General features: G+C 36.2%; 7 protein-coding genes and 1 long non-coding RNA gene across 11 annotated transcripts; 4 read left to right on the top strand and 4 right to left on the bottom strand.

Moving 5' to 3' along the window:
- Nucleotides 1–32,773: 32,773 nt before the first annotated feature.
- Nucleotides 32,774–53,831, top strand: sycp1 (synaptonemal complex protein 1). Its single transcript, XM_073815305.1, has 36 exons — nucleotides 32,774–33,021; nucleotides 35,087–35,345; nucleotides 43,116–43,259; nucleotides 43,400–44,194; nucleotides 44,576–44,822; nucleotides 46,656–46,779; nucleotides 46,857–46,938; nucleotides 47,029–47,072; nucleotides 47,188–47,352; nucleotides 47,489–47,556; nucleotides 47,631–47,704; nucleotides 47,833–47,891; nucleotides 47,994–48,060; nucleotides 48,193–48,266; nucleotides 48,405–48,513; nucleotides 48,599–48,693; nucleotides 48,796–48,980; nucleotides 49,139–49,206; nucleotides 49,298–49,359; nucleotides 49,436–49,552; nucleotides 49,636–49,719; nucleotides 50,028–50,131; nucleotides 50,492–50,609; nucleotides 50,915–50,985; nucleotides 51,074–51,155; nucleotides 51,258–51,320; nucleotides 51,415–51,477; nucleotides 51,593–51,710; nucleotides 51,790–51,899; nucleotides 51,977–52,069; nucleotides 52,338–52,454; nucleotides 52,543–52,684; nucleotides 52,772–52,842; nucleotides 52,921–53,028; nucleotides 53,155–53,238; nucleotides 53,327–53,831. The coding sequence occupies exons 2-36, from the start codon at nucleotides 35,129–35,131 to the stop codon at nucleotides 53,465–53,467; spliced, it is 4,365 nt and encodes a 1,454-aa protein (XP_073671406.1). The 5' UTR covers nucleotides 32,774–33,021; nucleotides 35,087–35,128; the 3' UTR covers nucleotides 53,468–53,831.
- Nucleotides 53,832–53,834: 3 nt separating this feature from the next.
- On the bottom strand, nucleotides 53,835–56,048 carry LOC135770049 (uncharacterized). Of its 2 annotated transcripts, none has more exons than XM_065279677.2 (4): nucleotides 55,910–56,048; nucleotides 54,716–55,271; nucleotides 54,469–54,630; nucleotides 53,835–54,076 (listed from the first exon to the last, which is right to left on the bottom strand). In XM_065279677.2, exons 2-4 carry the CDS (start codon nucleotides 55,248–55,250, stop codon nucleotides 53,835–53,837), a joined length of 939 nt encoding a protein of 312 aa, XP_065135749.2. In that variant the 5' UTR covers nucleotides 55,251–55,271; nucleotides 55,910–56,048. The 2 variants fall into 2 exon arrangements, with proteins under 2 accessions (XP_065135749.2, XP_065135748.2); XM_065279676.2 differs by having other exon boundaries at nucleotides 54,716–55,274; nucleotides 55,910–56,035.
- A 165-nt stretch (nucleotides 56,049–56,213) lies between these two features.
- Nucleotides 56,214–77,789, bottom strand: slc5a8l (solute carrier family 5 member 8, like). Its single transcript, XM_065279673.2, has 15 exons — nucleotides 74,689–77,789; nucleotides 73,990–74,055; nucleotides 73,754–73,805; nucleotides 70,701–70,768; nucleotides 70,459–70,613; nucleotides 69,013–69,153; nucleotides 68,807–68,936; nucleotides 68,631–68,719; nucleotides 68,346–68,458; nucleotides 68,164–68,231; nucleotides 66,733–66,819; nucleotides 66,425–66,624; nucleotides 66,160–66,269; nucleotides 65,989–66,077; nucleotides 56,214–56,630 (listed from the first exon to the last, which is right to left on the bottom strand). The coding sequence occupies exons 1-15, from the start codon at nucleotides 75,040–75,042 to the stop codon at nucleotides 56,508–56,510; spliced, it is 1,845 nt and encodes a 614-aa protein (XP_065135745.2). The 5' UTR covers nucleotides 75,043–77,789; the 3' UTR covers nucleotides 56,214–56,507.
- LOC135753558 (uncharacterized) lies at nucleotides 58,692–64,880 on the top strand. Its single transcript, XR_012336994.1, has 6 exons — nucleotides 58,692–59,105; nucleotides 59,240–59,305; nucleotides 59,408–59,511; nucleotides 59,798–59,960; nucleotides 60,279–62,452; nucleotides 63,806–64,880. It is a non-coding gene; the product is annotated as an uncharacterized lncRNA (long non-coding RNA).
- Nucleotides 69,039–80,411, top strand: tshba (thyroid stimulating hormone subunit beta a). Of its 2 annotated transcripts, XM_065279679.2 has the most exons (3): nucleotides 69,039–69,172; nucleotides 78,031–78,214; nucleotides 78,802–80,411. In XM_065279679.2, exons 2-3 carry the CDS (start codon nucleotides 78,056–78,058, stop codon nucleotides 79,093–79,095), a joined length of 453 nt encoding a protein of 150 aa, XP_065135751.2. In that variant the 5' UTR covers nucleotides 69,039–69,172; nucleotides 78,031–78,055; the 3' UTR covers nucleotides 79,096–80,411. The 2 variants fall into 2 exon arrangements, with proteins under 2 accessions (XP_065135751.2, XP_073671352.1); XM_073815251.1 differs by lacking the exon at nucleotides 69,039–69,172 and having other exon boundaries at nucleotides 77,999–78,214.
- A 3,011-nt stretch (nucleotides 80,412–83,422) lies between these two features.
- Nucleotides 83,423–91,018, top strand: slc25a55a (solute carrier family 25 member 55a). 2 transcript variants are annotated; one of them, XM_065279671.2, is made up of 10 exons: nucleotides 83,423–83,568; nucleotides 84,622–84,714; nucleotides 85,360–85,485; nucleotides 85,779–85,834; nucleotides 87,674–87,764; nucleotides 87,879–87,997; nucleotides 88,225–88,414; nucleotides 88,500–88,654; nucleotides 88,743–88,818; nucleotides 90,051–91,018. In XM_065279671.2, exons 2-10 carry the CDS (start codon nucleotides 84,695–84,697, stop codon nucleotides 90,208–90,210), a joined length of 993 nt encoding a protein of 330 aa, XP_065135743.2. In that variant the 5' UTR covers nucleotides 83,423–83,568; nucleotides 84,622–84,694; the 3' UTR covers nucleotides 90,211–91,018. The 2 variants fall into 2 exon arrangements, with proteins under 2 accessions (XP_065135743.2, XP_065135744.2); XM_065279672.2 differs by lacking the exon at nucleotides 83,423–83,568 and adding an exon at nucleotides 84,328–84,385.
- Nucleotides 91,019–91,022: 4 nt separating this feature from the next.
- tspan2a (tetraspanin 2a) lies at nucleotides 91,023–111,176 on the bottom strand. The gene is made up of 8 exons (XM_065279670.2): nucleotides 110,914–111,176; nucleotides 107,770–107,872; nucleotides 102,243–102,340; nucleotides 100,220–100,294; nucleotides 100,027–100,110; nucleotides 99,869–99,934; nucleotides 98,782–98,865; nucleotides 91,023–92,151 (listed from the first exon to the last, which is right to left on the bottom strand). Exons 1-8 carry the CDS (start codon nucleotides 110,980–110,982, stop codon nucleotides 92,086–92,088), a joined length of 645 nt encoding a protein of 214 aa, XP_065135742.2. The 5' UTR covers nucleotides 110,983–111,176; the 3' UTR covers nucleotides 91,023–92,085.
- Nucleotides 111,177–118,752: 7,576 nt separating this feature from the next.
- ngfb (nerve growth factor b (beta polypeptide)) lies at nucleotides 118,753–140,076 on the bottom strand. Its single transcript, XM_065279408.2, has 4 exons — nucleotides 139,997–140,076; nucleotides 137,924–138,172; nucleotides 122,433–122,545; nucleotides 118,753–119,658 (listed from the first exon to the last, which is right to left on the bottom strand). Exons 3-4 carry the CDS (start codon nucleotides 122,506–122,508, stop codon nucleotides 119,069–119,071), a joined length of 666 nt encoding a protein of 221 aa, XP_065135480.2. The 5' UTR covers nucleotides 122,509–122,545; nucleotides 137,924–138,172; nucleotides 139,997–140,076; the 3' UTR covers nucleotides 118,753–119,068.
- Nucleotides 140,077–144,179: the final 4,103 nt, after the last annotated feature.

Here is a 144,179-nt window from a genome sequence, read left to right as displayed (position 1 = left end):
CCCAAAAATGAAAATTCTGTCATCATTTACTCACCCTCATGTTGTTACAAACCCGCATAAATTTCTTTGTTCTGATAAAGATGAAGGAAGATATTTAGAGAAATGTTTGTAACCAAACTGTTCGTGGACCCCATTCACTTCCTTAGAAGAAAAAAGAATACTATAGAAGTAAATGGGGTCCACGAACTGTTTTTTTACCAACATTACTCAAAATTTCTTCGTTTGTGTTCATCAGAACAAAGAAATAAATACAGGTTTGTAACAACATGAGAGTGAGTAAATGATGACAGAATTTTCATTTTTGGGTGAACTATCCCTTTAAGAGAGATAAAAATGTGCGGTTAAGTTTTGATTAATCACGATTTAACTCATGACAATCATCCGATTAATCCAGATTAAATATTTTAATCGATTGACAGCCCAACTAACAGTACATAACTTTTATTCTTTTTCCTTTTGCATGCAACATGCATTCGCTGGTCAATAAACATACTGTCGCTCCGTCTTTCCTTTAACTAACAGCAAAAGTACTACATAAAAAAAAAAAATTGGTACCACAGTAATGCTGTGGCCTTTTGGAAATCAGTGTAATTATTAAAAATGAAGTACCATGATACTTATCAAAATACCACAGTGTGTCCACTGTACTTTTAGGATTATTATTTAACACAGCACCCGATATATTACAGGCTGTGATTTTTAAATGGGTTTTCTTTCGTGACCTTTCTAGCTGGTCATACAGATTGAGTCTCGGCTCTGTGTCTTCCAGAACTGACCCCAGAATAGCTTTGAACATCTGTGACAGACTGTACTCCACTGGAGAGCCTCGTAGGACCCTGACATTTAAATAAAAGATGCTGTAATCTGGGGAGAAATGTCGTGCCTTACACGGGGGGCCAAAATCTGATAACATGGAATAGCTTTTAAACCGCACTGAGGAAAGGTGACTTCACTTTAATACTAACCCCGGTTTTCTTTTTCCTCCAAGCTGCAAGCAGCGCTCTGATCCAAGATGCATGGACTGAAATTTACATGTCTTAGAGGTACAGTATGCATCCTATTTCAGGTCTCTGAATGCATTCAACCTTTCTTGCAGTGTGCCCATCAGTGCCGCCGGATATGTTATTATTGTTGTGCCCTCCTGTGAAAGCTTATGTTGTCATGGCATAAATATACAGTAGCAGAACAAGCAAAAGTGATGTCAAGTAAAACTCTCCTCTTGGCTCAGAGCACCTCAGCCACAATCTGATCATTGTTAGAATAGGTTAGTTTATGAATATTTTATTCATTTCGCCTCTTGTTTCTGTCTAACTTCACCAGAATTCAACCCTCATACTGATTTTTTGTATATATATGTGGTGGAAATGGGTGAAGGTTTATCCATGTAGTTTGAAACATTCATATTTGCAAAATGCAGATAGATTTCCCACATTATACCAGCAGTCAAGAAATCACAGAGAAATGATGATCAGTCAAGAGATACACCAAAACGTTTCAAGATTATGACTGAAATGAGCCGAAACCACTAAAGTGGACATATCATGAAAATCTGACTTTTTCCATGTTTAAGTGCTATAATTGGGTCCCCAGTACTTTTATCAACATAGAAAATGTAAAAAGAACAACCCAGTGACTTAGTTTTGGTAAACCATTCTCTGCAAGAATGTGAAAAAATTGGTCATTGAAATTGGGCTCCCCTTGTGATGTCAGAAGGGGATAATACCGCCCCTTAATCTGCACTATCCAACCACAGCACTGCCATCTAGTACAGAAATCAGCTCATTTGCATTTTAAAGGACCCAAAAAAGGTACATTTTTGCTCACACCTACAAAGTGGCAATTTTAACATGCTGTAATAAGTTATCTATATGATATTTTGAGCTTAAAACTTCACATACATACTCTGGGGACACCAAAGATTTGTTTTACATTTTAAAAAAGTCTTGTGACATGTCTCCTTTAATGTTAGAGTACCAGACAGCGGGATATTTTGTCATATCACTCCATGTCACAAAATGGATGTTAGAAATTAAGATAAAATAAAATAAGTCTTATCTAACATTTTTTTTTATGCTAAATGTGTCTGTTTTAAAGGTGCAAGATACATTTACATATTTAGCACAAGCTGTTATCTGAAGCGACTTAAAGGGATAGTTCACCCAAAAATGAAAATTCTGTCCTCATTTTTTCATCAATAATCATGTATTCGTTTATGAACATGAATATTATGGAAGTATTGTGATCAATAATGAAGAAGATATTTTGATAAATGAAGGTAAGAACACAGTTCACATTACCCATTGAATGCCATGGTATTTGTTTTTCCTACTATGGAAGTCAGTGGTTACAATCAGTTGTGTGCTTACCATCATTTATCAAAATGTCTTCTTTTGTGTTAGAAATTCATACAGGTTTAGGATGAGAAAATTATGACAGAATTTCATTTTTGGGTGAACTGTCCCTTTAAGGCCCAAGTATAATTTATTTTTTTAAGTTTAGGCGAGGGTCCACATACAATGCGTGTGATGCAATTTTATGGCGCTTTTCCATTGCATAGTACCCCACGGTTTAGTTTAGTTTGGGTCGGGTCAGCGTACTTTTGGGAGCTTTTTTGGGGTGCAGTACGTAGTACCCGATACTTTTTTTCGTTCCACCTCGGTTGGGGTTCCAAGCGACCCGAGCTGATACCAAACGTGACGCGAAAACACTGCAGATCACTGATTGGTCTGAGAGAAGCGTCACGTCATCGCTATAATGTAAATATTAGCTTTAGCTTACTGCTATCTTGCGCTGTCTCAAGCAAACATGTTGTTATCTGTGTTCTGCTATAAGTTTCCAAACACCCTTTTAGCGATGAAAAACATCCTCAAGTTGAGAATCCGGGACACCATAACAGTTTTTTCCAGACTTGCAGTTTGTAGCGGCACATTCGCGACGTGCACGTCCGCATTATATATGCTTAAATGCAACTTGAATGAGGCTCAGCGGAGCGCCGTCGACTGACGCCACGGGTCGGGTGTTTGAACAGAAACTGTCATGTGAGACAGAAGTAGTTATAAACGCGATGTGCAAACATCTATTTGTGGTGGCCAATTTTAATTTTGTGGCAGACTGAGAAATAAATGAATGTATGGGAATGTACAACAACGCTCTCACGTGTATGATGTCACAGCAGTAGGCAGCGTAAATTTAATGACACGCCTATAATCCCTCCCACTCCGAAGTGATACTAAACTCGATGGAAAAGCTAACCACGCCAAAGTGAGGTGAGCTGACCTGACCCAAACTAAACTAAACCGTGGAGTACTATGCAATGGAAAAGCTCCATTAGAGTCCGGCCGTACTGTATGCTGATTTTTGAAACCCTGGGTACATTATATGCGTAGGTTGCGCATGCATGTACAAGAGAATGTAGTCAGTAGACCAGAAGATGCATTGCATTTTGTCGCATTTTCACGTACAAATAAAATTAAATATACTTTTCAAGGCTGTGCGTTTGACCGTGCGTGCACATGGTAAGCTTTTTGAGCCCAACTCTGGGTTAAAAATAAATACATTTTTATCAGCATGAGTGTTAACTGAGGATCAAACCCATGGCCTTTGCACTACTAATGCAATGCTCCAGATCCAAGATTCATACGGGTCTCATTCATAAAACATAAGCACTACAAATGGCTTTGTAAATCATTTTTAAACTGTCTGTACATAAAATGTTGCATTAAAATAAATTTCCATAAGATTTACAGTTTACATAGAAATCAATTACACTGATGTGTCACAACTTAAGAATATGATGATATAAAGGCACATTAAACCAATAAGCCGTTCACCCCTACTTTAATGTTCACATACCCGGTGTACGTAAAACCTCTGCTTACCATTCCACCCCTGTCTCTCCATACCTGACACAGGCAAGGTAAACAAACAGTCAAACAAACAGGGTTAGAGAAGAGATAACAATTTCCTATTGAATGAAAATTGCAAACTTCCATTTTTGAACAAAGCCAATCCCTTAGCCCAGTGGGGGCCGCGAGATGTTGCCAGGGGCCCCAGTTTTAAGATATTTTATAAAATAATTTCATAAAATTTTATAAAATAATTAATTTTATAAAATAATTAATTTTATAAAATAAATTATAATTAATTTTATAAAATAATTAATTAATCATGAATTCTGTGTAATTAAACCTAAAAAAAAATAAGGCTACTAACCAACAGCACTACTTTGTACAATTTTATGTTTTGTTCAATTAAAATGTTATGTTTTAGAACTGTTTTTGTCATAAATTTGACCATCTTTCGGGGGTCCGCAAAGGAATGCACTGTACACAAGGGGGGCCGCATGCTGAAAAAGTTTGAGAACCACTGCCTTAGCCCTTACATTATGCACAACACCATATGACTCTGGGTCTTATTTTTTATGTCTGTATTCTGGTTTTACAGTATGGTGAGCAGGTTATACAGCACTGGGGACAGTGGGACAAGAGCAGATCTGGGGGAGATTGTAAGTTTAATGCTTTTGTGTACAGTTAGATATCTATCCTAATTTTCAACAATTACATTGCATTTTATTATTGTGGTAGGATTGTGTCAAAACTAACAGGTTAACATAAACCCCTAGACCTGAATCTTCACCCTGCCTTAAGGGTGAGACATACAGTAATGCAGTTTAATAAAATGAAACTAGGAAGTGAAAGAACATGAAAGTTTACTCTATAGTGCCCCTGACCCCCTTTAAAGTGCCATTAGTGTCCGAGCTCTGGAGGCGTTTAACCTTCCAGGAAAAAACCCTGTCACAAATCCACCCCAGGGACCGAGTCCTGATAGCTCCTTACAACTAGAAAGAATCTGTTGTTATTGTTGCTCGAGCCAGAGCTTTTTTTCACCCTGCAAATCCTGAGGCTACAAAATAACCTCATGCGTCATGGCCGTTGAATTTTACATGGCTTTCGGTTTGGCCAGCCAGCCGGAGTGGTACCTAATCTGAAACGCGTAAAATAAAGCATTCAAAGGCAGAAAGTAGATTACATAAATCACCCGACAGGAGTTTCCCCGGTGTCATGAAAATCCACTCCAGTGACAAAACACCTCAATAGGGGACTGGAATATGAAGACGGGCCTTGGGGCGGAAAAATAACAAATTATTAGTCTCTGTCGAGAAAGCAGATGTTGGAAATGCAAATGATTATTGCTCGGCACTCTTCTTGTGTTTGGTTGCGAGCGTAGCCCTTCGTCCTCGGGGTGAACTGCGTCATTATTTTATAAGAAGGTAAAAAGAGACAGCGATATTGAGAGACCGGTCGGATTAAGTTTCTTGACGGAGTGAATATATTTCTTAAAGCATTCTATTCAAATGGCATCTATAATAATAATATGTGATTTATTATAAGGTATATACTGTCATACGATGCCAGACAGAAATAAATCACTTTATATAAGGAAAAGCATAATATCTGCAGTAAGAAATAGCATTGATTGACTGTTGATATGAGAGGTTTTACTTAATGCCATGGTAACTGTAATTTCTGCCAAAATACCATAGTACTAACAGCCAGGGGCGTCGCTAGACCCCTTTTACTGGGGCACGTACCCCAGTGTAAATCTCAAGTTTAAATTTTAGCAGTTAACTAGTGTATTCCTTTACAAAGACAATCGCGCAGTAGCCAATGTCTCTTAAAGAGTACCTATTGTCCGATTCACGATTTTATGGTGCATTCACACCAGACGCGGAAGAGGAGGCAAGTGCGAGTGATTTACATGTTAAGACGTGAATAGGCATCCTGCGGTGCAGAAGGCACGTTGAAAATAGAAACTTTGGCAGATCTTTACACCGCGTTAACCAATCAGGAGCTTGCTCTAGTAGTGACGTGATTACAGGAAGCAAGATGGGGCACAAAAAAACAACAACAATGGAGGACAATCATAATCGCTATACGATAGTGATGCGCGGATCGTCTCGTAACCCGCGGGTCAGGTTGGGGCGGGTAAAGAAATTGTAACTTTAATGCGGGGCGGGTTGGGGCGGGTCATTAAAAAAAACTAATTCCCTGTAGCATATTAAAGCAATAAACCCCAAGAAGCAGTGGGTTACCAGTGCATTTTATAACAGCTAAGGGGCGTTGTTAGGGACGACGCGAAGCGGAGTGCCTAAACCCCCTTAGCTGTTATAAAATGCACTGGTAACCCAACGCTTCAAGGGGTTTATTGCGTTTATAAAACGGTTACTTCATATGCATAACGTTAAAGGGATTTTATAAAATAAAACACAAATAAGTTGTAATTATATTAGTACAAATATTACTCTTCCGCCAAACAAAGTAGTTCCTCAGAATCAAGTGTGACTGAAACAGAGCGCAGTTCACAACCAACAGAGATGCAGCAAAGACACAATGAAAATATGATTTAAGATTGTGGTGTTTATTTTATAAATCACCATTTATCTAATTTATACATTAACATTTATATTGTGCAACTGTTGAAGTGATGATCAAATAAGCTTGGAAGCATGCTGAACTCTTTCCCCGTCAGCGTTTTTTTTTTAAGTTGCCACCCAGTTTTAGTTCAATGTCTTGCAGAAAAATTATCTTCTTTAAATAAACATAAAATATAAAATGAAAGAACAGACCATCCGCTTTCAAACAAAAACAAACAAAAAAACGTTTCATTCATCCTACCTTCATTTGTTCTCTTATCACCTCTCAAATGTTTTAGCTAAAAGCGGAGATAATTCCATTTTTGTGAAGAACTTATGTAAGAGATCAGATTGAGCTATCAAAACTTACACGCTGTGTTTTCAGTGTTGAGTGAATGCGTCAGTGTTTAAGTTGGGTAAGATCGCCACCCAGTGGATAATAGCGGACGTATGAACTTGAGTTATAAACTCTTCAGACAACGTTTTCTCTTTATCGATGAGATGACTCAACAATATTTATTGACATTTATCTGGATATCGCCAATAACTGTGCAATTGTAGACAAATTAAAAATATGATTAAAGACTGTGGTGTTTATTTTCATAAATCAGTACACAGCAACAGTGGCGCAGTGATACTTATGTAATGTGGTCTGAACCGTGAGGTTACCAGTGTATTTTATCACGGCTTAGAACGCGTTTCAACCAATCAGAATGAAGAACCAGAACTTCCCGTTTTATAATAAATATTTGGGAATATATATTTTTATATTTTATTACGTTTTTTTGATAAGGTTAAATTACGTAGGCCTACGTGGCAATGTAACTTCCGCAACGTAACTTGCGCAGCGTAACTTGATATCCCCAAACCTTTGGCCTCACGTCAGCGCCAAGTAGCTCCCGCTGCCAACCACAACAACAAAACAAACGGAGAAATAAAAATGAAAGACGATCTGCGGGAGAAATTAAGGTAGGGAATTGGTGAATAGATAATACAAACGCTGCTTTGTAAATGTTGAAAATGTTTATCATTATCCTATCTATTTTAATAAAATGACCATGCTGGTTTCCAGTGGCGGTTCTAGACAAATTTCACTAGGGGGGCCAAGGAGGGGCCAGTGTTTTACCAGAGGGGCACATAAAAAATGGCAAGAAATTATATTTAAAGATTATAGGGGTGGTTACCGGAATTAGTTTAAGATAGGACTAGGCCTTAGTTTAATTAGGAAATATAACTAGTTTTAACATACATTATACATTACTTGTGTGCATTTTGAAGCAAAACAAAGCTGTATTTTAAGATATGGCATTGCAAGTTGTTTTCAGTTTGGACAGCTCTTACATTTATTTTAGTCTAGGACTAGTCCCTTTCGGGGAAACTACCCCGTAAACTTTATTTTACTTTACAATCATATACTTTTTTATTTAATACAAGAGTGATTGCAGGTGCAAAAGGGGAGCTGGGCTCTTTTATAAAGCCCCCCAATTGAAAAGCATGCAAGCCTACTCAATAAACTTTATGAAATGCAAACTTTTATAAAGACAAACGTTTGTTTTAGTTTACATATAAACACACATTGCTAGACAGTTAGGGACCACAATCTAATCAACATTTAAAATAATATTTATTTTAAATTGTAAAAATGTTTATATGTAACATTTAATTGTATTCCTCCAATTTTATGCACGTATATGTAAGAGCAAAATTACAGCGCTTTTTACAATGTGTAAACTTTAAAAAGTTAGCGAGATGTTGGTTTTGCCGGTTGTTGATGAGTAACAGCTGTAAATGATCACAACACGCAGCCACGTCACAGGAGAACAAGTGAACAGTGTGTCCCAATGTGAAGTGAGCTAGAGTCCTTACCAGTGCCCAAACCTGCATACACATTCTCAACATCGGGAGGTTGGGAACGAATTGAGACAATGGTCGAGCAGCACCCACAGGCGGCTACAGTGGTTGGGTGAGCCGCTCTAATTTGCCTGTGTAGAACATTGCGTCGCATTAGTTCCGCTTTTGGCGCTCGCGTGTAAAATCAAAATAAATTTATACTTTTTTATTTGGTCAGCACGGGGTGGCCACAGGGGTGGCCAGGGACATGTCTACAGAGGCACGGGCCACCCTTGGCCTCCGTGTAGAACCGCCACTGCTGGTTTCTGTGGTTCATTCGCGTATGATGTTGCCAGTTTTTTGGGGCGGGCCAAATATTTAATAAAAGCGGGACCCGCGGGTTGGAAAAAATGCCGACCCTTCCATCACTACTGTACAAGACATCTTCGTACTTTTACAGGAATTAAAAGGATCTTGTTTGGAAGAAAGTGAGTGAGGAGGTCGAACAATTTGGTAAGTTTACTCAATTTGAGCTATATAAGCCCCTCCCATGACACTAATTTACCTGTGAATGTCTCAAATTACTAGAATTTCACGGGCGAATGAAGCAATTAAACTCAAAATGGTCAAGCATACAAATACGCGCAAATCTTCTGCGTCTGGTGTGAACGCACAGTTACATTTCCTTTGGTATGTGACTGATGTGTTAGAACAGGTAAATGATATGCAAAAGGTACAAACCCCAAAGTAAACGATGACGCGAGTTATCGTTTCTAACGTAAATCTCTTTTCTTGGACTACAACAAACAAACGGATTGTACAACAGTTTACTTCCTGGGATTGGTGATGTAAACAAGGCCGACATTATCATAATTCCTCCCGCTTCGGACTCACAGCCTGTAAGTTAACTCCTGTTAGCATTCCATTGTGATCGAATCTTTCAAACATGGTAAGGAGCGTCACATTTCCGGCTGACGTCAGAGGTTTTCAGGCCAATCACAGCGTACAGATTAGCTGGCCAATCAGGGACATAGAGTATTTTAAATCAACGAGTTTTGTACCAAATTAGTCAGTTTCAGGAAGAGAGTGAAATCTGGCGGTACAAAAATGTAAGGTATGTGGAAAATAATGTGTTTTTAACCATAAACCACGCAAAAACACAATGCATTATACCAAATACAAAAAATAACGTTGTTTTTTAGCAATGAAATAGGTGCACTTTAAGATAATTTTGCAAGCAAATTTTCTTGTATAAGTTTCACGTACCATTGTGTAACTATGTTATTGACACTTACTATAAGAGGAAATCTCAACATAATCTGTGTGTAGAAAATGACTCTTTTTAAATACTGGCAAGTTATTCTAGCTCACCCTGCCGCATATCGAGCTCATATTAACACACTGTAAAATTGGCTGGGTAAATTTTGACCCATAATGGGTAAATATTAGACAGAACACACCGCTGGTTCAAAATTGACCCACTGCTGGATTGTTTTAACCCAACTTCTGGGTCATTTTAACCCAGCATGTGTTCTGTCCGATATTTACCCATTATGGGTCAAAAATAACCCAGCCGTTTTTATATGGTGCATAAACACTGTCACGTGTCACAAGGTGTTGTATGTGTGTGACAGTGAGAAGCAGACAAACAGCAAAGCGAATGTCAGCATGCTGTACATTTACATCAAGGACACTTGTGTCTTTCTGCCACGGGTTGACGGTCACTGCAATGATAACATTAAGACTGCACCCGCATCCCGCTTTGATGACCTGACACATCCCCATTCATGTTAATGTAAAAGTAAACCCACTTTGCATGGAAACATCGGCGAGTCAATTTTCAAGGCCACCTCATGCGTAAAATAGGAGGAATACCAAATAAGAAAAGCGACTGATATTGCTTGGTTTGCATGTTCTGAGGTAATGACTGTATATCAAATAATATAACATTCATCTCCTTACCTGCCATATGCATGAGGTCTATACGAATGGATTCGATTAATTTAATTGCAAATGAAAAATGATGTGGAGGCATTCAAGTGACAAGGAGATGGGGCAGCATAAGGGAGAAGGGACAGGCCACTTATAGAAAAATGAATGGGAGAAATTATAATGCTTTTATAGAAATAACAGCTGTAAAAAAATCAAGCCTTTCGGTTTAAATAGCTATATTCCTCTTTTTACATGTCATTGTTTTGACAAATGTTTACATAGATTTGACATTTTGATTTTTCCCCATTTGTGTAGAAAAATTATTTGTTGCACTTAAATTTTTAAGTTTAATCAACTTACTTTTTTCCACATTTCTTGACTATTAAGGAGTTGCTGTAAATTCTAAAAATGAAGTTGAATTAGCTTAAGTAATTTTTCATAATTTATAGCAACTGCTCACTAGCAAGAAAGTTGAAAAAAATTGTAAATTCAAGTTAAAAAAGTTCCCCGCATTCGACTGGACAATGGAAAAACGCGAATTAACAGCGCAAAGAAAACAAAAACAATTTAAAAAAAGGGGGCCAATCTCACCGAATGCGTTTTAAACGCTTGAAAACATGGGGCGACGTCAGAAAAGAGGAGTGTGGCGCGTTTTTTATTATTATTACTAGGCAACCACCAAGGCAGAGGTCCTGTCAATCTAATATTGAACCGTGAGCGCTCTTTTGCTGTTAACTCTTTCCCCGCCATTGACAAGTTATCTTGCCAATTAAGAGAAAACGCATCCCTGCCAATGACGAGTTTTTACGGCAATCCATATTTCTGTTATTATCCACTAGGTGGCGCTCTTACACAACTTAAAAAACACTGAAGCATTCTTTAATGCAGGGTGTACATTAGACGCGGTAGACGTGGCAATCGCAAGTGATTTACATGTTAAGTCAACGCGATTAGGCATCCTGCGGCGCGGTACACGCGGTAAGCGTGGTGCGAATGACGCCGAACAGAATTGAGGGTTGCCACTGGAAACGCGCAAGTTGAACAATTTGAACTTCGGTGGATTTCCGCGCCGCGTTAACCAATCAGGACCTTGCTGTAGCAGTGACGTAATTACAGGAAGTGAGCGGAGTGGCGGAGTCTCAGCGGAGTCTCAGAAGCCCCTCCCATGATGCGAATTTTGTGAATGTCTCGAATGACTAGAATTTCACGCCCGGCTTTCACGCGCCAATGGAGTGAGTGAACTCAAATGTTCAAGCGTCCAACTAGCACGTTTTTGCCGCCTCTACCGCGACTGGTGGGAATGCACCATAAGGCCCAAATTGTTAAAACTCATTGTGTATGTTTTGATCAAGTCCTTTACAAAAATGCAATTTTCTCAGCTTTTTGCTCAAAATTTGGTATTTTTTAGGAAACCTACTAATATTTAAGAGGTGATAAAAAGATCATAAGAAGATAGGATTAATTGTTTTGTTGTTGTTGTTGTTTAAAAGAACAATTTCTGGAAGGCATTTAATTTTACAAAAATTGTAAATAAGCTGGCGCTGGCTGGCAACTTATAAAAAAAATCGCTGGCAGGGAAAGAGTTAACTGTCATATTAGCAGAAACTTTAAAAAGAGGGCGCTTGCTCTTGACCTTCAGAGGTGCACAAACACGTAGGAGACAGGTAGTGCAGTCTCCGGTTAATCCAAGCCACTGTACACTTCTGTCACCACAACGGAAGGCCCGCCTCTCCCTTCACTTGATTGGACAATGGAAAAAACGTGAAAGACATAAAGCGCTTTTCCGCTCAGAGCATAAACAGCGCAAAGAAAACATACAAAAACTATTTTAAAAAGGGGGGCGATCTTACAAAAAGCGGTTTAAATGCTTGAAAACATAAGGCGGACAGCACTGCTTTTATTTTAGTGACTTCAGAAAAGAGGAGTGTGGTGCATTTTTTATTATTATTAGGCAGCGGTCCTGTCAATCAAACATTGAAGAGTGAGCACTTTTTGCTGTTAACGCTTTCCCTAGCCAGTTTGACAAGTTATCTCGTCAATTAAGAGAAAACGCATCCCTGCCATTGACAAGTTTTTACGGCAATCCATATTTCCGTTATTATCCATTAGGTGGTGCACTTACCCAACTCATAAAACACTGAAGCATCCTCTAAAGCCAAAACTGTTAAAACTCTGTGTATGTTTTGATCATTTTTTACAAAAATGCAATTTTTTCAGCTTTTTGTATCAAAAATTTTTTATTTTTGAAGAAAACTGAAGGCCTGCCTCTACTCTCACTCAATTGGAAAATGGAAAAACGCAGATGACGTCGGCGCTTTTTAGCTCAGAACGCTTCTGCCAGAATGTGTGGCGTGGGAGGTGGGCAAAACACAAGACGTTCGCCGTGGATATACTGTACAGAGTGCATATCGCTCACTGCCCATAGAAAGCCATTCAAAAAAGGCACCTGGCACTGCCATAAACGCGTTCTGTGTGATCAGGCCTTCTAAGGAAGCGTAACTCTTAGATTTTTCAACCACTTGCAGCTGGCACAGTATATAGAAATAAGAAATTTACCTGAGCTTGGATTCAGATGAATAGAAATGAGGCTTTTTATGTCAAAAGAACGTAAAAACTGCTTTTGAAGAGACCCTTGAAACAGACATGCCAATCAATGCAGATCATATGGGAAGATTTTGATTTGAGTACTGTAAAAAAAAACACACTTGTGTGGTACTTGTATTCCAGCTGACGTATCCAGTTTAACCTTCAGGATATTTCACATGCACTGTCAAATGCATCTTGTTAAACTATCTTTTAGCAATTTTACATTTACATGCATTTGGCAGACACTTTCATCCAAAGTGACTTTAAGCTATTTTATCAGTAGGTACTGTATGTGTGTGGGTATCAAACCAATGACCTTTGCAGCACACCATCAATGCACCACTAAATATCACATAATAGATTTCTCAGTTCGTATTTGTCCTGGGTCGTACCCGCTAAGAAACCGATGAGAACTGTACGTGTCACCCTATTTAAACCTGTTCCTTTAGTCCTTGGCCTAAATTTAAATGGCAGTCATGCATAAATTCATTCAAGAATTACAATTTCCAATATTAAGGAATTAGTCAGGGTCTCTGGGCCATAGCACAAAATAGAGTCCAATAGAGAGGAGCAATGCAGTGGTTAAATGAGTTCTCAGGGGTATTTCTAAAATGCCCTGACCCTGGGGTGAATACTTATCCACTAACAGAGGGACGATTTGAGCCTGGCAGAGGAGTGCGGGTGGAAAAGATAGGCTGGTAATTGCCATGCCAATGCAGGGGTATATTAGAATGCCTGAATACATGAATAAGTATGTCACAGATTCTGGGGAAGCTAGCGGTTAAGGATTCGAGTAAGGGGGGCGGATGGAGCCTGAATAGAATCTTAGGCTGTGAAACTTTTCTAAACAGTGGCATCTATTAACTAGATTTTTACATTTTTTGTAGAAAATGCAATACGACTGCTGCCTGCCCATGCAAAATTTACTGCCAGTGGCAGGGGGTGGGTCATTGCCAGGGAATTGCTAAACAGTATCTAAGGTGTTTTTTAATGTTTTAGGTGAGCTACATGGTTGCTAGAGTTACCCTTAAAGTTACCCTAAAAAAGTTTCGGTTACACTTTACTTAAAGGGATGTTCATAAGACACCTTCATAATCATGACATGACACATTAAGTGTCTTTTGTTCAATTATGTAATTTTTTATGCAAAGATGAGATTGTTTGAGATGTCTTTGTTATGACAACTTGACATTAACCAATACATCATAACTTGTCATGACAACTTGACATTACCAAGACAACATTACTAAATTTTAATATAGTCTGTTTGTTTACACACAAAGAAAAACTACATCAGTGAAATTGTGGCACAATGCATTCATCTTTAAATATGACCTGTAAGGTTTGTCGTTCAGTCCTTCTCTTCAAAAGAATGTGATTCAAATCGTTGTAAGGTTTAATGAGATTTTAATCTAAGGCTTATTTTATTGAGTATGCTGTAAACAAATGTATTGTCATGTCTACATCAGAGATGAAGATTTTATAAGATTTGATCAGGCAAACAGTCATAGACTATTTGTTAAAATCAATGACAGGCATTTACAATAACACAGGTGGGCATTTCCACCAGGTGGCGCTCTGTTGTCACACTAAGTAGTGCAGAACAGTTATCATCAAGCAAATGTTCAAATATTTTGTCTGGTTACAGTGATTTTGCAATGTGTTGTAAGGCCACCCTTACAAAAAATAGGACGACAACATTACAGTTAAAGGGGAAATTATATAGGATAATTACCGTACTATGTTGTTCAAGTCCTAACCTTAATCCTAAACCAAATATATATATTCAATATTTAGGCTACATTTAGGTTGATTGGGAAAGTTTATGACAGTCAATGTTAAAAGGTGTCCCAAACTAAAAAAAAAGGTTCAAAAGTTGTACCTTTAAGGTACCAATGTGTATTTTTGAGGTACCAATATGCACTTTTTTATGTACAAACGTTTATTTTTGAAAAGGTGCCGTCCCAGTGACAATCTTTGTTCCTTCTTGTACCTTTTTTCCTGAGAGTGTACCTAAAATACCATATGTATGTAATGTGACAGGTCTGTCCAAACTTTTAATTTCTATTTTATAGTTAAATCGAGTATTTGAATGAATATGGATTGAAACTTACTTAGGCCTGTTGCTGGTAACATAGATGAGACCTAAATTTGGTGCTTTGCCCAAATGGACACACAGCGGTGGTAAAAATGCCATCATAAATGGATGATAATATCTACTTGTTTTCTCTTCTAATGCAATAAGAGCCCAGATTTTAAGTGATTTTGGACCAGCTTTGTGTTTTGACCCATTTATACTGTATTTATGCATGTTCAATGGCTTTTATCCAAAATTGCATAGTGCAGTCATTGTACATTTGTGTATTCTGCATGAGTTAATTTTAAGATTTCGCATTAACATATAATAATGAGATAAAACATATTTGGCGTGCTGTCCAATGGGAGGGCTTTGAGCTCGTAATACTAGCCAAAATCCAAAGGATAGATGGATCAGCAGAGAGCGAGACGATTGGTGGAGGAGGCATCCTGCAAAAACAGACGGGACAGAGGTGAGAGACGGCCATAAATAGAGACTTCTTTATGCTGATTGGTTGGATTACATGACTATGGTCCATCCTAACTTTGTTAAATAAACTTCACATTTTACCAACAATGCTAGATTTTAGAATTCCAAGGATAGTCCATGATTCGACCACCAAGGGCTTTACCATTGTGATGCACCGTTGTGAAGCACTCATCTCTCGCAGATTATGTCCAGTCAGCAGGCTGGCCATTTGGTTTGTCTTTACAATGAGAGAAATACAGTACAGTATTGCAGAGGTTACATTTTACCAAAAGCACAAAGAGTTGAGGAATGAGTTCACTAGTGCACCTCCAGCCATATACGGGGACTTTAATAGATTCAAGAATCCCTCAGTCTATCTGCTGAGCACTGGTTTAAGGACTACATAGAGACAGGACTCATCTAACACAACACAGGGGAGTGTGCTAGCTGCTGGGTTGACACAATTAGGGCACTATGTGGAAGTTTAGGATCATAACAGCCTTAGTGAGTGTTCAGAAGGGCCGCGGGCCTGTCGTGTGCCAAGGAATACTTAACATCTGAAAACACCGCTGTGATTGTGTTTTGTCGTTTTGCGAATTACAAGTGGAGCTTATGTGGTATGAAATGTTTCTTTGTTGAGTCTTGTAGTCCCTGTTGCATCCTGGAAAAATTTTATTTCTGTCATGTGCTGTGTTTGATGGAGTTAACATGGGTTCATATTCAGGCCTGCTTTGAGTGTGAAAGCTACATGGTTCTTACTTGAAGGAGGAACAATAGAAACATTTTTATCACTCGGTTTCTTGCTATAGGACTAAAAAATTCATAATGTAAAAAATAATGTCTTCCTTCATGTAGCTTAATGAGTATTGAATTAGGAATGTAAAGGTCATGAGTTTGTAACCAGGGAAAACACATCTGGCCCTATTTTAACGATCTAAAACGCAAGTGCGAAGCGCAATGCGCAAGTGACTTTGTGGGCGGATCTTGGGCGCTGTTGCTATTTTGCGGCGGGAGAAATAACTCTTGCGTCAGGCGCAAATCAATAAGGGGTTGGTCTGAAGTAGGTTCATTATTCATAGGTGTGGTTTGGGCGTAATGTCAAATAAACCATTCAGAACGCTATCCAACATTCCCTTTAAATGCAAGGGCGCAAGTTCTATGGCGGGTTGCTATTATTATGACGGATTTACCAGGCGCACCCCAGGAGCGGTTCACAGCCGAGGAGACCGGCGTTCTTGTAAGAGCAGTCAAAGACAGAGAAGTTGTTTTGTATGGGGATGGGAGAAACCCACCCAAATCAGCGTAGGTTAAACAGGCGTGAGAGGAAATAGCCACAATTGTCTCATCAGCTGGCATCCCCATCGTTGCGCCAAACGCTACAATGATGTCAGGAGATGGGGGAATCCCAAGCTTGCCAGCATAAATCGGGCACGCCGTGTTACGGGAGGTGGATCTGCCTCTACACAGATCTGCGTCCACCCTCACCGCTGAAAGGGTTTGGGGGCTTTGAAATCGGACCCAAGAAACGCAAGCAAGGTCCAACCCCTAAGAACACTTACAAATCAAGTTCATATACATTAAGGTTTCTTATGAAAACATTAAAATTATTATTTACATAAAATAAACGTAATACAGCCACACAACAAACTTATGAAAATAATTTTTGAAGATTTTGAAGATAATTTTTATAACGCAGCCACACAATAAATAAAAACTATCACCACAATGCTCACCACTATGATTCCCCTTATCTCATGTGTTAATATTTTTTATTGAAACAAATTTATGATTTGCAAAAAAAAACTGTTGCATCTGTGTAGATTAGATAAGCAAATTGTGTGCGCGTTGTGCACGCTATACATTATGGTCAAGCATGCGCCCTTAAAATTGCATAATGAACCACGCGCAACGCGCCACTGACTGTAGACTAGTTTTTTATTGGTCAGTGGTGCAAATGTTTTTTGAAACTGCAAAATAGCATCAGGTATGGTTTGCGCCGCAACACGCCTCCTTTTTTGCACTGAACCGCCCAGGGAGCGCAAGTTCATTCCCTAGTTTGCCGACGTGCGTCTGTGGAGGGAAAAACCCGCTGTGCGCCGGTGCAAAATACGAATGATACATGCGTCACTGACAAAGTCAATTGCGCTGGGTGCAAGATAGGGCCCAAAATGATAAAATGCATTCCATGTAAGTGGCTTTTGATAAAAGCATCTGCCAAATGCATAAATGCAAATATCTCGAATGTTTGTAGTTGACGTAATTAAGGTATTCAATTCCAGTTAAGCACATTTTCAAATTTTTGCATTAATGCAAAACTGCTTTTTTTAGTAAATACATATTAGTAAAGGCAGAAGAGACACACATTATGAAAAACAAATGTATACATGCTATTTTTATAATGATGCTAAAAAATAATTGCTTGTGAGATTGTAACTGTTTTTATAGGAAGATATCTGAACTGAAAATCGTTCATGAGCCCCATTCACTTCCATAGTATCCTTTTTACCTACTATGGAAGTAAATGGGGGTCATGATCAAAATATCTTCCTTCTTGTTCATCAAAAAAGAAATATATACAGGTTTGTATCATCATGAATTTCATTTTTAAGTGCTATTTCTTGAAATTTAAACTATTTGCAGAAATATGAAATACTTATGTCACTCTATATATATATCATTCCAGTTTACATGGAAATGGATAAAATGAAGTTTTATAAAAAATAATATGTACTTTAGAGTCACTGAGAACAGATGGATCTTTGTAAACAACATTCACAACACATTTTACTTCTGCGATATGATATATTTTAAGCAATTTTCAAGTCATTTTATTTATAATATTTTTTGCTGCTTTTTTACATCAATTTTGACATTAATTCAGAGGTGAAGGAAGTTGCTTTTTGGTGAAAGATTGAGACAAGCATTTCCCTTTGTCATCTAAGACAAAGTTACTTGAAGCACAACTCCATGAACTCTGTTAAGCCATCACAGAGCGACCACTGAGCAATCCAATGTTCCCCTGGGTTAGGACTAATTTGTTGGTGATCCAGCTTGAACATAACTGGACCAGAGAGTACAATCGCTTTCTAGAGTAAGGCGTAATATGAAGTATGTCATCAGTAAATACACTTAATACCACAGCACCATTCGGAGAGCCGTTAGTTGCATCATTACTGCCTACTAGAGCAAAGCGCAATACTTACAGACAGCTCTAAAGCACTTTTAGAAAATCAAAAATACTTAGATTTGCATTAAACATAACTATACAACGATAAAACTATGTTTTTTTTACCTGTGAATTTCTGCCCTAATCATCTATATGCATATCTTTATTCTTTCCCTATTTTACTCTCTTTAGTTTAACTCTCTTAACCTTAATTTAAAAATTATACATTTTCTTAAGCTTTATAAATTTCCTACCTTTACATCTGTTGTGTATATAATTCAATAGCATTGCTCACGCTTGTTAAAATTAAGGTGCCACCAAAGGTTCTTCACAGCGATGCCACAGAAGAACCATTTTTGAATATTTTTTTCTTACCTTTTTATAGTCCGAGGAATGTTTTTTTCACTTACATTTTATGAAAGAGAAAAGTTTTTTGTATGTTAAAGGTTCTTTATAGCAGAAGTTCTCAAACTTTTTCGGCATGTACCCCCCTCCCTCCTTGTGTACGGTGCATCCCTTCGGGCCCCCACAGAGAAAATATATAACATAAAACATTCTAAAACGTAATATATTTTATAAATGTCATAAAACTGGGGCCCACTAGCACAATCTCCCCAGTTTGAGAACCACTGCTTTATTTGAATATTCGGCAAAAAAAACTTTTATAGCATGTGGCACCTTTATTTTCAAAGTTTGTATGGTTATATGCATGGCAAGTACATTTTTACCCTGAAGCACCTTTTGATAGTGGCCTGGTTTCTGTTTTAGCTTCAGCTCCTCATGCATATTAAACATCAACGTGGATGAGAAGAGACGGATTGTGAGGGTTTACAATCAGATATTGCAGTTCTACAAAAACAAAATGAAAAGCATGCAGTCTTGTAAATAATAACATAATTTTTGAAAACAATAAGGTACATGTTCGTAGATTTAGTGGTCCATTGCAAAAGACTTCAAACTCAGACACCTCATCTACACGTTCATCTGAACGGCTGTGATTGATTCAATACAGGTACAGTCAGGAGCGTAGCTGGCATCTAGACCCAACAAATTCTTCATAGAGTGGTCTATCAGTAAAAATGATACAAATTTATTATTCAGACACTTTGACCTGCCCATGTTTTGCGTAAGTTTTTTTTTTTTTTTTTAAGATGAAGTTGTTCTGCAAATAAAATGTGTGAAATGTTGAAGGTGTCTGAATACATTTTGGTTTAACTGTATATGTAAGGAATAATTGACGCTGGCCATTGAATTATTTGAAAAATAATTCACACCCAAAGTGGTAATGTGGCACAACGTGAATCAGAGTTACACCACGGGTTTGCATTATTTTAAAACAATTCAAAGCAAAGGACTGGAGTCAATTATTCCTCTGGTGCCCACAAACATTGCTCTGGTGGTTGTTTGAACGCAACACCAAAGAGTTTTTTTTTTACTTTAAAATAACGTTTTCAAAAAGGTTTCAGTCGTTCATCCACTCGAAACAGGGTGAATGGCACATTCACATTCACTTTGCAGCCCTCTATCGGCCAAAATCGCACTAAAGAAGTTTCCAACCGTCGGGTCGTGGTCCTGTAGTTCGAGTGAAAACTACAAAAACTTGCTTTACAGCAGACCAACAATCCAAACAGAGCCAGCTTTGCTACAGTAGGCTAAATTATTTACGACAGTGGTAATGGACAATTCCGCTTCAAACCTGTAGGGGGAGCAAAGAGCAAAAACTCTTTTGTGTTGCTTTAAAACATTTGACAGGTCAGGTGTGCGTTTATAGAAAAATAATCAACACCCATGAAATATTTTTCAACCAATCAGAAAGGCATTTAACATTGTATAGATATTTATTATGACTCAACTTGTATACTTAAATTTTCTGATTTCTTTGCATGAATTCAATATTTGACTTGATGGCCCCATCTGGTGGAAATTTTGTGTCAATAGCCCACTTAGAAATCCCCTTACTGATAAAAATGCTGATGTGTCAAATACTTATTTTCCCCGCTGTATTTAATTTTTTTTAAAGACAAGTAAATGGGCAGTGATAGAAAACAAATAATAAATAATATTACAAATAATGATCAATAACCCACATAATTATAATATAACAAGCATACTAATAAACAGTAATTGTTAGGTTTTTCATGTTGGTTTGTAGAAATGTAATCAAATTTAAAATAATACTGCATTCATAGTCTTATAATGTATAACCTAAATAAGTATATAATCCATTTTACAGTTATAAAAGTTAATCAGTCAAGACGTCAAGTCCTTTGTTTGATTATCATTGGAAAAAGACACCATACTATCACTTTAAGAGGAAGTGCATTTCATTTTTAGATAGTTTTGTGTAAATATGTGTGCAAGATAACATGAACTTATCGTTTGGGCGCTGTCAGAAGCATTAAGATGCACGGTTTCCAGGCACGCAATTCGATTATTTTCACACAGCATGTAAGTAAATCTGTTTTGTATCTTTTTGTGCTTAAATGTTTAAATTGGCAATGCCTAAAAGCATGTGAATTTATCGTTTGTGATGACTCGGCACTGATCTAATTGGGCAAGTGACAGTTTCACATTTCCTGTTTCACTCTTTTGAAACTGCATGACGCACATGCATGAAAGATGCTTTGCTCACTTGTGAATGAGTTAATGTTACCTAACTCAAATCTAAGTAGCAAACAAAATACATGTGCGGGAATGGTGGTGGCGTGTTGAAAAGTGTGGGGGACATGTCCCCCGCGTCCCCCGCATACAGTGTTATCTAATCAGGGGGTTTCAAACTGTGGGTTGGGACCCACTTGTTGGTTGTATAATGGGATAAGGTGGTCGTGAATTTTTTTGCTGTGATATAAAACAGTCAAATTATTAAAGCAATGACAAAGATTTTAATAAGATATACCATAAATTATCTTTGATATTTCAATTAAATAAAAACTAGTCAATTATAAAACAGGTAAAATATGTATTTTTCTCATATTTCTATTTATAAAATATATTAGTGGGTCCTATATATTACACATATTTGAGTGGGTTGCAAAATTAAAAGTTTGGGAACCACTGATCTAAACCATCCAACTACAAAAGACAAAATAAATTAAACTGCCATACACAGATAGTCCCACTCCATAACTTATTTTGAAATAATGTGTAAGTAATAAAAAAATCCAAATGCAAACGGGGCAGAAATGCGTTTTAAGTTTAGAAACATCACAAGTTCCCCCTCTTTTGCATCACAATGGTTTGGTCCACTCCCTGCCTGCTTTGCTTTCCCATTTACTTCATTTAAGTCCGGTGAGAGAGGACGAAGTTCAGTTCAGTAATTGTGAAACTCCAGTAAGTCGGCTGTCAAAGCTATTTTATTCTCTTTAAACGTCAGAGGAATTATTTTCTTTTTAACAGCTGATGCTAAGTCATTATTAAATTAATCATTACAAAAAATATGATAATTAATGTCATTTTCCTTGAGTCCGCTATATGAGATTACGTAAACTTTTACATAGCAACAGTCATTACGTTTGAAATTAAGTTCAAATTTAATTGTTGGCTTGATTGTAAACAACTTTATAAACGTTGTATGGTTTTGAAGCAGAATTTTAAGCTTTTCTCTATGTACACATATCCATAAAAGTACAGTTTTGGCTGTATTATGTGAGTCCCCGTTAGATGTATTTACACACGTGCTTAGAAATGACACATTTCACATTTAGGTAGGATACGTAGTGTCAGAATCTGCTGAAATAAAACCCATTTACAAGCTATTTAACTGTGGTATATATAGCTAAAATGTCAATACAGATTGCATAGGAATGTCTCAATATGAATGTGTAATTATTTCAGTGAATTGCATTCAAGTGCAAATAAGCAATCTTGCCTCTGTAATCATTTATTTGTGTACATGCTTTACAGCTTGTTTGCTTTATTCTCATTCTGTGTAAATAACAGGCTGCACAGATTGAGTCTATGTGGACAGACATTAGCTATGTACATATGTCCTGAAACACTGTGATCTACGTCCACGTGGCCTCAATTGACCCCTAGTGGATTGTGAGATCCAAATTGGCTGTTTGATAAATGGTCGGTCTTGGTTAACAGTGTAACCTTCTGTCAATTCTCTTCATTTCTTTCAAGGTCAGACATTCTCTCCTGCTGGACCAATTAGAGATGGCCTCATTATTATAGGTAATGCTTGCGCACACACATCCACACTATTAAAAATAAATGTGCTAAATATTTTTTTTGCAGCGATGCAATAAAACCAGAATTTTAGGTAGTCTAGTAATTGGACTGGTTCTGGGTGTTAGTAAGTTTGGTATTGGCCCAGTCCAGACTTTTAGTCAGTCTGGCATTAGCTTGATTCTAGGTTTTATGAACTCTGTTTTTGACCCAGTTCTGGATTTTTGGAAGTCTGGTATTAATTTGGTTCTGGATTTTAGAAATTCTGGTATTGGCCCTGGTTCTGAGTTTTAGACATTTTGATATTGGCCTGGTTCTGGGTTTTAGGATCCCTGGTCTTGGCCCAGGGCTGGGTTTTAGGAAATCTGGTATTGACCTGGTTCTGTGTTTTAGAAAGTCTGGTATTAAACCAGTTCTGGGTTTAAGAATGTCGGGTATTGAACCGGTTTTGGGTTTTATGAAGTCTGGTATTGGCCTGGTTCTGAGTTTTAGACATTTTGATATTGGCCTGGTTCTGGGTTTTAGGATGTCTGGTCTTGGCCCAGGGCTGGGTTTTAGGAAATCTGGTATTGCCATGGTTCTGTGTTTTAGAAACTCTGATATTGGCCTGGTTCTGTGTTTTATGAAGTCTGGTATTGAAATGGTTCTGGGTTTTAGAATGTCTGGTATTGAACCAGTTTTGGGTTTTATGAAGTCTGGTATTGGCCTGGTTCTGGGTTTTTGGTGCCTGGCATTAACTTAATTCTAGGTTTAATAAAGTCTGGTTTTGACTCAGTTCTGGATTTTAGGAAGTCTGGTATTAACTTGGTTCTGGATTTGAGAAAGTCTGGTATTGGGCAGGATCTGAGTTTTAAAAATTCTGTATTGGCCTGGTTCTGGGTTTTTGGGTGCCTGGCATTGGCCCAATTCTGGGTTTTAGGAAGTCTGGAAATAGACCAATTTTGGGTATTAGGAAATTATATAGGTTTGGTTCTGGGTTTTAGGTGAGTCTGGTTTTGGCCTGGTTCTGTGTTTAAGGAGGTTTGGTATTGGCCAGGTTCTGGGTTTTAGTGTGTCTGACATTAGCTTGATTCCGGGTTTTAGAAAGTTTTGTTTTGACCCGGTTCAGATTTTAGGAAGTCTGGTATTGGCCCTGGTTCTAAGTTTTATAAATGTTGATTTGGCCTGGTTCTGGGTTTTAGGAATTATGGTATTTAACTGGTTCTAGGTGTTAGTATGTCTGGTATTGAACCAGTTTGGAGTTTTATGAAGTCTGGTATTGGCCTGGTTCTGGGTTTTTGGGTTCCTGCCATTGGCCCGATTCTGGGTTTTAGGAAGTCTGATAATGGACCAATTTTGGGTATTGGGAAATGATATTGGTCTGGTTCTGGGTTTTAGGGGAGTCTGGTTTTGGCTTGGTTCTGTGTTTTAGGAAGTTTGGTATTGGCCAGGTTCTGGTTTTAGTGAGTCTGACATTAGCTTGATTCCGGGTTTTAGAAAGTTTTGTTTTGACCCGGTTCTGGATTTAAGGAAGTTTGGTATTGGCCCTGGTTCTAAGTTTTATAAATGTTGATATTGGCCTGGTTCTGGGTTTTAGGAATTATGGCATTTAACTGGTTCTGGGTGTTAGTATGCTTGGTATTGAACCGGTTTTGGGTTTTATGAAGTCTGGCTTTGGCCTGATTTTGAGTTTTAGGAAGTCTGGTATTACCTTGATTCTGGATTTTAGAAAGCATTGTTTTGACCCAGTTCTGGATTTTAGGCAGTGTGGTATTAACTTGTATTGGCCCTGTGTTAGAATCTAATTCTAAGCAGGTCCAGAGGTATGAGATTTTTGTTGAATCTGTAGTGGAGAGATGAGGTCTGAGATGAGCAGCAGAGAATTCTGATATATATCAGGGGTTATGAAAGACACTGACATCGAAATGCAGTTCAAACATAGACCAAAGTTTATTAGACAGACTTCAGATTATATAAGCTAAAGAAAGGAAAAACTAGTCACTGTTATGCTGCGTTCACACCAGCCATGGTAGAGGCGTCAAGCGCAAGTGATTTCAATGTTAAGTCAATGTGAAGACACGTTGACGCGCATCTGGAGGTATCGCGGCACGAATGAGGCGGTTAGCGCAGCGTGGTACACGCGATTCCGCATCATTTGCGTGTCTAGTTCACGCGAATGGCGCAAATTGAGCGTTGGCACGGCAAATGCGCAAGTTAAAAAATTTGAACTTCGTTAAAAGAAAAACGTGCTGCGATAACCAATCAGAAGCTTGCTCTAGTAGTGACGTGATTACAGGAAGCAAGCGGAGTCCCAGAAGCCCCTCCCATGATGGGAATTTCTCGATGACTAGAATTTCACGAGCGAATGAAGCGAGTAAACTCAAACTGTTCAAGCGGCACACTAGGCGCAGTAGACGCAATTTTGAGGCCTCAAACGCGGCTGGTGTGAACCCACGGTTAGACAGTCGGTAATGTCTGGCACATACCGTGTGGGCAGCATATTGTGTAAATCCATCGGGCTAAAACAATCGCGTGATCAATATCTCTGCACACTGGCATTATTCCTAGACAGTTAAATGGGTGCACATTCTAGTTTTAGGGAAGTAATGTTTAGAACAGAGAAGTGGGGCCCGAACACGTCCTTAGATGCACTTAGTGACCTGACCACAAACATTCTCCAAAACGGCTAAAAGGATATGTCACAATATCTTCTCCAACATTACTTATGCATGGTCGTAAATCATACCAAACATGTATCAACAGGCCTTGTGGTATCGTGCATGAACAATGTACTGATCAACATTATCAGGTCAAGATAGAATTTTCCCTTGAGAAAGGACACAAAGATTAATATAAAGAATGGGCATATTACAAATAGGATATCCATAAAAGAACTGGGGTTGACTCATGAGTTAACCTGTTGAGGGTGTGGGAGAGCACAAATTCTAAAACCCTGGTTCTGAGTTTTAGAAATGTTGGTATTGGCCTGTTTCTGGGTTTTAAGAAGTCTGGTATTAAGCTTACAGTATTGTGTGTTTAGAAAGTCTGGATTTGGCCTGGTTCTGGGTTTTAGTGAGTCTGGCATTAGCTTGATTCTGGGTTTCAGAAAGCCTTGTTTTGACCCGGTTCTGGATTTTAGGAAGCCTGGTATTAACTATGTTCTGAGTTTTAGAAATTCTGGTATTGGCCTGGTTCTGGATTTTAGAAGTCTGATATTAACTTGGTTCTGGGTTTAGAAAGTCTGGGATTGGCCTGGTTCTGGATTTTAGAAGTCTGGTATTAACTTAGTTCTGGGTTTTTAGGTGTCTGGTATTGACCCAATTCTGGGAGTTAGGAAATGATATTGGTCTGGTTCTGGGTTTTAGGGGAGTCTGGTTTTGGACTGGTTCTGTGTTTTAGAAAGTTTAGTTTTGAACCGGTTCTGGATTTTAGGGTCTCTGGTATTGGCATGGTTCTGTGTGTTAGGAAGTCTGGTATTGGCCTGTTTCTGGGTTTTAGTGAGTCTGGCATTAGCTTGATTCTGGGTTTCAGGAAGCCTTGTGTTTGACCTGGTTCTGGATTTTAGGCAGTATGGTATTAACTTGGTTCTGGGTTTTAGAAAGTCTGGTATTGGCCTGGTTCTGGGTTTTAGGAGGTCTGGTATTAACTATGTTCTGAGTTTTAGAAATTCTGGTATTGGCCTGGTTCTGGGTTTTAGGAAGTCTGGTATTGGCCTGGTTCTGGATTTTAGAAGTCTGATATTAACTTGGTTCTGGGTTTAGAAAGTCTGGGATTGGCCTGGTTCTGAGTTTTAGGAGGTCTGGTATTAACTTGGTTCTGGGTTTTTAGGTGTCTGGTATTGACCCAATTCTGGGAGTTAGGAAATGATATTGGTCTGGTTCTGGGTTTTAGGGGAGTCTGGTTTTGGCCTGGTTCTGTGTTTTAGAAAGTTTTGTTTTGAACCGGTTCTGGATTTTAGGGTCTCTGGTATTGGCATGGTTCTGTGTGTTAGGAAGTCTGGTATTGGCCTGTTTCTGGGTTTTAGTGAGTCTGGCATTAGCTTGATTCTGGGTTTCAGGAAGCCTTGTTTTGACCTGGTTCTAGATTTTAGGCAGTATGGTATTAACTTGGTTCTGGGTTTTAGAAAGTCTGGTATTGGCCTGGTTCTGGGTTTTAGGAGGTCTGGTATTAACTTGGTTCCGGGTTTTAGAAAGTCTGGTATTGGCCTGGTTCTGGGTTTTAGGAGGTCTGGCATTAACTTGGTTCCGGGTTTTTAGGTGTCTGGTATTGAACTGGTTCCGGGTTTTAGAAAGTCTGGTATTGGCCTGGTTCTGGGTTTTAGGAGGTCTGGTATTAACTTGATTTGCGGGGTTTTAGGTGTCTGGTATTAAACTGGTTCTGTGTTTCAGGAAGCCTTGTTTTGACCTGGTTCTAGATTTTAGGCAGTATGGTATTAACTTGGTTCTGGGTTTTAGAAAGTCTGGTATTGGCCTGGTTCTGGGTTTTAGGAGGTCTGGTATTAACTTGGTTCCGGGTTTTAGAAAGTCTGGTATTGGCCTGGTTCTGGGTTTTAGGAGGTCTGGCATTAACTTGGTTCCGGGTTTTTAGGTGTCTGGTATTGAACTGGTTCCGGGTTTTAGAAAGTCTGGTATTGGCCTGGTTCTGGGTTTTAGGAGGTCTGGTATTAACTTGATTTCCGGGGTTTTAGGTGTCTGGTATTGAACTGGTTCTGAGTTTTAGGAGGTCTGGTATTAACTTGGTTCCGGGTTTTAGAAGTCTGGTATTGGCCTGGTTCTGGGTTTTAGGAGGTCTGGTATTAACTTGGTTCCGGGTTTTTAGGTGTCTGGTATTGAACTGGTTCTGTGTTTTAGGAAGTCTGGTATTGAACTGGTTCTGGGTTTTAGAATGTCTGGTATTGAACCGGTTTTGGGTTTTATAAAGTCTGATATTGGCCTGGTTCTGTGATTTAGGAAGTCTGGTATTGGCCTGGTTCTGGGTTTTTGGTGCCTGGGATTAGCTTGATTCAAGGTTTAATATAGTCTGGTTTTGACCCAGTTCTGGATTTTAGGAAGTCTGGTATAAACTTGGTTCTAGATTTTTTAAGTCTGGTATTGTATTGGGCTGGATCTGAGTTAAAAAAAATTCTGTATTGGCCTGGTTCTGGGTTTTAAGAAGTCTGATATTAACTTGGTTCTGGGTTTAGAAAGTCTGGGATTGGCCTTGTTCTGAATTTTAGGAGGTCTGGTATAAACTTGGTTCTGGGTTTTAGGTGTCTGGTATTTTCCCAATTCTGAGTATTATAAATTCTGGTCTTGGCCTGGTTCTGGGTTTTAGGGCAGTCTGACCATGGCCCGGTTCTGGGTTTCAGAAAGCCTTGTTTTGACCCGGTTCTGGATTTTAGGAAGCCTGATATTAAATTTGTTCTGAGTTTTAGAAATTCTGGAATTGGCCTGGTTCTGGGTTTTAGAAGGTCTGGTATTGGCCCGGTTCTGGCTATTAGGAAGTCTATTATTGGCCTGGTTCTGAGTTTTAAAAAGTCTGTAATTGGTCGGTTTTGGTTTGTTTTAAATTCTGGTATCAGCCTGGTTCTTTTGGTTTGCGTTTCTGGTATTGGCCTGGTTCTGGGTACCACACTTTCTAGTATCTAAGAGGTCAGTGTCAGTCCTGCTAATTTACCCACCCTTGTGTCTGTATTTTTTATCTAACATGTATCACAAGAGTGATGACAATTAACCTCACTGCACACCTAAGCTAATAAAACGCTATAAAGGTCAAAGTCTCCTCAATGTCCCCAATTGACATGAAGTGTCATGTTTAACCGTCACAGCAACAGAAATCTGTGACGTGTATTAAATAGATGGAAAGAGACACCCAGACTGGTTTGGACTCGCCTAACTTGAGTCTTTGAACATCCTTCTTCCTACAGTACAAACTTCATATATGACCCTGTACGGAGTATCACCAAGCACATCCTTTTGACATTTAGCTTGATGTGCTAAACAATAGACTCCTCCACAGGAGAGCTCAGACTTCTCTATTCTTTCATTTCCTTTAATGATTTGTTTATTGTCGAAGCTGTTTATCTCCACGCATATGCGTGCTTTACCCTGGATGTGTGGTCGTCAGATCTTCTGCAGGTTCGGGCATATAGACACGCATGAGTTCACTAGCGCTCCACCTTTAGCTGGCCTGCGCACAAACCTTCCTGAGATGAAGGGGGAAAACTATTGATCGCTCGCAATGTTTTTACTATGAAGAACAGCCAAAAGTAAATATTTTGGGTTTGAGTCACGTCCAGCACACTAAAAAGAAAGGGGCTTATTCATTGAAAGCCAAGTAGTTCTTAGTTCAACTACTGATACATGGAGATTGTTTTTCAGCTGCATAAAAAAGTGTTGTGTAACAATTGCCATAGTTTATTCGCACAGGGGAAATGTGTCTCGAAACATTGTCAGCTTGGTTCTTCAATGGATATTCTTGTTGGCCTGTTTTTATTCGGAGCATCAGAAAATGATGACTTTGCCTGTTGATGGTGCATCAGTTGGTGCAGATTCATTCATTCTCTAGGTTGTATGGCACTGTTCAACTGAGAGGTTTCTATGAGAGATGTTGACTATTAAAACACACTGGGTTTTATTCAAGATTAAAAACTGCACTATAAAAATATGCAGCATTTTTGTCAAATCTACACATACTTTGTTAATTTAACTTATAAAATCTAGTTGAAATCATTTAACTTAATTTCTTAAAGGGATAGTTCACCCAAAAATTAAAACTGTGTCATCATTTACTCACTCTTATGTTGTTACAAACCTGTATACATTTCTTTGTTCTGATGAACACAAAGGAAGAAATTTTGGGAAATGTTTGTAACAAAACCGTCCGTGGACCCCATTCACTTACATAGTAGGAAAAAAGAATAATATGAAAGTAAATGGGGTCCACAAAAGGTTTTGGTTACAAACATTTTATATATATATTATAAAGAAAGAAAGAAAGAGAGAGAGAGAGATAGTTGGATCGATGGATGGATAGCTATAGATAGATATATATACATTTTTTATATTTTTTTTAATAATTCAGATTTACATCATTTCAACTTGCTATTATTTATTTTGACTAGAGATGAGTTGTTATAACTACAGATGAGTTGTTATAACTTATAAAATTAAGTTGATTTTTTTCAACTACATTTTATAAGTTGTAGCAACTCATCTCTTTTTAAGATAAATAATAATAAGTTGACATGACTTGAAAAAATTGAAGACTGCAAAGATTTTTTACAGTGATAACAGACAATTTTTTATTTACAGAAGAACCTTTCAGTTCAAGGTTCTTAAAAGAAACCATTTCTTCAAATGTACACATTAATATTTGAGTTACTTTTAAAAAAAAAGTAATGCAAGTTACTTTTCAGTTTAATTAATGTTATTAAAAAATAATAATGTACTGAATTAAACTGAATGTAGTCACGTAGAATTACGCAAACTGTATTCTGAGCGGAAACCATTTGAGTCAGAAACAGAGATGGCAGGCCATAGCTTGATATTTTTGTGATGGAAATATGCAATTTCTGAATGCAGAACTTCCCGCAAGGCCTGAAAGAGATCAAGAAAAAGTAATGCAAAAGTAACACAAAAGTAACATATACTTTCCATGAAAAGTAACTAATTAACGCAATTAGTTACTTTTTTGTGAGTAACTTAATATTGTAATGCATTACTTTTAAAAGTAACTTTCCCCAACACTGTTCTTTATTATCTTTTTGTAGTCTAAAATGACCTTTTGTAAAACAGAAACAGAAAGGTTCTTTAAGGAACTATTTAGCCAAAAATGGTTCATCTATGACATCGTGAAGCACCTTTTTTAGGAGTAAAACTTCAATTACTGAACTTTGAAATAAGATGGCAAACACGATGCAATTGTTTAATTTGACTCATTTTATATGTTAATTCCCATAAATATGTTGTTTTTGGTTACACTTTACAATAAAATTATATTTTTTATTAATGCTTTAGTTAACATGATCTAGCCATGAACAATACTTTTACAGCATTTATTATATAGTTCATGTTAATTTCAGCATTTACAAATACATTTTTAAATCAAATGTTGTAGCTGTTAACATTAGTTATCGCACAAATAACATGTATAACTATATGAATGCCGAAATGATATTGTTCATTGTTTGTTCAAGTTAGTTAATGGATTTAATGTTTAACAATCTTATTGTTTGTTGAGGTTATTCGTTTAGCTGGCTTTGATAAATGTTTTGACAGTATTGAGCTTACATTGATTAAAAATGGTCTTTGTTTGGCTTTATGGTTACATAAAAAAATCTTACAGATCAAATTTAATAAAATAAAACATCCACTGCCCCTTTCTGATGCACCCTGTAAGAAAAAAAATGTCAAAATATGTACCCTAGCTGTCACTGGGACAGTACCCTTTACAAAGGTCCATATTCGGTACATATATATATATATATATATATATATATATATATATATATATATATATATATATATATATATATATATATATATATATATATATATATATATATACTGTACATTTGGTACCAATATGTATCTTTGAGGCGCGCGCTAATAAGCTCTCAATGTGTACCTCTGATGAACTCATCATTAGGTGTCCTATTTGAAAGGGTACTGCCCCATTGACAGTAAGGGTAGTTTGACATTTTATTCTGACAGTGGGAAAATGTTGCACTGTTAAATATTGTTGGGTTATTTTCAACCCAGAGTTGAGTCAAAAAGGGACAAACCAAGCAGTTGCATTAAATTAACCCAGAAAATGCTTTGATTTGACCCAACAATAGGTTAAAACAACCCAGCATAGGTTGAATAACAACCCAACATTAAGTTTGTTTTCAGCGTTGAAAATAACCCAGCAATTTTTAGACTAAACACTGTAAAACCTAACAGTTAACTTAACTTAAACCATTTAAGTAAACCAGTTGCATTAGACCATTTAAGTTTTAAACACATACATTTAAGTACTGTGAACTTGAGTCATGTGGCGTTATACACTTATATTTAAGTAGTGCAAACTTAAATATAAGTGCATAACTGCATATGACTCAATTTGTTTAAGTTCACAGTACTCAAATGTATGTGTTTTAAAACTAATGCAACCGGTTTACTTAAATGGTTTGAGTTGAGTTAACTTTTAGGTTTTACAGTGTACAGACTAATAAAGGTAAAAAAAACTTAACCCTGGAGAACCCACGGGTCAAATTTGGCCAGTGTTAATTGATGCTATAAGGGTTCTTGGGTTCTACAGGGTTTAAGGTTCCTCAGAAAACCAATAGTGGTTCTTCTATGGCATTGTTGTGAAGAACCCTTTAAGAACCTTTATGTTTAGATAAATATTTAATAAGTTTAATGTCTTAGTCAATAAATATCTCTAAATATTTCAAATGGATGCATTTATTTATAATGTTCAACCTTTGTTTGGCATTTCTTTGATGTGTTACAATCAACAAATTTGTTTTTCCGTCATTCCAGTTCAACGTCCTGTTGGGCACGGGGAATTCAATTCAAATGCCAACTCCAGAAGTGAAAGGAAACCCATTTGTAAATTCTGAATGCCCCATTTGGTTTAGAAGAAAGACTGTTGGCAGGTAACCCGTCTTCCTTTCTTGTTTGTTTCTTTGTTCCTCCCATTTCCCTGAGCGAGTTTAAGAAATTGCATCTAATAACAATGACCTTTGCACTGCGAGCGATTTACCTTGTACTGGATGCCAACGCAGGAAAAAACCTCTTGTTCTGAACATCTTATGCAATCCCATTTATAGCTGTCAATGAGATTAGCACCATAAACAATTGTTGCACTCATAGGAAAGAATTTGATTCTTAAGGAAAGTGTGTGTGCGCTGCAAATCTCCAGCCTACTAGATGGTCATTACTTTATAATGAACAGGTTAGATGAATCATTCCTAATACAAAACTACCAGCATACAGTAGCAGAGAAAGCACTGCTTCAATTACTATATAATGACTGTTTGTTGACACTGAATATATCGACACAATCAACAGGCAATGTTCGTGCTATCTCAAAGAGCCCACTTTGAAGCGTGTATCCTCCAGAGGGAGACCTCCGCGGTCATTTCAATGGGTGGATTGAACAAAGGATAAAGAGGAGGGGAAAGGGACACAAGTGGGCATTGTGGCAAATATCAGCGAGCCAATAGAAACCCGTTTTGGATTCTCTGTAACTTTGGAGAGTCAATAAGAGCTGAAGTTTTAGCTTATTTTTTACTGGCCGGTCGACCTCTGTGGTTTATTCGCATAATTCAGAAACTCTCCTTGAACCAGACTGCACCCCTAAAATGCCGCTCATCCTCAAGTTGGAGTAAAAGAGTGCTCTGGAATTTTTTATTCAAAGAACTGTGCCAGAAAGGTAGGAGCGCTTTTTTTGTGCAATGTGTGAGTCTTGCTTGAATGCGCTAAAACGTCCAGGCTTTCAACATGTCAAGGAGCCGCTAAACCTGTAAAGTGATTCATTTCATTCTCACCTCTCTTTTTAAACCATACGGCATTTCAGCTGAATAGGATGATGTGTTCTGCTAAAGCCACCAAACTGTCAGGCGATACTTACTATTATTAAATGGCTCTCTGGAATGCTTGATTCTGATTGGTCGAAAGTGACACCTGCGCTGGTTTCATGATAGTTGTGTTGGCATATAATAAATAAATAAATATTTAAGGTCAGTTAACTTATGTATGCATGCAACTTATTTCCATGGTGTGTTTACCAAATAATATTAAGCTTACTGTGGTGTTAATAAGAAAGTCTATTAAAAGAAAAATTGATATTACTGGAAGTCATCGTAGGTAATATCCTTGGTCGTATATTAAACATTTAAAAAAACATAAGCAATGACATCCCCTCAAGATCATTGTGTCTAGGCTGGCAAAACAAATCCAAAAGCAAATTTTGAGAGGCTTTAAGGCCGATGTGGAAAAAAACTCATTGTTATAAGGCTCCTCTCACTGACATAAACCTCTGATCCTTCTGTAATATTGTAAGTCACATTTTCATTTTGGAGGGCATGTACGCTTTAAAAGCCTCCTGCTGTGGCTTTACAAATCCTTGATGCGCTCAGGTCGGCGGTGAGGTTTTAAAATGTAAAGGCACTGAGAGTCTTTATGTACCGTCTGTGTTTCCTTTGAACGCTTTTCTGCCACATATGTGCACAATGGTGTCTTAAAAGTGTCTGGTTTGATTCTATGTCTTGATGTGTGCAGCTTTGATGTTTTAGATTTTTTTTCTTATAGAAGTAGGCTGTTTGTGCCGAAAATTTTTCCTGACTATACCCATACAGAAAAAAAAATATTTTTTAATATCATTTTAAATATATTTAAAAATATACAAAAAAAATGCCAAAAAAAATCATATGGGCTGAAATATATTTACAAACATTTATTTTTCACCAATATATAATTTTCAGCCATTTCTCTATATTTGACACATTTTTAAAAAATAAATATATTTTAAAGCATTTATATTAACATTGCATTGGAAAAAAACTTTTTTAAAAAAAGGTTCAAATTTAATTCAAAGTGTTTAACTGCAAAAATATACTTATAATTTTATATTTTATACATCATTTAATACTTATATTTTAGACTTTTTTTGCTTGGGATGTAAAAAATAGAAATGTATTTGTTGCCCCTGACATGTAATGAAGGTTAAAACTAAATATATTTTCAAATTCAAAAATATATTTAATGTGCTACACTGAAAAAAAATATTCATTCAATTTACTCATTTTTTTAAGGTTAGTGGTAAGTTAAAAACGTTTGTTTAAATGTAGCTTAAATAAATTGATTGCAACCACTTACTTTAAAAAATTGAGTAAATTGAATGAATCACTTTTTCAGTGTATACTTTCGACAAAATGTATTTATCATATAATTAAAACATATTTTTGGCCAGAGAAATTTTTTGTGGGGTGTAGTTTTTGCTGTTGCTTTGCTAATGCACGACTAATAGTTGAAATACTGATTTTTTTAAATTTGAAGAGTTTCGTTGCAAAACAAGATAAATCCATTTTTGACATTTTTGTCAAAACATGTTTATTGTTATGTTATTATGTTATTATTTTGTTTTATGGTGCTACTTAGCTGTATTTTTTAAGTAATTAATGTTTAAATCAAAACAAACCAACTGCAGTTGAATTGATATTAATTGGAACGCACAACCAAAATATGAGATTTCTGAAAAATTAAAAAAAAACATAGTTATGTCGTTTTGCAACGAAACTGTTCATTTAAATAATATTTTACTGCTAATGCTGTTAAAATCTTGGATCTTACTTAATTAAAAATTCGGGAAATTTGGGAAAATCTGGAAATTTCCCTTATTTTCATATCCCAATGTTTGACAGGTATGATATGTGCAAAACTGTACTTTAATGGTCTGACCATTTTATCTCACACTTACAGTTTTTCTGTTTCTTTAGTAAGCAACTTTGTAAACACCTGGTCACCTGCACTCAGGAGTCATGGCGCCCGCTGTCGGAGGTCCCGTGGGCTACACCCCGCCAGAAGGGGGCTGGGGTTGGGCCGTGGTGATTGGTGCCTTTATTTCTATCGGATTTTCCTACGCCTTCCCGAAGTCCATCACCGTGTTCTTCAAAGAAATCGAAGTGATCTTCAATGCCTCCAGCAGTCAAGTCTCCTGGATCTCCTCCATCATGCTCGCTGTCATGTACGCAGGAGGTCAGTACTGACAAGTCACCTTTCTTTATGTGATTTTTTTTTTGCCAAAGTGGATCAACTATTTTTAAACATTCCCTGCATACGAAATTGCTTACTGTAACAGTATACTGAATTAAATGAATGACCTACATACTGATTGTTTACACATTGCATTAGCAGTGCAAAAGGTCATTGGTTTGATCCCTGGATCACTTTGGATCATACACTGAAAAAAATGATTTTCAAGAAAAAAAATTCTTAGTATTTGGTCTGGTTTTCAGTAAAAATATAAAAAAATTCTTAAATTAAGATGCTTTTTCTTGATGATCAAAAAAACGACAAAAGAAAACAAGTCTAGTTTTTAGACCAAAAGTATCAAATTTAAGTGATTTTGTGCATTAAACAAGAAATAAAATATGCCAATCGGGTAAGCAAAAAGCTTTAAAATTTTTCTTAAACAATAAATTCAAGAAAAATTTGCTTACCCCATTGGCTGTTTTTTTTTTTTATGCTTGTTTTATGCACAAAATCACTTAAATTTGATATTTATGGTCTAAAAACGAAACTTATTTTCTTGGGTCATTTTGTTCATCTTATTTTAAGATTTTTAGATATTTTTACTGATATTTTTTTGCAGTGTAGACAGTAAAAATATTAACGAAGTGTCTTAATAGACTTCAAAATGTAGAAATAAAGCCAAAATTTCCAATAAATGGCCAATGACATCTTGCTCGGATGATGTCATTTGGATCCAGAGTCTTCACAGACGCTGTATCAAGTTGTCTGACTCAATAACAGTCACACCCCTTTTTAATTTTTACTTACCTTTTACACAAGAAATAGCTAAAATATCAGAAACCATTTTAGGGGGGGGGTATTTTAAATGTAAATTGAATTTTAAGTTTTGCTTACGTCCCATTCGTTTACATGAAAGGGGCGTGGCTTGTGAGCAATACTGCAGCTAGCCACCTGATGCAATCTAAATTTTTTGGCTTCATTTTTCAGGACATGTGTGGCGTGTGTGGCTTTGGATAAAAATGTCTGCCAAACGCATAAATAATTACAAAAATAGATAGGCTAACTCACAGTTTTACATTCATTTTTTTTTTTTTTCTTCAGCTTTTTTGCCTCATGGAATAAAGAAGGCTCGATCCATACTTAAAATAAAAGATGACAATTCATGTATTTCTTGCATATTGATTTTTGCTTTATATATATATATATATATAGAGAGAGAGAGAGAGAGAGAGAGAGAGAGAGAGAGAGAGAGAGAGAGAGAGATATTGTCGCATAGATTTTGAGTTTATTCATACTGTAATCTTGTTTTTTAATTTCTATTTAAACAAGAGATTTCACTCTCCATTTAAGGCAGCGATGTGATGATGGCGCAGGTAATGACGATCCCCATGCAGTTTATCAATGGATGTTACGCAATAGTAAAATAGCCTCATTTATTTGTATGGTAGAAATAATAGGTGTGCTAGACAAGACTTAGACATCAGCCATCGTCTGCTTTGCTGAGAGATTGAGCTCTGAATGAGCAACTCTATCTCTCTGGAGTCTTTCTTCTCAGTCAGCTCTTTATTCTGCAAGTGTCAGATGTTTTCCTTGGAGAGAGATGAGGAGATGAGACGCCTAACTCGGTAGTCACAAAGACTTGACTAACGTCAATAGCGAACCTGTCTCAGGAAGTAGAGCATCGCCGGATGATGCCAGGCTGCACACGCACGCAGGCAAACTGAATTGCGTCCGCTCATGCTTACACTACTGAGCAAATCAAACATGGGTTTAGAAAAGAGAAAGCGTTAGGAATAAGGTTAGATTGTTCTTGACAGTATGGTGTCACATTTTTATTTTATTGCTAATCAAATCTATTGTTTAGATCTACTGCATGCCAATTAGCGTGTACTGTTGTCGGTGCTCTTACACATGCAACCTGTTTTGTAGGCTCTTTCAACATCCAGGTTATAAAACAACATGTTAATTGGCTGTTATAATGTACTGTAGGTCAGTGCTATTGTCAACTCAAAATGGCCCTTTTGAAATAAACACAACTCATTTCAATGGGGTAAGGTTATGGTAGATATGGTAAACTAGCATATATCTATCCACTTAAAAAGCTTAAAGAGCAAGTATTATCCGATTCACAATTTTACATTTCCTTTTGGTGTGTTAGTGTGTATAAGTACATGCAAAAGGTACAAATCCCAAAGTAAACGATGATGCGAGTTATAGTTTCCAACGTAAATCTCTTTATTTGGACTACAACAAACACACAGATTTTAGGCAACAGTTTATATCCTGTGCCGGTTGACGTGGACACAACGATCATTATCATAATTCCATACTGTAGTAAAGACGATATTAACTCCTGTCAGCATTGCATTGTGAGCTAATCTTCAAAACATGGAACGGAGCGTCACACTTCCGGTTAACGTCAGAGGTATTCAGGCCAATCACAATGTACTGGTGATCTGGTCAATCGGGGACACATCGCTTTTCAGATTGGTGAGCTTTTGTACAAAATCAGCCATTTGAAGCATTTCTATGGATGGATGGATGGATGGATGGATGGATAGATATTATAGACAGACGGACAGATGGACAGATGGATACTATAAACAGACAGAAATATAGATACTGTAAATAGAGCAATTTAAAACATCTCGATGGATGGATTGATGGATGGATGGATAGACGGATGGATAGATACTATAGACAGACAGATGGAAGGACAGACAGATGAATGGCTAAATAAATACTATAGAAAGACAGACAGATAGATACTGTAAATAGAGCAATTTGAAACATTTCAATGGATGGATAAATGGATGGATGGATGGATAGACAGATGGATATATACTATAGACAGACAGATGGAAGGACAGACAGATGAATGGCTGAATACTATAGAAAGACAGACAGATAGATACTGTAAATAGAGCGATTTGAAACATTTCAATGGATGGATAAATGGATGGATGGATAGACGGATGGATAGATACTATAGACAGACAGATGAAAGGACAGACAGATGAATGGCTGAATACTATAGGAAGACAGACAGATAGATACTGTAAATAGAGCGATTTGAAACATTTGTATGGATAGATGGATGAATGGATGGATAGACGGATAGACAGATGGATAGATACTATAGACAGACAGGAAGGACAGACAGATGAATGGCTGAATTCTATAGAAAGAAAGACAGACAGATAGATACTGTAAATAGAGCGATTTGAAACATTTGTATGGATAGATGGATGAATGGATGGATGGATAGACGGATAGACAGATGGATAGATACTATAGACAGACAGATGGAAGGACAGACAGATGAATGGCTGAATCCTATAGAAAGACAGACAGATAGATACTGTAAATAGAGCAATTTGAAACATTTCGATGGATGGATGGATAGATACTATAGACAGACAAACAGACCGACAGATGGATACTATAGAAAGATAACTATAAAGCAATTTGAACTATTTCTGTTGATGGATGGATGGATTAATAAATACTATAGACAGACAGGCAGACAGACAGATAAGATAGAGGATTTTGACATTTGGATGGATGGATTTTAATATATTGAAGGTATAGAGGGAGGGACAGATGGACAGACAGATAGAGATATACTTTATTTATCTTATCAAGCAGCCATACAATATGAAAAGACAAATGTATATAATAAATACAAATTTAAAATATATTATTTAAATTATTTAATGCAAAGCAAAATAATTAAAGGCAGGATGTGTGATCTCTGAAAGCCAATGTTGACATTTGAAATCACCTAAACAAACACGCCCCTACCCCAATAGAATCTGGACCTTCATTTCATTGACCCACCCATCACATACGCAACATAGGCAACAATGTAGTTTAGTAGACACGCCTCTTACTGCTGATTGGCTACAAGTGGTGTTTTCCTAAGTGTTTTTCAAAAATCACGCACCCTGCCTTTATATACAATCCGATTCATTCAATACCAAAATACATATATTTTATTTATAAACAATTAATAATACAATTCAATAGAATTTCAAAAAAGTGGCTACACTGTATGTATTTGCTTTACTGTATATTATGAGAAAGTCCCCTGGGATTATTCCGGAGGGGTTGAGCGTGATGTCCATGTGAGAGGCACATGACTTCACATTTGACCCCATACTCCTACATTGTCCCTTCTGGACCAACAGAATTAATTCCCTACTGTATGCAAGGGACGATACAATACACATGACCCAGATGATTACAGAAGCAACCACGCGAAGAAGATTTCAAGCATTTCGTTTCCGAGAGCGATGATGAACAGAACCACATGCCAATACTGTATATAACACCACAGCCATATACTAATATACAGGAAAAACTAAGATTTTATGTGTAGCAATATATTTCATATATATATTTAATAGTATTCATAAGTATTTTCATGCCCACTATTACAAAGGAATAGATTAGCATTGTTTCACCATGAATCCTGTTTCATGCTGTCCACACTGAGTCATATTTGACATTCAGTTTTTGTGTTATTGTTTGCTTGCATCTCAACCTTCCCAACTGTATTTTGATGCCCCTCCTGCCCGTTCATGAATACAGCCTCTTTGAATCGCCCCTAAATAAGTCTGGATGCCCTCGAAGCAAAGACTGTCAGATGGCGTTTGCTTTCTTTCCACGCTGCGTTGTTTTGGCATTCCAGTCCAATACATCTTTCCCAGAAAGACCTCTCCTGAATTTTAGCTTGTTGTTGGTGATCCAGGCAGCCCAGGGCTATTTTGCCTATAGCGGGAAAGGTCTAGTTATGAGGCTATTTACATGAATACCGTAAAATGATTTAAACTGTCAGCCCTGAGATTTGGTTAATGTCACCTATGGGCATGAATGTTTCTTTGCGATTTTAATACCATTAGCCGTAAAAGAAAGTACAGGGAATATAATAATGCTACCGGAATATAATGATGCTATAAAGTATGTCTTTTAATACAATGCAGTAGCAAAAAGGGCAATGTTATTTGCTCTTAGTTAACTATTTAAGTAAACTAGTTATGCAAAAAGTGATGTTTACTTACTCTCTCGTCAAACAGATAACCATGCAACAACTCAAACATTTGCTTGTGCCAATACTGCTTAGGGTTGCTGGCTTGGATGCAATGTTTTGATAGCACCACAAGCCAAGAGTTTACACTTGAAAGTGTAAACACATTACTTATGGTCATATAGGATAGATTAGGAGAAAGTCTTTTAACTAAATTTAAGCTTTAGCTATCATAAGTAATCATGCTTGTTTGTAAAAAGTGCTTGATCTCTCATGTATCTCATATTTATTCCTGGAGAAATGCTCAAATCTGATTGAAGTATTGGCATTTACTTTGAACCCGGGCTTCTGCGTCGAGCTAATGAATTGCATTTTTGCATCAGAAATGTGTTAATGTGTTTATTCATACGGTACATGTTTCGAGGTGGCTCGCTCCCCCCTCTCAGCGAGGTGGATTTGAAACAAGGCAGCCTATTGTACTGGAGGAATGAAGACGTGCATGAGCTCACCATCATTCCCCGGTTTTCACATGATTAAGTGATTTCCTTCCTACACCCATGATAGGATTTGTACCAAGTACATTGTAAATCAAGCACGTACCTGGAAATACCTTTGGGAGTGCTCTCTTTGCTCCTTATAGAGAGAAGCATCACGACAAATTAGCTTGGTTTGTTAGGACTTAAGTTTACCGTGATGCAAAATGGATCTAGACTGTCATTTGGGAAGGTGGTTTAAGGTTTGGTCTATCAGTATCTGCATTTTAGAGCTAATGTCTTTGAGTCACTGAGTTTATGATGGTGGGAAAGAGTAAAATCTGCAGTTTGATGATTACTGCAGTAATATGCACTGTCAAATTTTCTTGTTCTTCTTATACAGAGCTGCAATGTCCTCTAGTGGTGTGAAAATAGACTAACACCTTACATTTTTACAATATGAAATACAAATGGATAAATGTAATGAACATCATTACGGGTCTTTTGGGGTTGACATGTTTTAAAGGAAATAATTGATAGTGTTTATTAAAATAAATTGTAATAAATTGGTCTTGGCCTTTTTTGCAGACTTCACCTGTCCTCTTATTTTTCCTTAAACTCTTGCCCTCCAACCCTAACCTATGTAAAATCTACATTGTAAATTTTTTTATTAAAGTTTAAATTTTTAAGTACAATCAAATGTCAACATAATATTTTAAAGTTTTACATGTTTTTTGCATTTATTAAACTCCTCAAAATACACAATATTAATTTATTTTAAGCTCAGCAGTGCTTTTCGAGGGTCCATGATGCAAAGCTCGTCACAATATTTATTCAGCCCGTCATGTGTGTGGCTCGTCGTGTCAAAATATGGGTTCGGCGCGTCATGTGATCCATGAGCGTCATTCGTCGTGTCAAAATAAGTGCCTGCTGCACCTGCGTCTAAAGGGTTTATGATAAAAGAGACGCTGGGGTGATTCTCTCGAAATCCAGACTTAGAAGGTGTCCAGCATCAGAATTTTTAAAAAGCCCTTGAAGCCATTTTTTTTTTTTTTTTGCACATATAGGATTAAGGTCTGAACTTACTATAACCATTATTTTTAGAGGATTTAAAAATATTTCCTAAATAATTATTTACATTTTTTAGATTATCATTATCAAAAATTATCATTAGCGCAACATGATATTACATTAAATATATGCATTTACAAACTCATGTTTCGGTAATGAGAACTAAAAAGTTGTCTAGGTACTATGACAAACAAAATTTCAACTTTTATCTGGAAAGAAAAAATAAGAACTGCTTACCTGGTAGCCATCTTAAGTGTCACACTCAATTATGTTCCTTCCAACAATTTTTTTTTAAATGCTAGTTCCTTGAGGGCTTAAACAATGATTGAAAATTGTTTCAGAGGATGAGAAAAATTTTCTTGTACACATTTATATTCCTTATTATTGTCTCTACATTTACCAATAATCACCAAATACCACATGTTTCTTTAGTGTAAAATTTAAAGTATAACATGCCCTGAAGCTTTTATTTTTTTTTAGATTTTTTTATATAAATATTTCTATGTCAAATAACCCAAATCCAGTCATGGACACGTTGCGGTAATGAAAATTTCCCCTTATATGCAGAAAAAAAATGGGTTTGTATGATGTCATTTGAAATCATGTGCAAAATAATACATGAAGAGATGTTTGTAACTGTATGCTACTTATTCTGATACTCTTACTTTTCATTTACTTTTTAATAAAAATATTTCATGACACCTCATAAGTCTAATTTCGCGAGAATCACCCGCTCACATTTACCAAATACTCGCTTAATCTCATGTGTAATTAGAGTTTAGTCTCAAGTTTGTGTCTTGCAAGTATTTTGCGTCTCTTTTATCATAAACCCTTTCAAACTGTGGCAGTAGCCTTTCAAAAAGTACACCTGGAGAGTTCATATTTCTACCTCAGAAGTCCATATTGGTACAAAATCTATACCCAAATGGTACATATTAGGATCTTTTGAAAGGATACCATCCCGGTGACAGCCAGAGACCATTTTTCTGACAGTTTATATCTCACTTGACACAATTCAATTTAATATCTTATAAAATTAACCATGGTTTTACTACATTTAAACAAAGACGGTAATCCAATGGTAATCAATACACCAAAAAGCATGGTTGCCACAAAAAACATTAATTTTCATAAGGGGTTGCAAAGAATGTTTGGAAATCAATTTGGATATTTCTTACTGACGCTTTTTTCTATCCACAGGTCCTGTTAGCAGCATTCTGGTCAATAAATATGGAAGTCGTCCCATTATGATTTTGGGAGGTTTACTCGCAGGAACAGGACTCATTGCTGCCTCATTCTGCAACACCGTCGAGGGCTTGTATTTCTGCGTTGGTGTTGTGGGAGGTATAATTAAAATCAATTACTTTTTTGCTTTTATCCCAAGCAATTTACAATAACAGCACTCCTGGGGATATTTCACTCTAGTGTCACATTTTAATGCCACTTAGAAGAAAGTAATTTTCTTTTGAACTGTTGTATTACAGGTCTGGGATTGGCATTCAATCTCAACCCAGCTCTCACTATGATTGGCAAATATTTCTACAAGAGACGGCCGATAGCTAATGGTATTGCTATGGCTGGCAGTCCGGTCTTTTTATCGACTCTCGCTCCTTTAAACACATGGTTCTACGATCAGTTTGGCTGGAGGGGAAGCTTCTTGATCCTGGGTGGACTTCTGCTCAACTGCTGTGTAGCCGGATCGCTGATGAGACCCATCGGTCCAAAGCCTAAACCGGCTGTTAAAGGGGTCACCGTAAACGGCCAAGCCCCCGAACGAAAGACCGCGATTGAGAAGATCAACAGTTTTATCGATCTCACGCTCTTTAAGCATCGTGGTTTCTTGCTGTATCTTCTGGGTAATGCTATCCTGTTCTTCGGCCTCTTCACTCCCCTTGTGTTCCTCAGCAATTTCGCCAAGAGCAGAGAAATCCCCAAGGAGAAGGCAGCTTTCCTGCTCTCCGTCCTGGCTTTTGTAGATATGGTGGCACGGCCTTCTATGGGAATAGTGGCCAGCACAAAATGGGTGAGACCGAGGGTGCAATACTTCTTTGCTGGCTCTGTCCTTATGAATGGTGTGTGTCACCTGTTCGCCACTCTATCGACGGACTACTTAGGATTTGTGATTTACTCCATCTTCTTTGGGTTTGCCTATGGGTGGCTGAGCTCCGTGCTGTTTGAGACCCTTATGGATCTGGTGGGAGCTCAGCGTTTCTCCAGTGCTGTCGGGCTGGTGACGATTGTGGAATGTGGGCCGGTGTTGCTGAGTCCTCCTTTACTAGGTGAGTTTTAGAGTGTGTTAAACCCAATCATGGACAGCATATTAAATTACACAACATAAATGATTTAAAATGAGTGAATAAAAAGCATTTAGCTAATTCTGTTTTATAATTGCATTGCATGTAATTCATTGAGGCACTGCATAAAATTTTTAAAGCTTTTCATATTAAATTGTAACACCGCCCAATTATGAAAAACTCTATACTCTTAAAAATAAAAGTATAAAGGTGCTGAAAAGAAACACAAAACTATGTCCCTATTTATTTCAAGCATGCCCTTGTAGTGCCCAATATCTTTGTAGTGCCAAAAATATATTTCCAACTAATGCATACCATTTATATGATGCATCCCTTTTTATGTGATACTTCTGTCTGCACTTACAGGTAAATTCAATGACATTTACCACGACTACAAGTACACATATATTGCCTGTGGAATTTTCCTTCTGGTTGGCGGTTTGTTTCTTTTCGTCGGGATGGGCATCAACTACAGACTACTGGATAAGGAGGCGAAAGAAGATTCAAAGAGAGCCAAGCTGCAGGGAAGGGAGGACAGTGTGAACAGAGAGCCTGGCAAAGACGTTGCAGAGGCTTTGAAAGTAGCCGAAGAAAATACAGCGGAGCATTCTGTGTGATATTTATTCGTTTATTCATTCTGTTAATCACTAGTGTGGATTCTGTTCATACTTAAAAGAGTAGTTCACCCAAAAATAGTCCCCCAGTTTTGGACCCCAGTTTTGGGGTGGACTACTCCTTTAATGTCTTAATGAGTGTTTTTTTTTTTTATTAATTAAGATTTTGCAAAACTTTAAACTTTATTGTAGGATGAGAGTTTTGTCTCTTTATTATTGGGAAATGCAGTGCATGTGCCGGCAAAAGGAAGTTACCTTGCATAAAGGACACATGAGTGAATGATAAGAGAGAGTAGCGAATAAAACACAATGTTTCAATATATGCATGCTTTTTAATTGTCATAAACAGCTGTGAATTATTTCAGCAGTATCATTTGCCAATGTCTGTTTTCTATTTTTGCATGTGTTTAGTTTATGTATGTATAGCCTAGTGATATAGGCTAGTGATCAAATAGGGATGCTGTTTGTGTATTCAGTGAATTTTTTTTTTTTTTTTTTGAAGGATTTATATAATTAAATTATGGGTACTGGTTCCATATGATTGAAATAAGTTCTCTTAAAATAAACTTAACATGTTACTTCTGCAGATACATGTTAATATTATTTTAAGATAACTTATTTCAACCATGTGGAACCGGTGTCCATAATTGAATTACATAAATCCAACAAATATTTTTTTCAGTGTTGTCTAAGTGTTGTGTCTTGCCAAACCTGTTTAAATATATATTTAGTTTGTTGCAAAACAATTAAAATTCTTATCATTTTAATATGAATTTTATTGACTCCTCTCCTTTACTAGAGTTTAGTTCTTTTCCCTCATGTTCTGTTGAGATTTAATAACTGTTTATATGCTTGGGGTCCCAGAGACTAAACCTTTTTATTGGATCACAAATTATTCACGCATGCACTTTTCAGAAACATAACTGTTATTGTTTCTCCACTGGATGCCAGCAAAACGCATTATAGACAAATATAATAACTGAAATCAAATTAAAAAACGTAATTAAATTTCTGTAGGCTAGCATGTAGAGATCTCGGGGTTTAAAAAAATATTGCATGCATTTACGTTTTATAGTGTAGTTCAAAAATAATGTAACATTTTTACAATGCTGAAATTTTATTTACAATAATTTTGTTTTGCAAGCTAAACTTTCCTTTTTGGTTAAATTGTAACTTCCTCTGAAGATTTCTTAAAATATTGTTAACTTGCCACATATCAACATTTTGTATCACTTTAAGTATTAGACAACAGGGTTATTTCTGACCAGTCGCGTCATCGCTGTGCTCGAGTTCATGCGGCGCCGCAAGAACTGACCCTTAAATGACGTCAAAGTACCGCGAGAGAACGAAATTAGACTTTCTCGATTCGCTCTCGCGGTACTTTGACGTCATCCGTCTGTCAGCTTCTGCGGCGGTACTTGAAGCTGAACAAGCCTACAGAGAACCGCGCAATTCATTTTAAATTCGCGTCTCGCGAGATGTCAGTTGGAAACCGTTGGGGAGCTCCGTTAAATTTCTGGTACCCTACAGTAGTCGAGATATTCTCCGCTTATTTGCTTAAAGGTAAAACATTAACAAATAAAAACACATATAATCAAGAAAAATAAAGTTTCTTTGTGTAAACTCAATGCCTAGCAGATGAACAATAACGGAAAACAGAACTATTTACCTCAGTTTACATTGCTTAACTAGCATTAATGAGTGCCTCAGCTATTCCGAAAGATATATTGCGAAAAGGCATTAAAGCTCAAGTAAAATCTTATCAGTTGTCTGGAAAAAACATTTACCGTCCATTTGTAAGGATTTCTATCGTATATCTCGTTATTCCACAGCATGCAAAAGGCATTCAACTTCAAACTGTTGGTGCCCCCACGAGCTCAGGTGTCTGCATTGAAGCATAAGGAAATAACGCTAGGCTTGAATGAGGAAAAGTCTGTTTTTTCCCCGCCAGTTCAGGTTGGCAAACTGTGAATCTTTTACAAAAATGCTTTATTAGCAATATAATGTGCATAATTACCTGATAATCTTTTTAGGGTTACAACAAGTGTTCAGATATGGAGACAAGCCTTCCATTTCCATCCAAAATGGTGCTTCCTACAAGGACACCAAGAGCTGGTAATATTAAAAAAAAGTTAAAGGTGTACCATGTAAATATAATTAAAAACCTTGAAGGCAATTGTCTAACAAGCTTAACTCTTCCTATAGATGTTACTAAGAAGGTTGCAGTGATACCAATGGAAAAAGAAGAAGTGAGCTGATTCTATATTTAAATTGATATTTGTAATTTATATATTGTGATGTTAAGTGTAATATTAGTGAATGGTGGTTAATTATAATGTATTTTGGTGGTTTTGTACATAATAGACATCATTAAGATCCAGCCAGCTGTTCTCCGGATTGCTCGATGTAGGTGAGAAAATCAAAATGTGGCAGTCCAGAGTCGATTCTGAGATTTCACAAAAAGACAGAAGGCTTCAGGAGAACAGGAAAACTATTGAGACACAGCGGAAAGCTATTCAAGAGCTTCAGGTAAATCTCATTAGCTTGGCATTACATTTACTTTAGTGTTTTGTAATTTATTTACTGTACTTACCTCCCATCCACCCCATTCAACTCATTTCTGTTTAGAAGTCCTACATTTTTTATTATATCTATTATGTTTCAGTTTGCTAATGAAAGTCTAAGCATGAAACTAGAGGATCAGCTTAATGAGAATGAAGACCTTCAGAATAAGTATGTACAACATGGGTAATATTTCTCACCACCATGTGACATAATGCGAGTAATTTTGTGTTTATCGCTTGCAGAAGTAATGCAACAAGAAATTTGTGTAACATACTGAAGGACACATTTGAGAGATCTGTTGACAAAATGAGTGTGTGTAAGTGTGATTACATATTTTTGATATTGCTTAAAATAAACACAAATATCAACTGTTATGTGTAATTCCTATTAATATATTGCTGATTATAAGAAAACAATGATATATTTCGCATTGTGTCCAAACAGTTGAGGCTGAACGGGAAGAAACACATGATCTATTTATACAAAACAGTGAGAATATTCAGGTAACTTTATATATATATATATATATATATATTTTTTTTTTTTTGCAAGGTCCAACCCTAGATTTGGACAACACTTGATGGCTGTTATTTGTGTATTTGCAGAGGATGGGGGAAGCTTTTGAAAGTCTTAGGAAACAAGCAGAGGCCGATCAGCAGGATATGTTGAAAAGTGACGATCTTTTATTCATTTTGTCTAATTATTTTTGATAGTCAAAGAAAAATAAGCATGAACTGTATTTGACACTTTAATTCATTGTATTCTGCGATGTTGAATTCATTTTAAAATCCATATGCTCTACAGTGAGAGAATGCCTCACACAGTTGGAGGATCTTAAAATGAAGTTTGAGAGTGATTGTCTTGTAAAAGAAAAGGAGGTTGGTGCCATTGCTCATAAATTTAAAATAACCCCTCTCTGCCTGGAGAGGGCAGCATTTGCTTGAATAATCTTTGATTGAATAGTTTTTGCTTTCATATTTCTAACCTCTTGTCTTCTTTGAATATGTTTTTTTTAGGTTGCCATGCTTCAAGAAGAAATGCGCGAAAATAAAAGAAGTCTTAAAGACGTTTCTCTTAAACTCCAAGAGACACAGCAGAACTGTGATGAACTTAAGGGGTCTGCAAGTACGAATGCAAAAAACATTTGCATAAGTATGGCCTTGATTTGTGCAAAGGCCCATTTGTGTATTAAGTCTTACTTATGTTTCAGGACAACATCAGGAATTACTTCAAAATTTAACACAGGAGCGAGAGATGCTTGAGGAAAAACTTAAAGCGACCGAGCAGCTCAAATCGGATATTGAGGTTTGTGTTTGTTTTAGTACACACTTTCTTAGACAATAGAATGAGTTTACACGAGATATAAAGATGAAAAGTTTCTTTTATGCATTGTATCACTTTTCAAAGGAAAATCTAAGCGCCTTAACTAACGAAGTGGAACAAAGTAAGGAAAACCATGCAAAAGTCCTTCAAAAGAAAAATACTCAATTAGTGGAGCTAAACAACATCAAAGAGCAACAGTCAAACCAGCTTGAAGAAATGCATCTGACAGTGAATTCTTTGCAATCCTCACTAACAACTGAAACACAGAGGTACGTTGAGATAAATATATCAATAAGAACAAGAACATAATGCTTTGTAATTACTGTACAGCCAGCTCAAACTTGTTGCACAGGTGGGTAAAGTACAGAATGTTAATAACTTACTTCAGCTTTAATTTGTACATTGAATGATTCCTTTGTTTTCACAGGGCCCAAAACCTTGAGACAAAGCTAAGCTTAGTATTGAATGAACTCAGTGACAAGACGTCAGAGTTAGGTTTGTTATAATTGTGTACATCGATGAGTGAATAATGATGTAGGGGCATTTCTTGTAATATACTAAGATCATTGGTTATGATGTCTTGCAGAAGAAACCAAAGTGCAGAAAGACAACTATGGCAAACAACTACAGATACTTAAAGATGATCTGGTATGTACTCCTTTTCTGTTTAGCCACTGTCATTCTCTGTGACTGATAAATTTAAACCAAGCTCACTGTCTCACAGGATGAGAAGTCATCCCTACTCAAGTCAGTAAAGGAGAAATTACAGAAAAGTGAGTGTCAAATTCTCCAGCTTATTGCAGCACTTGAAGAGAAACAAAATGAAGCATGCCAGTTGAAGGTCAGAAATATAAAAATAGATAGTTAAATGTAAGCTTTATAATTTCAGTGCTTTGGGTTCTAATGTCAAATTCACCCCCTCAGGAAGCAATGGAGAAAAATGGAAACATGAAGGAGGCTTTAATCAATGCTAAACAGGAGTTGCAAAAAGAAGTTGATTTGAAAGAGGTCAGATCTGTGTTTTTGCATTAGTGACAGCTTTGTACTGACATATCTTAACATGTATCAGTGCTATTGTTTTGTCTCAAGATGCACACCAGTATTGTTTTTTGTAAGATTTGTTTGTAAAAACAATGTCCTAATAACTAAGGCCTAGTACTGGATTAATTTAAACCTTGTCAGGGAAACCGTACCATTATGTACATTTTTCAATCTTTCACTAAATTATTTAGAAAAAAACACATTTTAAATTGAGTGGGGCAAAATATGAAGAAGTACCTTGATAATCAGACTAAATCTAAATATTTTTCATTTAGACTAAGTTAAAAGAGATAGAGGAACATTTGTCAGGAGCTTTGGAGAGTGGTCGTAAATCATCAGAGGAAGTTGAAAGATTGGAGAGGGACATAAAGCAGCAAAAGTAAGAGCAATTACAGTTGGCCTGGTTTTGCACCATTTATCTTTGACTTCGAGTGACTGAACCTCTTTGTTCACAAACAATGCAACTATATTTTCTCCTATATTTTACATGATCAAAGTCTATATTTAATGCAGTTATCGAAACTTGTGCAAGGAAGTTTATCTTTCTTTGAATTCTTTGAACAAAGACATGGTTTGCAATTGTATATGTATAGTAGATAATTTATTAGAAAATGATTAACTTGATGATGTGATGTTTCTTTCCATTACATTTTAATAGAATTAATCATTTATGCCTTTCTGCTATTATACTATGAAATTCAGTTTATAATTACACAAACCAACATTGTTTTATCGGTAGGAAGAAATATGAGGAACTGATGTCGAAGTTTAATGACCTGCAGATGCAAAAGGACACCATGCAACAAGAAATTGATCGTGGTGCTGTGGAGAACAAAGTCCTTAATTCTCAGCTCATGGTTTGTACTGTAAATGCCATCAAGCCTCTAAATCAGGGGATGGGATTCCTGGTCCTGGGGGGCACTGACTGTCCTGCAAAGTTTAGCTCCAACCCGAATCAAACACATTTGAAAAAAATGTAATCAAAAACTGCAGTAATACTTGAAATGACCTTTAGGTGTGTTTGATTAGGGTTGGAACTTTCCAGGGCAGTGGCCCTCCAGGACCAGGAATCCCCACCCACACACTAAATGCTATATTTGTGCAAAAATATGACAACATGACTTTGTTTTTTGATGAAACATGTTATGGTTTCTCTTTATAGGAGAGCAAAGCAAATGAAGAGAGGGGGATGATGGAAATTGAGAGACTTGAGAGGGAAAAACAACAGCTTCAGTAATACTAAAAGAAAACCTTCATCTTACCTTTGGTGTTGCATATGGTTTTGATGTTGTTATTAGACATATAATATTTCATATCCTAGTGTGCAGGTGGATATTTTATCTACAAAAATTGCTGGACAGGATGAAGAGGGCAAGAGTGCAAAGGAGCAGTTGAAAGAGAATGTGTGTTTACATTAAGACACTTAAATTATTTAAGTTTGCTGTATGTTATAGCAGCTCATACAACTAACAAAAGTTTATTTCACTATAACTTATTATTTACAGAGCAAACACTCAAAGAAAGAGCTTCAGATGAAAGCTAAACAAATCAAAACTCTGGAGTCAAAGGTTAGAAAACATATTAGGCTGTATATGTCATGATCCTAACTAAAACACATGTTTATTTAGATTTACATTTTTATTTCTCTCTTTCTTTCATTAGCTAACAAACCTAAAAACCAAACTAGAGACCAAAACAAAAGATCATGAGGAATGCATTAAAGAGGTAGAAGTGACATCGGATTGGTGTTTATGTGATTTTTTTTATTTAAACCATATACTGTTCTCATATTTTAGTATGAAATAAACATGCTTGTTAAATTTACCTGCATTTCTCATAGATAACTGCATTGAGGGATGAATCAGATGGTGCAAAGAAACTTTACAAGGAGGAGCTTCAGAAAATATGCTCTGACCTTAAAGAGAAATCAACATCTGAGGCACAACTTAACTTGGAGGAAAGTTCCTTTGTTTAATACAATAGCTGCAATAATAATTAAAACTCACAGCATTCATGATTTGGTTTGGTATTTGCAGGTGAAAGAACTGAAACAAGCAGCTATGGAGGCAGTGAAGAGTAAAGAAGACACAGAAACCAAATGTCAGCAGAAGATATCAGACATGGTTGCTCTGATGGAGAGACACAAGGTGTTAATCATTGTGTATATTGTGAACTTTGGATTTTTTGCAGTACTTAGTACTTAATATTTTATTTCACTTGACAGCACGAGTATGACAAAATGGTGGAAGAAAAAGATGCAGAGCTGAGTGATAAACGGATGAGAGAAGCTGAAATCAACGCAAGTAAAGCACTACTGGTAATTATTTGACTTTTTCTGGCTTAGTGTGACTCCATAAATTTGTTGCAATCTGTCAAATGCATTTTTCAAAGACTCCATGCTTTGTTGGCCTCACAATTTGGAATGATAATTTAATTGAAGTGTTGCTTTCACCTGTGAATAAAATGTCTTGAGACATTTACTGTAACCCCCTGGTTGTTCCATTGGGCTATGCCTTTGGTAGGTGTACTCATATTACTCAGATAGAAAATGTCTGCTAAATAACTTAATAACCAATACACTGCAGGAGCTTGAGCTGTCCCATCTGCAAGTGGAAAATGATGAACTGAAAGAACAACTTGAGAAAGTCACAAAAGAAAAGGAGACCTTGAAGGTGCCGTTTGAAAAAGGCACACCTCAACAGGTATGGTGACTATTGTGTCATTTAAGATACAGGAAGTACACATGCCAGTCTAAAAGTAAATTATTTAATTATGAAAATTGTGTTTTAGATCTCTGACACCAAATTAAAGAAAAGCAGAAACAGGATCTCTAAAACTCCAAAAGTTTCTGCTTCTACAAAAGCAGTTTATGCCCTTTTAAATGAAGAAAATGATTCTCCACTAAAAAATACACCACTCAGTCCTGTTGTAGGTTTTTTCACATTTGACATTCCATATTTTTTACATGAATGTTCACATCTAGCAAGTAACAGTTATTTTGTTTTTCAATAAAAGAGAGCAGTGAAACAAACCCCCAAAAGTCCTCTTCAGAGCCTGAGGACAAAATATGAAGCAACACCGCAAATAAAGGTATGAGGGTCAGCCTGAACTGTAATGGTTTATTATATTGCGTGTTTATATGAACCCATTTATTTTCCAATTCTTCAGTCCTTCAGAATCCGCACACCACAAAGACCAGACATAACAGGGTCTTGGAAAACCAACTTCTTGAAACTGGATCCCAAGTCGGACAGCTCAGACAGCAATGATATACTGGTAACATCGCATCTATTCTTACTCTATTCAGTTTTTCATGACACTGCATGCAGACCTCATTGCCCTACATTTTAGTTGATTCGATTTATTAATTGTTTTTTGACCCTCTCTTTATCTGGTGTGCAGAGTTTCTCTCCAAGACCGGTTAAATCAAAGAAACCTATGCAGCCAAAAGACGTAGAAGCAGAAAGTTTGGACTTGTTCAAAAAAGTAAAAAATAATTTTTGACAGAATTTATCTAAATATATAAATATATCTCAGCTGTTATCATGTACTGAAGGTTTGCTGTCATCTACAGATACAAGGTTCTGCTGTGTGCAAGGCTCCAGGAACAGCTCTGAAACTGGCAGCGATCAAGAGAATGCGAGATGCAGGTTGGACCAGCATTAGCAGTGCAACTCAGAAAAAAAGAAAAGTTACAGAGAAAATATTTGCTTGAAATGTTTGGTATCAAAAAATTATCGTTTATTTCATTTAAATGATTGTCATATACTCAATACACTATTTAACATTATAGTATGTTCTGTTAAAATAGATAATTTACAATGTTCATCAAAAACGTTGCGTTCCTGATAGTTGTTGTTTGCAGTTGAATTATTAGTAATTTATTTGCATCTTAAGCGTATACTGATTTGAGCAATTTCATTAACTCGTTTCATTAATATTTACTTATCTAAAACTTCATAAAAAAGAACTTAATTTAATAACCTGAAAACTTTGTTTTACATTGGAAAGCTTCATGTAAAAGTAAGCATTTCTTCTGAAAAACTTAAAAAAATAAATGAGGCTGGTTTCTGTATTGACATCTAAGGCTCTTGATCAATTGCGTGGAATGAGTGAAAGGTGGCATTGTCATGGTCCGGTACTCGTCGCTGATCCTCGTTTAAAAACTCCAGGCGGAACTGACTGGGTCTGTAGGCGAATCCAGATGTATCCGTCTGATAGTCTTCTTCACTTTGCACTGTCATGGTGGGGTTGTAAATCTGAGGGCCATCATAAAGTCCTCCTGAAATGACCAGCGTGTCATCTGGAGCCATAAACTGCTCACCTGTAAAAAATATTTACAGTATCAGTAATATTATTCATAATACTATTATTAAAATTTGCTTGTCGTCGTGCACATTTGCTTTCTATATGTTGAATCTTTCGAACCTATTTCCTGAATGGTTGCAATCTTGCTGGTCTAAATCAAAGAGCCCAAATTTATTTTATTTGATGTTTTGGACGTAATGTATACATTATGACTGACTTTTTTATTTGTTTTATCAATGGCCATGCAAAAAATGCTAAGAAGTCTTCTTATGCACCAATTGTTCTTAGCAAGCAGTATTATTCATAGCTTAAAACAAAACAGTCATTTGATTTTATAGACTACCCCCCACACACATCTGTAGTTGTTGATCGTAACTATAGATAGTGAAAGTATAAGGTTTTCCCGACCTGTATCCTCATTCTGGAGACGCCGATGAGTATATTGGACCCTCGTCTGTTTGCGTCGTCTGAACTTGTGTGCAAAGTACACCAGAATCATCAGAATTATCATACCAAGCACAACGCTAAATAAAATAGTCAGGGATGTCTCTGAACCACTCAGGCTGGCACCTGCGTAGTAGAAATAGAGAAGAATTAGATAAATTTAATTTCGTGAATTTATCGTATTAATGATTAAGGACAACCCCTAACCTACCTGATAAAGTGGTTGAGTTGTCTTGAGTAACGGTGGTAGAAGTTTTCTCAGTTGGTTTGGTTGTCGGTGAAGTCTTTGACGTGGTAACAGTTGTACCTGTAGTAGTGCTGTAAGTGGTGCTTTTTCGAGTCGTGACGGCTGTTGAACTGATATTTGCTTTTGTTATAGGTGCTGAGGTTCTTGTTTGTTTTGTTTGTGCTGTTGTTACGTTTGGCCGTGTGGTTGATCCAGAGACTGTTGCATTGCTTTGTTCAGGGGCTACAGTTATGTTCTTGGTTCCGATAGGGGTCATCGTCGTGGTTGAGGTGGTCACGTTTGTATTACTAGAATTGAACGTTGAATTGTTTGGCAAGGTTGAGGCATTGTTTTCCGTATAGTTTCCTGTTGTATTCAGCGATACAGGCGTTACATAAGGCTGAGACGTGTTAGTCTTGTTTAATGGTGATTCAGTGACCTGATGGGTTGCGTTTTCCAAGGCCAACGAAAACAATATTAGTTGGCCACACACCAAAAGCTGAAGGATCAACACACCCATATCCGTTGCACGGGCTTTTGTCTGCTAAAAAAAATTATATATATATATATATATATATATATATATATATATATATATATATATATATATATATATATATATATATATTATATTATATTAACAGAACATTAGACACGCTAGATGCAGAGGAAAGGCAACAGATTGTGCACTTTGATATGGAGCATGACCTAATTTAGTGTGTTAACATGCATGTGGTATTGACATGTGGTTTCCTGCTAGGTTAGTCAGAAGTTTCCATCTGCTTTATTTATTCATTATTTATTTAAAACTTATTGATTTAAACAAAAATGAGAGGCTTGATCCAGTTCAACATCAATGATGTATTTCAAATTGCTGATCTATAGAAATAATAGAATAATAGTAATAGGATACAAAGCAGGTTTAGATGTTACTAATCCTGTCTCAAATGTCATACACTTGATGATTATCTAAAATGGCGCTGTCACAAAACTGAAGACAAAAAGACTCACATGGTTTTGCATAGTCTAAACAAACAAGCATTTCATAAGCAAAGTCTTTGTTTCCTACTGCCGTAAATCACTCTCGCTTTTCCTTTCTTCTTCTATTTTATTATTTTGATGTAGTTCATAAGAAAAAGCTATAGTAAGGTATGAAAATAAGAGCAGGGTTTGACTTACCTGTGAGCTGAAATAAACGGTGGCAGATAAAACCAGGAAGTATCTCACAGCAGTTATTACACCTCCCACCTGCTCTAGACTTTTTCCACTCCCCGAAGAAAACTGAGCTCGACTATCGGCTTTACGTCAAACAGACAGGTAGTGGGCCGGCTTTCAAATGACTCGCTTCCTTTACCAGTAGGGTGTTGAGGAGGCAGGTGCACCAGTTTAACCCTTTAGTCTTGTTTGTTTTACAGTATCTATCCTTTACTTACGTACTCTCTCTTTTGCTCTCTCTCTGCATGATGTGTTGTTTTGATTACCCAGTGAGTTTGACACTTTATTATCACAATTTGTCAAATTTTATTTAATTTGATACAAATTTTAATATAAAACATTTATTACTCAACATTGCTGTTTATTAATTTTTTTAAATAACCATTGTAATTATGTAAATCATTTTGTTACAGTCATACAGTAAAATGTTCTGGAAAAGCACACGTCCATTAGAACAACTTTCTGAGAGGTTTTCGAAAGTTTTCATTATATTAGTCCATTCATTTAAACGTATAAAAATACAGTTATTTATTATTTACAGCATCATCACAAATGAAGTTCATCACATCCGCGTGATCTTCTCCGTGTCTTTCTCTTTCAGTGCAATTTCATTGTCACAGAAAACTGGACTGTCCAGCCCCTGCATGTAGTTAGGCTCTTTCTCAATAAGGTCTGGCTTGGATATCTAAAACACAAAATGCAATGGAGATCAGTTTTACTGAAAAACATGCATGTAAATGTAAATTACAAATTAGCACACTGCAAAAAAAATATATTTTTTATTAATATTTTTGTCTTGTTTTCAGTACAAATATCAACAAATAATCTGCCAATGCGGTAAGAAATTTAGTTTTTGAATTAAGTGTTAAAAACACCCAATTTCTTACCCCATTGGCAGGTTATTTGCTTGTTTTAAGCAGAAATTCTCTTAAATTTTATGTTTTTTTTTTCAAAACTAGAATTATTTTCTTAATAATAAAAGCATCAGTAAAAAGCATCTAAAAGTTGACATTTCACAAGACTTTTTTAAGATGTAAAATAAATTGGTTTCCTCAGAGTACGTATGTAAAGTTCTACACTGCAAAAAATTACTTTCTTAGTATTTTTGTCTTGTTTTCAGTAAGAATATCAAAAAATTATTAAATTAAGATACATTTTCTTGATGAGCAAAATGACCTAGGAAAATAAAAAATATACAAAATATATATTACATTATTACAAAAAATATAAACTAAGTAAATCAGTGCTTAAAACACAACAACAAAAAAAACTGCCAATGGAATAAGAATAATTTTCTTAAAATACGTTTACTTTTTTCATATACACTTAATTCAAGAAACTTTTTCTTATTCCATTGGCAGATTTATTTTATTAATTTATTAATATAGATAATTTATTATAGCATGTTAAAATGTACCATATTTGATTGTGTCCTTTTAAATGAAAATGAGCTGATATCTGCACTAAATGGCAGTGCCGTGGTTGGATAATGCAGATTAAGGGGCGGTATTATTATAATTAAATCTCCTTCTGACATCACAAGGGGCGCCAAGTTTTAATTACCTATTTTTTTGCATGCTTGCAGAGAATGGTTAATCAAAACTAAGTTTCTGGGTTGATCTTTTTCACATTTTCTAGGTTGATAGAAGCACTGGGGACCCAATTATAGCACTTAAAGATGGAAAAAGTCAGATTTTCATGATATTTGCCCTTTAATTTAAGATTTTTTTTAGATATTTGTACTGAAAACAAAACAAAAAAGTAAAGTTGTGCAGTGCAGAAGCTGGGAGATGAATACTTAAAATGATAGTTCACCCAAAAATGAAAATTCTGTCATCATGTACTCGCCCTAAAGTATTTTGAGCAATGTCTGTAGCCAAATTGTTTTTGAGCACCTTTGACTTCCATAGTATTTTTCTACTATGGAAGTCAGTGGTGCTCGTGCTTCACTGTAAAAAATTTCTGTAAATTTACATGAAAATTCAACAGCAAAATGCTGTTTTCGTGTAATAACAGTAAGTTGCTGTTTTTTACAGTGCATTGTGGGTAGACTTGCTCACTTCAGGTCGGTTGTCGAGCAACAACAGAATGTCACTGTTATTTAACAGTATTATAGCATATTTTTCGTTGTGCACGCCATTTTGGATTGTCTGCATGAGGTAGGTCTGCAACTTTATCGATGCTTATGCTATTTTAAAATTATATATTACTTTTGAATATTGCATTTTATCCAGTGAAGCTTTAAAACAACAAAATCAGATTCCATTTCCTATTTTAATCAGGCAAAGCGGGTATTCTACCATCACATCAGTTAGACTCACATCAGTTAGACTCACATCAGATCACAGGTAAGAATTCACCAAAGTTATTTCCAACATGTTAATTTTACTAAAATCTGTGTAAAAGATGAATGAGGAATGATCAAAATCAATGATTGGTTTTGTGTCTTTACATTTTTTATGTGTGCATTCTGTCTATGCAAGTAAAGGATACGCTTGTGTTATCTGCAAATAACACAAGCGTATAACACGTCTGTTATTTGTATTATCTTAAAATCCTTTTAAAATCCATTGTTAAGTATATCTACAAATAACACTAAAAAGATCTGTTGTAAATTCATTATGCTGGTTAGTTGGTTGAAACATCCTGTTGTATGTGGCACGCTTTTATCGGTGGTAAGACACATTAAGTTTATAAAATGGACATGTATCCCGGCTTCATGTAGGTTATGGTAAGTGGGGTATATGAATTCGTTATTATAGTCTGATTACACAAAAAATTAAACAAAGGCACCCTAATACATAAGACTCAAGCAGTCCAAATGGTTCTTGGTGAAAACCAAATGTAACTCATTTCATTCACTGTGCATCTAGAAGTCTCTGTTGCAAACATGATTTCAAACTTGATAGGTCATCATGCATCAAGTACAAGAAAGTGCAGTCAAACTTGAATTCATGATTATGGTTAGAAACTGATGTACATTTAAAAAGTGTTACAGTTTTGTCTGTTGCAAAACCAATTGAATCGCATCAAAAGATTACTACTTGACTCATCTGAATTACTTTTATCCTCCATGTAGGGTTATTTTGGTGCTTTGGTGCTATTTTGGTCCCTATTCCCTGCATTGTATAGACAAACAAATATTACATATATTATTAAGGTGAGTAAAAGATGAGAGAGAGTATCATTTTGTATAACCATTCATGTTGTGAGTAAAATCTGTATAATGCCTCTGTAAAATATGAAGTCTTTTTGCAGATGTTAATTATCATAAATTGTTATCTTTGCTAATAGATGTGTGCCACTCCTGCTGACTTTGAGGAGACTAGTAACTTGTGACACCTCGTTTGATCCTGTTTGGTAAATATATGAAATTTGACATTTTTCACTAAACAAGGCCACTCCGGGCTGACACAACCTTTTACTATCTTTCTTTCTTTCTTATTCTTTATACCATTCCAGCATCTTTGGCTATATTCATGGCGAGAACTGGTTAATCCATATACAAGTTTTTATTTACACAAGTCAATCCAGACACTGGTTGGGGTAGAGACAATTTGGCATCTGTGAGTACCCAGAGTAAACCCATGCTGACACAGGGAGAACATGCAAACTTCACACAGAAAGGCCACCTGACCTAGCTGGGGCTCGAACCAGATATCTTCTTGCTGTGCCTTTTACTATCAGGAGAACATCAAGCTTTATGTGCCTCATTCTGGAGGCCACCGTATTTTAAACATGTTTAATGTGTGACAAACTGCCAGTGCTTGCATATTCTTCTCACTGCCTTTTCTACACTTAGCTCTCCAGATATTAAGGATTATACATTAATTATACATTCATTTGGTCCAGGTGATACTCGGGACAATGGATTAAACAATGGATGATCAGCCTGAAAGCCAAAAGAATCTGCAAGGGTGTTCAGCCAACGTGTCTCACTGGACTTTCTGCATTGTGTATTACATCTCAACTTGCAAAAAGTGAAAGCAGCATCCACACTGGAAGTCCTTCAAAGGTAACAAGTTATTTTTCATTTTTTGTTTCATTAATATGGTAATATTAGTACGCTGACCTAAAAGGAATGGTTCCACATAAAATAATGATAGCATTAACTTAACTTAATTTTAACTTGTGACTGTCTTTAAAGGTTGAATTTGTAATTTTTGAGGAGGCAATTTTGGTAAGGATTGTTTATTGTAAATTCATGTTCACTAAAATAGTTAACTTATGTTATTTAATGACACATTTTTGTAAAGTTTTACTGAAAGTTTGATAATCTAAGTCAGAGTTTTTAATCATTGTTCACTGAAAATATTCCATTTTTATTTTCCAGACGCTTCATTAAAATCAAACCAGAAAAGGGAACCAAGGCTGCAAAGGGAAAAGTGACCTCTAAAACAAGAAAACTGCAAAAGAAGACCATCAACAGTCAGTCTCAAACTATCAAATCTTTTAAAAAGACTTATGGACTTTGAGTGGTACTTCATTTAAAATGTAGCTGACACTTCCCACCAATTTTTTTAAAATATGGTGGGCTGCAGCCTGCAGTGATGGCAGGTAGGGATGGGCACGAGTACTCGATTGCTCGAGTACTCGAACGTGGCATCGATGATCGATCACGAAAACGATGATCATGTGGGTTTATTAATTTATTTATTGTGGATATGGCGGCATTTGGATGTCTGGTTAGCATTACGAGCGCATATGGTAGTAAAGACTGGGTCTGGAGATGCGTGTTTGACGTCGTGTCAAGCTACGCAGACCGACGTATGACATCAGTAACATTACCATGCGTGATTCAAAAACAAACAGATAATTCCGCGCGACCGCACCGCAGAAACCCGCCGATCCGCGCAGCCCGCGAGCCCGCGAAGCCGGTCACACCTCACATCACTGAGGCACTATGGTTTAAAAGGATGTCGTGATTTTCGGAAATACAGTCAGTCAGGTGCAAAATGTACAGCGCCGTCAAAAGTTCAATGGATTATCATCTCATATTTAAACATCAAATGTCAAGAGATACCAGAGAGCCATACTAGCATTAACATTACATCTTGACTGAGGTAAGAGGACGACACGACACAGCTAAACGCTAAAATGATAGCAAAACACTTAAAGCTGCATAATGTTATGAAGCTTGAGCTTTGACTGGACGTGTTTAAAAGTGCGCCGTTTATGATTTAATGAGTTAAACTTTCCTTTCTTTTTTTTTTAGATAACTTGGTTGAAACCTTAGTTGAAGTCTTGCATTTTATGCAGATAGATGCACGTTGTACATTTATGTTGTATAAAGGCTTAATATTATGCAGAGTGCGTCAAATAGAAAGGGCTTCGGTTTGTGTTTATTAACCCTTTAGTTTCACTTCATCACGCAGCTTTTCTGTTAGAGGTTTCTGTTAAAAACATTTGATTAATTAGGAATCTAGTATGTGTTCATTGTTCTGTCAAAGTTTCTTCAAAATTAAGTTTTATTTGAGTGTTTTAATGAAAATATTTTCATTTTCACCATGACGTGTACGCCCCGCCCCTTTGATTGCCCCGCCCCCAGTTAATCGAGTACTCGTTCTTCAGACCTATGGATTAATCGAAATGAAAAAATGACATAAATGCACATCCCTAATGGCAGGTGACTTCTCTGAGTGGGCACGAATGCAAAGCCAAAACATTGTCGTGTGTGGCTCCTCATTTCAAAGTGTGTGTTCGGCGCGTCATGTGAACCTGTGCATCGCGTGTCATTTCAAAATACGTGCCTGCTCCAGACACTTTGAAGGGGATTATGATAAAATGCTCGCTTTTGCCAGATAATCTCATGTATAAACAGAGTTTAGTGTTAAATGAGTGTCTTGCGAGTATCATGTGAATGTCTCTTTTATTCTTTATCATATTCAAAGCATTTGTGGCAGGCATGTATTTTGACATGATGTGCGATGCATATAATTCACATTACACCCCGAACACATATTTTGCATTCAGGCAACCACTGGTGGGGTGGTGTTTTTTATACTGGTTTGTATATTATAGACCATGTTTTCATATTTAAAATTGGGCTGGTGTCTGTTAAAGAATTAGGGAATTAAGGTTTTATTGAATTCTTTTAAAAATGTGGTGTTTTTACAGTTGTGAAACTTTTGTGTTTTTTGAAATCTAAATTTTAAACTACATTTGTATTTTAAGTAAAGATAAGGCATCTCACACTGAAAAAAATGATTATGGCCACAATTAAATGAAGCATAATTCAATTTAGCTAGTTTTAATTATTTTATGTAAGTTTTTGATTTTAATTAGTATATATTAATAGGTTTTAAGCGAATTATATGTGCTTTAAATCCAAGTCATTATAATTTATTAAATTCAGTTTAAAAAAATCGTTTGGTTCTTTGCGCATGCGCACAAATGCACATTTTCCCTGGTGCTAAAAGGAGTTTCCAGTCAGGTTCACGGTGACGGTGGGAAAGGAAGACGGTATATTTCAGCCCCGGAGTTTTGCTCAGTCGGTCTATTTGCACAGTAAGTAATATTTCATGTAATACAGCACCTTTTTTTACCGTGAATATTTTTTTATACTTAAAATACGCCGTTTATAAGAGCTCCTCCAGGCAGAGTGCTGGAGGCAATCCCAGCCGTGACGATATAAGTTAACCAAATACCACACGACTCCGAGAGCGAAATTGCTTTTATACAACAGTTCGACGGCACACGTTTGAAAAACGAAAACTAGAAAACAACAACAGAGTTATTTTAAAAGCCACTTTGTTTGGGAACTACTTTCTTCCGCCACGGATTTCACTCGGCTGTTTTGAATCTCATAACAAGCCGTTTCTTAATATTAGCGTTTCTTTGTCACAAGATGTAGTTTTAAGATTAGTTCAGTCGAGAATATATATGTATAATATTCAAATATTCAGTCGATAAGTTAAGAGAGCGCCTGTTTGAACGTTTGCTTAAGGAAGCTACGGTACGTGAGAACCAGAGAGCGGACGTCAGTGTTTACTCGCCCCACTGACCACCGCCCTCTCTGGGCTACATCTCTGATAGGAATTCCCTGGCTCTGATGTTGGCCTTGTCTGTTATTAACTCGCTTAATATGAGACTTTGTGCTTGCCAGTACTATATAAAAGTTTTTTAAAAGTGTCAGAGAGATGTTTTTGCATGCTGCTTATAAATATATCCGTGGCGATATCTCATAACGTGTTTTAATATTCACGTCACGATAAATTCGTTATCAATTGTCCAAATTTAAAAGCTGCAGTGCTTACCTGCAGTTCCACTATGTTTTCGCTTTCTCGGAGTTGCTTACACAAACACACACACACAGATATAAATAAATATATATATATATATATATATATATATATATATATACACACGCACACACACACAAAGTGCCCTTCATAAATATTGGGATATGTTATTATATATGTAAAAATGTATTTCAGGGCCAAATATAATGGGACAGTTCGCTTAAAAGTTGTTTTATGGACGTGAATTGTGTACATGATGTGTGTTTACAGCCACAGCGTCCAAATGCCAAACTTCAACTTTAGATCACAACATGCTTCATATATGAGGAAATTATTTAACAAATACAAAATGCATGTCCATTACAGCTCAACTGTCCCATTACGTTTGGCCCATTTAAACGACTGTATTTCCTAAATCCTAAAGACAAATTGGAATTTATGAATACCCTCTAAATACAGCTCAAAGTGTGCACTCTGTCCCAATATTAATGGAGGGCACTGTATAATATATGGGCAACAGGGGTGTCATAGTTTTTGTAATTACCCTTGCCTGTAGACTTGTCAAAGTGTTATGAATCAGAACAATCTCTAATAACAGCTTATTTTTATTTAAATGTAGGACAGTCAACAAGATGACTTATTGAAAGACCTGGAAAACATCACCATGGACATATGTGTAATCAAAAAGAAAGAAGGTGTTCTTGGCGACTATGACGATATTGGAGTCGTTGTTGGAGTGATGATTCTTGAGCAGCTCAAATCTGTGGCACAAGCCTGCATTGATGCTGGGTACAATCTATGTGCTTAATTTGGCGTACCCCAAAAAACTAAAATACTACTTTTTTAAAATTTTTTAAAAATTCATTATGCAGATGGATTCTAAAGCTCTCCCCAAAAATTCAAGGACTGAAAAACGTTTTAAAGGTGCAGTGTGTAATTTTTATCGTCATCTAGTGGTGAGGTTGCGAGTTGCAACCAACGGCTTACTCCACGGCTCACTTCTCGCTTTTGAAACACATAGATAAGGACAAACATGTCATCGTTGGAGACAACTTAGCAAAAAATTGTCCTTTAAGGGCTTCTGTAAAAAAATGGCAGCACAAAATGGCGACTTCCATGTAAGGGGACCCTCGTAGTATGTAGATGAAAAGGTCTTGTTCTAAGGCAATAAACACATAACGGTTCATTATGAAAGGTGTTTATACACCCGTGATAATATAGTTTTGTATGTTATTTTGCATTTCTGTCAAAAGATCCTCTTAAAAATTTCACACTGCACCTTTAATACTGAAATGTTGTAGCAGACATGTATGCGCATGCTCAGCATGAAATGTTAGTCCAGATGTCACAGTCTACTCTGTTTATCATTTAAGACCTGGGAATCCGTAGTTTTAAACATTTTAATAATGCTTTTAATGATTCATAACTGTTGTCTGTAAAAATGTAACACTTTTTTTAAAAATAATTATTGTGCAATGTGTGAAGTCAGCACTACTGTTTTTGACTTTTGTGCTGTTTTATTGATTCACAAACATTGTGGCCTCTTTCCATCTGTGTTTTTTTTATTTTATATTTTGTGAATGTGCAGTGAGCACTTGTTTTAAACACTTGTACACACAAAGAAATTGTTATTGAACATGCACTACATTTGCTGAATAACATTAAACTTACCACTTGGTGTATTTGCAAAGCCATTTAAGGGTCATTTTTATATATTGTTTTTAAGGTTAGTGATTGCAAACAATTTCCTTAAAAATGTTGAAAGTTAGTCAATGAAATGTGTTTATTTAAATGTAGCTAAAATAAATTGATTGCAACCACTTACCTTAAAAAAAATTATTAAATTCAATTAATAATTTTTCATCAGTCATAAATAAATAATATACGAGAATGTAGCACAATTAAATATGGCAGAAATTACTAAGCTTTTTTATACTAGGGTTACTAAATAAAATTGATTAAGTTCAACACATTTTTTTTGTTTAAATGTAGCTTAAATAAATTGATTGCAACCGCTTACCTTAAAAAAATTGATTAAATTGAATGAATCATTTTTTTCAGTGCAATGTTGTTCTTTGTTTGTTAGATTTTTTTGTCGTTTTTGTATTTTAGTATGTTATTGGTGCCTTTTTGTTGCACCACAGTTTATGCACTGAATATTAAAATATATCTGCTTGTATTTCTGCCTGTTTTATGGCATAACAAACATAGCATAAGAGTCAATCTGGAGTTGAATAGAATAAAGAATAAAAAATGCATAACCTGGCCTTTTTTGTTTTATGTTATCCACTTTGACAAATTTTAAATGCAGGGTATAATAGCATTTAAATTAAAAAATAATGAAGTTGTGACTGTAAATGAACAGGTATATGATGCTAAATAACAGTTTTATGCTGTAGATAACAAAAACAGTATCATGCTATTAAATAACAGCTGTATTCTATAGATAACACAAACAGTACCATGCTGTTAAAATAACAGTTGACTGCTGTAGGTAACAAAACAGTATCATGCTGTTTTTCCTAATAACAGCATCCCGCTGTAAATTAACAGTGCAATGCTGGCAACCACAGCTTCCAGCATAATACCGTTTTTTTACAGGGAAATTTTTTACAGTGTTGATTCTAAATGTATTCCTCTGTGATCAGCAGAACTAAGAAATTTGTACAGGTGAGAAATAATTTTTTTGCGGTGAACTATCCATTTAAATCTTAGATTAAAATAGCCATTATAGTTATATGCCATATTATATAATATTTTATATAAAACAAGGTTCATCACACTAGCAATGAAAAATCTAACCTCTGTGTCTTCACCACAGCATTTAAAGCAAATAAGATCAGACTTGCTGATAAACAACTCGGGTCGAATTTTCTTCTGTTTACAGCCACCTAAAGAGAAAAATCTCAGTTTAGTTTCCATCTTAATACATCCCTCACTAAAAGTAGTTTTAAAAGAGTAAGTCATATTAACCTGTGATTGCACTAACTGTAAGTCCTACGATCATAGTCACCAGTATACCTACTGGGCAGAAGTACAGGTAGGACAGAGAATACCAGTTGTCTGCCAAAGCTGGTCTTGGCCTAAAGGATGTGAAAGTTAGAGGTTTCATATCAGCATCTTGCTTCCTGTCGCTCGGCTTTAAGAGTGTGCCACTTCATATGAGTATGAGAAGTGAATATATGTGCACATACGCTAAAAACAGACAGATGTAAGAGATAAATGTGCGATCACTTACGCTGGAGTTGTGGTTGTGTAGTTGTGTAGGACTGTAGTAAATGGTATAACGGTGGTGGTCTGGTTCATCGGAGACACAGCACAGCCTTCCACACTCAGAGGAAGGCGGAGGGTCTTCTCAGGTAATGGAGGGTACAGCTGAGCTCCGATTCCCACCCATAAGGTTATAACCAAGCCAGAAATCAAACCAACGAAACCTCCCTGTAAAAATACATTGTTATTCTGTATGCATTTTTGGTAGATTATACAGTGGGAAAAGTTGCTTGATGCATTTTAATACTTGTATAAATAAAGAGATGAAGTTCTTACTGTGGAATTTGCACAGCGGAAGAACATCCCAAGCAGATACAGACCCAAGAGGGGGCCACTGATCATACCAAATATAGACAGGGCTGCCTGTAACCAAAGTGCAAAAAAATGGGGACATGTAATTACAGAATATGACCAGCAGATGGTGCTATCCACACGAATATAAAGCATCCTTGTAGCCCAGGAAAAATTTAAGTAGGCCTATACTCCAATGTACTAAAAAAAAACTTAAATACAAGCAATTACATTTGTAGTAAATTGTTATTTTTTTCTAAAATAAAAGTGTAAGAGTTTACTACCATAGTTATACTTCAATGCACTCGATAAAAGTATATTAAATAGCATTAAGATATAGTTCACACAGAAATAAAGATTCTGTCATCATTTACTCACCCTCATGTTGTTACAAACCTGTATAAATGTATTTGTTTTGATAAACACAAAGGAAGATATTTTGAGGAATGTTTGTAACCAAACCGTTGAAGAGCCCCATTCACTTGCATAGTATTTTTCTTCCTACTATGGAAGCGAATGGGGCTCATGATTTCTGAAAAAAGAAATTCATACAGGTTTGTAACAACACGAGAGTGAGAAAATGATGGAATTTTCATTTTTGGGTGAACTATCCCTTTAAGTCCATTTGTCTGACCTTTTTCATAATAACGACTCGCACTTTAAGCGAGGAAGTGAAAGTCGTCTTGTCTTTAAAGACTTATATTTTAGGCAGGCTTTTATGTGATTGCTTTTATTGGCTGGATGATTTATAGTTTTATTGATTATTGCTGTTGTTTTATTGTACGGTGTCCTTGAGTGTCTTGTAAGGTGCCCATAATTAAAATGTATACCGGTAATAATAATTCATAAAAACATTGGTGGCTGGTGACTTCTGTTTGTGACTTTTGTCATGGCTCTTTTTTCAAAATGTGTGAGAGATCCTGTGTGCATCACGTGTCTTGTCAAAATAAGTGCCTGCTGCAGACGTCTAAAGGGTTTATGATAAAAGATGCTCGCGTTTGCCAGATACTCGCATAATCTCATGCATAATCAGAGTTTACTGCTAAGGGAGTGTCTTGCGTGTATTTTGTGAACGTGAGCGTCTCATTTATCATAAACGGGTTTGACGCATGTGCAGCAGGCACTTACTTTGATTCACATGAAGCAACAAACACAGATTTTGAAAAAGCAAGCAACACACATGACAATCCGAACACTTATTTTGAATTTGCGCCAATCGGATGAGCAATCACGAGCCGCCACTGCATAAAAACATTTTGTATATTAAGTACAGAATTATTGTATGAAAATACATTTACTAAGTAAAGTAAGTGTAAACTACAAATTTTTATGTTTAATTATATTTAGACATTTTTGCATTTATGTTTTGCTGTAGTTAGACCTTTTAGATATTGTTATAGTATCAAAATAGTTTACCTGCAGTATATTGCCCATTAAGGAGGCCACACCTGCCATACCAATGCATACAGCTCCATAGAAAACACCTAGGAATGACACATCAGGATACACATCAACCAAGCTCCACCTACAATCTGCATGTGATGCTGATTTAAATGCATGCAGCTGTCAGTGCATAAAGTTGTTGCACTGAAACTCACTCATGCCCATGTTGATCCAGGACAGTTGTCTCTCTGTCAGCTGGGGCAATACAGGTTTCAGAAAGTCCTCGGTCGTGACTGCCACCAAAGCGTTGATACTGGATGACACTGTGCTGTTGAAACCAAACACAAGTGAAATCTGATGATAACTGATGTGTGTCTGACCTAATCAAAAGTTACATTGGGTTTGGTACTTCATGCCCTTTTTCACTGTAAGTTAAATTATTATTAAAGTTGCTGAATATGATCAAGGACATTGATGTATTAAAAATGTTTTGTTTTTACCTCAAGGTCCCACTGTACGCCGCAGCCACAAACAAACCAGGCAATCCTGGGAAATCTGCGAGTATGTCCATCACCAGATAAGGTAGTAGCTGTTAAATATGTAATTTGCTTAGTTTTAACTTCATCTATATTTCATTGGAAGGACAGATTAACAGGGTGCATCACACATATATCACCTGATCCGTGGCTCCCACGTCTTTATTAGTGAACGGATCGCAGTCCTTATAGATGGAGTACATTGTAAGACCAGAAAGCATGGCCAAACTCACCGTGACCCATAACCCCACCATGTTCACATACAGAGATCTGTGTGAAGAGATATTGTCACACGACTTTAAGTTTGTATACAGAATATCTTGTACTATAGTAAGCGTGTACTCACAGTTTGGCATGAGTTATTGTCCGACAGGAGATGTAGCGCTGCACTTGTGACTGGTTGATGGCATACATTGATGTCCACATCAGACTGCCACCGACAACAATTGTCCAAAATGAGTGACGCCTCAAAGGATCAGGATCAAAACTGCAAGAACATTTGAGATGTAAGTTTGATCTGATTTGATATGCATTTGACAGACGCTGTTATCCAAATCCAAACCCTCAACACATCACAATACTTTTGGATAAACACAAACAAGATATGCATGATAGCGTCTTTAAATACGATGGTAATAAAACATGTTTACAGTATGAACATAAGGAAATGCATCCGGTTGTTTAATAGTAAAGAGAGATAAGACACCAGCATTACATTTTACTGTCATCTGTAAACAGATTGTAGGTTCTGGCACATAAATAACTACATGTATGCATTTGGCAGGCCCTTTTATCCAAAGTGACTTCAAGTGATTGAAATAAATTTTATGACAGGGTTCCTATACGAGCCCTTGAAATCCTTGAAAGTTTGTGAATCTGGGGGAAAAATCAAGGCTCTGGGAAGTTTTTGAAAATATACATACATAGAGTTACATGTCATTGAAAGTGCTTGAATCTATTTTATGCAAAAAGTTTTCTGAAAAAATAAAACATATTATTCCCTATGTAGTGTAGGATAATATCATAAAAATTCTAGACTTTTGAAGCACACATGCTAAACTGTTCGCTTTAAACGCTTTTTATCTTCTGTATGCGAATGTTGATTCATACCAAAATGCTTTTTTGCATAGTTGTGTTTGACACATGAAAATGTTTCTGGTTACATATATAACTGTTGTTCCCTGAGAAGGGAATGAGATGCTGCGTCTTTCTTGCCATACTTCCTGCGTTCCTGTCTTTCGCAATATTTCGATAGCGAAATACTTCCTGGCTCCCGCATCACACTGTCTTTGTCGTTTAGCCTTACCATTGGTTGAATTTGATATACACATTCAGACGCACTTACCCCTGGAGGCGTCCCCAAAGTGTCACGCAGTGCGAGTTCCCTCGAAACGGAACTGTATCAATGTATCTTAAAAGGTAACACAATGTAATTGTGTATTGAACTGGAAAGTCCTTAAAATGTCCCTGAATTTGGAGTTAACTTAGGTGTGGGAACCCTGTTATGAGTATGTGTGTTCTCTAAGATTGAACCCATGATCTGCTAATGCAATGCTACACTGTCAAAAAGAAATGATCCCTAGCTGTCACTGGGGCAGTACCCTTTAAAAATGTCCTAATATGTATCATTTAAGTACAGATATGTATACATTTGGTACCAATATGTACCTTTGAATGGCACTGCCCCAGTGACAGCTAGGGACTGTTTTTTTTTTAAATGCTCATACCAAAGCTACATGAACACTAAATATATTTACAGATCCGGTTTTCAAGATTTCTACTTAAAATATACCTAAATGTCTCCAAACGTCCACCGTGGTAACTATCATTCCAGATCTTTCCTAGTCCACCCTGTAGAACCGCACCACGAGCAATGACAGCCAGAAACCCAGCCAACATAATGACCATCTGGAACACATCTGTCCATATTACGGCCTTTAGTCCTCCCTGTTAATAACAACATATTGAGTTAAAGAAAATTATTTGTAAATTTATAAAATCATCTATAAGTGAAATTGGAATGGTGTTACTCACCAAGGTGCAGTAGATGATGCAAACAACCCCCGTGGCCACTAACACTCCCCACAGATCTAAACCAGTGACTGCAACACACAAGCTTATTATTCATTTATGACTGAGTTTAAAAATAGGATATTTCCAGATAACAACCACTCAAAACTAATAACACATGGCAACCCGGATCCTGCAAATTATTTTGACAGTAGGGATGCACCGATACCACTTTTTTGGATTACGAGTATGAGTACGAGTACTTGCATTTCAGTACTTGCCGATACCGATACGGAGTACTTAATTAAAAAAAACATGATTTAAATTTACAGGTAACAGCTTTAGTCATATAATTTAACAAAAAAACAAAGGACTAGTTTTCAGTTTGTTGTAAACTCTGCCTCTTTGGACAACACAAGAGGCATTAACCCCTTACACACCGCTCAAACATAGACATTTCTCAGACCGTGGTATCGATTCCAGGTATCGGTGGACTTTTAACAAGTATGAGTACTTTAGAAAATGTGGTATCGAGGCCGATACCCGATACCAGTATCGGTATCGGTGCATCCCTATTTGACAGTTTAATATATTACACAAAAATGAAACATAAAAGTCTTTTAATATTATATGAGATGATATATGTACAAATGATTAAACCAAATAGCGTGTACAGGACATTTGAATGTATTGTCTTATCTTAAAACCAAAAATAAATGGGTTCATTAAAATGAGCTCATAAAATATTTCAAATCAATATTTAATTTTCCCTAATAGCCGTCTAAGGCGGGATAATGTACAAGCAACAGGTTGTTATCGCTTATTTCTGCGATAACAACCTGCTGCCTATACATTATCTCTTACCTGCAAATATTGCGCCTGGCCATTCAGAATTAACCAACGAGCCGTGAAATAAAGATTATGTCACTGATCAATCTTTTAAATTAAGTATATTTATTAGGGCTGTCAAAAGATTAATCGTGATTAATCACATCTAAAATAAAAGTTTGTGTTTACATAACATATGTGTGTGTAGTGTGTATAATTAATATTTATATATAAAAACACACACAGTCATGTATATATTTAAGAAAAATTGGTTATTTTTATATATAAAATATTTATATTTATATATAATATAAATTATATAAATGTTTATACAGTATATAAATGCAAATATTTCTTAAATATACACATGAATGTGTGTGTATTTATATATACATAATAATTATACACATTACACACACATATGTTATGTAAACACAAACTTTTATTTTAGATGTGATTAATCACGATTAATCTTTTGACAGCCCTAATATTTATGCATTTGGCAGATGCTTTTTTCCAAGTGACTTGCAGCACATACATGCATACAATCTATATAGTGCTTAACAAATGTATTAGAGTAGACCACCACCCAATGTAAGGTTTGTGCCACACTAACAGTACTGGAAATTTCCAAAATCATGTTTTATGTTTATTATGTATGCTTTATCCAGCAGTATGTGTAAGCTTTATAGTCACTAATTCTTTATTATTTCTAATGCTTAAAAAATACATTGTTGTTATCCATGAATTTTTAAATTTGCTGTTTTACAAAAAAGCTATTTTTTATTCAGATGCCCATTTACAGTTATTTACTTGCAGTCCTTAATGGAAAAATAGGTTTTAATGGTTGAGCATTTTTATTTTTGACTTCTGAGAGAAGCTGAATGTGCCGACTCAAATTTGGGTAAGAGTCCGCATTAAAGCGTTTCATATTGCTGGATAATCATTGAGACAAATAGACAGATGGTCTTATAAATTTGTTAAGTGCTGTATATTTCATTAGTATCTGTGTTCTTTGGGATAAGACATTATATGCTTTTGCGCTGCTAATGCAATGCTCTTTAAGCTACAGGCATACTTGCCTTCAGCATGTTTGCTGGCATTTGCATGAACTTAGTGTATAACCAGATTTACCTGTTCTCTGAAATACTTTTGTGACAAATTCAGTCATTTGAAATTGCTAGTATTTGTAATAACAGCAGTATTCATTTTTATTAAAAATATGTAAATTAAGTAGGGCTGCATAACGATTAATCGCGATTAATCGTTTACAGAATAAAAGTTTTTGTTTACATCATATATGTGTGTGTACTGTGTATAATAATTATGTATAAATAAATATACACACATGCATGTATAATTTTAAGAATAAAAATATTTATAGATTAAATATTTATATATAATATAAATTATATATAAATATAAAAATTTATATACACGTGTAAATACGCCTTAAATACCTACATGCAAGTGTATTTATTTATGCATAATTATTATACACAGTACACACACACACATATATGATGTAAACAAAAACTTTTATTGTGCAAACGATTAATCGTTATGCAGCCCTAAAATTAAGTTACTCTTTAAAACTGTAGAAAATTTTAAACATGTAGAACTTATATAATTTATAATTTTAGCTCATTAAGATTATATTTTTGTTTTTAGTACTATTAATATATTTTTTTTAATTTTGCTTCTAAAATAATAAAAAGGAACAAAAGGGTTGCCTGATTTATCATTCGGACAGATATACTTTAAGCTTTTATTTGATACAATGATATATTTAATATATGTGACCCTGGACCACAAAACCAGTCATGAGTGTCAATTTTTTTAAAGATTTGAGATATATACATCATTTAAAGTTAAATAATAATCTTTCCATTGATGTATGGTTTGTTAGGATAGGACAATAATTGGTCGAAATACAACTATTTGAAAATCTTTAATCTGAGGGTGCAAAAAAATTTAAATATTGAGAAATTTCAAATAGTCCAAATGAAGTCCTTAGCAACACATATCACTAATGATACTAATGTAGGAAATTAACACAGTATCTTCATGGATCTTTATTTTTGCAAAAATATAAATTATTTTGACTAATATATTGTTGACTCTTGCTATAAATATACCCATGTTACTTGTGACTGGTTTTGTGGTTCTGATGGACACAGACAACATATTGTGAATTATTAGTATTTATTGTTTTGACATGAATAAATGTAAAGCAGTTCTGTACTTACTTTGATTAAGGGCGAGTGCAGGTGCATAAATGACCATGCCTGTGTATAAAGCCTGTGAGAGATAATATCAACCATTAGATGATTAGACAAAAATCTGTTATGCTTTATATTCAACTCTTTGCGACATGAAAAAACACAATGGAAATTGTTTTGCCAGAGAGATGCAGACTGATGCAATCACGTCTTTGATGTGTGTTCGGTTAGGTAATAAGTCATGTAGATTAAAGTAAACTTACTGTTTGAGCAATGTACATGCTTGTTCCGATGATTTGGATGAGCTTGTTATAACGCATTTCCAAGTACTACAAAAAAAACCGTAAAAATGTAATTACTCATTGCTGAACTAAATAACAAATTAACTTCATTTGCATAATGACACGATTACACTTAACACCAACTGAACAATGGACAATTACAATTGGATCTTTGCTATTATAAAGTTATATACATTTTGCCTTCTGATAATTTCAGAAATACTGTTTTTCTACATAATATAAAGAACATTATGTGAAAATATTGACTGAGTAAGATTGAAATCAAACTTTGATGCTCAATATCATCATTTGATTATGAGACCAACAAGGGCACAATTTTTAAACATAAGCACCCTTTCAGATTTGCTGTCAAATGATATTTATAAAATATAATATTTAAAAAATATATATTTTATGATTCTATGAGAGTGACCCAAAATAACTTATGCACTTTGGATAACACACCTACAATACTATTAAATACAATGTCAGGGGCAATGAAGCAATCCACACAATGAAGCAATCACACCAATCTCATTTCATATCGCACACTCTCGTGTCCTTATAGTTTATTTCCATTTATTGATTCTTCTGTGAGCACTGCTACAAATAGAAACCAAAATTCAGTGTAGACCCTACACAGAATTTTGGGGTGTTTCCTGTGTGCACCAATTTCCTTACCTCATAGGTGCTGGTGATGTTCAGGCGGTAAAACAACGGCACAAAGATTTCAGCACTGATGGTGGACATAATCGAATAAGAGAATACAAAGAGCCAGAACGGTGTCCCAAACAAATATGCCTCTGCAGGCGTACCAATAACAGTGATCCCTGACATAAAACTAGCCGTGAGAGATAAAGCCACAGGTACCGCTGTCATCTGTCGGCCACCCAACAGAAACTCGCTACTGCTGGTGTCCTTGCGTCCACGGATGGCTTGGAACAACCCAATGCCAGCCGCAAACAAAATCAAACCGGCAAAAACCACATAGTCCCAGACGGAGAACGTCGCGACCGGACCTCCACTTCCAGGCATGATTTCGAGAGTAGCGTTACTGAGACCTATTTATCGCTTTTATCACTTGTGGTTCAGTCTTTGTGATGCTTTTACTGAAAATCCCTCCACTGGACCAAGTAGCTCCTTGCCGTGCCAATAACTGATAAGGATTCGAGATGTTCCGCAATCTTGGACTGACCACAAAAAACTTGAGTTAATGATCCCTTAAGGCCAGAAGATACACAAGTTACATTGTAAAAGGAAGTAAGCCTTTTTTTTTTATATATTCCAACTCTTGAAGTGAGTGTAGCCGTGCAGAAAGCGTTTAGTTGATTGCTTAATGAATTCCAAGACTATTGCTTGGAAAGGTTGAACTTACCCATGACTGCTTAGTCATAAAAGCGGTAAGCAGATACACCCCCATTGATAAAATGATAAGAGAGGCCGATTTCTTTAATACCGTTACACGGTGTGCAAAAGGTTTCCCGAGTTATGAATGTAATGTGCCCAGAACAGGTCATGTCAAACCATTCAGTTCTTGGTACTGTTTTGAAGTTTCCCTGCAATTAGACATTTCTTTAAACTTTAAAGGGATTTGTCAGTATGTACAAATGGTTTCTGGTAAATCAGAAACAGTGAGCAGTTTTCAAATCAGTTACAGCTTGACAGAGACATTGAAGGTGATAAGACGAAGCAATTATTAACAGCGTATGCAAGCGTGTTTCTATAGCGCTCGAGAATATGAGCATACAAAAGATGAAAAGTGAAATCGATAACGGTAAGCGATAGCACAGGTGTGTTGCTACGGTCACTCTTATAGTTAAATAAAATCCATCTTTATGCGCTTAAAATGTTGGTTTCTGTGGAATCATATAGGATGAGTTGTTGGTTGAGAAAGTTAATCTGTGACAGTGTCAAAACATCTGGTCGTAGTGGTGCTGTAAACTGCAAAACAATTTTTAATAGCGTGTTTTTCCAATTCAAGTGCTGAAGTTGCATACGACTTAACTGGAAATAAATTGGATGTAAAACTGTTTGTGCATGCATTACGTTTTCCATTTTCCACCCCATGAACTTTGCACGCGTGATAAGGATCCAAATATGTCTGAGTGTATTCTATGAGATCATGATAAATTGTGCTTGTATCTTTATTAAAGTTCAGATTAGATGTTATTTAGTACGCGACCTCATTTGTTGCCATGTTATTTTATTGTACATCCTGCGTGTTTTATGTACATATGCAACATAAGTACCCAATATGATAGCTTTTTCTGGCGAGCAGCCGATTCTTTCAATCCATTAAAAAGCGTGCCGTGTATTGAGCAAAAAGGTGACATTAGTTATCTGTTCAAAGCACTTAGCCAATAATATCAGACAGTGTCAACATTGATCCAGATTCAGGCCTTATAAAACGTAAGACGTCCACCCATAGGATAGTAAAATCATAAATCCTTTCTAAGCTCAAATAGTTTATTTTCTCATTACTTTTTTCAGATTTTTACGATTACATGATTATACATAACTTCATTTCTTTGCCCGTAATCATAGAATAACCATTTTTAGTGCCATATTAGCACTGGTGAAGCACCTGTGTAGAACCATATGGGGGCCATATAGCACCACTATAGCACCAAATATGGTTCTACATGGCACTATGTGGTTCTACACAGGTACTTCACCGGTGCTATATGGCACTAAAAACGGTTCTTCTATGATTACGAGCAAAGAACCACTTTTGGTTCTATATAGCACCATTTTTTTAGAGTGTATATCAAATACGTGCCGAGAGCATTCAGTTAATATCATTATTAACTTATTTTTGACAGAGGTGGTGTTTAGTGGCTTTTGTATCTCAGCTCCTCATATAAATCTTGCAAATCAAAATAAACATTATTTATAGATATGCTTTTTATGACGATACAGATACATTTCAGTTTAGCTTAATGAGTTTTAATGCAGAACTTGATTGGTTAACTTTCCAGCAGCAACTTTTCCGTTTCATTTTTCTGGATTCTAGTTTCAATGGTTAAAATAAATAGTGATGAGCTCCCTGATCTCTGCTTCAGTCCAGTTTGCCAACATATTTTGTCGTGTCAAAGAGCTGAACCATAACTTGTTGTTGTGAAGGCATTGTTTCTGCCTTTTGTTCACACAGGATGTGTTCTGTAAATGTTACCAGGTCCTTTTAATGGGAGTGATCCCAGAACATTTACGGGATGTGTTTGTGATCTGTTGTAGCTCAGAATAGCCCACAGATCATTTGTTTTCATGTATGTAATTTAATTTAAATGCAAATGAGTGATAGCTCTTCACTCCCTGACCAATAGACAGTGAGCACTTTCAGATAAAATAGATCTGATTCATCTGAATACAGTCTGAGACAGTATAGCATTAGCATTACAATGTGCTAACAAACACATTACGAAAAGTTTCTGGGTAAAATGAACCAATCTGTTAATGGCCATGGGCGGGCTTTATCAGTGTGACATCACATTAACAAATGAATCAAAACAATAATCTAATGAGACTGCTTTGATTTAATAAGGATTAAAAAAGGAGAGGGTGGATTTTTTTCATTGTTGTTGTGTTTACCTACTGCCAACAACACGTTTATGTCCAAACACCTTGTAAAAGTGGATTTTGCATAATATGTGTCCCTTAAAACCATGAAACATCCTCTTTGTAGGGAAAATTCAGACATTTAGAATTGTGTTATGAATATTAATTCAGCGGTCTATCATACTTTGCTTAATGGGTTTATGGATGCTGGACTATGGAGATGAGAGATAATGAGAGATCAGGTTCAGTGTCTGTATAAGAGCAGCCGGGTTTAAACACAGACAGGCTTCTCAGATCCTCAAGGTAAGCATCCTGTATAATATTCTGTGATTTTTGTCAGCCATAAAGATTACTGGAACATAATGCACATCAGAAGACAGCTATAAGTATTTTATATACTGTAGGGCTTTGCATAACTACTCATTTTATTCCTGTAATGCTTTACAGTTTTCAACACCTCTCTCATAGATATCCTGATATATTGACAGCTACGATGTCTCCTGTGTATGTGATTGGCATGTTGGGACTTTTGATGAAGCTTGCAATGCCTATATGTGTTCCCACCGAGTACACCCTTTATATTGAAAGACAGGAGTGTAATTATTGTGTGGCGGTCAACACCACCATTTGCATGGGCTTCTGCTTTTCCAGGGTGAGTCTAATAAACTACCTAATTACTAACAACATCTTAAAGAAATTTAGTGGAGTACACCTTAAAATTATGGTGTAGCAATTACATTTTTAAATGCAAAACCTTTTTACCTCCTGTTTGGTGTGTTACTGAGACAACCAGTAATGTTATACAAGCACAGGTTTACATGAATTAAAGGTGCACTGTGTAACTTTTAGGAGGACCTATTAACAGAAATTTAATATAATAAACAAAACTATTTTTAGTGGTGTATAAAGACCTTACATAATGAACTCTGAAAATGAATCGTTTATATCTATACATACACTTCGGGTGCTCTTACATGGAAGTCACCATTTTGCACCCCCATGTAGCCCTAAATGGACAAACTGCTCTAAAGATTAGTTTTGTCACTATGTTATCTCAGACGATGACTTGTTTGTCCTATGGTGGCTACTGTAGCTATGCATTTCGAAAGGGAGGGGTGAGCTGCGGACTTGAGCCGTTGGTTGCAATTCGCAATCTCGCCGCTAGATGCCGCTAAAATCTACACACCGCACCTTTAATTACTAAATCACTAAATCTGCATTCTACTATTCCTCCTGTAGGACAGTAACGTAAAAGAGTTGCTAGGTCCTCGTTTCCTGGTCCAAAGGGGTTGTACATATGAAGAAGTTGAGTACCGAACGGCCGTCCTGCCCGGCTGCCCGTCGCACGCAGATCCACACTTTACCTACCCGGTGGCTGTAAGCTGTCACTGCAGTACTTGTAACACACACAGTGACGAATGTGCACACAAAACCAGCAACTCTGGAGTAAGATGCTCCAAACCCGTCCGTCATCTGTACCCCGACCCTGATGAGAACAACTTCATCCAGGCATTCTGGGAGCAGTATGAGTGATTTAAATGATCAGATTGTGATTATTTTGGGGGTACTTCAGTATTTCTTGACTAACATAGTCTTTTATAGGTTGATGGGAATAAATAAAATAGCTTATGCTGTAGCATTTATGTGGACTTTCATTTGTTGGGTTGTTAAGTAGGTCTTTTTTCTTAAGGTTACCTAACCTACCATGTTTAGACAGTTTACAGTCTACAACTGTAGTAATGTTTTATTGTTTCATTGGTGGATAAGTATCTATATAAAAAATATAAAAAAACATTCCCCAATAAAAAAAGTGTTCTCACGCTTGCATCAGTTGAGCTCTGTTCAAACAAACAGTTTTTACTTTTCAGAAAAATAACGTCCTTTAAGTTATTTTACAACATAGCGTTCATGTCAAAACTTGAAAATATGCTGCTTGGTTGGGAAAATGTGTGGAATTTTGGAGAGACGTCGTTGAATACTAATGTTAAAAAAACTGCCTTGGGGTAATGTATAGCTTTACCTCATTTGCATAAACTGCTCTATACTAAGTAACTTTATATCTGAGAGATCTAAAATGCTGACATAAACATACAAGTTGCTTAAGGCATATAACTTATTTGCTCATTCCTCATAAATAATTGTTTTAGAAAAGCTGTCATTGTAGTTTATGTGAGTGCTAAATGAGCGTTCAGTGATGTATATTTAGAAAGCCAAACAGCTGCGAGCTATTTATATTACAAGCTCAGTATGTGAGACACGTAAAGAGTTAATCCTTTTTTGTGTTCATTCTTACCAAAGTCCATTTATTACGTTTTTCATGATTGCCTTTATAAACAATATCATATTTTATGAGTAACTGACCATTTGTTAGTCTGTCTTGTTTTATGGCTGTCATGCAATGAAAACAATTGAAGATGTGTAAGAGCCTCCCAGAGGCTGGACAATAACTGCCATTGTAAGTGGTCACATGTTTGCCGTTTATTGCAGGACAAAGATACATTTGGATGTCATCATTTTATATCCTGTTAGCAAGTCAGTGTCCTGAAAACCTTTCCACCCTGAAAACTACAACAGAGAGTATAAAAAAGTGTATTTTGTTGAGGGTTCTTCCCGGTTGCCTAGAATGTAATGGCGTTGTAAAAAATTATAGCAGCTGTTTGCCAGTAACTTACTTTAGATTGAAAAACATTCACTGGCAACAGTTTGTTCAAAGTTAAATAAACATTAACAAGATTTTGACTTTACAGGATAAAACTAACAGCCTCATGCAAAGCATTCTGGGAACCAGAAATCCTCATCAACTCTTTTTTTCTTTCTTCAGAATTTTGTTCCCATTAATGCTTTGCATGAAACTGTCATTTTAGTTTTATGTATAGATGAAGACTTGTAAGTGTTTAATGTTCATTTAACTTTGAACAAACTGTTGCCTATAAATAACATACATTTAAATCTAAAGTAAGTTACTGGCAAACAGCTGCAGTAATACTGTAATTTCTCCAGAAACTTTTAACAGTGTAGTTTTTGGCAACATTTCACAGTAGGTTGCATTTATTAACCTTGGTAAATCCGTTAGCTAACAATGAACAATAGTTCTACAGCATTTATTATCTTAGTTCATGTTAGTTAATTATGCATTAAATATCTTAACATGCATTAAAAATGTATTAGTAAATGCTGAAATTAACATTAACTCATATTAATAAATGCTGTAATATTGTTTATTGCTATTTTAAGGTATATAATGCAATAAATAATGTAAACAAATCAATGCAAGCTTATTGTAAAGTGTTACACTTTCTTATAGTTGTGTAATTTATTTATTTATCTATTTTAAGGTCCAATTATTAACCTAAGACAAGCAGAGCAGTCTAGAATGGTATTTAGTTGTCGAAACATCTATCACATCAAATAATTTCAACTTGTTACTATATTATATCACCAATTTTCTGTACTCGTTTTTAATATGTAATCTTTGATCAGTGCCCTGTATTTTGTCTCAAAATGCACACAGGTAATGTTTTTAGTAAGGCATGTTTGTTAAAACTAGTTATATTTTCTAATTAACCTAAGGTCTAGTCCTGACCCTGTCCGGGAAACCCGCTTTAGTGTTTTAAGGCCTCCTCAGACTCTTGGCCATAAATATTGAACTGTGGTGTGACATTTACATGAATAAAATGAGTAAAAAGTAAGACAACTACAAACAATATGTGCACAATATCTGTACAATTTATGGCTAGGTGCACAATCAACCAAGAACAGTTAACTAATAAGAAACAAAAATCGGCACACTCCATTCCAGCTTAGAACAGAACAACCCCATCTCTCACTCCCTATTCGACTCAGTTCACTTTTTTAAACACACATAATGTATCGACCTAAAAGGGAGTTTATGCCTGAAGAAGACCTCTTAGGTCGAAACATATGTGCTTACTTAAAAAAAAGTTAACCGGGTCAAATCTAGAGACTTAAACATCAATGAGAGTTGGGGATGGGCTGTTCTGTGCTGAGCTAATAGAAAACCATTTTTAAATGTCCTAGCAACCTCATAGCAAACAATGCTTCAAACATTCAAAACACCTTAGCAACCTGAGGTGTGCCAAAGTTTTACATAGGCAAATACCACTCACATGCCCTTCAGACAATGTACAAAATGTACTATTGTAATTTACATCACCATATTATTAATTATTCTCTGTTACAATATAAAGCCCTTACATAATGAAACATCAAACAATTAAAAAGGTTGAATTTGGCTCCTAAGCCGTTTTTGAAAGGGTTGGTGGGACACACATACCAAACCCATGTGTCCCAACATTCTTTTGTGTTACATTCCTTTGGCTAAAACTGGCTAAACGTGAAACTCAGAACTGAGTGAATAAAACTCATTTTATAGAATGTACAGATTGTTCTGGAAAACAACGAACCACACTTTTCCATGTCAAAACATACATCATCTTGGCACATAAAATTAAACAAGTGTTTAAAAAATAAAAATGGAAAACATTTGTTCTGTACATCAGTATTTAAATAGAATCTGATTAATAGGTGTGGTGGTGGATCACATGCTATGAATCAATGAGATGTTATTTGTGTGTCAGTAAATAAATAGACTTTGACAGATCACCACAGCTGCAACATTGTGACATTTTTATTATAACACTTTTTTTCATTGTCATGTTATTTTTAGGCACACAAAACAGGTGTTTGTTTAATTTAGAGTCGCAATTGAATCCCTAAAGAAACACAGATTAGCAGTTTGATCTGATGTAATCACCGCTTATGCTTGATCTCACATGAGAAATATGATGAGCAGCATGAGACTAGAAACTTCTAGAAGTGTACCTTTGTCATGCCCTGCCCCTGTATCCGAGGAGAAAGTGCTTGAAACCTCTGAATCTCTAGTTAATTGTCTTAAACCAAACATGTTAAAACACATTAAAGAAACCTTTTAATGTTAATGAGGACCATCAAAACAAGTAGTAGCCTATATGCTGGTATCTACTTTCTGTGGCAGTATCAGCATACACAACATAGTTGGTTTGGTATTATGTGATAAAAAAATGTAAAATATGTGACCATGGAAAACGGGTATATTTAGCCAAAGACAGAAATACACTTTAAAGGTGATTTTCTCAATATTTCTTTTTTTTGCACCCTCAGAATCCAGATTTTTTTCAAATAGTTGTATCTAAACAATAATAAATATTGTCCTATCCTAACAAACTATACATAAATGAAAGGCCTATTTATTCGGCTTTTAGATTATGTAAAAAAATACCCTTATGACTGGTTTTGTGATGCAGTGTCACACATATAGCCTAAATTACTGTTTTGTTATTTCTTATTTGTTTTTAACAAATGTTTTGAGTGTACTATTATACAAGAAAAAACATTGACGTATAATATTTGTCACACTGTGTTAACTAAACACAATATCCTGTATAATATTAACGTCCTTGAACTAAAATACCATTATACGCCCAGTGTAATTTGACACTACTGTATCCGCGCCTACTTCTCAACGTTCTGGCTAGAGGGGATACATAGCTATGGACAAATCTCGCGAGATGTTGGGTTTAGGGTTAGGTTTGGGCCCGAAGTAGGATTAGTATGAAAAACAACGGTTCTGGTTATATTTGATACAGCTAGGACATAAATGTTGGATTTATGGTTAAGTTTGGGGCTATGATTAGGAGGAAAACAGCGAGAGACTTCGCGAGATTTTGTCCGTAGCTGTCCCTTCTAGCCACAACCCTTCTCAAGCGTTAATTCATGGGGGCGGGCCTTATTGCTCACCAGCGAATGATGTGAGGATATGCAAATCTCGCGAGGTTACATCAGACAAGTAAACTGACACCCGACTCTTCTGCCCCGCCTCCCATTTTATAGCTCAGCGGAAAATTCCACTCAAACATTCATTCAAACTTACTCGACGTGGAAGGTTCTGGTAACCAGAAATTCGTTCAAATATTTAAACACCCTAAACGATTACTGCTTATTTCTGAGGTAAGTCTGCATTTTTTAAATAACGCAAGTCAGTTGTGTGTGTGCTAAAAGTAATATTTAGTTTAAAACGAGGTAAAATATAGCAATACTATAATGAATCAGTCGTGCAAAGATTTTTTCATCCGAAGTAAGTCGGTTTGCACTAAGTATTTTCATTATGGGGTAAAAATATATTTTTTGACTTAGTTATTTGCCGCTTAGTTTAACAAACTCGCACATAACTTAACGTTAGTTGATCTTATTCGAGTTTTTAAGAAACAGTTATAACGCAGCCATTTCATTTCCGCTTTTTTTTTTAGAAAGATGAGTGATGGACTTCCCTAAATGCCGCTTTTTTAACGACTCCGTATAATTATTTTCTTAAATTTCATTGTATTAAATTGACTTTATCAAAGTGAATTTCTGCAATTTGCTTCTGAAGCATACAATTAACGTTGGTAAATAACGTTAAATGGTGACTTCAAACAAAAATGCACATGATGCAACGAACCATATGTTTAAAGGGTGTTAAAATGCATCTAATGGGCGTGTAATGTCATTGAAACATGTCAGGTCTTGATGCTAGCGTGTTAAATTCCTATGAACCGAGGACAAGGAACACTACTGTCGAGTAGAGATAGTTAAATTACAGGCTACAAAGGCAAACCCTCTGACTGAGCATATGCTCGCGGGCATATGCGCGCGCACACGCCAGTACTAGTAGCGTTGAGCCGGAAGTAAGTAAAGTCGGTGTCTCATTGACCTCGTGACCGTGAGTCAGTGTTTAGGTCAGAGGATTAAAGCGACGTGATTAGGAAGGGATTAATGAAAGTGATGTGTAAGTTATTTTTACAGACGACGTTGAAAAAGAATTTATTCACCGTAGTATATTGTGGTACATTATAGTATTTATATACTATACTTCAATATTTATTATAGTAAGTTTGGAAAAAAATTAGTATCTAGGAAGTGTAGTGTAGTATACTACATTGTTTATGTGGGTGATGGTTGGGTGTATATATGTAAATATATTATTATTGTGTTTGTGTAAATAACCATTATTGTGTCTTTCAGGTGCTTACTTCATTCTTCACAACAAAGAAGTTTCACAAGTTATTTGTCTTCATCGCATTGCAGAAGTTTGACAATGACTCAACAGCAGATGAGGTACTGGGGGTTTTATATCATCTATATGAATAAAATAGTTTTTATTATATACAATATTTTTGAATGTTACAAAGGTGTAAAGTTTATTTTGATTATACAACTTAAAGACAACTATATATAAATAAGTGTGTGTGTGTGTGTGTATGTATATATATATGTATATGTGTATATATATATATATATATATATATATATATATATATATATATATATATATATATATATATATATATATATATATATATATATATATATATATATATATATATATATATATATATATATATATATATATATATATATATATATATACACACATATACACACATATACACATACACACATATACACACACATATACACACACATATACACACACATATACACATACACACATACACACATACACATATACACACATATACACACATATACACACATATACACATATATATTTTTATATATATATATATATATATTATATATATATATAATTACACACATTTATTTATATGTGTGTTAATTATGTTTAAATAAATATGTTAATTATATTTAAATAAATATGTTAATTATATAGAAAATGAAGACGTTTTTCCTTATTTATATGGGTGTGCTTTTATTCATTGCTTTATTCCCTCTTTGTAGCCTTCCTGCCAAACTGATCAATGGTGGCATTGCAGGCATTGTTGGGGTCACTTGCGTCTTTCCCATCGATTTGGCCAAAACCAGACTCCAAAATCAGAGACAGGGCCATCAAGTCTACAAGAACATGTAAGGACCTTCATTTTTTTCAGACATCTCCATTCTGAAATTTCACAGACATTAAGTTAACACTACAGCTATTGGCATTCATAATGTACTTTCACACATATGGCTGTATGTTAATCCCAGTGGAATCTATGATGCATGTGCATGTGACTTACAGCTATGGTCACTGCAAAGCCTTAAAAGGATTAATGCCAGACCGGATCTCACATATGATGGACGTGACATCAGGCATAGCTTTAGATTTGTGTGATCCTAATGTAATGTGACTCATACTAACATGCCTTTGTGTATTACAGGATTGACTGTCTGGTCAAAACCGTTCGATCTGAGGGGTACTTTGGCATGTATAGAGGTAAGATTTGCTCATTTATTGATTTATTAACAAATGCCTTGAAAGGCGTATTTACACCCTATATAGATATTTATATAGCTTAATTTAATTCTTATATATGGCATGATGGGTACACCTGAATATACTAGGATACTAGTCAATATACTAGACACAAGGGTTGGCTGGTGACAATTAAATTTGGACCAAGCCAGTGTTCTGTTTGCATTTATAGCAATGAATCATAAATGCAGAATAGGGTAAGACAGAGGTTTTTACTTTAGGTTGTTTGATTGGTACATGCCAACACTTAGTAGTACACAGCCCTTATTGTTTAATCCTCCGATGCATGGAGACCATGTCATTTTAAACGCATTCAAACCACTATAGAGGGACTATTAGTCCAATGTAGGGTGCATCCCAAATTCAGGGGCTGGATTCCTCTAAGGATGCAGCCTTAGGAGTCCACGAAGTGAACTGAAATGAGACCTTCTAGTATACGAGAGGAGTTACGTAACTTGCTCTTTCCACACACCATGTCTGTGGGAGTCAGATGACACTTAAAGACTTTTAAAAATAAATATGGACACATTGATGCAGATTGAAGTACCCAACAGTATATAAATAACTATGTAAATAACTTTATAAAGTAACAAACGTAAAATGCAACATGCACAATATTGCAGCAATAATATTACTAAAAACATCACTAAAACATAATTTATGATATTAAAAAAGAGGCAATGACCCTTAATTTGAAAAATATATACTTTTATTTAACTACAGTCCTGAATGTTTATTTCAAAATACTCAGACCTCACAGGCGCGCTTTGAATATTGGGATAGCTATACAAATAAGTTTTTGTTTGAAAGGACGCAGGCCCTGAATTGGGATGCACCCATAGTGTCTTAAATACAAATGTGTAAACTTTTCAAAATGATTATTCTCGAAGTAATCATTTCTTTTGTTGGTTTAGTACTTCATGCATCGGAGGGTTCATTATCAAAATGTAAATATTAAATATGGTAGACGAGTCGATTGGCCTCAGTTTTGTCATTAGACTGGCACAAGAGTGTTATCTGTAGTTTGGAGGTGGTTGGAGTCAGTGATTTGTGCCGGGGCTCCGTTTCTGTAAGGAATGCTGTTGTTTGCATCTGTGTTTTTCATGTTACAGACATGGGTCCCCGCTGGGATAGTGAAGGCTAGCCGATTAAGGCGCAGCCACGCTGGAGGCAAATCATTTATCATGGTTCTTACCCACTCTGCTCTATTACAATTAGGCACCAATTTTTTTATTTAAAGATAATTGTTGAATCATTTGGATTTGTTTACATTTATTTTCCCTTCTCGCTGCTTGTTTCTTTTATAGTTGGTTAATCCTATCCACTTTCCTTCAGTACTAACCCATCTTGCCAAGTTTTGTTAACATTTAGATGTCATACATTTATTTCCACTCTTCTCTGATCATGTAAAACCACTCTTCTTAATTTTAAAAGACTGTGGTATCTCTTTATATAACATGATTCGATTTCTCTTTCTGGAATGTGCCTGCATTAATTTTTTTTACTTCCCCCCCTTGTTCTTATTTATTTGTTCTTATCCTTTCTTTCAGTTAAAACACATGCTTTGTTAAACTCATGCAAAAATCCCCCTCCATCATCATTTCACCGTTTTTAATAAGCTCTTTGCTCATACCATTACTGTCTGTTAGTTTCATTTGTATATTTTTGTAAATCTGTTGCAATACGGTCATGTTATAAATGTATATCTGTTTTGATGGTGGTGGGGAATGTGTGGTATATACTGATCCGCAATCAGTTACGGTGTGGATTTCTTTAACCCCTATTTTGTTTGTCTTTTAGGTGCCGCAGTTAATCTCACATTGGTCACTCCTGAAAAGGCCATCAAACTGGCTGCCAATGACTTCTTCAGACACCACCTTTCCAAAGACGGGTACGTTTGTGTTTGCTTTTGTTTGAACGTACGGCCCTTTAACAACTACATTGTAACTACGTTTGCATGCTGATATGTTATCTGTATGTTTAATCTTTGCTTTGTTTATTGCAGGAAAGGGCTGAATGTATTTAAAGAGATGCTGGCTGGATGTAGTGCTGGTATGTGCCAGGTTGTCATCACCACTCCAATGGAGATGCTGAAAATTCAATTGCAGGATGCTGGGAGATTAGGTAATTTACAACTTTTTGACTCGTGAATGAAACGGAAAGTACAGTACCTTGCTTAAAGTTATTTTGAAATAAACGCATGCAAGGTTAAATTTGATTTAAGAGGCAAAAAAATAAGAACTAAAAGATGCAAAGATGAGTTGTTGGCGTTTAAGTAAACAGGATTTACTGTGATTCATCAACACTTCCTGCATTTGCGGTTTAGTAACTGTATAACAATTTCTTCATAGCTGCACAGCAAAGGAAACCATGCATCATTCCCGTTACTAGACTGGCAACCACAAACGCAGTGTTGAGTCGCTCTTACAACGTGCTGCCCAACGCACCCACCGCCGTTTCTGCCACGCAAATCGCAAGACAGTTATTCCACAAAGAAGGGATTCAGGGACTATACAAAGGTCTTGGAGCAACCCTGTTACGGTAATGATCTTAAATGCAATTTTTTGCAAGTATGCAGTGCTTTGAGTGTGAACCCTGTACTCATTTCCTGTTTTCTTTATTTTAGAGATGTACCGTTCTCAATTGTGTACTTCCCGCTCTTTGCTCATTTGAACAATTTGGGCAAACCGTCCCCTGACGAAACGGCGCCATTTTATTGGTCGTTCATCTCAGGCTGTGCTGCGGGCTCCATAGCTGCTGTGGCGGTTAACCCATGTGATGGTAAGTTGTGGTGTTTTTTACTCTCGTTTTGGCGCCTTCCTGAGAAATGCATAAACTTAACTGATTTTTCTGGTCTTTTTTTTTGCAGTGGTTAAAACCAGACTTCAGTCACTGAACAAAGGCGCTAATGAAGAAACCTACAGTGGCATAGTTGACTGTTTCAGGTAACCACATATGTCCCATAATATTTGTAAGAGTGTAAGATGATAGATCTTTAACCCGTTAAGTGGCGCTGTCCCGTGAGCGGGACACCTAAGTTAACGTATAAATTTATATGGAAAATATTGATGTTTATCAAAACAAACTAGATATTGTTGGAAAATTTTAAGCCTCTATAATACATATTTCAACAGTGTTTTATAAAATAAATTATGTAGGTAGGGAGCGTTATTGTTTTTAGGCACACTCTCTTTGTAAATTAATCATTTATACCCCATTTATACCGCCAGCGGGACACCTACATTTACTTAAGTGTTTTTCTTCGGAATTCTTATTCAATCATGTATAATATATAGACAAACTATATATTGTTTGAAGGCTCTAAGAGTGTAGTTTTCATATTTCGTCACCATTTTGGGAAAATAATGAATTATTGAGAGTCAGTTTCTAAAATGTCACAGGTAGGCCAAACTTCTTTTTACATATTTATAACAGCAAAACCCTAACCTAAATCATGACAAACTATATATTACTAAAAAGCTCTCAGAATTTAGTTTTCATATATCAAGGTCATCAGATGACACATAGGAATGCATATTAATTATTATATATTCATAAAACTACATCCTAGTATAAATCTTAAAAGAAAGTCATATTAAAAAACCTTTTTGCAATAATAGTAATGCAGTGACAGTAATTTATTAATTTGTGACAAGAGTATGCGGCAAACCATTGACACCTAGTGGCCGTTGTTGGTAAAACCACTGAAAGTGTTACACAAACCTCATTTTTTGTGATTTTTAACTTGAAATTTGGATCAGAAGTACTTGAACCTTATGGCTTTGTGTTTTCATTATTACTTTTGTAGAAAATTTACATTTTTATAATTTTATTTATTAAATGTATATGTTATGAAATTATTTTAATTATTAAATCGCTATAACAATTTATTCAATATTTCCTGACACATGAAACCACCCAAGTGTCAAAAAATGCGAGATTTATATTAATTTCAAAGGGTATTCGCGCCACTTTAACGGGTTAAGTTCCTGTAGTCACCATTTTAAATGGTATTGGAGTTCCCATGGCTGCTTTGTCTTCATTATTTGGTCCAAATTATTAAATAGATTTTTTTACATTTATTTAATCAATAATTATGACACCATATTTGAATATTTCAATACAACTTTATCTCAAACAAAGTATGATTTATGCTTGTCTCTTATTTTTTTTACAGCAAAATCTTGAAGCGAGAGGGACCATCTGCTCTCCTAAAGGGGGCGGGCTGCAGGGCTCTTGTCATCGCGCCGCTCTTTGGTATCGTGCAGGTCATGTACTTCATCGGTGTCGGGGAGTACGTCATGAGCCAGTACACCCTAAAATTAATCTCCAACTGAACAGACCTCGGAGTCACCATGACTGGCAGTCACTGCTATCTGTACATTTTATAAAGAAAGATAAACAGTTGTTGTGAGAAGGGTAACTTTACTCTGGTTAAGCTCCTAAAGGTTTTTTCAGCCTTACCGCACTTCCTCTACTGGCTCGATTCAATGGCTTATTTGATAGGCTTTCAGCCAGAATTTGCACTTGTCGGTAAGGTCACTTCTGAAGAAAAGCGCTTAAGTTTCCAGAAGCATCTGTGAACGTTTCCTGTAAGTGAGGGATGGTGTCGCTGCGATGACACTACAATCAACAATGATCCGTTTTTGTTGACTTCAACAATTTTTTTTTTGTATATTTCTATGTTTTCTATCTGTTATTCAGTGTCTGATGTTAGTTAGACTTTGTCTCTTTAAACTTTCTGGTGCTTGGAGGAGGTTCACAGTTGTTTAAAATAATAGTTTTGGCGGATGTCATCAAGGTATTGGACTTTAAACATCAAACACACCATTTGTTTTCATTTCAATTTATTAAAGGTGTGTGGTACCATATCTTTTGATTTCTTAAAAGACTCAATTTAATGCATATCGTATTTATGCAACATCTATATATATATATATATATTGCAATTGTTACTTTGCATTTTTTTATTGTTACTTTGATGGACCTTTCATGTTACAACAACCACCCTATTTATGTGCTCTGTTTTTACAATGCAGTGTTAACCCCATCCATCTACCCAAAATGTGACACTTCAATGCAACATGTATTACCTTCAATGAATACTGTAATGCAACATTGCATAAATAAAACAATCAAACCATTCGTGTGAGCTACAAATTTGTTTATTGTTCAGGGTTTTTGCCCCGCCACCACATTTTCTCATTTCCAAGCAATTTACATGTGACACAATGCTATATAAAAATCTTTCCAATTGTATGTTAAGCAACTATGTGAACATACATTTTTACAAACGTTTATGCTAACTGCAGCTACAAATCTAAGTATGTTGTATTTAAATTGCAAACATGTTTATAGTGGGACTTTGTCAGAAAGGCACAGAGCTAGAAACTAATGGGTCATTTTAGAAATTTTAGAACGAGACAAATGCTTAATGTTTAAGCTGGACTGAGTTTTTACAATTTTACAGTGATAGCCTACTGATGACTCCCATATCTGGGTCGGATCCGGCCCGGCGTCATCTGCTGTCTGTGTTTGTGAACGTCCCAGCAACTGGTTTGTTAAAATGTTTACATTACCTCAGTATTCAGTAGTAAAACACGTGACAAAGTAAACCTTAAACATTCCTTAACATGACCAAACACGATAAACCAGGACTATTATTAACAATAAACAACAGGGTCATGCTCGTTTCATGTTGACTTTAAGTCGAAATACTGAATCCACTCCTCTTCTTCATCCAGTATCATCCAGCCTTCTGACAAACATTAAAAACCGACAATAACATGCACAACAGCGCAAACATTTCAATCGATAAGACCCATGATCTAAAAACCCTAGATTAGCACAGAAAACCCGCTGTAGTTCACACAATAGATACGTACAAGCATTAAAAATAAAATTAAGAGGCATCAAAAAGCTTATTTACATCAGTAAGTAGATTCCCAAAAAGAGGAGGGACTCGCATACTTGATCATATCAAGAATTCAGTTATAAATAATTAAGACAAAATAAACGTTAATGTGGTTACAGTCGTTGCAGTAATGATCCATGCAACGATGCTTAAAATTAAAAAGACGTCGTTTACAAAAGCCGCACTGCATTATGGGAGTCGCACACTGTACCCATGACTGAATGTGATGGTCTGATGAGGTCAAGAAGGTGAATTTTGAGACACAGTCCAAATGGGCAAGAGGGGAACCTTGAGGTACCTAAATAACTTCTCTGCTGTTCCGGATGGCACAACATAGAACCATGCTGAAGACCATGCCAATGATCTGTCGACAAAACAGTGAGGGAACGTTAGCTAAAGGTGACACAAAGGTATTTGAACACATAAGCCACACATAAAAACAGAAACAAAGTACCAAAACATCAGACATACTCTAAAAAATATAGAATATAGAATTAGAAAAATTCTGAAACAGAAACATTTCTATATTTAATATACTTCCACTGTGTAGATTTTTAGCGGCATCTAGAGGTGAGACTGTGAATTGCAGCATTACGCGCAAGTGATTTACATGTTAAGTCAATGCAAAGACGTTGTTGTGTTAGCAAGTAAATACTAGAGGAGTATTACTGCCCTCTACAGGACGAGAGAATAATGTTCACTTGTATGGAGAGTTTGACATGTTTAAGTAAAGCTCCAACTCAAGTATCTTTCGAGTGTTGTCAGTTGCTGTTTCATTCATCGAGTTTGCATCAGGAGACATAACATGGTGTCAGAAGTGTGTTAGAAACAGACAGACACAATTCGGTCTAACTTTAAGACGATTTGAAAAGAAACAGCGTGCGAACTAGCCTACCGGAAGATGGAAGTGAGGAATATGGAGCGGTTACAAATTCCCCCACCACAAAAATTTGACGTTTCGAAGCCAGAGGAATGGCCCAGGTGGAGAAAAAGGTTTGAAAGATATCGGATAGCATCACGGCTAGACGCACAGCCGGGTGAAAATCAGGTAAACACCTTAATATACACTATGGGAGAGGATGTCGAGGACGTTATAACGTCTCTCGCTCTAACAGAAGAAGAGCAGACAGACTATGCAGTTGTAATTAACCGACTCGAAAACCATTTCGTAGTGAGAAGAAATGTGATTTTTGAACGTGCAAAGTTCAACCAAAGACACCAAGAAAACGGAGAAACAACAGACAATTTTATCACTGCGCTTTATTGTTTAGCAGAACACTGTGGCTACGGAGCCTTACATGACGAGATGATACGCGACAGACTTGTTGTGGGTTTACGAGATAAAAAGTTAGCAGAACAACTTCAAATGGATGCTGAGCTAACACTAGAAAAGGCAGTCACTCGGGCACGACAGAGCGAGCAAGTAAAGAAACAGCAGGAGCTCATGAAAACTAACTTCAAAGCTGAAGCTGGCACAAATGTAGACAGTGTTCGTTTCTATCAGAAAACATACAGAAAAATCCAAGACAGACCGCGTACACAGGCTAAAACTTTTACTCCAAAACAACAGCCAGCAATAGAGAAAGACAACGCATGCAACAGATGCGGGAGAGCACCTGCTCATAGAAAACAACAATGTCCAGCGAGAGAGGAAAATTGCAACAATTGTCACAAGAGGGGGCACTTTGCAAGGGTATGCAGGAACAGAGTAGTAGGAGAAATAGAAATCAAACCGGATGAATCAACTGATGATGAGGATACAGCATATTTGGGGTTAGTTAACTCGGAGAACTCAGAAAATGAATGGATTACAGAAGTAAAAATTAATGATCATAGCACACAGCTGAAAATAGACACAGGAGCAGATGTTACAGTCATTCCGGAAACAGAGTACACCGCATGTAAAGACTTCCCATCATTACAGTTGACAGACAAAGTCTTATACGGAGCAGGAATGAATCGTCTCTCAGTTAAAGGGAAATTCACTGCCACACTGACAAGCAGTCGCCAAAAAAACAGCCTGCAAGATGTGTATGTTGTATCAGGGTTGAAGTCAGGATTATTAGGCCGCACTGCAAGCATAGCACTGGGACTTGTTGCTAGAATTGATGCCACTTTCTGCCCAGAGACGGTGACTGAGCAGTTCCCACAGTTGTTCAGCGGTCTGGGAAAGATAAATGGGGAATACAAAATTAAACTCAAACCAGGTGCAAAACCCTACTCCCTTTCAACCCCAAGACGCATACCACTGCCACTCATGTCTAAGGTCAAACAGGAGTTGAAACGCATGGAAGATCTAGGTGTTATTTCTAAAGTCGAACAACCTACTGACTGGTGTGCTGGCATGGTTCCGGTTCCAAAGCCAAACAGTGAGGTCCGCATTTGTGTAGACTTGACGAAGCTGAACCAGTCAGTGCAGAGAGAAAAACACATGCTGCCTTCAGTAGAACACACCTTAGGGCAGCTAGAGGGAGCCAAAGTTTTTTCAAAGATGGATGCTAATTCCGGATTTTGGCAAATCCCCCTCTCTGAAGACTCCAGACTACTAACCACGTTCATTACACCATTCGGGCGGTACTGTTTTAACCGCCTGTGTTTTGGCATTTCATCGGCACCAGAGCACTTCCAGCGAAGGATGTCCCGTATACTGGAAGGCTTGGAGGGTGTAGTATGTCAGATGGATGATGTTCTGGTGTACGCAGAGACAAAGGCACGTCATGATGAGCGTCTTTGGAAAGTGTTGAAAAGACTAGAGGAGAACGGAGTCACATTAAAAACAGAAAAATGTGAATTCTCAAAAAACTCAGTGAAATTTCTAGGTCAAATCATTGATGCCGAGGGCGTGCGGGCAGACCCGAATAAAGTGAAAGCTGTCACCGCTATGGAAGAACCAAGTGATATCAGCGGTGTGAGACGTTTCCTAGGCATGGTGAATCACCTCGGGAAATACATACCTCAGTTGGCTGCGAAGACACAGCCGCTGCGAGATCTTCTGCGTGTAAGAAACATGTGGACGTGGGGACACGCCCAGCAGCAGGCATTTGACCACATCAAGAATGAGCTGAGCACCACACCCGTTATGGCATTGTACAGTACTCAAGCACATACAGTTGTGTCGGCCGATTCGTCTTCATATGCACTGGGAGCTGTCCTACTACAACAGCAAGGGGACCACACTCTGAAGCCAGTGGCATATGCTTCACGTGCCCTTAGTGACACAGAAAGAAGATATGCCCAGATCGAGAAGGAGGCCCTAGCTACTACATGGGCATGCGAACGCTTCTCCGACTTTCTAGTGGGCATAGACTTCCATATTGAAACTGATCACAAACCACTTGTACCGCTGTTAGGTTCAAAAGACTTGGACGAACTACCTCCACGAATCCAAAGACTACGAATGAGGTTAATGCGATACAGATATACAATCTCTCACGTACCTGGGAAAAACATGGCCACGGCAGATGTCCTATCGAGAGCACCTCAGAAAGAAATGACCGACACTTACCTAGAAACAGATCTCAACTTGTATGTGAACATGGTTATGAACAGCTTGCCTGCCACAGAGAAGAGGCTGCAGGAAATAAAAGAGCACCAAGACAGAGACGAGATACTGAGAGAGGTAAAGTGGTACTGCCATGAAGGCTGGCCAGACAAGTTTATGTTGGACGGGAGATGTCACCAGTATGCCCCGTTTGCTGGAGAGCTAACGGTAGAAAAAGGTCTGCTACTCAGAAACAAAAGACTGGTTATACCCAAAACACTACAGCCTGAGATACTGGAGAAACTGCACGTGGGCCATCTCGGCATTGTTAAATGTCGCGAGAGAGCCAGACAATCAGTATGGTGGCCAGGACTCAGCACTCAGCTCAAGAACCTGGTTGAATCATGTGACACCTGTGCCAGAGATAGAGTTCACCATAAAGAACCACTGATTCCCTCAGATTTCCCAGAGAGACCATGGGACGTCATAGGAACAGATTTATTTGAGTTGAATAACCACCAGTATCTTTTAGTGGTTGATTATTTTTCCCGCTACGTGGAAGTAGCTAAACTGTCTAGTACAACATCATCAGCCATTATTGACCATCTGAAATCATTCTTTGCTCGACATGGGATTCCTTCTATAGTAAGAAGTGACAATGGGCCCCAGTTTTCTTCCGACCTTTTTAGCCAGTTTGCAAGAAAATGGACATTTGAACATATCACATCAAGCCCAAGGTTTCCCCAGAGCAACGGAGAGGCCGAACGAGCAGTCAGAACAGTCAAAAGACTGCTACAGAAAGAGTCAGACCCATATTTAGCCCTTATGGCTTATCGAGCAACCCCTCTCTCCAATGGCCACAGCCCAGCCGAGCTACTTATGGGCAGACGCATCAGAACAACTGTCCCTATCATCCCATCTTCCCTCCAGCCAGGTTGGACTAACTTGCGGCTGCTGAGACAGGAGGAGAAGGAAAACAAAAGGAAACAACAACTGAACTACGACAGACGACACAAGACTTACCTTCTGCCTCGGCTCAATACAGGAGATCATGTCTGGGTGTCAGACACAAAAGAAAGAGGAACAGTGTTGAGACCCGCTAACACACCAAGATCCTACTTAATTGAGACTCCTAGCGGCGTGCTCCGTCGCAATCGATACCATCTTACAAATACACCTGTGGCTCCAGGAATATCTGAATATTCACCTGAGACCCCACCTGACACGATTGTAGCAGAACCACCCACAGCAGTCCACAGTTCTGCTGGACCTATCCATATGCAGCCCAGCAGTCCTGAGCCAAGAAGGTATCCAGTGAGAGAGAGAACAGTGCCAGGGTACCTGAAGGACTTTGTTACTAGTTAGCAGGTAATCCTAGGCTTTCTGAGTGGCACAAGGGGCAGAATAATCCCCTCACTCAGCTGAAGGATTGGGTAGTCTACCCCACCTTCATAGTTGAGTAATGTGTTGGGGAATGTAAAAGAAAAGTAACAATGAATGGGGATTAAGTTTATGTTTACACTGTGTTTAAGAACTTTGCATTAATTTTATTGAGAAACCTTAGACCGGTTACCAGAAAAAGAAGACAGGAAATGTTTCATGTTTTGAAAAGTTGGAACAATTGAGTTTGATAGCCAATAGACAGTTAAAACATAAGTTGAATAAATGTTTCAGAATTACAGAACTTAAAAGGGGGATGTTGTGTTAGCAAGTAAATACTAGAGGAGTATTACTGCCCTCTACAGGACGAGAGAATAATGTTCACTTGTATGGAGAGTTTGACATGTTTAAGTAAAGCTCCAACTCAAGTATCTTTCGAGTGTTGTCAGTTGCTGTTTCATTCATCGAGTTTGCATCAGGAGACATAACAGACGTGTCACGTGATAGATATCCTGCGCTCCCCAAGTTAAAAAATCGGAACTTTGCAGGATATTTGCGGCACGTTAAACAATCAGGAGTTTTTTTGCTGTAGTAGTGACGTTATTATGAGGTTACGAGTGGAGGCAGAAATAAGAAACAACAAATTGAGCCTATTTCTGTCTGAATTTCATGCGTGAATGAAATGAATTTTACGCGCGGATGACGTAAGTTAATTCAAAATGTTTATACAAGAAGAGGTCCTTTTAAAAGTTACACGATGCACCTTTGAATTACCTTGGTTGTGTAAAAAAGTAACTACAGGGAACTAAGTGTTCATGTGGCAAAGCATTGTGTTAGCAGCACAAAAGGTCATGGGTTTGATCCTAGAAACACACGTACTGATAAAAATGTAAATTTGAATTGTAAGTCAATGGAATAAAAGCATCTGACAAATGCATAAATATATAATATTTTAAAATTTTTGTCAGTTGAACCCCGCTAACCTAAATTATTTACTTTTATACCATGGGCCTGTTGAATGCTTTATTCTGATTGGTTGAGAAATCTTTTACAGGTGTTAATTATTTTTCTGTAAAAAGCACACCTTACCAGTCAAATCAAATGTGTTAAAATAACCACCAGAGCAATGTCTGTGGTAACCGTGGTATAAGCCAGAGGTCTACAACCTTTTTCAGGCCCCTTAATTGATAGAGAGAAGGAATAGGGACCCCAGTACATGTATTAAATTAGACATGGATTACTTACTTTGTTATGGTTATGTAATGTAATGGTTATAATTTTTGGTATATACAATCACATCCTATTAACATTTACATTTTACTAAATAGATTTTAAACTAAGAACTGCTCTTCATTTTAATAACGTTTTTATTTTAATTATTAAGTCTGTTAATGCATTTTTGTTTGATGTCTAATTTAATTCCCCCACACCCAAATTTTTTTTAATTAAAAAAATATTTGGAGGACCCCCCGCCGGTAATACCACCCCGGACGCCCTGTTGAAGACACATGGTATAAGCGGAATAATTTACTCCAGTCAATAAATTATTTGAAAATTACGACCTTGGGTGTGCATTATTTTGAAATAATTCAACGGCCTGCCGCCAATAATTCCTTGCAAAGTACCCAGTAAAATTAGGTATTTTATTTAATAGCACGTTTGCATGTTTAAAACATTTATTTTTTATCCATTTTAAAGTTTTTCTCAGCATTTTACATAGTTATTGTTATTATTACCTGTCATTGGACCTTCATCTGGTATTTTTTTTTATGAAACACATCTGTGCATTTTGCATGATTGGTCAATTTTCGGATATATTGTAGTTTTGTGTAATGACCACATGACATGCAGAGTAAACAAATAAAATATATCCTTGTTTAATTTAGATTTAATTTTTTTCTTTTATATTTTATGATTTATTTGTATATAATTGTTTTTCATCGACTCACAAACCCCCTGCAATTCCACCACAAACCACAAGGGGTTTGCAAACCCCAAATATCCAATGCAATAATGTATATATTTGTACATAATAGTGTGTAGCTTAAATGTCCAAATACCTTTCGGGGCTACGGTGCACATTGTGCACATCTAATCCAATATTTTAACCATCAATGTGTTTCATATTCTTACCATAACTCCAGCAATGCCAATGCCAACATATCCAATGATGAAGAGCTTTTCATTGAAGAAGTCTTCTAGAGCTTTCAGACAATCCTTGTCAATAAACAAAACAACAATTAAAACTCCTTAAACAATTTCATGTACTGCCCTAAAATGTGTTTTAACACATGTGATTGTGACATCTCATATAAGCTTTGACTTGCATGTCAACATTTATTTCACTTTGTAGAAAACGCCAAGGTTTTTTTTTGTATTTCTTTAATAATTCATTTCATAGCACTATAACAATATTTATACGCAATAAGTTTGTTTCACCTTCTAATGTGCTTTGATGATTTAGATCAGCTGACACTATGAACTTGACAAGTTAAGAACAATGTGATCTTCTGCGGCTGATCGATGCGTCTGCCCGCTTGCTATAAATAAAAACCCGGCGCCTTTGTGCCCCTCTGGGCTTAACGGATCAAATGACTCATGGGACATCTTGTTACTGTCTGCTTCATTTCTCGCTTTAAGCCCCTCTCTTACCTTCTCCTCTCTGCTCCCTTTCATTATTACACTGTGCAGAAAAACATGGACGCCACCTAAAGGACACTTTGAGAATTGCACTTTAACTTGTCAACTTTATGTATGATGACTTTGCTTTGTGCCTCTTGTGGCAATGACTTCAGTCTGAGTGACACACGACATTCAATATTATAGCCTTAAGTTATTCAGATTCTGCTTTGTGTGAAACTCAAAGGATCTGCAAAAGGATTTAAAGTTAAACCTTGCATAGATGTAAGATTTGTTTTTAATACACTGTTGAGTCAGGATAATGTGAACTGGATGACATTCAAAGAGGTGAAGTTACATCGACCCCTTACCCGTCAAAACTTGACTGAAATGTTTCTCTGTATTTTTAAATGTTTTAATATGACTATTGTAGACAAAAAATACAGTTGTGCCAAACACATTAATTTATTTTATTAGAAACTTAAAATATTTTATTTATTATTATTTTATTCATAAATAATATAAAAAATGAATGAGTGTTTCAAAACTTGACCAGTGTAGTGTATAACAAAACATCTACAAAGTGTTCATCTGTAGATACCTTAACAGGGCTATCATTGGTACACAATGTAGGAGGACGAGATGATTCAGTCCCACAGCAATCCAGCTGTAAAATGAAAATAAAACAGTGATTACGAAGCCACCATGGCCACAGATCATTTACTACACGTGTGTTTGTATAATGAATGCTTGACTTACCACACTGTGATACATGGAGGCCACAGTGGTCGCGTTGTCATTTTCCATAATGGACTCGTAAAAGTTTTGTGCATCCTTAATGATCTAAAAAAAAAATAAATACAAACATCCTCTTCTTCAGATCAGCATTAGATGACAATTTCTGTACTATTTACCCCAGGTAAAATACATGGGCATACACTGTGTAAAATACCGTTTCTTTGTTGAGAAAGCCAAAGACCCCGGCGGCAATTTCTGCACCGAAGATCACCAGAAGAAAAGCGAAGAACTGGAAATGACAGAAGAGATGTCACATGCTTTTCTAAAGACATTCAATACTATAATATGTGACCATGTCTGTGAAATCCAGGCTAAGAGGTTTGAAGCATCAAAGTTTGATTTCAATCATTGATTTCGCTCCTTGATATGACCTTACTCCTCCAATATTAAAGATATCAAGGTTATATTTTCACAAAATGTTCTTTACATTACCTAGGATAATTTTTTATGTAGAAAAAATAAAATCACAAAAAGTCACAAACAGGGTCACATAGGTAATAACATTACTAGTACTAAAACAAATCAAATCAATATCTATAAAATTGTCTGTGCACAGTAAGCAGTTTAACATGTAAAAAAAATACTATAAAAATAATTTAACTTAAAGGAACAGTATGTAGGATTGTGGCCAAAACTGGTATTGCAATCACAAAACTTGTGGCTAAAACTGGTACTGCAATCACAGAGCTGGTGGCCAATACACAAAACGACAACATAAACATCAGTTGAGGGCTGCAACTCCACTTTTTAAACGACAATATCCTGGCCAGACCACTGATGTCAGTGATATAAATATTTGAAATGAAAATGATTTCTTAATGTCTAGTGACATATCAGACCCATTTTATGATTAATTGATATACATTTCTTACATACTGTTCCTTTAAAAAATTTTAATGCATTAAAATTTTGGTTTGAAAAAATTTGACTTAAAAATATTAGTTGAAAATATAAAAACTATAAAACTATAAAAAATAATTTAACTTAAAAAATTTTAATGCATTAAAATTTTGGTTTGAAAAAATTTGACTTAAAAATATTAGTTGACAATATTCTTACACAACTTTACACACAAAATTGAGTTGAATTAACTACATTTTGACTTAAAAATATTAGTTGACTAAAAAAGGTTGTGTAAAAATATTGTCAACTAATATTTTTGAGATGGATAATCTGAGTTAGTTGACAATATTTTGGAGTTCAAATTTTGACTTAAAAATATTAAGTTGACTCAAAAAAGTTCAATTTAATTTTGTATAAAAAAAAGTTGTCTAAAAATTTTTACAATATTTGTACACAACTTTTTTTAGTTTAAATTTTGACTTAAAAATATTAAGTTGACTCAAAAAATTTAAAAAAAGTTAATTTTGTATAAAAAGTTGTCTACAAATATTGTCAACTAATATTTTTGAGATGAATTAACTGCGTTAGTTGACAACTTTTCACACAACTTTTTTTTACACAAAATTAAGTTGAATGAACCAAATTTTGACAAAAAATATTAGTTGACTCAAAAAAGTTACAACTAATATTTTTTAGTTGAATTAACAGAGTTTGATAGCTGAGTTAGTTGACAATATTTTACACAACTTTTTGAGTTTAAATTTTGACTTAAAAATATTAAGTTGACTCAAAAAATTAAAAAAAGTTAATTTTGTATAAAAAGTTGTCTACAAATATTGTCAACTAATATTTTTGAGATGAATTAACTGCGTTAGTTGACAATTTTTCACACAACTTTTTTTTACACAAAATTAAGTTGAATCAACCAAATTTTGGCTATATTAGTTGACTAAAAAAGGATGTGTAAATATATTCTCAACAAATTAATAATTATTTTTGAGTTGAACTGAGTAAGTTGACACGGTTTTTTATACAAAATTAAGTTGAATTAACTTAATTTTGACAAAAAAATTAGTTGACTCAAAAAAGTTACAACTAATATTTTTGGAGTTGAATTAACTGAATTTGTTGACTTTTCTGAGTCAACTAATATTTTTAGGTCAAATCAACTCAAAATTTTAAGACAACCATACTTCCTTTTTAAAGTTGAACCAACAGTGTGAAGTCCTCTATAGTACACACATTAAGTTACATTATTTAGTGTATAACTAGAAAGATGAGGTGTTTGGTTTGTTTTGCATTTATTCATTTACAGTTACATAGTTTTTACCCACCGATCCCAGAAGACACTGCGACTCTTTCACGGCTCCGAAACAACCCAAGAATCCCACTAACAACATGAGCCCTCCAGCGCCGATGAGGACATACACCGCTGTCAGAAGAACACAAGGCAGTGTCATGTTTAGCTTCAAAGCTCGACTACTTACAGATCCTCACACTTTCCAACATGCAGTTCAGTGCATCACCAGATGATGGCAGCACATGAACAGATCTGAGTCATCTGATGATTATGGGTAATGAAATCACATTCATATTCTGCCATTTCTAAATGAGTGCACATATAGGGCAATGTTAGGAGAGAAGAAACATTAGGGAAACATTTATTCGCAGTGAAATGGCACTTTTAAATGACAATATCAATGTCCTTGTAATGGCACAATAACCACATTTACCAAGAACATCCTGTATGTGTGTCTGTACAGCTCAGTGGTAAAGCAATGCATTAGCAGTGCAAGAGATTGTGGGTTCAAACCCAGGGAACACACGTTAAATTTTTTTTATTATTCATGCGCATACAAAATTAAAGTTTGTGTTTGCATAATACTGTATGTGTGTGTACTGCATGTAATTATTATGTATATTTAAATACGCACACATACAGTAATTCATTAAAAATAAAATAGATTTTAAACTTGAAGAGAAAGAAAATAAATAAAATCAATCGGTTTCCGTTTGCATGACAGTCTGTCACTTCATTGTGGTTTATGCAGATGGATGACTAAAAAGCCACCGCTTTTTAATTTTATATCGATTCGGTGGGCATTTCTTGACAGATGTTCAGAGTCAAAATCACTTTCGGTTCTGCATTTTCCCTCGTAATACACAGAAAACCAACGCACAGCTCACTGCGATTCTTGTGTTTCACACAGTAGTCTAAGCAAGAAAGTGAGATATAATGAGGTTCAAAACTGTATGAATAGCCTCTCCACAGTCTACTTGTGTATAACCAACGAAGCAAAGGGTCAAGGGTTAATAGCTCAGCAGAAACAAACAGTCTTTGTTTACACACAACGCATTCAGACACAAGCTTAACCAGCAGTGCCCCGAAAACCTTGATGAGAAAGTCTTTAAATGCTTTACTGATCGGACTATTCAACATCCTGGAAACAAATTGAAGTACCTGGAAAGGGAAGGGTCTCCATGCCTGACATTTAATTACATAACATGTTTTCACAATAATTATTGGTGCTTGCTAAGGCAAACATTATTATTATTATTATAGTAGGGAAGAGCGCGGCACAACATAATGCTTTTTGGTTTTGGCTCAATCATTAAAAAAATACTGGAGTTTGATTAATTATATTTTTACACAAGCAACAAATACATCTCTGCTACATTTGAAGTTTGTTTCTAGTACTTACCATTCTTGGACAATTACACCAAACGTGACAGAAGTGCAAACGTTACAACTTACCCCATAGGTGAGGTTAATTGTAACAGGCAGGGGGTTAGTTGTAACACTTGCTAAAAATTAAGTTTGCAGGAAAATCTTTCAATACTATTTTGTCTATATACTTGAAGTGGATATTGTTTATATATCTGTCTGTAATAGACGGGTATCCACACTGTATTCATTCATCCAGCCCTTTTCCAACAATAGTTCAAATATAAATGGTTACAAATGTCTAAATATGTAAGAAAAGCAGCACAATAATGACAACAACAAAAAAAACATTTTTATATATGACCCAGTCTGTAAAAATCATACTAAAGTCTTAAAATCAAATATTTAGATAATGAAAATCAAAGTCTGATTTTAGCTATTCATTTCATTATGATTTCAATCTTTGACGTGACCTTATTCGATCAATATTAAAGATATGAACAAAAATAAATTTGACACACGATTTTTGATAAGACAGGTACATTTATTTTGTTGGCAGCCAGCAATCATTCGTGTGTAGCCTATTTAAAACAACGGCAAGAATTACGCTAACGTTAAAATAGGTCAAAATATTTTCAAGCCCACCAAAAAAGTTGCAAAGAGCTTCAGACATATTTCAAAACGATGCTATGTTTTAGTCAACAAGACACTGATTAATATGACATAACATTGGATTTGGTATCTTACACACCCACCTCAGAAACCGAAAAAATCATATGATGACAAATTTACTTACATGGCATCAAAACACTCGTTCATCAATAACTCTATGGAAAACATTATACATTTACATAAATTTGCGGTAGATCGTCTTTTGGCAGCGTGAAAAACAATACGGGAAAAACAAATCGCTCAACCCTGTCCAACAATGTGTTACAACTAACCCCGCGTTTGTTTTTCCCCAGCGCACCCCTACACTTAAAGTCGCGCTTTCGTATTTGCACCATGGTGACTAGGGCTGTGTATCGGCAAGAATCTAACAATACGATATATACTGTATACCATACATAAGGAAAAAAATTATTTATGGCTTGTTGATCGGTGTATCTCTAACTGTACAGTATTTGTGTGACAGTGTTTTTGTTAACATGAGACAGCGAGATGCATGAAAAGTTTAAGAAAATCTGTCAATAAAACTGAAACTGAATTAAAATGATTACTCAATCAGACTCCAAATGCATTAGAAAATAAAAATATGCAATAGACCAACAGTGAAGAACAAACCAGGCCAATAAGCAACCCTCCAAAGTGGGATTTTTTAAATCCCACCTTAAAAAAACCAAAGCAAAACCTTCATCAAGACACAAGTTTATCATTCACAAAAAATGATTGGGTCAAATACAGACTTTTCTAGGTTAATTTAAACCTGAGTCTTAGCTTAAAACATCGTAGGTAAAGGCAACTCTTGCGAATGTAAAACTCTTCTAGTTGAAGACATCATCTTATTTAAGACTTTGGTCTTCCGGGGACGTTCACAGTCTTGTTGTCATTCTCCTCTCCTGCCCAATTAACTCACCATGGCAACAACTCGGTCACCCCGGGCGAAGGGCGCTAACACGGCTGCTTTCCAAAATCACTCGAGACCGCCGTTGCCAGGTTGGCGTGAACTCCCCCGCGAACAGCTTGGCTCCCTCGGCACCATCCCTGCGACACTTTAAACAAGCTAGAGCCGGTCAAATAAATGATAAAGATAAACAACTGTCAAATCTGTGGGGCTACCGACGCTAAATGAAACTAATCACGGTATCTTCTAACTCCCAGCTGTGTGACAAATGAAAACCCCAAACGTGAAGCGTTTAAAACTTGGGTCCACTCTCAAACGTCAAATATAGTTCCTGTTACATTATACTCTCAAAAGAGACTCGATGCCAAAAATGGCACAGCCGTGCTACGGTTGACCTTTCTTTCAGGGGCTGAGAAAAGACAAAAGTCACAACATGCCATAATTAATCCCCTCGGGAAAAAATTATGTTGTTTTCCTAAGACAAGACAAAGGAGGGTCCTCTGTGACTTTAGCAAGATGATTACATCAAGCCACATCTCATCCTGACTTCCTAATTGCCAAATGGATGGAAAACTAGCAGTCATCATCAAATATACACAACCTTACTGAACTCCTTATACAGAAATATATATATATATATATATATATATATATATATATATATATATATATATATATATATATATATATATATATATATATATATATAAACAGCCACATATAACCAATAATGATGGGGATTTTTGAAATGTATGTAAGAAAATGATTCAATAGCACCAGGATACAGTACACTTGTCGTTTCAAATCTTTTCTCACTTCTCATTTTTCTCTTCAGCTGCTGTAAAAAGGACGTTATTACATTTATTAATAGTTGCCCTGTCATTGGACTTTACATCAATGCTGTCATTTATCATTTATGCAGCACCGGACCACACCGCAGTCACCAGAGATCATCCCGCGGTCACTGTTTTCAGAAGAAAGACCAGGAAACCCAATTATTACGTCCAAATAACAACCTTAAACACTGTTCTGGAGCCAGTGACGCCATCAACGTAAATAAACAAACAAAGGGTAAAAACGACAGCACCAGGTCTTTACGAGATGTGGTGTATAGGGAGACAAGCACCAGATGGCTCCTGCTGGGATTAAACCAGTGCTGAGGGGGAAATAACCCTCTTTAATTCACAGACATCAGTTATGTTCGTTCCTATGAGATCAGCTCTGGTCATTAGCAAGAAGGCTCAGTGCCGTCATTCATCAAGGCTAAAACCCAATATTACATACACCATTACTGAGAACATTAGGGCCAAGTGATGTAGATGGGGAATTTCAGCTCGAAATTGCTTTTGGTGAGCAGTGCACTCGTGTCAGCGGTTTTGGGTAAAACAGCAAAGTAGGTGTCCATGTTTTGTGAGCCAGACTGTGAAATTCCTTTAAACCAGAGTAGTATAAGTGTCTTATATACATATTTTCTGTTATTTGTGTTTTGATAGATGTGTTGTCTCAATATTCTACATTAAAACCAGGGTTTCCCGCAGCACTTTGCAGTTCGGGCGGCCCGCCTAAGCTGGGAAACCCTACCGCCTTAACTAGGTTGTCCAAAAAAAAGGCCGTTAAGTGCATCTCGGAGAATAACGCGGACGTGCTTCAAAATGTGAGCGGGCATGCGTGCCACGAGAGAAATGAGAGAAAGACGTGGTCCGTCACTGTCTGGAGGATAACTAGCCAGTTGATAAAACGCGTGTCCGTGAGAACTGTAAGTGGACTTATGTTTTGGGTTTATTTAAGCCTGTTATTGTATTAGTCTATAATTCTTGCAATTTTAAAGTAAGTTAGCTGGTGATTTTGTTGTTTGAGCAACCTGCTAGCTAGGTTTCATGTGCCTGTTGATTTGATATCATTGTTGAGCGCTCTGCTCATGTTATTTATGTGCATTATTTACATGCTACAGTAGTTACACTCCTTTAAGATGTACGGTAATTGATAGTGGGAAATAATCAGTTTTTACAATCTTCCCACTATCTATCATCGTTCTACAACATCTGCTTTAGTTTGTGTCTATTAACCCTTTAGTTTCACTTCATCACGCAGCTATTCCCGTTAGAAGTATCTGTTAAAAACATTTAATTCATTAATAATCTAGTATGTGTTCATTTTCTGTCATAGTTTCTTCAAAATTGAGTGTTTTAAATAAAAATATTTTCATTTTCATCATGAAGCCTCTTTGATTGCCACGTCCCCGGCCCCGCCCACCCGTCAAACCCTACCACCTTAACTAACCAATTTTCCGTGGGAAACCCTGAAAATTAATCTATTTTTTATTTAGGGTACTTGGATTCATTTCGGGTTACCAAAAACTGAAGAGTGCCTGCCCGAAAGGCTACCAGGGATTTAGAAATTTTGCGATTTAGAAACTTTTAAAAGTTATATATAAACAATGAGAACCATTTGGTCACTTTATATGTCGGCCTGATGGTTTATTTCCGTCTAAGTGGGTGGTTTCTAGCCCAAACAATTTTAGCAGACCAGACTTTACGCCAACCACACACAGACCATGTTTTGGCTTTGGTATCTGAAACCCACATGAACTGTTAAGGTAAACATATACTAGTGGGTTGAACTGTTGACTTACCAATGAAGAAGTGTTCAGGTGCACCATTGCCACCTAGGAGAGAGGTTGTGTCCGGATCAAACCTCAGCCATAACCCCACGGCCAACACCAGTGACCCGGAGAGCTGCAATACAAGAGCGATATAAGTCAGAAACATAAAAAACATATTTATTGATTTGAGATCAGGATACTCTTTCATTTGCCCACCACAGCAACTTGAAGGGACACCTTTTATCCAAATAGATTATTGATTGAAATACTGCAAGATTAAGTGTTGTGAAGTCAATATGTGTCTACATGTCCAAAAGTTGTGTGTTCGAACCCTATAAGGAACACACTTACTGGTTAAATTGTATATTTTTAATGTATACTTTTGACTTAAGTGTCTGAATATTGCTTGAGATCAGTGTAGTTCCTCAACTTCCCATTTTTGTGATTAACAGACAGGCTGTGCCAGTCTAACAGACCCGCTGGCATCCACTATCCCCTGGTGCCATCTCCTGCACCCTCATGCCCAACCAGCGCAACACCACGATATACAACTACACAGGACAACGGCCCACTTCTTTTTTGTCAACCCTCTCAAAAACAAAGGCCTTGCTGTGCAGCAGTGAGACTATACAGATAACCAATGACTGAAGCCACTGTGACTAACATTACATTACTCACACCATTAGAGTTATTACAAAATGATAGTGTAATGAAGAGTGGGAAGAGCTCTTTAAAGAACTTCTGTGTTGTTTTGAAGTCGTATTTCATCGAGCAACCAATAAGGTCTATGTCTTAAAGCCGAAGTGTGCAATTTGAATTGCTTTCTTCTATTCCAAATGTATATTTTTAACAATGTACATGCTTAAAGCGACACTCCACTTTTTATGAAAATAGGCTCGTTTAACTCTATGGGAGCTGGAAAACATTTGATTTTTACCATTTTGGAATCCATTGAGCTGATCTCCGGGTCTGGTGGTCCCACTTTTAGCATAGCTTAGCATAATCCATTGAATCTGATTAGACCATTAGCATTGCGCTCAAAAATGACCAAAGAGTTTTAATATTTTTCTTATTTAAAACTTGACTCTTCTGTAGTTACATTGTGTACTAAGACCGACAGAAAATTAAAAGTTGCGATTTTCTAGGCAAATAAGGCTAGGAACTATACTCTCATTCTGGCGTAATAATCAAGGACTTTGCTGCCGTAACATGGCTGCAGCAGGCGCAATGATATTACACAGTGCCCGAAAATAGTCCCCTTTGATAACTTTCAATATCAGGGTTGATTTTTTTTCAACCCACACAATGCACAAGGCACTTGTACTTTTGATCTTTGCTCCAACTTGAACGACATATTGTAAAACCATCAAATGTATGATATATAATAAACATTTAACAACCTTATCGCTTTTGTATGTAAAATTAATCTCTGAATGTGACTTTGAAGATATGGCAAGCGTTTCCAAAAGGAAACCTCAATGCACCTATAGTTTATAGTGTACAGAAGAGTGTTGAATACAGCGCAAGGTCTGGTACACTTTCAATACTCAATGAAAGCCGAAACCAATTTTGGCAGATTGGTACAAAGTTGTTTATTTCTAAATTCTTACACATTAATATATAAAACAAAAATGCATAAATTTGGATTACGTAGATATAAGCATTCAAAACTTACAGTCGCTTCCACCAATACACATTAACGATTTTTATGACATCACACTGCACTTCAGCATCTCATCAGATTCCAAGAGGTTCTTTTCTTTTCCTTGGCTTTCTGTTTTGTTTTTCCTCTTGTTGCATTATTGTTTTCACCTATGTTTCATAAGTATGTTTATAATAATGATAAAAATAAAAATAAATATTCGAAGATGTGAGGTAAACTAAACACTATTGGCTATTTCAAAGGGGGAGGAGCCACTTAATATGCCCCGCCCTAATTTTCTGTTACGTCGGAAATAAGGCACTCCAGTGGGTCTTTAAAGTTTCATCACTAAAGTTATGGATTTATATAATCAGATTTATACATATTTTTTCACACGTGAACTCAATGGTTTCTTGTACCTGAACCACGTCGAAGCTGACCTCTGACCTCATCACTGACGTGAAACATATGCATCTTAAAGCGTAACTAAACCCCTGGTCAAAGCCTGACTCCACCCACTGGCAATATTTGAAAAATGCAAGAAAAGTGGGCAGATCCCAACAGAGATAGAGGGGACGAACTAAGCTCGTACCAAGTGTGTGGTGAGATCGTAACAAGGGCGTGGTGATCTTGAACCTGCTTACGTCACGAGTCATTTTTTGGTCCCAACATCCAATAGGAAAATTCAACTGCAGTAGCCACCGTTCAACCTGAAGAGGGCAGCACTCACTCGTTTTTACACCATATATTGTAGTTTTGAAACACTTTATATCCAAATGTTAAAAAACCTACTAAAATCAATGAACAGCACTAATAAACCATCATTCTTACAGATCATTAACTAAAAAAAGTTGGTTTAGGGTTTAGTTACTCTTTAAGGTGCCATGCTTGAATGTACACAAACGCAAATTCAAACAAATAATATATATATATAAAATAAAATAAAACTGTAAGCTTTGAATGCTTAAAACTTCTGACTGTGAATTCTGTCAATGTTTTGGAGCGCAATAGTTTACAGAAATTGTAAATGTTTACATAAAAGCATCCATCAGCTCGTAAGAGCGTAACGTTAGCAGAAAATGGTTGTAGATGTAAACAATAACAAAATTGTGTTAATGGTGAAAATGTGCACATATAAAATCACTCTGTTATATATTCATACTGTAAATTATATAAAATCCAGATGCATTTTTTTTTCGACAGAAAATCATGCTGTCTAGGTAGGGAACCTACTAGGTTTGAAACACAGCCGATGTTTGTTTCCAGACAAAACACACCGATTACATAAACTATCCCAAATTTGGCGCTGTTGTTAGGCAGGCAGACCAAAAGAAAGCTGCACCCTGCCAAATGAAAATATAAAAAGCATTGTGCAGATGTTTGCCAGATCCAAGGAAACAGGTGCCAACAAATGCATCCCCACGCAACCGTACATTTGCGTTTTATTACAGCCCAAAACATGTCTGCGTGACATCATCACGTGTTTATCATTAAAGCATCTTTGTTACTTTCAAACGAAGCGTCGCACTTACCCAGAATATGATATTGAAGACGAAAAGCAAGTATTTGACGCATTTCATGCCGCCTTGGACTTTGCTCATCCTGCCTGTTGTTTGGCTCCGCGTGTTCGCCGTTTCCACCAGAATGTTTGCGCAGATCTGCGTGTCTCTAAGATGTGGGTCAGTAATCACGCGCAATTCGCAGATGAACCGCCGACAGCAACGCGTCGCGTCTCGCGTGTGTAGTGCGAGCGGAGTGAGCAAGCGCGCGTGAATGAGCACCGCCCATCGGTTCCACACAGGACAGGGAGGCGCGCACAATGCTTCTCCCGCGTTTTGCTCTCCCACGTTTTTTATGGACCTGTATGTTTGGAAAAATATGATATAGACATAAGTGACAAGTGGATGGATGGATAGATGGATGGATGACACAGACATACAGATAGAAAAAAACATCAGTTGAATAGAGAGACACAGACAGACAGATAGATAGATGAATGAATGGATAAATAAATGCAGATACAGGCAGACAGATAGATAGACAATAAGAACACTTGGATGGGTGAATTGATGAAAGAAAAGAAAGAAAGAATGAAAGAAAGAAAGTTGGATGGCTGGATACAAATACAGACAGACAGATAGAAAACAAGATTATTTGGATGGATGGATGGATAGATAGATAGATAGATAGATAGATAGATAGATAGATAGATAGATAGATAGATAGATAGATAGATAGATAGATAGATAGATAGATAGATAGATAGATAGATAGATAGATAGATAGATAGATATAGAAAACAAGAGTACTTGGATGGATGGATGGATGGATGGATCACAGACATACAGATTGAAACTAACATCAGTTTGATATATAGATGGATGGATGGATGGATGGATGGATGGATGGATGGATGGATGGATGGATGGATGGATGGATGGATAGATAGATAGATAGATAGATAGATAGATAGATAGATAGATAGATAGATAGATAGATAGATAGATAGATAGATAGATAGATAGATAGATATAGAAAACAAGAGTACTTGGATGGATGGATGGATGGATGGATGGATCACAGACATACAGATTGAAACTAACATCAGTTTGATATATAGATGGATGGATGGATGGATGGATGGATGGATGGATGGATGGATGGATAGATAGATAGATAGATAGATAGATAGATAGATAGATAGATAGATAGATAGATAGATAGATAGATAGATAGATAGATAGATAGATAGATAGATAGATAGAGACAGACATATAGAAAACGAGTAATTGTATGTATGTTTGCATGGATGGATGGAAGGAATGAAAGAAACAAAAAGAAAGAAAGAAAGAAAAAAGAAATTTTTATTAATGGATAAATATACAGACAGACAGCTAGAAAATAAGATCAGTTGGATGGATGGATAAACAGACCGACAAATAGATATATGGATGGATAGATAGATATACAGACAGATAGAAAATTAAATTAGTTGGATGGGTGGATGGATAAAAGGATGGAAAGAAAAGGAAAGAAAAATGAATAGATCTCATTTAAAAAAAAGGTTTTTGTGGATTATTTTAGAACATACAGTGTCATTTACGCCGCCTTCATGATCCTCTCAGACATTCAGGGTATTCATTATAGCGTCTCTTTCAGAAGGTTTGTCTCATTATACATCAGTCACAATCACTCTCCTGTCATTGGTCAGAGGAAGCCATTGTCTGTTGGGTTTGAGGTCAAGCTCAGGTCATACTGAGATAATCTTGAGATATTGTTTCTCATGATAATAAAAATAATAATAATGTTTCTTAGTAAAGCTTGTCAAAGAAATTAATTATATTTTACCATCCAAATCCAAACCAACAGATGTTTATAGTTGTTTACACATAATGGTGCAAAAACAGGTTTTATATTGAGACCTAACATATTTATTACCTGTATAAACATACAGACAATAGAAATTAAATCTGGGAACACACATGCTGAATTATTTTTTTACCTTGAATGGACTGTCAGTCACTTTGGATAAAAGTGTCTGCAAAATGCATAAATGTAAATTATGTAGATAAATAATGGTGGGTCTCTATATTCTGGACTAAACAGTAGACGCAACAAATTATTCTGGTTTTGTAGTATTTTAATAGCCTTCATGTTTTAGCATAAACTTTAAAAGGCTTTACTACAAAGGACTGATCTATATAACCCATGCATTTTTGCTATCTCTTAGCAAACAATGTGCAGCTCGGTTTATAATAAAGCTTAAGCTATGTATATATATATATATATATATTTATTATTATTATTATTATTTATATTTATTTATTTATTTATTCAAGTGCAGTGTGCAACACACTGACAGTTTAAGCAAAGAGTGTTTTATGAAGTAATAAATGTTTATAATAAAGTAATAAAAATATGCTTTTTTACGACACACCCCTTTTCTATAGCATCAAATTACTAGCTAAAATGAAACTTATCACAAAAATTAACACTTGAACATATATCAGCGTGATATCAACTACCAAAAACCATTTTTCAGAAACTTTTATTGGAAGTGTAAATAATTTTTTATTTAGAGCAGCAAAGTCCCATTCGTTTGAATGGAGAGGGCGGGGTTTATGACTTGTACCGCAGCCAGCCACCAGGGGGCGATCAAAGAGCCAGAGGCTTTAAAAGGACAAAAAACAAACTTATCAGCATTAAAGAACCCTCTGCACTGCAAAAAATTATTTTCAAGAAAAAAATTCTTAGTATTTTTGTCTTGTTTTCAGTAAAAATATCTAAACATTCTTAAATTAGGATGCTTTTTCTTGATGAGCAAAACGACCCAAGAAAATAAGTCTAGACCAAAAATATCAAATTTAAGTGATTTTGTGCATAAAACAATCAAAATAATAATAATAATAATAATAATAATCTGCCAATGGGGTAAGCAAAAAATCGTGAAAATTTTTCTTAAACACTAAATTCATGCAAAATTCATTTGCTTACCACATTGGCAGATTTTTTTGCTTGTTTTATGCACAAAATTAAAGCAACACCAGAGAGGTTTTTTTTTTACCTCAAAATAACGTTTCCAAAAAAGTTTCAGTGGTTCATCCACTCAAAACAGGGTGAATGGCACTTTCACATTCGCTTTGCATCCCTCTATCGGCCAAAACCGCACTAAAGAAGTTTCCAACCGTCGGGTAGCGGTCCTGTAGTTCGAGTGAAAACTACAAAAACTTGCTTTACGGGAGACCTACAATCCAATCAGAGCCAGCTATGGTGCAGTATTTACGACAGTGCTAATGAACAATTACGCTTCTAACCTGTAGGGGGAGCAAAGAGCAATAACTCTTTAGTGCTGCTTTAAATTTGATATTTTTGGTCTAAAAACTAGACTTTTGAGTTGTTGTGCTTATCAAGAAAAAGCATCTTAATTTAAGAATTTTTAGATATTTTTACTGAAAACAAGACAAAAATACTAAGATTTTTTTTCTTTAAAGGAACAGTATGTAAGAAATTTATATCAATTAATCATTAAATGGCCCTGAAATGTCACTAGACATTAAGAAATCATTTTTATTTCAAATACTTATATCACTGACAACAGCGGTCTGGCCAGGATATTGTCATTTAAAAAGTGGAGTTGCAGCCCTCAACTGATGTTTATGTTGTCGTTTGGTACATTGGCCACCAGCTGTGTGATTGCAGTACCAGTTTTAGCCACAAGTTTTGTGATTGCAATACCAGTTTTGGCCACAATCCTACATACTGTTCCTTTAAAATCATTTTTTTTTTGTGCTCAGTGTTCTCCATGCATTCATTCATTTACATGTAAAACTTATGCCACTAGCAGTTAATCACAGGTTAGTCGTACAGCCTACAACGTGATCCAGAATCTGACCAACCTATATTTATAGTCAGAAGCCGCTACTGTTTTAACTATTCGATTTTATTTATTTTAGCACAAACTGAGAACAGTGCTCCCTCTAGTGATAACATTTGTAAAATACAATAATGAAGAACTTGTCTATGAAATTCTGGCCAAAGTCTTAAAATCTTTTTGATATTATATTCAATCTTACAAAGATATCAAGGTTATTTTTTACACAATGTTACATTATGTAGAATGATTTTATGCACACAATTTTATACCCACTACATTCCAAAGGATTTATTTTAGTAAATAATAAAATTTTAGATTTTTAGGTGAAAAATCATCTCTTTAAATATACTGCTTAATTTTAAAATTGAGGTACATAATATAGACTACTTGAAGAGCAAAATGTAAGTGAAGCTTGCCAGCATCTCTTAGGGAGAGTTAATATGTGAATGAAAACGCTAGAGGGCGCCAGTTCTTTGTTTTTGAAAGCCTCCATCCATGTGAACCCCAAACTCTGTACATATTTGGGTAAGTCTTCCTTCAATCTTTCAGTAGATGATATTTCCTACACAATTGTCACAAGGAGGGCATGGCCTTGTTTGTAATCTTCACCATATGTCAGTACAGTCCGCAGTTCATTCATCTCATTAATATTCTTTGTGAACAACCAAAAGCATGGGTCTGTTTCAGATTCGTCACAGCAGTTTCTCCATAGGGAACTGTCCTACAAACAATCAGAGACACGCTTGTGTTTTCCATTAGCGTGGGCAAAACTCATACACGGCTCGCTAATGGTCGAGTTTACAGAAACATTTGTCGTGACCACAATACATCCAGATCTAATGGGAGCATGTGAAGGGTAGGGTATATAAATATTATTATCTTGGTATGAAAACCATCACGTCTACAGACGTCCTCATTCATATTCTTCTCTTTGATCGTGTTTGTGTTTGAGAAAGTGACAACATTTCAGCACCGCTTGACCCTCACCATCACACTACACAAACATTTACCATTAAAGGACCTTAAGGGTAAAACATACACTTAACAATTTGCTACGCTATCCCAAGTGAAGTCTGACCTTTGACCATACAGACCCAAGCCTGAGGACTTTAGACATTCAGACATGACCTCATCATTCGACCATGCACCTGACCTTTGGCATGTAGTCTCCCCGTGTTTACACAATCAAACCTGAGGTCGGTCTTACAGACCACTTATCCATCAGTGCTTAAGGCTTTCACATGCTGCCTAAACACATTTATTCAAACGGAGTGCAATGAAAACACCTGTTTGTAGTTGCTGGAATGGTTTTTTAAGGATTTGCACTTTCGAAACCACTTTTTCTCGGCACCATGTGGCCTCTGGAAAGGGAAGATCGAACACATTCCAGCGCAGGGCCTTTATTTCCATGTGTTTCTGCTTTGAGACACACCATCTGTTTCATTGGCCCTACTGACATTTCCAACCGACTCTCTGGCTATCAGACAACTTGCCATAACCGCTTCGTGCTTCGTGTTGTCTCACGACTGGAAGTGACATCATGTCCGAGTTACAGCGTTTCCATGCCAAGACCATAAAACAAAACAATCCAGCTTTTCACACCGAGGCTGTGCGTAAAAACACATTCCGGAAAGTTTAATAGCAGAAACGTGAAACTCGTTTATGGTTATTATTCATCACTTAAACTTTTGTTATTGGAGCTGTAAAGTTGAGATGGGAGAATTACTTTTATAGTTAAGGAAACACTTATTATACTACTGACATTTTTTCTAGCTGAAGTAGTTGCATATTTAGGATATCATTAGCTGCGTTTCCATTGCCACTTAAACTGCGCAATTTGAAATAATGAATTGAAACGCATAAACACCCATATAAAAGTTCATAAACTCCATAAAAAAAAGTTTTTATTATTCAGTGGCTGTATCTATTGTAAAGAATTTAACAAATATTAAATGGATTTTAATGAATTTAAATGTTGTTTGGCTAAAAGTAAGCATTTTCTCAATTTAAAGTGAAAGTAAAGATAACATCCGTGAGTCCGCTAGCGCCCTCTGCAGGCATGATATAATACATATTGCTGTTTGTTATTACATAGGATACACATTAATGTTTTGTTTAATAAAACCATGCGTTTACGTGGTTTTGATTGTGTTTATTTTAACCAATTATTATGGCATCATCATTATTATGCAATTTTAAAAGTTATTGCTCACTTTGGTCTATTTTATTACCAAAAGAAATTAAATTATTAGATTTTACTGTCCCATTCAAATATTTTATCATTGAGGATTTACTAAGTGTAAAAATATCGTCGCGTGAACCCAATCTCGTGTCTCGTCCAACCCTACTTGAAACGCCATCATTTAGCAAAAGTTATTTTGTAAACATTATAGTTCTTTTGTAAACGCTATAGTTTTGCGCAAATCTTTAATGGAAATGCAGCATATGCACAAAAATTACTTCAAAAAGTAAATAGCAAAAAATTAATTGTGGAATCTGTGAAAACATAATTTTTTGTGATTTATTGTATTCTCGAGATATTTTGATGTAATCCGCATATTGGTATGCGCGGCACTGTATGAAGTCGAACACACCCGTTGCTATAGTTTTTGGAAAAACCTTTTGTGAGACAACAAAATTAAATTTTCACCAAATATAATAATGCCTTCATTTCGCAATCATTTTTTGTCGACATTTGTGAAACAACCCCAAAGTTTTGCGCAAATCTTTAATGGAAACGCAGTAAATGTATCAACATTACTGCAAAAAGTAAGAGATTAAGTAAAGAAGTAATTGTGACCCAGTCTGTGAAAACCCAGCTAAAGTCATTTTTGTGTGATTTACTGTGTTCTCACGATATTTTGATGTCATCCGCATATCGGTCTGCGCGGCGCCGTATGAAGTCAAACACACCTGTCACTAGTTTTTGGAATTACTTTTCGCAAGACAACAAAATGACATTTTAGCCGCATAACATTAAAATAACGCCTTCATTTGGCAATTTTGAAGACAACACTAAAGTTTTGCGCAAATATTTAATGAAGCCGCAGCTAATGTATCAACATTACTGCAAAAAGTAAGAGATTTAGTAAAGAAATCATTGTGACTCAGTCTTTGAAAACTACCGAGCCCCTAAGGTGACATTGGAGTAAAAAAATCTAAAGTTTAGTTTCATGTGCTCACGTGAAACTTTCATGTGCTCACGCAAAACCTTCATGTGCAGAATTTTTTTTAAAGTTTAGTTTCGCGTGCTCACGTGAAACTATCGCGTGCTCACGTGAAACTATCGCGCGCTCACGTGTTTTGTGTGCACACTTGAATATCGCTTTCACGTGTGCGCGCAAAAGTTTCACGTGAGCACGCAATAGTTTCACGTGAGCACGCGAAACTAAACTTTAAAAAAAATTCTGCACATGAAGGTTTTGCGTGAGCACATGAAAGTTTCACATGAGCACATGAAACTAAACTTTATTTAATTTTTGCTCCATGTCCCCTTAGGGGCTCCGTAGAAAATCCATTTTTGTGTGATTTACGGTTTCTCACGATATTTTGATGTCATCCGCATATCGGTCTGTGTTGCGCCGTATGAAGTTAAACACACCTGATTACTTTTCGCCTGACAACAAAATTACGCTTTAGCCGCATAACATTATAAAAACGCCTTCATTTAAGATCATACTACATTATGTAAAGGACATTATATAACCTTGATATCTTAAATATTGACTGAGTAAGGTCGTGGCAAAGATTAAAATCATATGAAACCAATAATTGAAATCAAACTTTGATGCTCCTAAAATCACAAGTAGATTATGAGACATCAGCCTGGATTTTACAGACAGGATCACATTTAATAAATGACAAATACTTTTTATAAAACTTAATTTTATTCACCCCAAGTTTGTTCTATTAAAAATGACTGAACGTTCGGTTTCCTTTGATATCAATGAGGTTGTACGTTTGTAAAGCTACAGTTGAAGAGGCCACAAAAAAACAATACAATGCAGCTGTTTAATAAATAACAATTACAACAAACAACAACGTATTTACATGTGGTACCACCTCAGTTGTCATACTTGTCATAATACGGTTATCCCAAAAGACAAAAATCATAAAAATGAATCGTCAACACTGAAGTTCAAATCCTACATTCCACTGTAGATTCCAATAAGGAGCACATTATATCCCAGCAGATGGTCTGTTTTATGTCCTGGTTTTCATTAACGGCATGCACGAGGAAAATGTTCAACATCATTCCGATGTCACGTGGACGGCTTTGATATCAAACACGTATGTAGCAAAGCAACAGACTCTCATTGCCTCCACGATTTCCGACTGAGGACGCACACGCAAGCCACGTTAATCCGAATCAGTCTCCAGGCCACCAGGTTCTTAAACGAAGTCAGCGCCCGCACGAACGTGTGCGAATTGGTACAATACGAGTTCCAATGGCGCGCGTCAATTCCCAAACACCCGGAACCTGCACCCCGCCCGCTGCTGCACGTCGTCTCGAAAAAGTACTGCTTTTTATTGACGTTGTTAATGTTTACGTCGGGCAATACCGTGACCTCGTTGCCAGAAATGTCTGTAGCTTTGGTTTTATTGCCCACCCAGAGGCTGACGCTCTCACAGACGGAGTAAACTCCACGGTGTTGAGGTTGACCCGCTTTTCTCTTGGCTCTGTTCTTCGGATCGGAGTCCGGCGGTAGTTCACTGAAAAGCACGCGAGGCGAACGATACCGTCTCTTGTTGAACAGTTTGGGATCCACGGTTGGTGCAGGATTGGATGTGACATCGCGGTTGGCGTTCTGCAGGCAGACGTCACCTGGGCGCTGGGCAAACATCTCGCTGCAGGACAGGAGCAGCAGGGCTAGCATGGACCACCGCATGGGCTCAACGTGACCTGATAACAGGAAAATTATACAATTATAAGAACTTTGTGTATATGGGTGAAACCACAATACTGGTCTAGGCCTGTTGGTAACATGGACATAAAATTTGTATTACAGAACAGCCATACTATCTGCAGGTTAGTGTGGTGCGCTCGTAACATGGACAAATGTTACCCTAGGCAACAAAAAATATCATAAGGGTCATTTTTTTTATTGAGATTTAAACATCATCTGAATTTCCATTGATGTTTGGTTTGTTAGGATAGGACAATATTTACCCGAGATACAACTATTTGAAAATCTGGAATCTGAGGGTGCAAAAACAAATTGAAATATTGAAAAAAAAAAGTCTTTAGCCGTCTTTAGCAACACTATTTTACTACTGATAAATAAAAAATTTTATATATATATTTACAAATTGGAAATGTACAAAATGACTTCATGGAACATGATCTTTACTTAATATCCAAACGATTTTTGGCATAAAAATCTATAATTTTGACCCACAAAATGTAGTGTTGGCTATTTCTGCAAATATACCCCTGCACCTTATGACTGGTTTTGTGGTCCAGGGTCACAAATGACACCTGGCCATCATAGGTGTCATCATAAATTGGTGATAATATTTTTTCGGTTCCTCTTCTAATGTAATAAGGGCCCAGATTTAATTTAGCATTTACATTATAATATACAGTACGGTGCAAAAGTCTTAAGCCACCATGCAAATTGTATAGTGATCATATATAATTGTTTTTTCAGTCCCGACAACCGTCAACGCGTCTTCACATTGACTTAACATTTTAATCACTCGCGCTTCACGCCTCTACCGTGGCTGGTCTGAACGCAGCATAAGACTTTTGCACAGTAGGGGAGAGCGGGGGCGAAAGTAAAATTTGTCAGAAAACGTCATTTTAAAAGATAATGTTTTAGACAGATATATATTTTTTCTGTGATCAATAACTCACAAGTGCTCTATCGATATCAGGTGGAATTTTGTAAAAATGTAAAACGACTTCAGTATAATTTCACTACAAACATAAGTAGTGAATTGTTACTTTCGACCCCACCTGCAGGGACGAAAGTAACACTAAGGGCCCTATTTTAACGATCTGAAACGCAAGTGCGAAGCGCAATGCGCAAGTGACTTTGTGGGCGGATCTTGGGCGCTGTTGCTATTTTCCCGACGGGAGAAATAACTCTTGCACCAGGCGCAAATCAATAAGCGGTTGGTCTGAAGTAGGTTCATTATTCATAGGTGTGGTTTGGGCGTTACGTCAAATAAACTAATCAGAACGCTATCCAACATTCCCTTTAAACGCAAGGGCGCAAGTTCCAAGGCGGGTTGCTATTATTATGACGGATTTACCAGGCGCACGCCAGGAGCGGTTCACAGCCGAGGAGACTGACGTTCTTGTAAGAGCAGTCAAAGACAGAGAAGTTGTTTTGTATGGGGATAGAAGAAACCCGCCCAAATCAGCGTAGGTTAAACAGGCGTGAGAGGAAATAGCCACAATTGTCTCATCAGCTGGCATCCCCATCGTTGCGCCAAGCGCTACAATGATGTCAGGAGACGGGGGAATCCCAAGCTTGCCAGCATAAATCTGGCACGCCGTGTAACGGGAGGTGGATCTGCCTCAACAAAGATCTGCGTCCACCCTCACCGCTGAAAGGGTTTGGGGGCTTTGAAATCGGACCCAAGAAACGCAAGCAAGGTCCAACCCCAAAGAACACTTACAAATCAAGTTCATATACATTAAGGTTTCTTATGAAAACATTTAAATTATTATTTACATAAAATAAACGTAATACAGCCACACATCAAACGTATGAAAATATTTTAATCGTTATTTGCATGAGAATTTTTTAACGCAGCCACTCAATAAATAAAAACTATCACCACAATGCTCACCACTATGATTTCCCTTATCTCATGTGTTAATATTTTTATTGTAACAATTTATGATTTGCAAAAATAACTGTTGCATCTGTGTAGATTAGATAAGCAAAGTGTGTGCGCGTTGTGCACGCTATACATTATGGTCAAGCATGCGCCCTTAAAATAGCATAATGAACAACGCGCAACGCGCCACTGACTTTAGACTAGTTTTTTTTGGTCAGTGGCGCAATTGTTTTTTGAAACTGGAAAATAGCATCAGGGATGGTTTGCGCCGCAACACGCCCCCTTTTTGAGCTGAACCGCCCAGGGAGCACAAGTTCATTCCCTAGTTTGCCGACGTGCGTCTGTGGAGGGAAAAACCCGCTGTGCGCCGGTGCAAAATACGAATGACACATGCGTCACTGACAAAGTCAATTGCGCTGTGTGCATGATAGGGCCCTAAGTCTTCATACACAACTTAAAATAAGATAGATGAAAACAAAAACACAACGCGTTATAAGAACAAAATAACTGCTTTAGGAATTTACTTAATGGTTGAAAACACCTTTCTGGATCTACACGCGGAAAACGGTGAGTAAATAACGCAATATTTGTCAGCTCTGTCAAGTGTTTGTGTGCCTAAGATGCTGTCATAGTTTGGGATGCAAATGTTATCAGGGCTTGGAGAAAATCGCTTTGTTACTTTTTTCCCGCATTACTTTTGCCCCGGTTTTCCACTACTGTAAATTTCGACTGAAAGGCATGCATGCGATTTTGGACCAGTCCTGTGTTTTGACCGATATAACATATGCAGTTTTTACCGCCCACCTAGAGGCTTCATTAGCGTGAAGCTTTTTTCTATGAGACAAACAATAAGGGCTCGTGTAAGTATATAATCAATGTGCTTACCTGTGAAATGTTTCCAGGTGAAGTGTTTGGACCTGTATAGCTTTAGCATAGATCTCATCTGCTCCTCATGGTACATGTATTGACCAGCGTGGCATCTTCTGCTTCCAGCCCCCCTGAAAGAGAAGAAAATTATAAAAATTTCACTCTAAGCATTCACTGTAGGTGTATATTACCATGTACTTACGGCACAGAGTATTGCCTCATCAAACTGTATACGATAGCTTGGGAAACTTCATGCTGTCAGTTTGGTTTTATTCAAGTATCAGCTTTCTTGTACAAGGTGTTTCTTGTACAATATCATTGACTTTTGATTGCAGACTTGTTATTTTGGCAAACTGTTGTGAAACATTTGTCTTATTCACACGAGAAAATTCTGAGAACAGAAGACGCCAGCTCCTCTCTTTTTCATTTCATTGCCGTCTATAAAAACAATTGAGATGTTGTAGCCATCCCTTTGTCATATTTCTTTCCTACGGGGAGATACACCTAATCCGCCCAAATAAATTCCTTCAATTTTTAAGACTTGGAGGAGTGCAGTTAAAAAATGTGTATAGCTCGCCTCTCATACTTCAGTGAATGTAATATCTGTTACTGTTACACACAACAACAAACTTTCTCTTTGCAACAATACACACACATTTCACAAGTCTTGTTTCTTAGAAAACTCACATTGCATTTCCTTATTAATTAACTAAATTAAATTAAAATTAATAATAATATATTATAAATTAATAAATAAATATTAAATAATACAGATTCATTTGTTATTTGTTGCATAATACAGATTGCAATTCAAATACAAGTACAACGTTTATTTTATTTTTTGAAACTATATCAGAGAATCCCCAACCCACTTAAAGGTCCACTATGTAAATTTTGGTAGCGACATCTAGTGGTGAAATTGTGAATTGCAACCAACAGTTCAGTCCACAGCTCACCCCTTCCTTTGGAAATGCATAGTGGTAGCCACCCCAGGACAAACACGTCATAGTCTGAGACAACAAAGTGACATGTGATCTTTTGAACAGTTTGTCCGTTTAGGGCTAATGTAGAAACATGCCGGCACAAAATGGCGACTTCCATGTAAGTGACCCACGGTGTATTTAGATAAAAACGACTCATTCTAAGGTAATAAAAACAAAACAGTTTATTATGTAAGGTCTTTATACACCACTTATATCCGAATCCGAATATATTAACATAGTTTTGTATATTATATTGCATTTGTGTCAAGAGATCCCTCTTAAAGTCACACGCCGCACCTTAAATGGTGGTGTATGTAAATCTAAGCGACATCTAGTGGTCAGACTGCGAATTGCAACCAACAGTTCACCCCTCAATTTTAAAACGCATATGGTAGCCGCCACAGGATAAACATGTCGTCGTCTGAGACAACGTAGGGATGAAACGCACTCTGTAGAGCAGTTTGTCCCTTTAGGGCTACTGTAGAAACAAGTCGCTGACTTCCATGTAAAAGGACACGCAGTGTATATGTAGATAAAAACGTCTCATTCTAAGGTAATAAAAACCATACAGGTCATTATGTTAGGTCTTTATAGACCACTGATAAAATAATTTTGTATATTATCTTGCATTTCTGTCAAGAGATCCTTCTTAAAGTTACACACTGCACCTTTAAAGGTGGTGTATGTACATTTTAGCAGCATCTAGTGGTCAGACGGCAAATTGCAACCAACAGTTCACCCCTCAATTTTAAAACGCATATGATAGCCATCACAGGATAAACCTAGCGTCGTCTCAGAGAAAACACAGGTACGAAACGCACTCTGTAGAGCAGTTTGTCCATTTAGGGCTTATGTAGAAACATGCGGTACACATTGGCGACTTCCGTGTAAGTGACCCACGGTGTATTTAGATAAAAAACATCTCATTCTAAGGTAATAAAAACAAAATAGTTCATTATGTAAGGTCTTCATACACCACTGATAATATTGTTGTGTATATTATATTGCATTTCTGTCAAGACATCCTTCTTAAAGTTACACAATGCACCTTTTTAAAGTGGTTTGTGTAATTATAGCGGCATCTAGTGGTCAAACTGCAAATTGCAACCAACAGCTCACCCCTCAATTTTAAAACGCATATGGTGGCCGCCACAGGATAAACATGTAGTCTGAGATGACGTAGGGATGAAACGCACACAGTAGAACAGTTTATCCCTTTAGCACTACTGTAGATACATGCCGGCACAAAATGGGGACTTCCATGTAAGAGGACCCGCAGTGTATATAGATAAAAACGTCTCATTCTAACGTAATAAAAACCATCAAGTTTATTTTGTAAGGTCTTTATACACCACTGATAATATAGTTGTGTATATTATATTGCATTTGCAAGAGATCCTTCTTTAAAGGCGCAAAAGAGTCTTTCTTTTGCGTCCTCCTTCGAGTTTCTTCTCTACCGTGGTGCAAATTCGAGGAGGAAAGCAGGATCGACAATGAAAACAAAACGAAACTTAAGACGGAGTTTCATGCGCTATGCGCATGCGTCGCCTGTGTTTAGTTACTGGAGCGCGCACGTCTCTCACAAGGATCGTAATGGCAGTGATTGACAAGCCAGAGGGCCAATCGCTTATGCGATGACTGCATGAGCAATTGGCCGATGTTTTTAAAGCCCTATCTTGTGCACAGATGACATATATTAATAATATTACTTTCAGTGCAGCTTATAAATAGTCTTTTATCATTTAGTAAAGACAGTTTCAAGTAATATTGCAAAAATGTATTAAACAAACATCCTCTTTTCCACCTTTAAGTTACACACTGCACCTTTAAAGCCACATGTCGGCGACTTCCATGTAAGTGGACCCGCAGTGTATGTAGATAAAAACTGCTCATTCTAAGGTAATAAAAACAATACAGTAAGGTCTTTATACACCACTGATAAAAAGTAATGTATATTATATTGCATTTCTGTCAGGAAATCCCTCTAAAAGTTACACAATGCACCTTTAAAGAGCATAATAAAAATGATGATATCCTTTGATTAAGCATGAGTATATTTGAGTATCCCTTTGTCTTTTATTAGATGTTGTTTTTTGTAAAAATGTTATGTACTTATGTATGTGGAAGGACCACCTTACAAATCCTAAGACACTGACCTCATTAGCTGTGATAGAGACTATTTAACACACCCCATCTGGCACAGCCAGCGTTATCATGTCGACACGGAGAGCAAAACAAAGCAGAGCTCTCTGTCTTTTTCAAACAGTCTGCTTTCATTCAGCGACAGCGTCTGGGTGGCATAGGTTCCACTGTGTAACGTGAACCCATCCAAACCACACATACACACGGTCTTATCAACGGCTTCCACGGGGCTGTGATTTCCACAGACTGCAGGGCAGCTTTCTTTAGGCAGTCATGTGTGGTAAAACTCAGAAATGAAGCGTGGTTTTGTGCTGGCCCTGAGCCTGTGGACCACTGCTACGTTCCAGTCAACACAGATTCAGGATATTTCCCACCTCATCCCGGATGTTACTAAACAGTTTAAATTTTATTTCTGTCTTGACGTTATTCTTATGTGTAACCGATCAACATCCACTTTGGTGCATACTGAGATTCAGTTGGGCTACAACGTATATGCTTTCAAAAGAACCTGTCACATAATATTACAGACAACGAGGAATCACCGTGATGAGGTTAAACGGCGGGCACGTCTGCAATGATGAAGTCGGTCAGAAGAAACTTCACGGTCTACACGCTACGAAAGGACCGGCATTTGTTGGGGGTTGTACTGATGTTCTTACCGAGTTTATAACAAGCATGACCAGCGAGACTTCCTAATAAGCAAATCAATATACAGTACAGGTGAAAACATTAAGGTAGGTAGGACATTTTTTCCACAAAATTATAAAATGCTAAGGCTGATATTTCATTGCCCCTTTGATTTATTAACACGTCAAAGAAAAATTTATGATTGTCAATAAACCAACCAGGGATCCAGCATACACACTAATACACACACACAGTTATACACACATATGCATGCACATACTGTATGGTTATTGTTAGACAAGGTCTATCATAAAATATGGTGACAGACCATAGTGACAGGTTTTATGGACAACATGTTGTAGTTGATGATGAATCCAGATGATGAATCCTAGTACTGGGACTTTGACTCTAGACATTCATATGAGAACCATTTGACTCTACTGTAAGAGTTTACACTAACCGCTTGGTCATTAAACACAGATAACTACATCTCATCTTTACCAAATTTACAGTACTGGTCAAAAGTTTACAAAAACACTTGACCGAAATGTTTCCCATGATCCTTAAAATCTTTTAACTCATTCCCCACCAGCCATTTTTTTAAGAAGTTGCCAACATTTTTTGTGATTTTTACAAAAGTTTCACAAAATGCCTTCCGGGAAAATTTTCTTCTAAAAATATATATAAACATACAAATATATCAAATAAAAGAACAGACTCTCTGCTTTCAAACACACAATAAACTTTATAAACTTATAGGGATGGGACGATTACCGGTTTCACGATTAACCACGATAAAATGTCATGACGGTTAGTAATATCGTTTAACATTTAATTATCATTACAACCGTGTTTGATTACTCGCGGTAAATCCTGTCCAATCAGCATCAGTTTGACGCAGGCGCGCACATGCAACATAGTTTTTTGCACAAGACGGCATTTACACTGTAAAAAGTAATACATAAATCTAACTTATAAAAATTGAGGCAAGTTATTGCATTTGATGTTTTAAGTTGAGTCAACTTGTAGCCTTTTTTAAGTATAATAAACACTGTAATATTACTTAATACAAACGCGACAAAATTAAGTTGGGTTAACTAATAGTTCTAGAATTACTCAGTTTAATTTACTTTTCTTGGTACAGGTAACTTTTTTATGGTTTGTTGTTGTTTCCATAAACATAGATTTAGACTTTATCTTTCTGTGTGATGAGGGCACGAATTGTTTATTCAATCAACGCGCCCACCCATTTTAGTTGGGCAGCTGTAAAGCGCGGCATCTTCAGTATGCAGTCTATGCACAAGCACCAGTCTTCTGAACAATGGTAACTACAAAACTCAAAGATGAAACAAAAACTCTTCTAAATCTTGAAGATAAATGAACATTAAACACTAAAAGGTCTTTCTTTTTAGTTAAAAACACATAAAATAGCGTTTAAATTTAAATTTCACTGTCCAAATGCAGTCCCATGCAAAGCATGCTGGGAACTTCGAGTCTACTGCCTAGTTAGCTATGTTTACTCATTCATGTTGTTTCAACACAAAATTATTAAATTAATTTCCTTCTTACAAATTTAAGTGGATTATACATAACAAAATGAAGCTGAATTTACTCATTAAAGTGTTCATTTAGATTTTCTCAAATTATTCATCTTTTTATGTTATTTTAACTCAAATTTTGATTAAATGTATTTTTTATTTTTTTTTAATACAGTTTACTTGTTTTATCTTTGTTAAATCTACTAAGGCACAGAAACACTTTTTACAGTGTAAGGGATAATGTATTGTATTCATTCACGGTAAACTTATTAGACAGATTTTTATGTTTTTTTTACCACAGAAATAATTTTAGTGACATGAAATATTAAATTGTGATTTTCAAAAAAACTTGTTCAAATGTTTTCAGTGTGTGTATCAGTTCTTTTTTAACATTTCCATCTCATTTTAACAAAATCATGATAATATTGATAACCGTGGTAACTTTGGTCATTATAATTATGATATGAAATGTTCATACCGTCCCATCCCTACTTGTATAAACTTATAAGCTTTTAATTATGTTTTTTTTTCTCTTTAAAAATAAAAATTATTAGCAAAAAACTTAAATAATTGCATTTTTGTGAAGGAATTTTGCTAGAGATCAGATTCAGAATGATACATACACAGAGTTTAAAATTAGTAAATAACGTTTTGGCTTTTAGTTTTTTTTTCATAAAATTGGTAATCGCGGTATTGCGGATAACATAAAAATTCATCAGGAACACTTTTTTTATGCAAATGTTTTCTCTTAATTGACTAGATAATTTGTCAATGGCGGGGAAAGTGTTAATTTGAAGGTATGTTTAAAATTACTTTTGTAGAGAAAAGTATATTTTTGGCAAACATATTTTATTAGACCACAAAATTGTATTCAATTTGTTTTTTAAATGGATGACTTCGAGTGAATATTGAAAATAACAGCAACCAATAAGAAGTGCGTCTGGAATAATTTCTTATAATTTAGCATTTTTTTATCTTAATGGAATCTGCCTAAAGACCAGTATTTCTGAATGACCTGGGGGTGGGATTAAGCATATTTGACACTAAAGTATTTTATGAACCTATAGTACATGTCAAGGGTATTTGGTTACCATCATTATCTCATTTTTGACCGATGTGGCATTTAGAGACTCTTCAGATTATTCTTTCAAAAGCATCTCAGGTTGAGACCTCAAGCTTTGATTTTGCAAATTCTAGGCAAAGGGTGACTACAACGTAAACGATGAAATATATCAGAGTTTTAAATTTATTTCAACACAATCTCAGGGCAATTCTACATATTTTATGATATATAACTTGTATTAAAGGTCCCGTACCTTCCTGTGTTTTTGAAGCTTTGATTGTGTTTACAGTTTATAGGGGGTCCCTCAATGCTTATAGGAGGTCTGGGACCCCCCCAGCCTCCCTCAATTTGAATACTGGGTTAGACTTGGGGTTTAATACGAATTAGCAAACTCGTAAAATAAGTAGGAATTCCCTGTTTCTTTTGGATGTTTTTAGTCACAACATAATTCATATTGTGACATTTGTGTTACTCTATAGTTTTAATACGTTTACTTTTATTCTATAATGTAGAAAGTATAAATAAAGAGTGAGTAAGTGTTTCCATATTTTTTGGTACTGTACATTCACAAGAAAATGTGGGACCCAGATGTGCTATTACAGATGTGCTGGACTACAACAAGCAAAAAACCGAATAGACTTGCACTGAAGATGACACCTCAGTCATTTCTAGGAATGAGAATAATTCTATAGCAACAACACTGTAATGTGTTAAAAACATACAGGACAACTTAGCAACTCCTGTACATACGCCCTGGCAACCATTCACTACACCCTAGTAAAGTAGTAGTTTCTCAGACTGATGAAATAGCCGGAGGGTTTGTGTACATATAGTCAGTTTGGGGTTTATTGTATATAACATGAAAAGCCCAGCAGAGAGGCCATGCAAAGTGTTTCAAAGAATGTTTATACTGCACTGTGACTTACAACAAAAGTGGATGTTAGGTTTGTTATGCTATAAAAGTGTTTTATTAAAAGTTAAATTATAAAGTCTTGTTTAACAGCCATGGCCAACAATGAGGGTCTTGTATCACACTAAAGAAGCTTATTTTACAATAACCGTCTGCTTGTACATTATCCTCCTTATACATGCTATTTACCTCATAAGTAAGGTAAAGGACATTAAATATTGATTTGAAATATTTGAATAGCTCATTTTGAACTCTTTCCCCGCCATTGACGAGTTATTTAGTTAATTAAGAAAAAAATACCCTGCCAATGATGCTTTCCTACCAAGCCCCTATGGTGACATTGGAGTAAAAAAATTAAAAGTTTAGTTTCATGTGCTCACGCAAAACCTTCATGTGCAGAACTTTCGCTTTCACGTGCGCACGCGATAGTTTCATGTGCGCACGCAAAACTAAACTTTTTTTTTCTCCATGTCCCCTTAGGGGCTCCGTACTTTCCTGATGAATATTTAATTCCGCTATTATACACTAGATGGCGGATCTCACTCTATCTTACACTATCTTACTCAATTTATAAAAAACGGATGCAAAAAATTCTTTTAATTAATTTTAAACTCCGTGTATGTTTTGATAATCGTTCTGAATCTGATTTCAAACAAAATTCCTTTAAAAAATGCAATTATTTCAGCTTTTTGCTCAAAGTTTTGTATTTTTGAAGAAACCTACACGTACATAAGCGGTTATAAAAAGAGAACAAATGAAGATAGGATAAAAAAAATCCTGTTTCTTTGTTTAAAAAGCAGAGGGTCTGTTCTTTCATTTGATATATTTGTATGTTTATATATCTATAGAATACATTTTTTCTGGAAGGCATTTGTGAAACTTTGTTAAATCACAAAAATAAAAGGGCACCTTTTTAAAAAAGGCTTGCGGGGAATGAGTTAATGAATTCAGGCCTTCCGTGATGAAAACCGGTTTATTTTCGTTCAAATGTCACAATATGACACACTATTTGGTTTAATCATTTGTAAATATGATGTCATATATGTTTAATAAAATACATATTACATTTTTGTGTAATTTTAAACTGTACCTGTCAAAATGATTTGCTGCATCCAAGTTACCTTATTAGTTTTGAGCGGTTATTATATGGGAATAGCAAACTTGCAAATATCACGACTGGCCAATCAGAATCAAGCATTTCAACGAGCCGTGTAATAAAATTAGTTAATGCATTAGCTAACAAAAACTAACAATGTGAAAACCACAAGTGACATCCTTTAACTGGACAACAATAAAAATTAACATTTGCATCCACTAACAACTGCAAAACAACTTAATCCATTCACAAAATATAAAATGCTTTGGTTTTGGAGTGGCTTCAAATGTTTTTCAAACACATCGTGTACTTTAGCGAAATTGACAGCCGGCTGCTATAATTGTGAAGAGAAATGCCGATGTATTCAAACTGAATTGATGAAAGGATTAAACGCATCGGATTGACGCTCTCGGCCAAGTAAATGCTTCTGTCGGATTGCGTGCTACTGGCTCGCTCCAGCTTGCTTGGAATCCTAAGATGTCTCTTGTTTGCCCTCTGGACAGCATTCAGCAGAAGCCATATAAAGAGGATAATAGCAGTCAATTTAGACAAAAAGTCAAGTGTCCTATTTTCCTGACACCCTTCCTGTTTCTCTTTGTAGAGTTGTATGCTCGCCAATTATTGTATTACTGTTATTGAGAAACCACTGGGATTTTGCAAGCAAAACGATGAGATACCTAAAATCTGAATGCTTTCAATCCGAAACAGATGTGTTGGATATTTTTTCCAGAATGATGCGATTTTGTTAGGCTTAGGAGTAACTTCTTTAAAAATCTACCTTAAGGCAAACAATAATTTCATTATTATGATTTTAACATCCATAAACCTAAACAAACTAAGTCTGCAGCTGCGTGCCAGTATTCAACATACCCGTGGACTCTGTCACAAATTATGGGCCACCCTGTCTGTTAAAGCAAGGTGACAGGGTGCTATATCACCTAATGGCTTAAAAAAAAACTTCCACCCAAAGCTTGTAACCCAAACAGTTCAAAGTGTTTTGTTCTGAGACTTTGCCATGCGAAAAAAAGTATTTACATTGTTTCAAAAGTTTTGGCAGGTGAGGAATGACTTTACCAGCGGGTCTGAATAAGGCTTCGGATGCCAGTTAAAGAGCAAAATGACATTAAGGACAGTTAAGCGTAAATTGTTAATGGTCCTAAAATAAACACTTTGACATTCTAACCCCTGGGGACATGAAAACAGCTCTCTACACGAAGAAGACAGGAACAGCAGATGTATTTAAAGACACTCACGGGTTTAACCTGGATAGTCTCAGGCACTCTTTAAACCATGTTTGGTATTTGTGGTGACAACACACGGGAAGATTGTTCTCACGCTTGTACTCTTTAGAGTAATCATTATGGAAGGACAAAAAAAAACATATCCCTATAGTCTGCTCTCTAAAAAGGTTCATTGGGGCTCTATACAGAACCATAGGGTTCTTTTCTTAGCTCCAAAGAACCATTTATGCCAAAAAGGGTTCTATATAAGGAGAAAGGAATTTAAACGGTTAAACTTATGCATGTATTTACATTTTTTTGCTATTTATTGTAATTAGCTATCACATTAGGTGCAAATGTATAAAGACATACTTGTATATTTGACATAACAGTAAAACTTGTGCGACTACATGATGATCGTCGGCATATGAGATTTTAACCATTTTAAGTTCCACGCTATGATGTGTTTTACGTTGGTCTTGCTCACGGCTATGCTGGCCATACAAAAACATTAGGCCTGGTATACCTCAGTAGCTGCGTTTCCATTACCCTTCAAATTGCGCAAACTGACATTGCAAATTGAAAAATACAACCAATGGAAACACATCAAATTTTTACGCACATCAACTTTTTACGCTCACATAAGGTGGTTTTTCAGGCAATTCGGAAAAGGTGAATTTTGTAAAACTGCTATTCGCATTCAACTGATCAGTCACATAACCATTATTTGAAGATGACTCAGTATGTAAAACCTCCTAGAAACATCTCAATACGTGTCTGCTTCCATGTATCATAAGCTTCCCTTGCCATTAATCTTTGGATAACACTCTTCATCTCTTTTGATTTAAAATAATGTACTATTACCTCAGAGAAACACCTCATACATAGCCACTCCCAAGTATAAGGGGTTTTATTTGTATTAATGTTTAGATAAAACTCTTTTGATTAAAATAATGGCTTAAAATAACCAACATCTGTTGACGTGATGTTTGGACTTTTCGCCATGTTTCAGTCGCATATCATCGGTTGTTGAAAACGCTGTCATTTAACAAAAGTTTTTTATCAAAATCATATAAGCTCTGTGCAAATCTGTAATGGAAACGCAGCTACTTACACGTAGGCTATAGGAGGGGTATTGCATCATAAGTTTTTGTTTTAATTAAAATAAAATAATTAGAATACTATACAGTGCACGTAACGCAAATTTCGTCATCAGAATACTAAATGTGTACTGTACACGCACAGGTGGGTTAATAATCTCATGCATAATCAGAGTTTACTGTTAAGGGAGTGTCTTGCGTGTATTTTGTGAACGTGAGCGTCTCTTTTATCATAAACGTTTTTGACGCGTGTGCAGCATGCACTTATTTTGACAAAACACGTGATGCACATGGTTCACATGACACAACAAACGGATATTTTGAAAACGCAAGCCACACACATGACACTCCGAACACTTATTTTGAATTAGCGCCCCTCGGATGAGCAGTCACGACTTTTTCGCCTTCTAGGCATTTTTTTTTCAGAAGAGAGACATGTCATGTCCATGATGCATGTTTAAATACTTTATTAACAACTATTTGTTCAGTTCTGTTATGTACACACTATGCAGAGTTAGTGTAAATGCGATGTCACTACCTGCATTTTGCGGGAGTTCATTGGGTTGTCAGTCACTCCCGTAAATTAGTAAAGTTTGTGTGTACAGAACAAGATTAAACACTAAAAAGTGAAGTGACAATCGAATTAAAATGCAGTGTGTACGAGGCCAATGTGCAGCCACAGTAATAACTTCTTATTGCCACCCTCTTGATGTACAGAAGACAAAAGTTTACTGCTGTCAGTCACAAAACTAAAAAAAATCTGAATGTCGTCAATGATATTTGGACATTCAAGACACATTGCATAGTAGCATTTCAATAATAAACATGATGTAAATGTCGAAACACAGAAATTATATGTTTGTTGTTAAAGATATCTACATATACCAATAACATGCCTGTAAAATAATAAATCAACGTAAACTTTTAAGCCATTGTGAATAACTATATCAATCATAATGTTAAATCTATCAACACATGACAAGAAAAAATCAAAAGAAGAGGGTCAAATCAAACAGCCTGGCCCTGCTGTGCCGTACTGGGTCGGGCCATTTTTTTCTTCCCATCACATCTCCATCCAGATGTTTTGATTTACACAGCGATTCATAGCGTCTGTATACAACTGTCTTCAGCTCCTCTAAATATTAAAACTCGTTCCAGTGTTTGGTTGGCACGCATCTTTGTCACAACGGAAAGGATCATTCAACCACAAGTAAAATAAATAGGGTGCAGGTGACATAAAACTAGTCTTCGCAATCAAGCATCACACGTGCGCAAACGTTTCTAGTTATGGATGCAGTCATACGAACAATTCGCGGGCATTTTTTAATGCAAGAAGTGTTCGTGAATGCATTGTCTTATGATCTAAACATGCATCAATGTGTGCTTTGACAAAAGCAAGACAACTATGACTTTTGGTTTAAAGGAGTTAAAATGATAAATCTGATGGGTGACCTAGTGCAGAATCTATACAATCAGATTCTATTTGACAATAGTTTTATATCATAACTTTTTGTTTTAAATAAAAAAACTTTATAAAAGTTACAAATTTGAAGTTATAATAATACATTTTATTTATCATGCACTTTACATTTCAGCAAAATCTCAAAGTGCTGTGCAAAAGTCTTAAGCCACCATGCCACTTAGATTTGTTTTAGATTTGTTGTTTTTGCAATGGCCATACTGACCATATAAAATTATTTTAAAAAACTTTTTATTAAAATTCAACCAGAATTTATGTATGCCTTATAAGTTTAAGTGTCAAAATATGCGTTTGGAGTGTCGTGTGTTTTGCTCGTATTTTCAAAATATGTGTTTATTGCTTCATGTGAACCATGTGCATCACATGTTTTGTCAAAATAAGTGCCTGCTGCACACGCGTCAAAACCGTTTATGATAAAAGAGACGCTTACGTTCACAAAACACACACAAGACACTCCCTTAAACATAAAGATGGTGCATGATGGCTTTTGCACAATACTGTACTGTATATTGATATACTGTATAGCAATACAATAATAAAGGGGGTTAGAGTCACACCTATACTATTCATGAATCAACGACTTTCCTACGATTCTTTCCCTACAGGTGCATTCCACTGACATCATTAACACCAAGCAAGACATGACAGCGATTACAGCAACTATCGTACAAGCTTGTTATGTCAAGTTTAAGATCCAAACTGCTGTGGAATCAAAAGTTTGAGTCCTTAAAAACTCTTCCTCCCTGCAGCCACGGACTCCACATGGTTGAAAACAGTGAACGGGGTTGGCTCTATTCCAAACCCTAGATAAAGGCCCCCGACATCTCCCGATAGTTTACAGAGCGCGAATAAAAGCATGTGTCCGAGAATTTTTCACGGGCAAACACCTGCATCTCTGGAAACTATTTCAGAGGAGAAATTGTAAATATTCGCAATAGTTTACATCAAAACTGTGATATAGAACCGCATGGGGACTGACGGCATACATGGAGAGCGGTATTTACTGGGGTGCTTTTGAATTAAAACCACGTGTCGGGACACTTCAAAGGGAAGGCAGACAGAAATTACCTTTGACTGTTACACACTACCGTGTTGATAACTTCCAAGAGCACACATGAGTCCCATTTGGCACAAGCTTCAAATTTGTCACACGGTAAACAAAGTTGGTTCTTGAAACCATTTTGGCGTTGCAGATCTAACTGTTAATTTCTATTTAGTCTAAGCCACGATAATCACCTCTCAGTTTCTCTTCACCTCCCAGGGTATTTGCTTTCACATTTCGGCCCCGGGCTACAGGGTCTTTATTGCTCTTGTTATTCTTTAGGTAATCCTTGACTTAAAGAAGGAAGCCCCGGGTCGTCACCAGTAACCCCTCAAGGGCGAACCTATTGAAAAGCCTTGCATGCCTATTGGCTGACAATCAAGACTGATATCTTATGAGGTGCAAGGCAGGGAATTCGAGGCTTGCGTTCATGTCTTTAATTTCAAGCCAAATGGAAGATCTAACTTTTTCCTTTCGCGAGAACGTGCAGACAGATGTCGAAACCACAGCCAATTTAGGCTCACCGTAACCCCAATAAACATTTCAAAGCACTTCGACTAAAAGTCGTAAAATGTCTGCGGCCACGTACGCATTGCAGACACACATGGTTGTCACTTTTGAGTGCTTTATCTTGTACACGCAACGTTCAGGTATTTATGAGAGTGAAAACCAAATACCAAATTGAAACGTACTAAACTAAACAACCAGTTTATGACACGTCACGTGAACTAGTTTGCTGTTTGACACTGACAGCTCATCTGAGGTGCGGTGCTAGAAAATCACAGAGGCTGAGGTACGTGTCTTGACATATTCGCAAATTTTGATGCGGTCTTTTTTTACAGTAGTTGCACCCACAAGTCTTGGCATTGTGAGACAAAACATAAATGTTTAAAAAGCAGCTACTTATTAAGCAAAAATACCTGAATGTGGTGCCTATATCAACAACAATTAAAATAAAAAATCTTACATTACTTCAAAAAAGCTATGATTGAATGTTTTAAAATGCCATGCATGTTTCGTATAGCTGCTTGATTTAAAACATCAAACAATAATGTACGAGGTTTATTCCCGAGTTGTCTCTTTCAAAACTTTGCTTTGGGAACGTGACCTGTCACTGCCATGACTTTCTTCCCCTATCCTTTCAAACACTTATCACAAAAAACTTTGATCATCATTACAGCGAAACCTGTAAAGACAACCCGTCACTTTTACTACGTTAAACTAAAACTGTCTGGAGAACATTATGTCTATGTTTCGACTTGGTTGACATCTGGGCGAAGAGCGTGAAACTCCATTTGACAAAATCCTAAAATATTTACTAAAGCTGTTTATTACATCATTAATAGCGATTACTCTCATCAAACTCAACCCTCATGTCACCCATGTAAATTATTACTGTGGTAAAAAACTGTAAAAGTTTCATTAAAATTTATATCATATGATTGGCCTACTAAGGCTTTGAAAGGCTTCGAGTTTAGCGCATACTTCATACTTTAAGGAAAGTATTTCACTTTTTTAACATTTATAAAGATAAACAAGTAAAAAATACAGCTTTGGGTGAATAAAATAGGTAAAGAATAATTTAAAGAATGAAAAAAAAGGATTTCAGTTTTTACGTCATGTATCTGAATGTAAGCTGCCCCTTCCTTCGCATATAAAGTCGGCATGCTAAAGAATGTTGCAGACAAGTCAAAAGTGGCCTTTCATGGCCTCCATGCGTATATTATGCCGTGTAATGACTGGTACTCATGAATCAGTAATGAGTGATGTAGGGGTAACTGAGATGGGCACGGTCATCTCTGCCATTACAACACAAAGAGAAAAGATAAAACAAACAGCAGGGCGCTGAAAGACATTCGTGAAATGAAAGATATGGAAGGTATGATGCTGCATCCACATTACTGTAGACTGAGGTAATACGAGTCATGTGTGGAGTACGTTCATGTGGCCTGTATTGTAATTGTAACCTGATGATCATAAGGTTTAAAGACAGACCCTTTAAGCCCCCAAAGAAGGGACGAATAGGATCGGTGATTACCCCTGAGGTCTGTGAAAGGAGGTCTCTCTAAAGGCATTGTCACAAACTTTCAAAAAGTCACATAAAGCGCGGCTCTGAAAATTCCAGATGCTTTTGCAAATAAGACTATGCACAATAATTGTAGAGTAATCGGGTATATAGTTGAAATCAAACTATTTAACTTTATATATATTTTCAATGGGAAATAAGTACTATAAATAAGGAAAAGTTTAAAGTGATGCACACAACTTCAGATGTTTAACATCACTTACATGTCCTCCAACTCCTTACCTCTCTTCTCCTCTTCTTTACTTTATATCACTTGAGAAAGTTGATCAGATGGTGCCTTAATATCTTTTTGCTCCGATATTCCACTTTTATTCCGATGCTTAATCCCAAATCACCAGAATTTGAAATAGCTTTTGACACCCAGTCCGAAGCAGCTCCCGCTGTTGAGAAATTGATTGCTCTGGTAGTTCAAGCCAGAAGTCCACTACTCAGTGCCTCCTCTGTGACGTGTAGAGCCCCAGGTCCTAAAACCTGACAGGTTCAAGCTTTTACTTTTAAAATTGTTAACAACAAAGCCACTTTCATTTTTTTTTTAGATAAAAATATATTTAAACATGAAAAAAATATGTCCATTTATTTATCCTAACAGTATGTCATTCCAGACATGTTTGCTTTCCTTTCCTTGTAAACCACAAAAAGATGTTTTGCAGATGGTGTTAAATACGGTCCATATGACTCCACGTATGCTATATTTCAAGTCTATCATTTAGAAAGGGTGAATAAATTGTGATATTTTAAATCTATGTATAATATTTGTTGTTTTTATTCACATTAAATTGTCTGTTACTAAAATACATTGTCATAATGCAACCCTACCTCAAGGCATTTTGTAGTATAGTCACAAAATATTTGATTTATTTATTCGTGTTTGTGGACACGATTATTCTCTTTTTCGTGTCACTCAGCACAAATTTCTATAAATTGTTTTTCGTGTCCCCGAGAACAAGTTCCTTTTTGTGTAATTGTATGTATTGGTTTTTAAAAAAAATTCTATTTTTTAAAGGAAAACACCACCGTTTTTCAATATTTTACTATGTTCTTACCTCAACTTAGACAAATTAATACATACCTATCTTTTTTCAATGCGTGCACTTAATCTTCTGTACAGTGTGTCGTGAATGTGTTAGCATTTAGCCTAGCCCCATTCATTCCTTAGGATCCAAACAGGGATGAATTTACAAGGCACCAAACACTTCCATGTTTTCCCTATTTAAAGACTCTTACATCAATAGTTGCAAGAGTAAAAAAAAAATTTGTGCCACCATACTTACTTATGTAACTACTCATATAACAGTCTTTAAATAGGGAAAACATGGAAGTGTTTGGTGTTTTCTGAATTCATCCCTGTTTGGATCCTAAGGAATGAATGGGGCTAGGCTAAATGCTAACACATTCACGATGCGCTGTACAAAGATTAAGTGCACGCAATGAAAAAAGAAAAGTTGAGGTAACAACATAGTAAAATATTGAAAACGGTGGTGTTTTCCTTTAAACCATGTCGCTTGGCAATGGGGTTAGATTTGGGTCTTGGGTTCAGTTCAGTTCAGGTCAGCAAATTTATTTCAAGCATACAATGCAAAATGTACAATATGTACAACACAACAACAATTAAAAACAAAAACAAAAAAACTACTGATAAACCAACAATCAAGATTCATTGCATGCTTGAAAAGGAGTGGGCTGAAGTTTAACACTTATTAATTCCCACCCCTCCTTCAAACTCTTAATACATTACATTTCCTTACACAACTTATAAATTACATTTCTTACACAACACAAACCCATAATCTTCATGCATTTATACAATCATTTTAATCAAGTTTAGTTAAGATGTTTAGTTAAGATGTCATTTTATGTATTGGTTTCTAAAAATGTTTTCTTACGATTTTTAAACTATTGTCACTTGGAGTTGGGTTTAGAGTTGGGGTTTGGATGTCTGAAATGCAACAGAAAGTCGTTTTAACCCCATCCCAAAATGACAATGGTAAAAAAAATTTGAGAAACCAATACATAAAATTACACAAAAAAGTCAGGCTCGGGGAAATTCATGCTGAGTTACACGAAAAAGACATGCATTTGCGCTCAATGACACGAAAAAAAGAAGACAATCGTGTGCATGAACACAAATAAATAATCAAATATTTTGTGACTATACCACGAAATGCCTTGAGGTAGGGTTGCATAGTACAATGTAGTAAAAGTATTCTTGATCTGTTCATCACACTTCTTAACAAGTGAGTCTATAAACTTCTATAACATTATAAAATGTATATATAACATTTTGTTATGACTTACCTTAATTTACAGACGCAGGTTCTGACTTTTCACATCAGCTATGGATACAGTAGGTTCGGGGAGGCGTGTTCTCCATACCACCAACACCACATGTATATAATATCTACAGTAAAGAGTTACTTTGGTTTATTTTATAGTATTATCATTAACATTAATTAAAGGTTAAATGACATTGTTAAAAGTAATCTTAACTTTTCCCTTAAACAACAAAATAGAATTCAACTTAAAAGGCACATAAAGGTGCAGTCTTCAACTTTCCTAATATATCGCCAACTCAGTTTGAAGCATATTTACTTTTACTTACGTTAAAGCCAAATGACATCAAACTGACATTTGTGGCAAAAGTCATTATTATTGTCAATCGTAAACCATTTTGAATCATAAGGTAAGGTAAAGAGAGATGTACTTGTTCAAATAACTGGTTTGTGTTTACTTTTTACCAAAACATGTTACTGAAGCTTTAAAGGAATATTCCATTTTCTTAAAAGAAAAATCCAGATAATTTACTCACCACCATGTCATCCAAAATGTTGATGTCTTTCTTTGTTGAGTCGAGAAGAAATTATGTTTTTTGAGGAAAAATTGCAGGATTTTTCTAATTTTAATGGACTTTAATAGAGCCCAACATTTAATACTTAACTCAACACTTAACAGTTTTTTTCAACGGAGTTTCAAAGGACTCTAAATGATCCCAAACGAGGCATAAGGGTCTTATCTAGCAAAACGATTGTCATTTTTGACAATAAAAATAACAAATATACACTTTTAAAGCACAACTTCTCGTTTAAATCCGGTTGTGATGTGCCAACGTGACCCCACGCAATACGTCATGATGTCAAGAGGTCACAGAGGACGAACGCGAAACTCCGCCCCAGTGTTTACAAGTGTTGAGAACGAGGACCGTTCCTACGTTGTTGTATGTGGAATGATCCTAATTAATGTCTTTGTGTCAGTTTATTGTTTACAATGGTCTGCAAATGTGCGTTTTATATATGTAACACGTGACCTCCCTACATCACTACGCATTTACGTTAGGTCACGCTGGACCGGATCTAGACGAGAAGTTGTGCTTTAAAAGTGTATATTTGTTATTTTTATTGTCAAAAATGACAATCGTTTTGCTAGAAAAGACCCTTATGCCTCGTTTGGGATCATTTATAGTCCTTTGAAACTCCGTTGAAAAAACTGTGTTGAGTTAAGTATTAAATGTTGGGCTCTATTAAAGTCCATTAAAATGAGAAAAATCCTGCAATGTTTTCCTCAAAAAACATAATTTCTTCTCGACTGAACAACGAAAGACATCAACATTTTGGTGAGTAAATTATCTGGATTTTTCTTTTAAGAAAATGGAATATTCCTTTAACCAACACACAAAATGATGACACATGTATTTTATATCTTACAATAAAGTGTTTATATGCCTTCAAACCACAGTGCGCAAAAACACACAAACACAGCAAGAGATAAAATAAAATTCCTCACGCTCAGTTGGTAGACCACACATACTGATAAAACACATTGGGGCAGTTTCCCGGACAAGGATTAGACGAGTCCTAGACTAAAATAAATGTAAGAGCTGTCCACACTGAAAACAACTTGCACTGACATATCTTAAAATACATCAGTGCAAGTTGTTTTGCCTCAAAACACTCATTGTTTAACACCAAAATGATGGTTTGCACTGGCTCAAGCTCTCAGTAAATCTGACCCTAAGAGTGTTATCTGCTGTCAAAGGAGAACACCACTTAAAATAGCACACGAAAGACCAAAACAACACAAAGTGACAGCAGGAACCTACACGTGATACCGTGATTAATCACAATTAATCGTTAAGCATCCCTAACTGCTATCAACTGTATTATACTGATACTTTCTATTTCCATCCCTAGATGTTAACATGAGATTCATTAAGATACTTTGAATAAGCTTTTGTGTAGTTTTTCTGACAGTAATACCCATAAGAAAGATTTCACAATTACTTCTCCTAGACATCAGTGAGGTTAAATGCAGGCCAAACGGCAATGTTTGCTGAAGTTTCCCGCAATGCAGATATTTCTCCTGAGAAAAAGACCCAAAAATCTCACAAATGTCTCAATCAAAGATACAGAAGAGATCTCAGTAATGAGCTCAGATTTACCAAGACTGTCAATGTGAATTTTGGCAACCACAAAACCATAAATCGCATAGATAGGTGTGTGTTGTTAAGGACTTCATTTGGACAACTTTAAAAGCGATTTTCTTAATATTTAGATTTTTTGCACCCACAGATTTCAAATTTTCAAACAGCTTTATCTTGGCCAAACATTGTCTTATCCCATACATGAATAGAAAGCTTATTATTATTCAATGTATTTGAAACATTTTCTTATTTGTTTGTGTTTGCAAAATTTTTTGGAGAAACATCTAAGACTGAGTTGAAGCACAACTGAGAACTCCATCAAATCTCCGAGCAACATCTGAGTAAATGGTTGCTTGTTAAACTCTACAGTACACAGAAATTCAATTCTATGGTTTACTATTATGACTTAACTAGTCTATTTCCATTGGTGGAATACAAAAAACCGGCCACGTGGTGTAAGAACTGTTGTGTAAAATAAATATCACACAAGCCGAGGTATTGTTGTACTGAATATCAACATGTATCTGTGGTCGACTCAACAGCACTGCTTGTGTGGTCTTGTTTGAATGAATGAAACGATGTCCTTTTAAGATGATGCCCCTAAATTACAGAGACTTGTAAAGATTATGCAGATTTAGAGAGGTACTTGAGGCATGCACAACAACATCCTGAGGTCATTCTTGAAATAAAACATAATTATTTCTGTAACTGGTGCCATAAGTGCATTTGTAGCAGAACTACAACAGCACAAGTCAATCCTTATTAGATTTTTTCCAGTATCCAGATTTCAGGGCTCATTTGTACTGTTGCTCTGTAAAGACACATAAACTTTACACAGTGATGAAGCTGCACAGCAACATATGCTTGTTTATATTGTTGAGGGACTTTGGGCCAATCAAGATTCGTAAACATAGAACTTTCCGTCTCAAGATTTAATTTTTCCGTCTGAGGATTGAATTGCAACATGGCCTCAAAACATCCTTTACAATTCCAAGGCAGGAAACAAAAAACAGTTACAGTCTTATTACTAGAAAAGCGTTAAAATGAAAGACCATAAAAGTGTGACTTTCATTTTGCTTTTGATACAAATAGCAAAACTGAATATTGGGTGAAAATATATTTAGTCTTACTTGGATCTTTTTCAGAAATGGTAAATTAATAAGAATATTTCTTTCTTCCTTTTGTAAGTCGCTTTGGATGAAAGTGCCTGTTACCTTAATGTAAATGTGAATAACACTTACTAAACGTCAAAATGAATAGCTCGTATTGAAAACAGTGTGGAGTGAGTTACCCACGGTTATTCCCTGTAATACTTCAAGTTGGCAAGCACCCCTTGTATAAATAATCTCAGCATTCTTGATTTTATCACAGAGAGGAGCTCTGTGTAGATGCCCAGCGTTCCAACTTCCAAGTACATCTAATATAATCCAGTTAAATCCCTCAATGTTCCTACTTTAGTTAAACAAACTCCAACTATGTAAAATGTCAAATAAAAAAAAAAGTAATACAGTATTTGAGTATGAATCATAACCTCATGCATGTAGTTTAGTTCAAGCCATTGGTTTACTGATGGTAACCGCTTGTGACACTGGAGGTCAAAGGTCAATGTCCCTGACTGTCAAACAAATACACAAAGCATATTTATTAGTCTAATGGCTATTTTAAAAGTGGCAAACAAAAGTTACAATATGTGACACTGACACTACAATATGTCACTTACTGTCGTAAGTCGGACGACGGGTATATTTGAAAGCCCAAATTAAATTAGTTGTGTCAAAATGATAGATTTTTTCTTTTATGCCAAAAATCATTAGGATATTATGTAAAGATCAAGTTCCATTTTTTCATTTTCCAAACATAAATATATCAAAACTTTATTTTTGTGAGTGGATGCAGCAAAATCAGATTTTATTTGGACTTTGAACTTTTAATGCGATTTTTCTCAATATTTAGATATTTTGCAACCTCAGATTCCAGATTTTCAAATTGTTGTATATCGGCCAAATGTTGTCATATCCTAACAGCTTATTTATTTAGCTTTCGGATGATGCATGGATCTCAAAT

This window comes from Paramisgurnus dabryanus, chromosome 7 (assembly GCF_030506205.2).
Source record: "Paramisgurnus dabryanus chromosome 7, PD_genome_1.1, whole genome shotgun sequence".
Taxonomy (NCBI): domain Eukaryota; kingdom Metazoa; phylum Chordata; class Actinopteri; order Cypriniformes; family Cobitidae; genus Paramisgurnus; species Paramisgurnus dabryanus.
This window is presented reverse-complemented; position numbering and strand designations above follow the sequence as displayed.

Excerpts from the sequence above, each read along its gene's own strand:
- tspan2a (XM_065279670.2), bottom strand. The coding sequence starts at position 110,982 with ATGAGCAAAGTCCAAGGCGGCATGAAATGCGTCAAATACTTGCTTTTC. Across the intron at positions 107,873-110,913 it reads TCTTCAATATCATATTCTGG|CTCTCCGGGTCACTGGTGTT; the intron begins GTAAGTGCGACG and ends CTTGTATTGCAG. Across the intron at positions 102,341-107,769 it reads ACCTGAACACTTCTTCATTG|CGGTGTATGTCCTCATCGGC; the intron begins GTAAGTCAACAG and ends TTCTTCTGACAG.
- sycp1 (XM_073815305.1), top strand. The coding sequence starts at position 35,129 with ATGGCGCCCGCTGTCGGAGGTCCCGTGGGCTACACCCCGCCAGAAGGG. Across the intron at positions 47,073-47,187 it reads TACCAATGGAAAAAGAAGAA|ACATCATTAAGATCCAGCCA; the intron begins GTGAGCTGATTC and ends TGTACATAATAG. Across the intron at positions 53,029-53,154 it reads CAGACAGCAATGATATACTG|AGTTTCTCTCCAAGACCGGT; the intron begins GTAACATCGCAT and ends TCTGGTGTGCAG.
- tshba (XM_073815251.1), top strand. The coding sequence starts at position 77,999 with ATGCTTTACAGTTTTCAACACCTCTCTCATAGATATCCTGATATATTG. Across the intron at positions 78,215-78,801 it reads TGGGCTTCTGCTTTTCCAGG|GACAGTAACGTAAAAGAGTT; the intron begins GTGAGTCTAATA and ends TTCCTCCTGTAG.
- LOC135770049 (XM_065279677.2), bottom strand. The coding sequence starts at position 55,250 with ATGGGTGTGTTGATCCTTCAGCTTTTGGTGTGTGGCCAACTAATATTG. Across the intron at positions 54,631-54,715 it reads CAACTCAACCACTTTATCAG|GTGCCAGCCTGAGTGGTTCA; the intron begins GTAGGTTAGGGG and ends TCTACTACGCAG. Across the intron at positions 54,077-54,468 it reads TCTCCAGAATGAGGATACAG|GTGAGCAGTTTATGGCTCCA; the intron begins GTCGGGAAAACC and ends TATTTTTTACAG.
- slc25a55a (XM_065279671.2), top strand. The coding sequence starts at position 84,695 with ATGACTCAACAGCAGATGAG. Across the intron at positions 87,765-87,878 it reads CACCACCTTTCCAAAGACGG|GAAAGGGCTGAATGTATTTA; the intron begins GTACGTTTGTGT and ends TGTTTATTGCAG. Across the intron at positions 88,819-90,050 it reads GGCATAGTTGACTGTTTCAG|CAAAATCTTGAAGCGAGAGG; the intron begins GTAACCACATAT and ends TTTTTTTTACAG.
- slc5a8l (XM_065279673.2), bottom strand. The coding sequence starts at position 75,042 with ATGCCTGGAAGTGGAGGTCCGGTCGCGACGTTCTCCGTCTGGGACTAT. Across the intron at positions 68,459-68,630 it reads GCGTACAGTGGGACCTTGAG|CACAGTGTCATCCAGTATCA; the intron begins GTAAAAACAAAA and ends TGGTTTCAACAG. Across the intron at positions 66,820-68,163 it reads TAATGGGCAATATACTGCAG|GCAGCCCTGTCTATATTTGG; the intron begins GTAAACTATTTT and ends CTTTGGTTACAG.
- ngfb (XM_065279408.2), bottom strand. The coding sequence starts at position 122,508 with ATGTACCATGAGGAGCAGATGAGATCTATGCTAAAGCTATACAGGTCC. Across the intron at positions 119,659-122,432 it reads CACCTGGAAACATTTCACAG|GTCACGTTGAGCCCATGCGG; the intron begins GTAAGCACATTG and ends TCCTGTTATCAG.